At 42.4% G+C, this 144179-nt stretch overlaps 3 protein-coding genes, 1 long non-coding RNA gene and 4 other non-coding genes across 10 annotated transcripts in view; 5 read left to right on the top strand and 3 right to left on the bottom strand.

Moving 5' to 3' along the window:
- Positions 1-17660, bottom strand: part of LOC125008352 (myosin-7B-like) — a 23002-nt gene extending 5342 nt beyond the window's left edge. The window contains 34 exon segments of the mRNA XM_047585566.1: positions 1-63; positions 695-891; positions 1220-1338; positions 1479-1605; positions 2170-2401; positions 2644-2801; positions 2873-2963; positions 3057-3202; positions 3562-3738; positions 3849-4091; positions 4607-4691; positions 4781-4951; positions 5873-6009; positions 6091-6214; positions 6300-6417; positions 6488-6575; positions 7148-7224; positions 7317-7449; positions 7935-8114; positions 8196-8366; positions 8905-9054; positions 9131-9249; positions 9805-9943; positions 10030-10133; positions 10765-10863; positions 11706-11769; positions 11851-11943; positions 12019-12112; positions 13095-13122; positions 13706-13862; positions 13936-14079; positions 14998-15101; positions 15176-15275; positions 17533-17660. The exon segment at positions 1-63 is cut by the window's left edge and continues 121 nt beyond it. Coding sequence (XP_047441522.1) covers positions 1-63; positions 695-891; positions 1220-1338; positions 1479-1605; positions 2170-2401; positions 2644-2801; positions 2873-2963; positions 3057-3202; positions 3562-3738; positions 3849-4091; positions 4607-4691; positions 4781-4951; positions 5873-6009; positions 6091-6214; positions 6300-6417; positions 6488-6575; positions 7148-7224; positions 7317-7449; positions 7935-8114; positions 8196-8366; positions 8905-9054; positions 9131-9249; positions 9805-9943; positions 10030-10133; positions 10765-10863; positions 11706-11769; positions 11851-11943; positions 12019-12112; positions 13095-13122; positions 13706-13862; positions 13936-14079; positions 14998-15101; positions 15176-15275 — 4232 coding nt within the window. The 5' untranslated portion in view covers positions 17533-17660.
- A 6939-nt stretch (positions 17661-24599) lies between these two features.
- itpr3 (inositol 1,4,5-trisphosphate receptor, type 3) lies at positions 24600-74476 on the bottom strand. Of its 2 annotated transcripts, XM_047585510.1 has the most exons (60): positions 74464-74476; positions 71357-71555; positions 61231-61301; positions 57856-57977; positions 57527-57613; positions 54711-54869; positions 53964-54062; positions 53766-53849; positions 52852-52998; positions 52656-52751; positions 52495-52539; positions 52093-52235; positions 51693-51792; positions 50680-50840; positions 50446-50587; positions 50170-50334; positions 49631-49803; positions 49090-49209; positions 48762-48843; positions 47827-47942; positions 47482-47733; positions 45999-46143; positions 45765-45909; positions 45312-45514; positions 45073-45193; positions 44365-44419; positions 43483-43648; positions 42588-42755; positions 40653-40727; positions 38899-39018; positions 38667-38789; positions 37503-37703; positions 37302-37417; positions 36292-36553; positions 35935-36060; positions 35731-35851; positions 34571-34752; positions 33874-34022; positions 33679-33787; positions 33161-33254; positions 32887-33062; positions 32209-32368; positions 31460-31671; positions 31170-31370; positions 30288-30398; positions 29968-30063; positions 29784-29885; positions 29611-29694; positions 29409-29519; positions 28749-28941; positions 28531-28650; positions 28189-28364; positions 27395-27559; positions 27116-27305; positions 26915-27004; positions 26588-26706; positions 26253-26418; positions 26003-26163; positions 25740-25901; positions 24600-25038 (listed from the first exon to the last, which is right to left on the bottom strand). In XM_047585510.1, the coding sequence occupies exons 2-60, from the start codon at positions 71446-71448 to the stop codon at positions 24922-24924; spliced, it is 8049 nt and encodes a 2682-aa protein (XP_047441466.1). In that variant the 5' UTR covers positions 71449-71555; positions 74464-74476; the 3' UTR covers positions 24600-24921. The 2 variants fall into 2 exon arrangements, with proteins under 2 accessions (XP_047441466.1, XP_047441475.1); XM_047585519.1 differs by lacking the exon at positions 74464-74476 and having other exon boundaries at positions 31460-31662; positions 71357-71795.
- Positions 46402-46474, top strand: trnak-uuu. The gene has a single exon. It is a non-coding gene; the product is annotated as a tRNA-Lys (tRNA).
- On the top strand, positions 46948-47020 carry trnak-uuu. Its single transcript has one exon. It is a non-coding gene; the product is annotated as a tRNA-Lys (tRNA).
- trnak-uuu lies at positions 53382-53454 on the top strand. The gene has a single exon. It is a non-coding gene; the product is annotated as a tRNA-Lys (tRNA).
- Positions 56965-57037, top strand: trnak-uuu. Its single transcript has one exon. It is a non-coding gene; the product is annotated as a tRNA-Lys (tRNA).
- A 1707-nt stretch (positions 74477-76183) lies between the features above and the next one.
- LOC125010472 lies at positions 76184-78736 on the top strand. 2 transcript variants are annotated; one of them, XR_007113081.1, is made up of 3 exons: positions 76184-76706; positions 78159-78262; positions 78630-78736. It is a non-coding gene; the product is annotated as an uncharacterized LOC125010472 (long non-coding RNA). The 2 variants fall into 2 exon arrangements; XR_007113080.1 differs by lacking the exon at positions 76184-76706 and adding an exon at positions 77397-78008.
- An 11990-nt stretch (positions 78737-90726) lies between these two features.
- On the bottom strand, positions 90727-100124 carry LOC125020442 (NLR family CARD domain-containing protein 3-like). The gene is made up of 7 exons (XM_047605774.1): positions 100095-100124; positions 97549-99275; positions 96429-96605; positions 94397-94573; positions 93087-93260; positions 91949-92111; positions 90727-90777 (listed from the first exon to the last, which is right to left on the bottom strand). The coding sequence occupies exons 1-7, from the start codon at positions 100122-100124 to the stop codon at positions 90727-90729; spliced, it is 2499 nt and encodes an 832-aa protein (XP_047461730.1).
- Positions 100125-144179: the final 44055 nt, after the last annotated feature.

Raw genomic sequence — 144179 nt, 5'->3', positions numbered from 1 at the left:
GACTTGGCCTGAGACGCCTCCGCGGCTTCCTCAGCGCACTGAAGTTTCACGACCAACTTCTTCCTGAAAACGACCAAAAGAAGCAAAAAAGGTCGATCAGTTTGTGTTTGTAGCAGCTGGTTCTAGAGGGACGGGTTTAGATTCCTACGAGAGGTGAATCAGTAGCTGACAGTGAAAGATACATCTAATCTAGTGAAATGACAGAATGCAAACTACGTAAATAAAACCCACATTTTCCACAAGAAAACAAGCGTCTTCACTTCAGTTGTAGCTGCAGTTTACATATTAAATGTTAAATATTTAATAGAAATTTAATGGGATTTGATTTGGTTTTTGGTAAGAACATTTTTCTTCTTAGTAACATCTCGGCTGCCCTGATCAGTTCACATCATGAGTAGATGCAGAAAACTGGTCCAGAGAAACATCTGGAAGGACTGAGGTTTAATTTCTTCATCAATTTCTTCTCATTGTCTCTGTTGGGATTTTTGGGAGGTCTGATGCTACAGGTTGTATCACACTTTAGCTTCTTCTTGCTTTCCACAGCGTTGTATAGGGACGTATAACTGCCCCCTACAGGGTCAAAAGATTTACTACAGCTACACTTCAGCCTCTGCTTGCTTTCCTCAGGGTTATTGCTTCGTGTTATTAACGTGTTCATTGCAGTTCCTCAGAACCAACAGCAGCGGCATCTCACTTTGCATCTTCCAGCTCCTCTATTCTCAGCATGGCCTCGGTCTCGTACTTGGCTCTCCACTGAACCAGCTGACTGTTGGCTTTGGACAGCGCCCTCTGCAGTTCAGCCTTGGCCTCCTGCTCCTCCTCCAGCTGTTCCCTGAGCAGACTGCAGTCGTGACGGGACGCCTGCACCGTGTGGGCCAGCGCCACGCGAGCCTGAAACACAAGACGGCTTTACTTCCTGGAGACAAGTCGCAAAAATAACGTGGAAAAATATAAAATGAAATACAGCCAAATTAAGTAAATAAATAATAGACAGGACTGTGCAGTGCACGCAGTTTGTAGCTCGTCCTAGCCTCCCAGCTAATAGTAGCTCGTCTTAGCTTCCTAGCCTCCAGGCTAACAGTAGCTGTTCCCAGCAGCCTCCTAGCTAATAGCGTGTGTCTGTGCCATGTGATGTTGAAGAATGAAAGTTTTTTCTGTTCAGTCTAACACTGAAGACACATTCCGTCAGAATATTTAAATAAAAACACTGCAGTGTTACTTTGCTCTCCTCCTCCAGCTGCCTCTTCAGATCCTCCGAGCTTTGGCAAACTCCGGCCTTGGAGCGCTGCAGCTGACCAATCATAGCGTCCCGCTCCTCCAGGCGACGGCTGTATTCGGCTGAAAGAGCAGAAGAAGAGTCTGGTCTGAGAAAAGCTTCACATAGTTGATTAAATGTTGTTTTAGGGTGAATGTTGTACTTGGAAATGGGTGGATGGTGTGTTGGTGTGTTGGTGTGTTGGTGTGTTGTTGTGCTGTACCGGTCTCGGTGACGGCTCGTGCTTTCTGGGCAGATACTTCGGTCAGTTGTCTCTGAAGCTCATCAGCTCTGCTCCTGCTCTCGTTCAGCTGGTCCTCATAAGCCCTGCACATCTTTTCAACACATCCCTACGAACACACAAACACCAGTAATGGTCGACTTTACGAATTAGAGGTCAACATCCCCAACCCCAACTGATCTGATCCGGTCGCAGTCCACACGTGGAGGTGGTCTAGGACCCATGTGACCTCGTTCCTTTGGTTGGTCCTGGGTCCCATTAAACAGCTGATCCACCAGGAAAAAACAAAGCATAGCCTTAGCACCTCTGTTATAGTTTAACTTGAATAAAACATCTTCAACTTTTTAAGCTTTGGCTCATTGCACATACCCATTAATGCATCAGCTGCAGGTTCCACACAGTCTCAGTATTGGTATCGGTGATACAGATCCAATACTGATACTTTGTATTAATTCACTCAATGCGTCTGCAAATCTAAAAAAAGTAGTGTGCTGTTTACCTGGAACGACTGAATTATAAAAAGCATCAATATTTTGATTTGACAGTTGATTTTATAGCATAAAGATCTGGTATCGATATTTCAGTATCGATCTCCTTATAATAATATCACAAATCACCACCGGGACAAACCAGGCGTGAGGACATCAGTGTCTCATGGACGTGACGTTTGTACCTTGGCTCTTGAAAGCTGCTCCACGTTCGCGGCCAGGTCGTCGGCCTCCAGCCTGAACTCGGCCTTCTCCTTCTCTAGTTTCTGCTTAGCTCTTTGCAGGCCGTCGATCTGCTCGCTCAGCTCCGTCACCGTGTCCAGGTGCTTCTTCCTCAGAGTGGCGGCTGTCGCCTCGTGGTGAAGCCCCGCCTCCTCCAGCTCCCGTCGCATCTTCAGGAAGTCCGCCTCCCGCTTCCTGTTCAAGACGCAGGTTGATACAGGCGAACCCAACAACTTATTATTTTTCAACAATGTTCCAACTTCAGTTACTCAAGAACTAAACCACTTAGAGTGATTATTACTTTAGTGGTGGAAACTTAAGGGTCTTGTCTTTTGAAAGAGACCAAGATGAATGAGCTCCAAAACGTTCATGAGCATCATTCAGTTACTTTGGCTGTAAACAGGCTGGAGTGATGGGAGGTTGATGGGGTCTATAACCTGTTCAGAGCGATCTGAGCCGCCGAGGCTCCTCCGGCCTCCTCCAGCTTCTCCCCCAGCTCCTCCAGCTCCCTGGCGATGTCGTTCCTCTGGCGCTCAGCCTTGGTGCGCCACGCCCGCTCGGCATCCAGCGCCTCCTCCAGCTCCTCGATGCGAGTCTGAGGGAGCGAGAACAACGAGTTACAGGAGGAGTGGGGAGCTGAACCATCGCGTTCCATCCTGGACCAACCTGAAACTCTTTGATCTTCTTCTGCAGCTGACCGACCACGTTCTGCTCATCCTCCATCTTGGACTGAAGCTGATTGAGCTCAAAGTCTTTTCTTTGGAGAGATTTGGAAAGAGGCACTAAGTTGTTTTTACTCTGGTTTTGAATTTAAAAATCAAATAAAAGCTCCCGATATGTATTTCCCTACTTTTTTAGTCTCTCCTCCAGCTCCTCCTTCTGGTTCTCCAGGTCCCTCGTTGAGTCCATGGACAGCTTCAGATCCCCCTCTAGCTTCCTCTTGGTTCGTTCCAGATCGATTCGCATCTTCTTCTCTTGGTCCAGGGAACCTTCCACCTGCAGGGAGGACAGAAACCTTAAGCCTTAGACCTGCAGAGTGCACCGGCCTTGGATGAACGAGTTCTTTCACATGGTGCAGTGATGTTTTTAGAAAGTTCCGGATCCTCTTTGTGGTCTGTGGTCGTCTAAAGAGTCTAAAGATACTTACACCAGCAAATCATACAACGGTTCTCACACATAAATCCGATTTTTATACGTAGAAGATGCTAGAAGTCTGGTTGATGGGGAGGATCTGGTGTTGGTCAGGTTGCTGTTTAGATCAGTTAGATGTACTAGTGTGAGTCAGTGGAGGCAGACAGATCCCCGGGGAACGTCTTCTCAGTTTGTCACTAGAGTCAAAGCAGAAGTTTCCTTACGTTGTCCACCTGCTGCTCCAGTCGAGCCTTGGCCTTCACCAACATGTTGACTTTGTCCTCCTGCGTCCGGAGGTCGTTGAGAACCTGCTGGTGAGCTTCCTGCAGGGCGGTTTTCTCTCGGCTCAGAGTCGAGATGGATTCATCCAAAACGCACATCTCGTGGGTCAAGTTCTTCACCTGGATGCAACGAAAGACGAGAGAATCATTCTGTCTGACAAGGAAACGAAACTGGGAAAAATCAAAGACGAGTCTAAAAGGAAAAAGAGTCTTGAGTCAACGTTCGTCACCTTGTTCTCGACCCCATGTCGCTCCTTCTCCACTTTAGCCAGGGTCATCTCCAGGTCGTCCACGTCCCCCTTCAGGGACGTCACCTCATCCTCCAGCTGCCTCCTCTTGGTCGCCAACGTGGCGTTCACCTCCTCCTCATCCTCCAGACGCTCGTGCGTCTCCTTCAGCTTCGACTCCAGGGAGATTTTGGACTGAATCAGCTGGTTGCAGCGGTCCTCCGCATCCGTCAGGTTGTCCTGCTCCTGATAATCAAGAGGGAGGAAACACAGTGTATATGAATGACATTAACCCATTCCTTAGACTGTGGGGAAACAGTGAAAAGCATCATGGATGCATAGAATATTTGCGTAACAGCACCACCTATAGGCCATTTCATAAAATGATTCTAATATCACAGATTTTGGTAGGTCTGATTTGACCATAGTCCATACAGATGTTAAAATCCTCAATAAAACAACTGGAACAGAAACTGATGCTTCTCTAGAACACATGTCGATAAACACCCAGTGTCCTGATTTCATACGTTGCTTCACTGGCGTAAATGTGCTATTGAGGACGTAGAGCTAGTTCTGCTCAAGATGGTACAACTAAAAATGGACTGAAAAGACTGAAGGTTCTTAGTCTTCCAGGTCACAGTATATTAGATTAAAAGCAGATCATTTTAGGTATCCTCCAAATGATCCTTCACCTCAAATATTAGAAAAATCAAACTGTGACCATGGTTCCTCTGGTTCCTCTGGGTCTCAGAGTAACTTACCGCTTGGAGCTGCAGAGCCAGGTCGTTTTTCTCCTGAACCAGAACCACCTGCCGCTCCTCCGCCTCCTTCCTCTTCCCCTCCGACCTGACAACCCACAACACACCAGGAGATCAAACTAAACACCTGAACATTTTAAAGAGTGGCCCTGACTGAAACACAGGCGGTGAGGAGACCTGTCGAAGGCCTCTTTCAGTTTGCTGAAGTCTTCGTTCAGGACGGCCAGTTCCTTCTCCACCTGGGCGCTTCGCAGCAATGGGCGGAGCTTATAGAACAGCATCATCCACGGCCAAGTCCTCACCGAGAAGAAGGCCCTGAGGTTGAACTGGATCACGGTCACAGATTCTCTGGAAGAAGGAGAAGAATTTAAAACCACACACAGTGTCTTTAATGCCCAGAAAAACTTTTACCATCCAGCTTCTCTTCAGAGTTTACAAAGATCTTCCTCCTTCCAAACGCCATTCACATAATTTATTAATCATTATTATTAAAGTGTAAAGCTTCTCCAAACTGATCTGGTCTATAAATTTCTCTTATGAAGAGGTAGATGTCCCCTTCAGTCCATGCTCAGGCCTAACTGAAGGGAAGCATAACTTGGGTTTATGCCCAAATTTTTATTTTTAGAAAATCTGTAAAAGAAAAAATTGACAATTTTTTTTTCTGTCTGCATATTTTAGAAGTTGGTTTGTTGACGTAAAACACAGAAGATGACGTCACCAGGAACTCAGGACCCTCATAGACCATATAGTCTAGTCTTTCCAGGTCCTAGAAACAGGGTGAAGCGAGACGAGACAGAGCTGGCATCAGAAGAAACAGGAGATTTTCATCTCAAGATGTGAGTTTGTCCACGTGGTCGACTCCTGTTTCAGTGACCTGATATTCATCCCGTCACTTGTTGCACAGATTGAAATTAAGTTATTAAGTTGGTCGTCTTCTGACCTGACCTTCCTACACATCATTTCAACCATCCTCAGACTTCCTCAGGTCCTCATCCCTCTGTCATTTCTGCTTTGGATGGAGGGAGGCACGGAGTAGTGGTTAGAGAAGCAGCTTTGGGAACGTAAAGCCACAGGTTTTCACCCCCACACCGTGAGGTGTCTTCAACTTCACCAAGCTCTTAACCCTTAAACTCCTCTGCAATTATTATTATTATGTTGACTGAAATTAACGCACCAAAACTCAGCGCTTCAGAAACAGTTTTTAGTTTCAGTTAGAAATAATAAATAATAGAGAGTTATGTTAGGAGTTTCTGAAGTCATGGTTCTGACCTGTGCTGCATCATCTTCTGTCGCTCCATCCTCATCAGTTTCCCTCTGGACATGGCCTGAACGGTGGTGAGGATCTGGGACAGACGACTGTCCCTCATGTCCTCCAGCTGTCCCAACAGACCGGCCTTAAAAAACACCTGAAGAGGAAGAGGAGAGGTTTGCGTTAACCATAAGGAGGGAGTGGTATCAGCGGCAGGTTCAACGGGAGTCTCTCGTACTTTGGTCTGTCCAAACTTGTACTGGGTGTGGTCGATGTCGAGAGAACCCAGCAGCTTCTCCACGGCCTTCCTGCTGTCCACAAACGAGTCCTCCGGGATCGCAGAAGGATTCAAGATGCGATAACTGAGAAAGAAACACTGATTACTGGAGAGCAGGAAGCTGGAAGCTGATCTTGATTCTTTATTTGTGCTTCAGGTTTGGAACTCACCGCTGTTTGAACTCGGCGTACAGGATACGGTTTGGGAAGCCCTTCCTGCAAATCCTGATCCCCTCCAGGACTCCATTACACCTGAGCTGGTGGAGGACCAGGAAGGGATCCATCACACCTGGAACACAAGAAGAAACTCTCAAATCTGAAGTCCTTCTTTAATTTCTCTCTCTTCTCATCTTTCATACCTGGGTTCTTGGTCTCGTTGGGGATTATGCAGCGAACAAAATGAGGCTGAGTGCTGCGCAGGTTCGCCATCAGCTTATTAAGATTCTCCTGTAACCAAACAAAGATTTAGCAGAGTTTAGAGTGAATATAACCTCCAGTAGAGGGCAGCATTGAGTGTGTACATGCAGATAAAGAGGAGTGGGGTCCATGCATCAACATTAATAACCTCAGTATTTATTTTGTATTTTATTAAATTATTATGACCTCGGATCCAACCGTAGTTTGGGAAATCAGCAAGTGATAAAAGCAGCAGTGGTGGAAAGCAAGCAGAATCTAAAGTGTGGTTGTAGTAAATTATATTAGCCTGGAGAGGGCAGTAATAAACCCTGTAGTGTCAAAACTGCAAAAGATCCAAGGAGAAGAACAAACAGAAGAAGAAGTTTAGATGTCTTCTATAGTTTAAAAAGCTGAGTTATTTTCCTTAATTTGCCTTATGTATAGAAATCATGGTGCTCATAACCCCTAAATATTTTAATCTATTGACTAAGTTAAACTAATGAGCCGTCTGACCAACATCTTCTTCCCATCTTTATCTCTGAAGCTGGCAGATCATCCAACTACCTGATACATGTATGAAGAGTTGTATTGATTCTCGTTGGGCTGCAGAATCTAAACATCACCTTGTGTAACTGCGACACTGTCTGGAAAGAAGCTGCTTTCCTCTTCCTCTGTTTGGTCTCAGCCTTCGGATCACCTGCTAAAACAACACCAGCAAACACAAAGTGGAAATTTTAAAAGTCAAGTGCAGATAAACTATCATCAGTGAGTTGTTTTTTGTTGTTTTTTTACCCATCTCAGAGCTGATGTAGTCCTCAAAAAGTCCAGAGATCAGTTTGTTGGAGGATTTCTGGAAGAGGACCACCACCGTCTCGTTCAGAGGATCTCTGTTCTTGTCCAGCCAGCCGGTGATGTTGTACGGCACCTACAGCGAACAACAGGACTCTGATTATGATATGACTCGAACATCACACTGACCTTACAGATTTAACTCTAAACAGAGGAAGAATAAATCCTGCTTAAAGTCAACCACTGCACAGAAACGATGTGGCGTCCCCCAAGGTTCTGTTCTCGGGCCACAAAGTTTATTTATTTATTTATTTATATATTTTTTTCAATGGGCCAGTAAAGAATATGTCCCATGTGATCAATGTTTAAATGAGACAAGTTTTCTGCAATTAAAATAAAAGAAAATTAGATTTTAGACAATTTTACAAATAGGACTTGAAAATAAGAAAATAATGTCCATGTTTTTAGGATGATTACCTTTACTTAAAAAGTCTAGTCTGTAAATTGCAAGAACCAACCCAAATCTGGGAACCAGCAATCACATAATTACAAGGTCTATAAATATTGACCAGTCCCGACTCAAACCTGAGCACTAGAGGAACAGCACGACCTGATACCCACCACTCCAGCATAGTGAACCACCTCAAAGTGCGTCTCGTATTTTCGCTTCTTGTCGGGCCGTGGCCGCTGGAAGTTGGGTGACTTCCCCAGATGGTTGTCGTAGAGTTTGGTTTTAAAGCTGTGGTCCGTGGCCTTGGGGAACATGCACTCCTCCTCCATGATGGACAGAATACCCATCGGCTGGACACACAAGAGTTGGTTAAGTTTGTTGGATTCACACAGAACTCAGATGAAAGTCTGAAGTGTCCTACAACCACTAACCTTCTCTATGAGGTCGATGCACGCCTGCAAGTCCAGACCGAAGTCTATGAAGGTCCAATCTATCCCCTCAGTCTTGTACTCCTCCTGCTCCAGGATGAACATGTGGTGGTTGAAATACTGCTGCAGCTTCTCGTTGGTGAAGTTGATGCACAGCTGCTCAAAGTTATTGAACTGCAGAGAGAAGACAGACTGCTTTTAGTAATCAGGATACAATGTCCTTAATTTACATTAGAACGAGATTAGAGAGCTTCTTCTTTTCAGTGCAAAACACAAGTACATGGAAAATAGTGCCAAAGAATAGAGCAGGTACAAGAGATTTACAAGAGAAAGCTCTTGTCCAGGATTCTAGTCGTTGGTAAATTATTGCAATAATTTGTCTGTGGTTTGATGAATAAGGACAAAGTGAGGTCAAAAATATTACCTCAAGTTCAAATATATCAATCAACATGATAAAACTGATACATTTGCTGCTTATTTAATGAAATTTCAAAAATGAAGTGTAACATAAATTCACAATGAGATCAGAGTAGGTCATTCTTGTTCTGTGCTAACTGCTAAAAGGCTTTTAACTAATGTTAGCTCATCCAGGTTAATCCCTTAGAGGTCATGTAGACAGATGCTCAGCTGATAACTGAAGCCTCTATTACTTCCTGTCAAGGTCATGAAACTGGTCCAGGCTGATGTTCATTCTATTACATCTCCTGTTTACCTCGAAGATCTCGAAGCCGGCGATGTCGAGGACCCCGATGAAGTACTGACGCGGCAGAGCGGTGTATAAAGACGCGTTGATCCGACTCACCAGCCACCTGAACATACGGTTGTATGTGGCTTTGGCCAGAGCCGCCACTGAGTAGTTCACCTGCAGAAATACCAAAGGACCAGTTACTGGCTGTGAGGATGTAGTCGGCACAGCAGACGGTTGGTTGGTTGGTTACCTGTTCAACAGTCTGTCCTTTAACTATGAACTCATTTCCGACTTTGACTCTGGGGTTCAGGAGGCCTTTCAGCAGGTCGGCGGAGCTGATGCCCATCAGGTACGCTGCCTTATCCACACCTCAACACACACAACAAGAGAAAACATGAAATGTGGGCGATAGAGTGTCTTATTTAAACCAAACCACCTCTTATTTAAATCTCCTCTGCAGAGGTCCCATGGGCATATCAAGGAGAGCTGGATTTAAAAATGACACCTTAGCCAAGATACAAAAAAAGTCAGAAATGAAGTGAGTTTGCAATACCACGAGTGAACACTAGGGAAATAAAGAGAATCAACTGAGCAGCTTTCCTTCAAATCAATGAGGTGTCCTCTTGTAACCTGTTCTTTGTCTTGGTCTCTTTTTAAAGACAAGACTCTGATGTTTCTGTCACAAACGTCAGTTTGAATCCTATAACAACTTTTATCAATGAAACCAGAAGGAAATGACATATTACATCATTCAGCATTTACTCAAACACACCTGGTGTCCAGAGCTCTGATTGGTTAATAAAGATGCCACCCAGAGGAATGTTAAATCGGTTCTGTTTGTTGTGCAGACACAGAGCTGCCCTGAATCATCACCAGCTTCTATCGTAACACAAACTAAAATAAGTTTCCGATCATGCGTCCTACTCTCCGTGCCGTCGGCCTCGGCCTGCTCCTCCCTCTGTTTCTTCTTGAACTTCATGTTGCCGAAGTGCATGATGGCTCCGACGATCTTGTAGCAGCCGTACTTCTCCTCTGGGGTGAAGCCCAGAGTGTCCATGGCGTGCTGCGCATCAAAACACACATGATGATGAGAGTTTGGACCAGGGAGCAGAGAACGCTGGAACGCCTGGAACATGTTGAGCTCCTTACGTCCGTGAGCTTCAGCTCGTCTCCGTCGTTCATGCCCTCCACCGTGGTCACACCCTGGGAGCAGAAGTGGTAGTCGTAGGGGTTGGTGGTCACCAGCAGCATGTCTGCAACACAGTTATACATTATTATTCTATACATCCATAACAGCCAGAACATTATGACTTCCTGATATAGTGTTGGTCTCCCTTATGGGGACTCATCAGAGAATGGACACGAGGGGTCATCCACCAGATACTGGATCAGTCTGGGATATACTGAATTTGGAGGCCAGCTCAACACCTTGTGCTGTTCTTCATGGGAGGGGGGTGGGGAGTTCTGGTCTGGTCTAGGTGGGTCCTACATGTCTAAGTAACATCCACATGAATGAATACCAGGTTCAAAAGTTTCACAGCAGAACAGTGAATTGTCACAAGACGGTTTAAATGTTATTAACTTCTCCTGACAGTGGTCATAATGTTGTGGCTGATGGGTGCATACTATGGTCCACCTGTCTGTCTTCCTGTCTACCAGTTTATTTGAGTTTTATGAGGCTGTGCAGATGCTCATTTAGTTGTTTAATGAAGAACGAATAACCAGGGACGTTTAACCCAGAAAACACAGAATAGCTTTTGTTGCTGCAGGTGTGAGTGTTAACGTTGCTTTCGTCGACTTTAACATGTCTGATGTGGACCTAATGGAGACAGAATATTGTACGTGGCTTGTGATTGGCTAAGTGAGAGTGGTGGGCGGGGCTACCTTGCAGCTCTGGCTTGTGACTGGACAGGATCTGGTAGTAGATGTGGTAGCTTCTCTCCCCGGGCTGCTGGAACACAACCCTGGACTTTTCCAGAAGATCTGTTTGGAGCAAACATGGTTCACGTCAGAACGTTTATTCCTTGGAATAAACATTGAGGAGCTTTTAAAGAGCTTCCTTCAGCTTCGGTTTGCCTCTGCTTCCACCACCGCACCAATAAACAGTTCTTAGGAACAAACTTTAAAATGTTGGTGTAAATGTTGCTGTGCTTCACCAGAATAGCTGGTAAAGTTTATCTGTAGCTGTGTTTCTATGATGTTTTTTTCTCAAAGTAAAAGTGATATTTCTGAAAACTGCTTCCATTGAAAGGTTTTCAAGCTGTAACTCTGGTCTCGTCTGGTAGAAATGTTTCAGCTTTAGATGTTTAAGAGGTTTATAGAAATGTAGGTGAGATATTTAGGTTCTGCTCATTTCTAGAGGGAATGGAAACCCAGCACCAGGTGAGATTTGCTGGGCCAATCAGACAGTTTGGGGGCAGAGTTTAATGGACAGAAGACAGAGGAGCAGCGACAGTCTCAGACGTCATCTGAGGGATGTGGAGCTCAATTAGTTTAAAATGTAGAGCTGACTCAGCTAGTTGCTGTTTCAGACCAGTGAAGGCCTCCGTGCTTTAGGACTTTGGGGTAAATTAATCTCCAGCCGCCTTCATTTAGAACCTGAATCCTCTGCAGGAGTTTTCCCAGAATGCCACGCTCTCTCCACCAGCTGCTGTTCTAACACATGTAGCAGCTCTTAGGACGAGGCGACTGCTCCGACCCTGATGGTGTTAAATCTTCTGGCTCCTTCCTGCCTTTGTTGAGCTCATGCATCTCACTCCAACTGTCTGAGTCCTCGTCTCATTATTCACTAGAACGTTTGTGGTGAAAATCTGAGTCCAACTCACAGATTTCTATGTCGGCCGACGCCAGACGTCCGGTCGTCCCGAAATGAATCCGGATGAATTTTCCCTGAAACAAACAAAAACCTGTCAACATGTCAACTCCACACTACCTCCTCCTCCTCCTCCCCCCTCTTCCTCCTGAACTCACAAAGCGAGAGGAGTTGTCATTGCGGATGGTCTTGGCGTTACCGAAGGCCTCCATGGCCGGGTTGGCTTCGATGATCTGGTCTTCCAGAGAGCCCTGAGACACAGACAGACCAGACATGCTGACGTCATTCATTACTTCCTCTCCCTGAGCTCCGTGGATGAGACTCACCCCTTTCTTCACGGTTTCCCCTAGAGCGGCGATGATGGCGAAGTACTGAATGACCCTCTTGGTGTTGACGGTTTTTCCTGCTCCGGACTCACCGCTGGCAAAGACACGAGACGTCAGGAGACAAAGAAGAAACACAGAACAAATGGCCTCCAGGTTTTATGTGACTGGGTGAATATGGTCCAGCTCTACTTTCATCATTCTGAGGCCAGAGTGAAAACACGACATCTAGTCTCTGGTTCAGCTTTAGTTTCTAATGACTCAAAGATGTTGGCTCATCCAGGTTTTCATTCTGTAGAAGTATTGAACTGACACCTGGTCCTGTTATTTAGACTAAAAATGAAGAGTAGAAGAAGAACTCGTATTCAGCCCTTCACACATCAGCTGTTTACGTCGACCAACTCTAGTGGATCCAGGTTAAATAAAGACCTTTAGACCTCCAGACCTCCTTTTCTCCCCATGTGAACTTTGTCTCAGTGGAAAAATTCAAGACTGACTCTCTGGTCTCTGGTCTCTGGTCTTTGTTCCGGTCTCTGGTCTCTGGTCTCTGGTCTCTGGTCTGGTCTCTGGTCTCTGGTCTAGTCTCTGGTCTAGTCTCTGGTCTAGTCTCTGGTCTCTTGTCTAGTCTCTGGTCTCTGGTCTCTGGTCTGGTCTAGTCTCTGGTCTAGTCTCTGGTCTCTTGTCTAGTCTCTGGTCTCTGGTCTCTGGTCTGGTCTGGTCTCTGGTCTAGTCTCTGGTCTAGTCTCTGGTCTCTTGTCTATTCTCTGGTCTCTGGTCTCTGGTCTCTGGTCTGGTCTGGTCTCTGGTCTAGTCTCTGGTCTAGTCTCTGGTCTCTGGTCTCTGGTCTGGTCTCTGGTCTCTGGTCTAGTCTCTGGTCTGGTCTCTGATCTCTGGTCTCTGGTCTGGTCTGGTCTGGTCTGGTCTGGTCTTTGGTCTCTGGTCTCTGGTCTCTGGTCTGGTCTCTGGTCTGGTCTGGTCTAGTCTCTGGTCTCTGGTCTCTGGTCTAGTCTCTGGTCTGGTCTCTGATCTCTGGTCTCTGGTCTGGTCTGGTCTGGTCTCTGGTCTCTGGTGTGACTTACGTGATGAGCATTGACTGGTTCTCACGATCTGGAGAGAAAAAATAAACCAAAAAGAAACAAAGGTCAGAAAGAAAATCCACATGATGGACGTGATGGACATGATGGACATGATGAACATGATGGACGTGATGGACGTGATGGACATGATGGACATGATGGACGTGATGGACGTGAGTCCTGGAAAACTAGACCAACTGAGGAACCACATGAGACTTCTGGTCACGTTCACTTTTCACTTAGACTCATATTTATATAAACTACAGGTCAAACGTTTGTCCATAGAAGATGTAGTTTCATACTTTATATCCAAGTAAACAGGAAACAGTTTTACTCTAATTATCAGGTGTTTCTTGTTCTTCATTTAACGTCATGACATGTACGAGGGATTAACTGGATGAAGACTCAAAAGCCAAAGAGTTCAAGTGAATAATGAAAGTTTTTTTTATCTCCTGCACTGAATTTGTGTCTCTTCCTGTCGACTCTTAAACTAAACTAAACTAAACTTTGCACAATAATCTATTTTTTTTTTTTTTGCTCTGCTTTATCTCGTACAAACTGCCTCACAGTCTCCATTTTATAATAAACAGCGTGTTCGGGTGGAGGTGACTGACTCTGCAGCAGGTCGGAGTAGGCGTTGTCAGCGATGGCGTAGATGTGCGGTGGAGTGTCTGCACGACGTCGCCCTTTATAGGCGGTCACCACCTCAGGAGAGTAGACCGGCAGCCATTTATACGGGTTAACGGTGACACAGAACAGACCAGAGTAGGTCTGAGGAACAGAGAGAGAGTTAGAGGAAAAGACACCAGGAAACGTAAACGTGGTAGTGAGAGTCGGTACTGACGTAGATCATCCACATGCTGTATCTCCTCCTCAGGTTAAAGAGGACGGACGCCTCGTTCAGGTGAGTCAACATGGCCATGTCCTCCATCATGTCAAACTTAGGAGGGTTCATAGGCTGCAGGTCGTCTTCTTTCACGATCAGAAACTGAAACAGGAAACGTTTTGGATCAGAGCTACAGGACAATCAAGAGTCCGATCGACCAATCAGAGACCAGAGTCTGACTCTCACTGAAACACGTCACATTAGTTTAAAAATACATCTGTGTCCACAATATCCAATAAAAACTATTACAACATCTGCCCCCTGGTGGATTTATCAAATCTCTGCAGTCTCTTGGCAGCCATTTCCAAAATGGCCGCCTTCAGGGACTTTTTTGTTTCTTTGGGGGAAATCTTTGCTTTAATCTTTAAGGTTACAATAAGAATATGATATTTCAATATGAATACTCCTGTTATAGAGTATGACCTGGTATCAGTTCATACTTTATACTTCTTTATACTTCATCTTCTAATAAAATCAGATGTGGTTCATTTACCTCGGTCGTTCCTGTAATTAAACTAATTATTTAAAAACGTCACATTAATTTATTCCATATCAGTGGATTTTTTCATATTTTCTATTTGTCTGTTCAAGCTAATGTTGCTCATATTTAATGAATGAATGAATGAATGAATTATTGCCTGTTGTCGTACTCACTTTTCTCTAATGTGATTAAATAATAATATCATAACCTATAAAATATATATTTTCCAGTTCAGAGGCTCAGACTCCATCTTTGTCTCAGCAAGAATAGAAACTTTTTTGTTTTCCTGGACCAATAGAAACGTTTAAATTGTTCTAACTTCTTGGTTAAATGGACTCGTATCAGACTTTAGTATAAATGACAATAATGTGACTGATTCATCCCTGAACCCAACTCCCTCCTTTAAAACTAAAGGAGCTCAAACCATCTTCACGTTGTTCAGGTGCCTCGTTTCAGTTCATGTTTGCTGGATTTAATAAACGCAGGCTTGTTGCTGTTGTTCTGGACTCAGTAAATGATTAATGAAGCCACGGACTCACGCGTCCGTCCTTGGTCTCCACCGTGCTCTTGTCTCCGTTCAGCTCTTTGATCTCCACCTCGATGTAGGCTTCAGCCTCGTCAGGCATCCACACTCGCTTTGTACCTGGAAGAGTCAGACCACACACCTTTAGACCCACGCCCGGCTCGTATTCACGGCTTCAGGCTGGAGGTGTTTACCGTCGAAGGCCTGGGCCTTGGCAGCCAGCTGCTCCAGGTTGGTGAGACGGAGGAACTGACCGGCTTCTCCAAACTCTGTCATGTCCATGAAGCGAGACATCTGGAGACATGAGCACGGATGAACAAGGGTTAGAAAAGCTTCATGTCTGGAAAAGATCTGGAACTGACGCCTTTAGATGTTCAGCTCTTATCATTCCAGCCGATGAGGACGTAACCAGAGGAACTGAATGGTCTCTTTTTAAAGACAAGACTCTGAAGGTTCTATAAAATCAGGGGTTTGCAATGTTTTTCAGGCCAAGGACGCCAAACTGATGGAGATTAAGTAAATTAAGTATTAATTATATGTGTTCTAGTGCTATTTATCAACTTACATTAAAAGTTTGGAAGCAACTTGAAGTTTCTGTTCATAACGCTTTACTTCTAGATGACAACATGATCACACTTTTATTCATATGAACCATTTTCCTCAGTTTACCTGTTCATTAATGTTACCAGACCATTGGCGGAAAAATGTCAGCAAGAGAAGAAGAGCTTAGTTTTAGGGTCGAGAATATTTACAAAAACAATTCACTTTAACTCTTCATCCAAATGCTGCTGTTAAAGCCGGAGGAGGTCACTATGAAGAAAGAAAAACTCAAACACCTGATAATTATTGTAAAAGGTCCTCTGATAAGTTCCTCTTTATATAATAATTATTATATAGGTTTTGTTCTTGAGGAATCAAAGTTGGAACATGGTTAAAAAATAACGAGTTGTTGAGTTCACGTGATGTTGTTTTGTGTTGGTTGAATCCTTTAATGACTTTTATTAGAAATGAAATGACATATTGCATCATGCAGCATTTACTCAAACACAGCTTGTGTCCAGAGCTCTGATTGGTTCAGAAACCTTGTTATGTGGAGATCATGGAGAAGTCTTTAAGTTATTTCCACCCTGAGGTTCTGGTCCGGTAGTTACATGTATGAAATTATTAAAAACAACAACTAATCCATAGCAATGGTGCATGTCTTCTACTGAGCTATAAACCTTTATTTAGCTTCCCGTAAAGCCCCAGTCATTCTGACAGTAGGTGCAGGCTGCCTCCTGCATTACTCTGGGCTTTGACCAAACACCAAACAGCTGTGGCATTAGCTCAGTGGCCTCCTCCAACAATGCTCTTTATTACCACGTCTGAGCTGATGCTGCCTGAACCGATCCTGGTCCAAAAATAAAACACTTCCATCATCTCTCTGCTGCTGCTGTCCCACTGAAACCCACTGAAAACCCACTGAAATGTACTTATTTATTTATTGCTGTTTGTTTTTAGACACTGTTATTCAATGGTCAAGTGTCATCTGCAACCAGATTACGTTCATGTGTTCACTGCAGCGTATTTCTGAATGACAATAAAGGTCTATTTATATAAAGATCTATATATCTTCAGGCTCCTGGACTCAGGGTCAAATGAATCCAGGACATGACTTATTTCTGAGGACCAGTTTAGGATTAAACACCATCACCTGGAGATTTAAAACCATTTAAATCACGTTAAATGCTGAAGCAGGAAGCAGATGGTATAAACTCTTCAGACTCTTAGAAGATGGTTAATGAGCAGGACGGCGGCGGCCATATTAGTTCAATTCAGGCTTTGGTTTGAAATCAGAGTTTATCATTTACAAGAAACACGTCAGAATTTAGACTTTACTTTTAATCATTTTTTCACTTAATGAGCTTTGTAACATTCAGTGGTAGATATTTATAGCTCCTACTGTGAAGGAATTATTGATTTTGTTGATTAAGAAATGATTAAAAAATGAAACGTATCAAAGACACCACAGTAAACAGATTCATCTGGAAATCAAAGCTGAAACAAGAGAAACTGAACTCGTTGAGTTTCTACAACATGTTTCATTCATTCATTAATTAATGAATCCAGTTTGTTCTTTTTTCAACTATTTGTGACGCTGTGAACTGTTCATGATCCTGAGCCCGACAGAAAACTGCAAATTCTTATCATTACGGATGTGAAAGAACGTCACATTTATATTTATTACCAGATGATCTTGTCTTCTTCAAACATGTTTATTTCTGCTGTAAAGTTGGTTTTTAGCTTTGTCTGGTTCCATCCTCGGTGGAACTATTGACGTAGACTGATCAATGTTGGAGATGAATTGAGAAACTTCTTTTTTTTGAAGCTTCTCAAACCATAAATGAGGAAAATTCTAAACTTCACTTTCATGAAATTAAAAGAGAGAGAAAAAGAAACAGAAGAGTTTAAACCATGACAGCTCTGAGTGGAGTCTCCTCCACAGCCACGGCCGCTGAGGCTCATGGGTACTGTAGTATCTTGTATGTGGAGCCGGAGCTGGAGTACTCACCGTGCTGGGTGGATCTGCTCTGAAGCTCTCGGAGGTTTTATCTGCGTCGCTGCAGCGTCCTGGTTTGTGAGGATGTGCACGAGAACAGAGTAAGGGAATGATCAGAGCATCTCCTCACTTTATAACCTCCCAGCGCAGCATGTGACCTGCACGGCCGCGTCTGATTGGACGTCCCGCCGCCTCTGGACGTTCATAAAAGGCCTGCTGGGGTCGGGAATACCAAAACGAAGCAGAACTAAAGCCTGATCCCTCTCTTCTCTCGCTGCCTCCGGGGCTATGTTTGGAAACTGAGTCTCATCCTCGTCTTCCTGCTCCCGTCCTCTCCTGTCTCTGTCCATCTGTCCGTCTCTGTCCATCTGTCCGTCTCTGTCTCTTCTGTAGCTCTAGATCTTTATCCTCATCACTCAGTCACTGAAGAGTCAAGTAACCGTAGATGCTCCGTGTGGATTTAGACTCTGAAATAAAAAAGAAATAACTAAAGTAACTAAAAACATTCACGTTTGGTTCTTTAATATGAGAAATATCTTCTGACTTTAATAAAAGTTTCTACTGGATTCAGATTTATTCAGTTTTTACAGGAGGTCCTGAAATAAAAACTATAAGAGTTAGTATGAGATAAAAATGTTTAATCAGATTAATCTCAGGGTTGATGTGGATCAATTTAGATTAATCACGATTAAATCTCATTCATTTTTAATCTCTATTAATCGCGTTTCATTGTTGATGAGCAAACAGACTCCAGGAAAAAGATATCCGCACTTAACGTGTCCATTCAACACCTTCAACAACTTTTTGTGTCTTTCTTTGTCCAACATGTGTCCACATTAATGTGTCCCTGTTGCTACGGAGACAAACTAAGCTGACCGCTTCTTATTGAGAACAGTCTTTTCCAGTGAACAGTGGCTGCAGGAGTGGACACATATTAGCAGCAGCATTGGCAGCTTGTCTTTGTCTTGTCTTTGTCTTGGTTTGTCTCCAGCTGTTAGCCGCGTTAGCAGGGGATAGTGGAAACTGTCAATCATCATGATGTCACTTCCTGTGTTCATACCGTCAAATAACTAAAATGAAAAATCACTAGAGGTGTAAGGATTAGATTTAACGATTCGATTCGAATCACGATTCGTGGTTGCCGATACAATACGAGGTTCATTTGGATACGATACGATCCAAAACGTTTCAGTGACTTGAAATCGATTCAGTAACTTTTTAGCCAAAAATTAAACCAGAGTGATTGAAATAAATACCTACTCAGCAGTGACGGTTCTACATCTAAATTACCAAAATTATCTGTTTTTGCATTAAATACAACTTTTATCTGCACAATGACACTTTTTTAATCTAAACATTTAGCTACATGCAGAGTTCTTTTTCACAGCATGAGACTTAAATGTACAGTCACAGTATCTTTATCTAAATCACACTCATCACATCACTCTTTCTTTATGTGCAGTCAGGAGGAAATATAAAATAAAAAATAAAAAAGGTCATAATGTCCCTCTGGCTCTGTTTCATGATGATATCCTGCTAAAAAGGAAGTGGAGAGGATTGTAGCATCTACTCTCAGAGGCCATTCAAGTTTTCATTAAACAAGCAGCTTCATGCTGTTGGTTATTTCACCCATTTCCCAACATGACGTCATGTCACTGACTTCAACAGCTTCTTATTCACAAACATAACTAGACCAAGCCGCGATTAAACGCAGTAAAAACGGATTTTATCATTGTAGCGAACAACAGTAAAACACAAAGTAACACTCTGTGTGTAGCACTTCAAAGAGTCCGTGTAGAACGCTCCGTGTCGTTAGTTCCGGTCCTCAGCCTGACAACCACCGTCACTTCTTAGTCAGACTGAATCGGGTGACGTTTAACGCCTTAATTGTTAAGAGTGCTAAAAAATAAAAATAAAACAAAACACAATGCGTCATTTCCTAGTATCGATACAATCGACTGATTACCTTTTAAAACGATATTAGATCGATGTACGTCGTCCGGAAGGCCAACTTGCCGAGCACAGACCGATGTAGCGGGATCGTAGGAAAATAAATCGATTCATCGATGTAGTGGATGAATCGCTACACCCCCAAAAAATTACCCGTGGAAAAAAAAACATCAGCTTTATGTCACGGCCTAAAATGTATGTGACCTGTTTATATTTATATTTTCTTTAGTTTGGCCCAAGTCCCGCCCACTAACAGGAAGAGGGCGGGGCTTAAATTACCTATACTACAGCCAACCACCAGGTGGAGCTCTGCATTCTCTGGCTTCATTGTTGAGGAGATGTCATGGTGTCCAGTTTTTCAGTCTATGTGTGAAATGCAGAGCTTTTTCTTTTCTTTTTTTGTGACGTATTATTATTTATTCTCTATTAATGTTTATTTAATATTATTTTTTATAGAATATAATATAATAATATAATTAATATAATTTTCATGAAGAAAGGTCCTGAATGATGTGAAAGTTTCTACCACTTCATTCATTCCCGACTTCAGCTTTTTATCATTTCCAACATGTTAACAGACTCTGATGAAAGCAGCTGATGAATCTGACTCATGTCACTTCTTGTCTGAGGATAAACTCAACACGACGCACACACACACACACGCACACATGCATGCGCACGTGCACACACACTGTGAAACCTTTAAACACACTGACACACAACACTAGAGAACAGTGTTAATGGACACATGATCCTAGATAAAACCCCCGTATATGAGACACACACACCTGTCACACAACCCCACACAGCAACACACAATAATACACAACAACACACAGCAACACAACAACAAAAACCACCAAAACTTCCAGTTTCATTCTCTGTGACATTGGTTCAACAAGAAGCTTCTCCAATGTCTCCAGGTTTCTTCCATCCAGTGTTTTTAGTTCAGATCTTGTATTGATGATGTCAGAGTCTGAGTCTCCAGCTCCTCCCAAACATTCGTTCCCTCTTTCACTGTCTGAGCCCCATGAATCCTGGTGGTGTCGTCTTGGAACATGGAAGAAAAACTCCATAGATGGAAGAACTCTCAGCTTTATGTTCATTGTTAGTTTTTACTTTAAGGGTGATTTTTCTATTCATGAGTGTTATTTAAACGTCTGTGTATCTAAGGGTCTTTATTGTAATGGCATTAATGTCATTCAGTGTATTCATCAATCAGGATTTATTTCTTCCTGGTAGGCCATGGTTCTCCACTATCCTTCTAGTCTGGAAGACTAACATCTTCTCCTCCACCAGACTAACATCTCCTCCACCAGACTAACATCTCCTCCACCAGACTAACATCATCCTCCAGACTAACATCTCCTCCACCAGACTAACATCTCCTCCAGACTAACATCTCCTCCACCAGATAACATTTCCTCCACCGACACATCTCCTCCTCCACCAGACTAACATCTCCCAACTACTCTCCTCCACCAGACTAACCTTCTCCTCCCTACATCTCCTCCACCAGACTAACATCTCCACCAGACTAACATCTCCTCCACCAGACTAACATCTCCTCCACCAGACTAACATCATCTCCACCAGACTAACATCTTCTCCACCAGACTAACATCTTCTCCTCCAGACTAACATCTCCTCCACCAGACTAACATCTTCTCCACCACCACGGGATGTGGAGGAAATGAGAAGCTCCTCATAAATAACTTGTTGAAGATAATGAACTAATGATCCACCAGTAGTTAACACCCAATCACAGCTTCAAAGGCTAACCCTGGTAACCCTGCTAACCTCGCTAACCCTGCTAACCTAGCTAACCGTGCTAGCATGCTGCTACTAGTGGAGCTTTGAGGAGTGACCGGACGTCCCGTTTGTCTAAGAATATTTGTGTTATTTTGTGAACAGCTGGAGGGAATCGACCCAATCAGGAGACGGGATCAGAGCCGTAAAAATACCTGAGACCTTCTGGAAATGACCCTGACCTGGAAAAAACGAGCTCTGTGCTCCATTACTTCAGAGAACACGGCACACACAATAACACACACAGTCTATAAGCTCACAACATGACTAACACATGCTACACACACACTGAGCTGCTCCACATTCCTCCCAGGCTCCACGGCAAAGCTCCGAAATCCTACGGGACCAACACACACCAACACACACCAACACACACACAACACACACCAACACACACAGTGACACTAACACACAGTGACACTAACACATGTCCTATAGGTGCTGCAGACAATGCGTCACCTGTTCTTATGGAAACAAGGTGGAGAACAATGGCTCTTATAGTCCAGGCATGTACATGTACACAGAGAACAGCTGAGAGTAAACCCTGACACGTGAGCGCACACACACACACACACACACACACACACACACACTCTAATCCCACTGTGTGTGTGCAGGTTGTTTGTGTTTATGTGTATTGTGCAACATTGTGAGTTATTGTCTTGGCAGAGTTTTAGAAGATGTAGATGGATCATTTCTAGATAGATCATTTCCTCCTACACACATCACACACATCACACACATCACACAGCAGCTAAGTGGATTTCATCAGTCCAGAATCTGCACTCGGCAAACGAAGCTACCGACTGAAGTTGACGGTGGAAAACGGTAAATTATTGTCGTGTTTTTGGCTGCACTAATCAGACGGATCACGACAGAACATTTGGAGTTTTATAGACTGACAGAAGTTATGAGAAGGTAGCGAAGGTAAATCAGGATCTAGAGGCTAAAGTCTGGGTCAGTCGGGCTCGTTTCTGGTCAGATAAATGAAACGTTGATACAGTGTCTCTGAAGCCATTTTCTAGAGTTGATGATGATAAAATACTTTACACTGAGCCACCACATGTGGCTTTACTGGCTTCTTTCTTCTGTGATGTTTGCTGACCTCATCATTGCATCAGATTTCATCCTTTAGATAAAGGTCAGACTGGATTATAAAGTTTAGATCCTCTACACTTTGATTCCGGTGTTTCTGCTGTAGCAGCTGTTAATGAGGATCAGGATCACACAGAAGTCAACACTCAGACTCTGTCTATGTGTTCTAGATCTGCTGGATGTTAACAGAGCTCATCCTCTTCCTCATCCTCCTCTTCCTACGTCCTCTGAACACACAGGAAGGAAAGTAAGTCCACAACAGCTCCGATTAATGATGACAACTCTTTAAAACAAAGCACATGAAGTATAAAATAAGTCCTTTAGGTTTTAACCCTCTGGATCCAGAGTCCAGTGTCCTAGAGTCTGATTCTACTTCACCTTGGTCCTGGTTTGGTTTCATTCTTTGTGTGAACACGCTGGAGCTAAAACCAGACTAGAACCATCAGATCCAAGAGGAACAAGTTAGAAAACCACAAACATGTAGAACCAACCATTTCTAGAACTTAGAATGTAAATCTAACCTGGACATTTCTAAAGCTGATCAACACATTTACTTATTTACAACAATTTCCATTAAAACTATTTAGGACCATGTCCAAAACTATCAGGTGTCCAACCAGTAATAATGTCTGAATGTCTCTGAACTGCCACTGACACATCATGTCCTGATTGACTCTGACTCTAATCAGGTTTAAATAAGTCTAGTTTTACTTGGTCTATTTAAAACTGGTCAATAGGCTGAAGTTTCTACTAAAACAGAAACAGAGACTCAGTGAGAAGCGTCTCGATGCTACGTTGTCTTAAATCAATCGACTCCAGAGGATTAATGTCCATTAATATTGGTCCAGAGTCCATGTCTTTAAAAACATGGTGTTTTCATTGTGTTGTAAATGTGAGACACACTTGCCCAACCTTAAACAGGTGAACAACTAGTTGGTTGTTATCAGTGATGTTTGAGCTTATACATGTTTTAATAATGAATGTTTCTGTCATGTTCCATATAAGTTCTAACAAATTTAATATTTAAATCCTCTTAACTTGAGTTATTTTAACTCAAAACTCTAAGTTACAATGATGCAGAAATGTGTTTGTTCAACGAGGAAAGTTCTTGTAGTGGTGATGTTTAATATTGTTTTGTTTTAAGTTGAAACTACAAGTAACAGTTTTCTTACACTGATGATGTGTAATGATTTTTTTGTTTTAACTCAAAGTATTAAGTTGAGACAGTGATAAAACGTTAAATCAACTTCAAACAACTTCTCAAACAAAGTTAATGTACTACGATCAAAACATTTTAAACTGTCATTTAATAAAGGTTTATTAATAACCTCAAGCAGAGTTGTGTTTTTAGGGTTTTTTTTAAGCAGGTGAACTTTCATTTGCAAGTTGATTTATTTGACTATATTTGAAGCTAATTTAAAGTGCAGTAGGTCATCTATTGGTGGTTCATCTATGACTTTTCTTCATGTTAAAGAAAACAAACTGATTTCACATTAATCTCCATCTATGTTTTATTAAATAGAATAAAAGTTCACAGGTGATGACAGGTGATCTCATTTTACAGTTTCTCCACGACCTCACAGACAAAATGAAACAAAATGAAACAAGTCTTTGTCTGTGAATAAACAACCAGTCATCTTTAATAATTAATCCAGATGTCAAACACACTTCACTCAAAGCTGCACACGACGACACGGACTCTTTAAAATGTGCAGTTCTTCTTGAAAGTAAATGATATGAATGTGTGTGGTCTTCATCGCGCCTCCTCCTCCTCCTCACAGACGGACAATCCAGTGTCTGAACTAAACTACAGCAGATATAACAGCTCCTTAAACACGTCACAGCTGAGCCTTAAACCTGTTTCTATATTTACACGATCATTTTTACACGGATACAAACACGTTGTTTATGACACTCAGCAGAGAAACGTCGTCTGAACTCATCAGCACTTTGTTTCTTTTTGAAACCATTTAAATTCGTGTTGAACTGAGTTTTACTTGTAGCCTGAGGCTGTTCATTGGATCAAGCGGGTGGAGCAGGTGGAGGCTGGTTTTCAGTGAGGATCTACAGAGAGCTGCAGGGCTGCAGGCGAGCGCTGATCCAGGTTCAAGTCCAAAGAAAGTATAAACCTCTATCTGCAGCGCCCCCCGCTGTGACCAGCGTCATTAACAACTGCTATAACTGAACACCCCCCCCCCCCCCCCCACCCACCCCCCCCCCCACCCCCAAACACACCTAATAACTAATTATTTTATTAGCACTTCATAAGCATCCTGTGATTAATGAAAGTATTTCCTAATACACCAGATTCATATTAATGCTGATGAAGTTTGGTTTGATGCTGACAACCAGAGAGTTTCACTAATTATTTCTGTGTCTAAATGTTTGTGAAATCAGGAGGAAAGGAGCTGACGAAGCATTGAAGGACTAACATCCTGAGATAAAAGACTCAGATCAGCTAAACTTAACGTTCCCATGATGTCTGTGACGTCAGCTGCATGTTGTGTTCTAGTGTTTTCTGACTGCGTAGTGTGTTCATCAGTCTCTCTATGTCTTGTATATCTGGTGGTTTCCTCCTGCGGCACTAGGGGGCAGCGCGGCGCCGGCTCCAGACTGGGCGTCGACGAAGCCCATCCTCTGCCTCCTCTTCCTCTGCTCGGTCATCTGAACACGCAGGAAGTAAAGTGAGACAAGTCCACACAGCTTCATGTGGGACACTGGTCCAGAGGGTGGTCTCATATGTTTAAAACATGTGGTAGTGAAGTACGTCACAAAAACGTATGTTAAAACCACGTTTACAAAAAAACGCGTCATAAACCCACTGTTTCGTAGGACAGTACGTCATCAAAAAACGTGTCTTAAAAAACGGATTATAAAAACGTGTCGTAGTATAGTACGTCGTATATAAAAAAACGTCATAAAACGCCTTGAAGATGTGTTCAAGTATAGTACGACATGAAGACACTTCTTAAAAAAACACGGTATAAATCAGTCAAAAAACATCTTAAAAAACGTGTCATAAAAAAACTTGTACGTTATGAAAAAAAACTTAAAAATGTGTTGAAGTATAGTTCATCATAAAAACACATAAAAAATATGCGTCTTAAAAAATGTCATAAAAACACATGGTAGTGTAGAATGTTTTAAAAACTCTTCATTAAAACGCGTAATAAAAAAAAAAAAAACATCATAAAAATGGTTCCGAAAAATGTGTTGGAGTATAGAACGTCATGAAAACGTGTCATAAAAAAACATCTTAAAAACGCATCGTAGCACAGAACGTTTTAAAAACATGTGGTTTTACAGTACATCATGATAAAAAGCATCGTGGTATCGGCATCGGTATCGATACTCCAGTATCCTACCTGCTCCTTCAGCTCCGTCAGCTGTGACGTCAGCGTCGTCACCACCTTCATGGTTGACGCCAGTTTGTCCTGTAACATCCTCATCTCATTCTGCTCCCCGTCGCCGTCGGTTACCACCAGAGACATCGCCTGCATCCGTGGAAACCAGTCCAGGTTGTTGTTCTGAAACACCAGGAGGAGGAGGAGGAGGAGGAGGAGGAGGAGGAGGAGGTCAGCTGTTGAGTCTGATTGGTTTCTACTTGTTGGTCGTGCAGACCTCTTACCTTGATCATGTGGGCTACGTAGCTCTCTGGGCCCGTGTAGTCCGTCTTGTTTTTCTCACGCACCAGAACGATGAAGTAGAGATAGTTCCAGATGTTGTGCTCCAGCTTGATGTGCTCCTCAAACGACACCGTCTTATTGTCGAACTTGTCCCTCTCCAGACCTGCAGACACCAACGGAGTTCAGTCCTCTGTTAGCATCGTTAGCTTCGTTAGCGCATCGCTAGCGGATCGATGGAGGTGTGGAACGTACCACAGATGAAACACGTGGTCTTCAGGACCTCCTCCTTCTTCTGCTTCTCGCTCCTCAGGTCGGCGAACGTGTCGATGATGACGCCGAAGATCAAGTTGAGGACGATGATGATGACGATGAAGTAGAAGAGCAGATCGTACACGACGCGCGCCGGAAACAGCAGCTCCTGGTTCACCAAACAGTTAGCGCCATTATACATCACATACAGATCATCTACAAGTCACCAGGACCTACGCTTGGCTTGAAGTTCACTAAAAGCTCTTGAGTATAATAAAGCAGATGCAGTTGCAGCGTTCGGCCTGTGGGGGGCAGTACTTAGGTTCTGAGTTTCTCACGTTCTTGGACGGTTTGCGGAGAACGTCGCCGACTCCTCCTCCGTTCCTCAGTCCGTGGTTCAACACGGTGACGATGCACATGAGCAGAGTGTCGCAGGCTCGCTCAGAGTTCACCTCCTCTGAAAAGTCAACAAGCAGCAGCCCTTCAAAATAAAGCTCCACACTCCACACTTCAAAATAAAGCTCCTTAGTCCACACTTCAAAATAAAGCTCCTCACTCCACACTGATGCTGAACAGGATAAAATGATTGAACATGGACATAAACTCGAGTGAGTTCAAGCTGAATATGAGACGCGTGTCTAATAATAAGATGACCGTCCTCTCACCGTCCTCCTCAGCGACGCCGCTGGTCTCAGACGTACAGCTGACTCCATCTGCTGCACACGACTTCATGAAATCCTGAGAAGCTCCGTTCTCTGGAGGATCAGAGTAAAGATCAGATGCATAAAACTATTCTACAATGTTCACAGCTGGAAGGAAGGAAGGAAGAAAGGAAGGATAGGAAACCCCCCCGTGGTCCTTGGTACCTGCAGCGATGCGAGGCAGAGGGTCCACCTCCATGATGAAGTCCTCCTTCAGGCAGAGGAAGCCGACGATGGAGAAGAGGTAGACGAGGATGAGGGCGAGCAGCGCTGTCAGGAGGATGGAGCGACCGTTTCTAGTCACGCTCTTGATCACGTTGAACAGAGTCTCCTCCCGGTAGATCAGGTCAAACAGCTGTTAACACCCCCCCCACCACCAAATTGTAAACGGTTATATTCACCCTAAACAGACACGGGGACACGCTGGGGTGACTGATCATTTACCAGGATGCTGTAGAAGAGCTCGTGAACGAAGAGTCCCAGGGTGGAGGTCAGGACGTAGGCCAGGTGGTAGAGGAACTCCACGTCCATCACCATGGCCTTGTAGCCCATGATGAATGTCCCGTTGTTCCCCACGAAGCTCACCACAAACACCACCTTGTTCACCAGCTGGACACAAGGGACCCGGGATCATTCTCAACTCAGCCATCAACCCCACATCCATGCTAAGCTAACAGCCACAAGGCTACATGCTACATATCGATTATAAAACTAACAGCCACAAGGCTACATGCTACATATCAATGCTAAACTAACAGTCACCAAGGCTACATGCTACATATCAATGCTGAGCTAACAGCCACAAGGCTACATGCTACATATCGATTATAAAACTAACAGCCACAAGGCTACATGCTACATATCAATGCTAAACTAACAGTCACCAAGGCTACATGCTACATATCAATGCTGAGCTAACAGCCACAAGGCTACATGCTACATATCAATGCTAAACTAACAATCACCAAGGCTACATGCTACATATCAATGCTGAGCTAACAACCACAAGGCTACATGCTACATATCAATGCTAAACTAACAATCACCAAGGCTACATGCTAAATATCAATGCTAAGTTAACAGTCACAAGGCTACATGATACATATCAATGCTAAACTAACAGTCACAAAGGCTACGTGCTACATATCAATGCTAAGCTAACTTTAGATACATGATGGCTGTGTTCTGTTTATATTCTGTAGTACCACCATTAGACCACTAGATGTAGTGTGACTCACGTTGAGGGACCCCAGCAGGATGAGGGTGTTGCCGATGCCCAGGTGGTAGATGGAGCGCAGGATCAGAGCGAGGGTGAGCGGCTGGAGGCCGTAACGCTGAGAGAACAAACCCAGGACTGAGAGACCGGTCAGGATCCAGAAGAGCATCAGCAGCAGAGAGTCGTCTATGGCCCCCACTGAGGGAGGGGGGACAGCGGGGGGTTATTATCAGCAGGTATTATCTTATCTCCTAAAGTAGAAGCTACTTTAGTAGCAGCATTTACAGTAAGAAGTATTAGGTTCAGTAGTAGTACAGTAGTAGTATTTATTAATTTGATGAGTAGTATTATTTGAATACAGTACCTTGTCCGGAGTCGTAGGGGTAGAAGAAGGCGATGATGAGGTTGATGAAGACGGCCAGGTTGAAGGAGATGCTGCCCCACAGAGTCATCCTCCTGGAGAACCAGTAGAGCAGCGGCATGCCTGAGGACGAGTGGAAGGAAGGAAGGATGGAAGGATGAAGGATGAACATACCAGACAACAACTATCACTACTTCTCTCCTTCCTCGCAGTTGACTCACTCCTCAGCTTCTTCTGCCACTCCATCTCTCCGTGCAGGAAGGACGTCTGCTCGAAGAAGTGCGTGACCTTTGACCCCTGCTCGTCCTGCTCTGTGGTGTTGAACACCCTGAACTTTGACTCCTCGGTCAGAAACTCACAGATGGGATGAACAGGAAACACAATCTGCTCCATGCTGCGGTCCTCCCGCACAATCTGGACACAACAACACGAGTTCCCCTTAGACACTCTACAGACAATACAATAATGGGATGTAACTGAGCATCAGTAGCATTGGTAGCATTAGTAGCATTAGTAACATCAGTAGCATTGGTAGCAAAAGTAATATCGGTAGCATGTGCAACACCAGTGGAACTGGTAGACCCAGCAGCACTGGTAGTACCATTTGTGTTGGTAGCATTAGCAGCATGGGTAGCATTATTAGCATTATTAGCATTGGTAGCATCAATAGCACCTGAAGCATTGGTAGCAACAGTAGCACCAGAAGCATTATTAGCATTAGTGGCCTCAGTAGCATTATTAGCAGTAGTAGCATCGGTACCATCAGTTGCATTGATTATGAGCATTAGCAGTCTGGCTAGCATTATTAGCATTAGCAATCTGGCTAGCATTATTAGCAGTAGCAGCCTGGGTAGCATTATTAGCAGTAGAAGCCTGGGTACCTCTATTTGGGACGTCAGCTGCTCGTAGTACTCCAGTGGGTCCGTTTCTACCTCAGCAGCTGGAGCTGAAGACGTCAACATCTGGGACAGAGGACGATTGTTCAGGTTCAACTGTAGAGACACAAGGAGGACAGGGTCAGGAGGGATGGATGGATGGATGGATGGATGGATGGATGGATGAATTTAATGAATGAGTGTTCACCATGGAGGAGATGCCCTCCTCTCCCTCTTTACTCTTCTTCTGTGGTTTCAGGAGGTTGTGCAGGACTTTGTTGTGTCTCGCCAGCTGACAACAAACAGACAAACAACAGAGGGGTTCGTTTCCATGGTAACTCTCAACACTAGGCAGCCAATCGGGAGGCGGGGTTTAGTCACCTGCTGAGCCAGGATGTAGATGTTGTGTCCGACGTCTCGGGGAGAAACCTCGGCCTCGTCATACTCACCGTCCTGCTGGTAGGCCTTCTTTATCACCTCCACCTGAACACACACACACTCCGTCAGCCTCCACGGAAACACACACACATCTGCTTGGTGGTGAACATCTGGCTCAGGGTCTGACCAGCTCTCGTGGCCTCAGGTTGAACAGGATCCTCTCTGCGTTCTCGCTGTCATGGCGACTCTCCATCAGAGCCAGCAGCAGCTTGGAGGCGTTGTCCTGGCAACCGGGAAGAAAACAACAGCTGTCAAACATCTGGTTTAATATGTCTTTATGTTCACAGACGTCTCCTTAAGAACAACTTCTTGTCACCATCTGGTTTATGGCTTCTGTTCAGACTCTTCAGCTTTGAGTCTTTGTCCTGACTTGACTAATATTCTTTGGAAAGAGTCTGAACCATCGTCTGCTGGAAGGAAACATGAAGGTGAACGTGAATGACAGACCTTCAGCTGCAGCACCATCTCCATCCGGTAGCGACACAGAGGGCTGATGTCGTTCAGGATCAGAGCCGTGATGATGTCGATGCCGTTGGACTCGTGGGTCACGATGCACGTCTGCAAAAAAATTTAAAATAAAATCAATGATGAGTTCAACCTGCGAGACAAAACCCAGGGCCCGCTACTCTCTGGATTACACCTCTACCTTCAACCTGTGTCTCTCCAGACACAAAGGACCACCAGCTGATTATTATTCATCAGTGTTTTAGCGTTAAATGTCTGAACAAATGTTACTCATCCTCTCATCTGTCTCTGTATGAAGCTTTGAAACCAGCTCCGTAAAGAGACTGTGAGAGTTGTAAAAAATATTTTTAAAATAAGTTCAGTGTATGATCCAACATGTCCTTGTAGCTGGTGGAGGTGGAGCAGAGCGTAGGATTAATTACACGAAAACACCAGTGGAAGAAGTGTGGACGGGGCATCAATATTGTGGCTCCGCCCTCTGACCAAAATGATCAGACTCTGGCTCCAAACTCACAAGATGGCGCCGCCCATATCCCCGGGAAAACAGCATCAATTTGACCAATGCGAGGAAGCGGAGACGTTATATATGTTATATATTTATATTTATATACGGTCTATGGAGGAGACGTGTTGAGTCCATTATTTCTTGTTTCTTAATCATCTTCCTCTAAACTCCAGTCTGCTCCATCAACTAAAGTCAACGACATGTTATATTAAATGTAAAGTTTTGTCATGAGAACGACCCCGTACCCAACATGTGAAAATGATTGTTTCCTGCAGTCAGTGAAGGCATCGCAAAGAGGTGAATGATGAGGTTTAGACCTCCACGTGTGATGGACCTGAATGAAGGTCTGTGTGGGTCACCTGGTTCTCCTGGCAGGGGCCCTGGCAGTACTCGGTGAGGGTCTCCAGGGTCTGTATGATCAGGTGGACGTTGGATTCGTTGATGTAGAGGCCCAGGAGGCCCAGGCCGCCGGTGGTGCTGCCACACATGATGTCCAGGAACTGGAGGGTCTCACACACCAGGTTGTAGTTGGTCTTATTGTTCTGGCAGCGTAGGAAGTTCTGGAAACACAAAGACCACCAGAGTGAAGGACAAAGAAGAGCAGCCCAGAGAAGAGGAAAGGGGTTTCTGGTTGATGGTAGAGACGGACCTGCAGGTCCTGGTTGTGGTTCTCACAGAGGAGCTGGAGGAACCTCAGGATGGGCTTCATGATGGTGACGGCCGGCCCCATCTCCGCCTCCACCTCCCTCTCCTCTGCTGCAGACTGGGCTGGTAGGACGGAGGTGCCTGCTACCGGGGCTATGGACGGACCCTGGACCAGTAGAGGATGACCAGGACCAGGAAGAACCAGAGCTGCAGAACCTCCGGGACAGAGAGGGCAAAATATCATCATCAACTGTGACATCTAGTCGGAGAATAAAGTCAGAATATTAAATATTAAATATTTTTGGTTACAGCAACAGAAACTTAGTCATCACCTAAACTTAAGTTTTCTCTTAATGATGGTTTTTAATCTTAAGCTTTTTAAAGACGTTTGGAGGAAAACTCCAACTGAATGTAAAACTTAATATAAAACCCAGATTTATTTTTTTGCAGACAATCCAATAGCAATATCATTCTAAACTCCCACTGTCTCAGTCTTTATCTTTATTTCCGGTCTACTTTATACATTCTAGTTCTTATTCTTGCCCTGGAGGGAGATGCTCTCTCCAATTCTGTTGCATGTACAGTGACATTTCCAAGTTTCCATTACTGTTAGAAAACCTAAATATCTAAATAAAAACTTGTAATGGAAACACCTGCATTTCTAAAAAAACCTCCAGACCTTCTAGAAACTGAAACACTTTTACCCTCTCATGAGGGGTTTTCAGACGTATCGATTTAAAAGTTTATTCTCACCGCTCTCCAGCTCCTTCTCGTTGGCCTTGTGTGTCATCTCTCCCACGTTCACTGAGACCGTGGCTTTAATGTCGGTCTGAGCTTCTTTCATCCGGTCGTGAAGAACCTTGAAGAACTTCTCAGACTTGTTGTCGCCCATCATCAGTTTGTAGAAGGAGTTCTGCAGCAGGACGGAGACTGGACGTTAACGGACACATCAAACCGGTCCAGGACCAGATCAACACAAACATCTGAAACTAAATGAGTCAAAACTAAAACTCACTGGAATCATTTGTCTAATTTTCTCGTTAGGTCATTGAACTTTGTACATTCCTGTGACTAAATACACTTTTACCTTCATCACAAAAAACACTTTTTATCCTTTGGGTCAATTTGACTCTAACAACTCAAACTTCAAGAGAATTATTACAACTAAAAAAAAATATTTCTAAGTTTATGTGTCGGATACTTTATGTTTGTTTGTTGAATACTTAAATAACTGTTTAAATAAAAAGGGTATTCATCCAGAATACCTGCTACAGGACTATAGAGAAATATGCAGATCATCATAAAATCTCACTGATTGACCTTAAATGGAAAGAGACGTGTTTAAGTGGCTTTTTTAAGTTCATCTTCTTGTTAACTGTTAAGAATAATCACATATGTGATATGTCGCCACTACATAAAGCTGGTGTGTACCTGGATCTCGGTGTTGCCCCCCTCCAGCAGACAGATGGCCAGCTGGACGCTCTCCTGGAAGATCTTGTCGTTCTTGGTGCTCATCACTAAATCTGTGAACAGCTTTGTTCCTCCTTCTCGGTCCAGACGACACTGAACGGCCGCCACGGCCGCCCAGTCCCGCTCCTGCTCTGCACCTGGGACACGAGCACACAACGCCTTCAAGTTATCCACCTTTATTCACCATCTGAGCTCTGCTGCATCGAATCAAGTAGTTTCTAATGAAGAGTTTCACCTGCAGCTCCGAGCTCGGCCAAGTCGTTCTTCGGGTTGTTCTTCTTGTTTGGGAACAAGTAGTTCTGCAGTAGAACTTTCCTCAGAGAGATTCCCTGGAACGAACCATCAGAGAGACAGACGGTGTTAACAGAGACGTCCTCACATGAAGACACGTAGGCATCATATTACATCTGTCAGTTCATTCACTCGTCTCTTGGGACGGTTATTGAAGCTCGTTGGGACGGGATGACGTAATCAGCCTAAAATATTTGTCCTGTGTTTTTATAATTATAAACTAGAGGAGTTATTTAATGATCGGTATCGATAATAACAGCCCTGTGTGTTTGTTTATGCTCCGCCCCTTCTTCTTCCTTTATGACTGAGTTCTGCAGTAGAAACAGCTCCACCCCCAGGCCTAGGATATGTACTACAGCCTTTCTATTCTTCCTCAGGCCAAGTAAACCCAGAGAAAACAGACGGCTGTGGTTTGTGTGGACGTGGCCTGAATGAGACAAACTACTCCGGCCTCTCAGAGACCTTTTCATCGAAGTCCAGAGTCCTGATCAGCATCTCCTGCAGCGTCCTCAGGACTTTGATGCACAGCTTCTCCTCCGTGGACATCAGGGCCTTGGTGTGCTGGATCAACCTGACAAACACAAACACATACATGGATTTCCCATCATGCATCAGTGCCGTCTCAGGCGGCATCCGTTTCGGACCCAGAGGACCTACTTGGAGATGAAGCCTCCGGACTCGCAGCGCTGCCGAGCGTCGGTTCCTTCAACGAAGAGCAGCTCCGGCTGGTGGAGGACATCCACCAGCACCGAGAGCTCAGCGTTGACCAGAGGCTTCAGACGCTCCTCCAGAGTGTTGATGATGTCCTGAGGGACAAAGACCAACCGGGTAAAACCTCCAGATACAGACAAAGAAAACTTAAGAGAACCACAATAACCAGGACCATCCCTAGAACCATCAGGTCCCTGGTCTCCATGGACCCTGGTTTGTGTCCAAGGCTACATGCTACATATCAATGCTAAGCTAACAGCCACTAAGGCTACAAACTATATATCAATGCTAAGCTAACTGCCACCGAGGCTACATGCTACATATCAATGCTAAGCTACTAGATGGCTGCATTGTGTCTATTGTCTGTAGTAGCGCCATTAGACCACTAGATGGAGACTAAAGGCTCAGATTCCATGTGGTTCATAGTTGATGAAGATAATTATATCTAACGATGTGTTTGTTGTCAGTTGTTTTTGGATTTGATGAAATATTGAGACATGAGGAGAAATTTTGACGTGTTTGTTTGTTAGCAGAGGCTAGCTGGTTAGCTTCAGCTATGTGTGTTTCTATTTTCTAGTGACACTCAGCATGGCAGAGTGGAGCAGAGAGGATTGTGGGTAGGAAGAACTCCACTGGACTGTACCTGCAGCTTCTCGATGATGTTCTTGTAGTCCCAGGGGTTGCTGGGGGCGCTGGGTCGGGACGAGCGCAGCGAGGATTTGTAGTTCGGGTTGGAGCGGGACAGCGAGTTCAGAGCGGAGCTGGACAACATGGAGCTGATCTGAGACTCCAGGTCCAGAGGGAGAGCGATGGACCGACTCTTCGCTGGACGGGGACGGAGAAACCAGGAAATACTCGTTCATTAACGAATGAATAAGAGGCAGAAACAATAGAATAAATACAGGGATGGTTAAAACAATGAAACAATATATTTAGAGGATAAATAATTATAAGGTTATGTTGACATTTAAGGTTTAGTTCAACCAGTTATGAGAATAACTTTAATAAGTTACACTATAACGTGACAGGACATAATGAGCTAAATAATTTGGACGAATTATATATTTTGATAAAGAATGATGAAAAAGTTGATTGAAATAGTTGAGATTAACTTATTGGTTGAAATTAGCACATTCAGTCTCCAAAATAAATAAATACATAAAAATATCAAATAATAATTATTAAATGTTGGGTTCAGTTCAAAATCAAATAAACATTTAATAAATGAAACCAAATTAAATTACTTTTAAATTAAACGTAAGATATATTTAACTAAAAGAATAAATGCTCAACTAAATCTAATTATCTAACCCTCTAACGTTCCTCTATGGTTCATCTGAACCAATCAGAGCTCTGTCAGCTGTGTTTGAGTAAAATATGTCATTTTCTTCTGGTTTCATTGATAAAAGTCATTATAGGATTCAACCAACACAACAACCTGTTATTTTTTTAACTGTGTTCCAGCTTTGATTCCTCCAGAACTAAACCACCAGAGAGATTCTGACTGTAGTGACAGTGACATTGAGTTTACTCTGGCTACGTTCTTAATAGGCTGCAATGATGAGAGGTTAAATAAATGAATCTGAGTTGAATAACTTTATATAAAATATTAGCTAAAAGTAAATCTGTGAGAAAGTTGAAACTATTGTCCACAGACTTTTACTGTGACCTGAACGCCTCATTGTCATGCTGCACCCAATGTTTCACTGTGTAATGTTCAGTTTGTGTTTTTGTGCCTGTGTGGGAGGAGCCATGTATGAGCGGGGCCATGCGTGGGCAGGGCCAGGCTCCAGTGCTCCTTACCCGTCATAGCCAGCGTCTTAATGCAGGCCTCCACTTGTCCTCTGTGCTGCTGCTGTAACCAGGGACAGTCCAGGAGCCGGACGGAGGACTGGAGCAGCTGGGTCACGATGGTGTGATGAGTCTGAGGTAGAAGGAGGAAGCGTGAACAGCTGAACCCAGAACTGAACTCACTGACGTGAACTGAACATGTGACAGCGCTCTGACCTGCAGGGATGTGCTGTTCTCAGAGAACGGGGAGCTGAAGAAGGCGTTGATGGTGTCAAACACCACGTTGATGATGTACTTCTCCAGGATCGGGTCAGAAAGACGCTTCTCTCGTTTGTTACAGACCTGCAGACGAGGAGGAGACAGAACGAGATCAACCCTGAACACTGGAGATGCCAACAACATAAAACTCATTTAGCTCAGGGGTCACAAAGACGTCTCAGAGTTGTGTTACTGCTCTTAGTGACTTCTAATTTTCACACTTGTGGGCAACACTAAACCCTCTGATGGGCCGGTTTTGGCCCACACTCCTTATGTTTGACATGTATGTTTTATGTTTTATTTATTGGTAGTTACTCGAGCCATGTCCACGGTGAAGTCCTGGAACAGTTTCCAGATGTGGTTGGACGTGTAGATTTCCTTCATTTCCACCTCCGTGTCCACGTAGCAATGGTTGACGAAGTTCACGTAGGCGATCTTCACCTCGGTGATGCAGTCCTCGTGGGTCACCACTCTCACCACGTCCTCTAGGGGCAGCAGCGAGGTGCATTTGATCTCCGTGTAGACGTTCTTTCCCTCGGCGCAGGCCGCCAGCAGCTCCACCAGAGAGATGTGATACCTGCAGAGAGACGAGAGGTAAAGATGAACATCCACCGCCCTGAGGTTCACCGAGGAGGAGGAGGAGGAGGACGAGGAGGAGGAGTTTGTGAGAGCTGCTAATATCCAGGAGAGATACTCCTCAGTTAGGATCATCTGATGAATGGATGAGATTCATCATCATCATCATCAGTCACTAATGAACCAGTGAATTCCACCAGTGAACTAATTTTAATCTAATATTTCTGCGTCCTGTGTCTGGTTTGGTTCTTCATCTGCTTTTAGAAAAATCCGCTGATGTTTTGAGCCTTTTTTTTTTGGCAGAACTGTCTAAAATTCTGAGGTTAAAACATTTAAGCAACACTGTACATGTGTTTACATTAACTTAACCCAAGTGGTTCTGCTACTGGAGAATCAAGTCTACTGGAAATACGACAGAAGAAGAAGAAATAATTAGAGGAGAGGGGGATTCAGAAAAGGAGTAAGATAAAGTAGTAGTAGTATCTCCTCCTCCATGTCCTCAATGTCTAGAGCAGGGGTGTCAAACATATGGCCCGGGGGCCAAAGCCGCCCCCCCAGAGGGTCCAGTCTGACCCATGGGATGAAATCGCAAAAATAACACTGAAGACATCAGCTGAAAATATTCAATAAAATAAGAAATCACACTTCTTAATGACTTTCCAGTTGTTCATCACATGTACTTGTACTTGTTCACACCAGAGTGAAGGGAAACATTTGGAGTTGTCATTAGGGGGCGTTGCCATGGTTACCTGAGTGGGCTGTTCTCGCCGACCCCCTCCCTGCTCTCCGCCATCAGCTCCAACATGATGTTAAAGGAGGCTTTGTCGTTGTAAAAGATGACCACGTCCTCGCCCGCGTTAGTCAGCTACAAGAAAACACAAACAACCTGAAGGCGTCTCCTCAAACAGGATGAGAAGCTCCTGTTTCCTGCTCCTACGTGACGTCCTCACCTCGGTCATGATCATGTCCTGACACTTCTTCACGTACTTGCCCTCGGCCTTGATGATGGTGTGGAGGAAGTTGAGGTACTGGACGTGGCGGCCGTGCGTGGCCAGGCAGTGGATGAAGTGCTGCAGGACGCTCTCTGAGATCTCGCTGCACAGCTGGTAGTTGTTGCTGAAGATGTGCTGCACGGTCTCGGCCTCCAGGAGCTGGAGGAGCAGGAGGAACGTTTGAGAATCAGCTCGGGACATGTTTAATATCCACTCAATTATATTTCTACTTCACATAATTCATCATCTGACACTGTGACGTGACTTTTAGTAGATGGTTCCTCAAAGAAATAAGAAGTGAATAATTCAGACGAGGAACCTTGGCTTTTATCCTTCTTCTTTTATTGTCTATCTTCTCTTTTACTCTTTTTTATTGTTTTTGTTTTAAATTGTGCTAATCTTGATTCCTTTACTGTTTTATTTATTAAGTGTACATATCATCCTTTTGTACCTCTGTGTAGCACTTTGGTAAATAATGAGGAGTTAGCAAAAAAAAAAGCTAAAAGAAGAAGAAAGTGAAGAAAGTGTTAGAAGCTAAAAATAAAGAGCTAGTTTATTATTATTTGCCAAATTATTTCCTGACTTTAATGATCTAAGAACTAAATCTCAGGGTTTATAAACCATAGACAATGTGACGAAACATCAAACCCTGAAACTACAAACTCGCTTCATGAAAGTAAAGAGGTTAAGTTACAAATGTTTAAAATTGTTTCTCATTAACTGGAGGTAAAATATCAATTAAATACTGAAACAAATCAAAACCAGACTTCGTCGTTAAGTTTAGAATAAAGATTATTCATGTTTTTTTGACAAATAAAAATAAAAAACATTTTCAGATTTTTTAAATGTCTTGCCCAAGCACCTTATCTCTTTATTTTATCTTATTTTATTTATTTTTTATGTTATATTTATTAGTCTTACTACCTTACTCATACAGTCATGTTTACATCCTCCATGGACAGTCTGGATAGTTAAACAGTTTTTATTCTGTTTTTGTTTTTTGTTCATTAACAGTGTTTTGCACTGCGCCTGTTCAGCAACCAGGGACAAATAAAGTTTTCTAAATCTGAATCTGGAACCAGTGGCTTTAACCCTTCAGCTGCTCTCATTAAAGCTGCGTACCCCGGGGTTGAGGAAGAGGTTGAGGTTCTTGTGCAGCAGGGTTTGGTTTTCCTGGTTCCCCATGCAGAACTTCTGCAGAAACAGGTGAGTGTACCTGATGATCTCCTGCATCTTCACATCGTTCTGGACACAGAGAAAAAAAGAAGACAGAGTTATCACCTACTCTTTATCTTTCCCTCAGACTACTGGTCAGAGACTCCAGGGCTTTTATTTTGGCGGTTCCAGGTCATACCTGGTCGTAGGAGACCTGCAGCAGGTCCAGCATGACTTTATGAGCTCCCATGTTCTTCAACAACCTCTGCTGCTTCTTCCAAACTCCACTGCTGCACATCTTATTCAACCTCTCCAGGATCTGCACACGAGTGAGAGGTGAAGGAAGTCTTTCACACACTGACAGATGTGAGGCATTACTTTCATTTGTTCGTCTTAACGTTTACTTACGACGGTCCTGCACAGGAAGGAGCTATGACCTAATAAGATTTCTTCAATATACATTTAAAGCTGCTTTACTCATGGTGACAAAGAACTATGAACCATATTTCTGCAGGTAGCAACCAGTAGGAGGTGCTGAACATTAGTTGTGGGGTCCCTCAAGGTTTAATCCTGGGACCACTACAATTTATAACATCCATCTCTTCCCTGTCATTACTCACTGTATATCTCAAGTTTTTTATTTTTTTTATTTGTCTAAATTGTATATATTGTCTTTTTTTCTCGCTAAGTTAATTTTTTATTTAATGTTATGCGGCGCTGTTACACCTGGTAAAACTCCTCCCTTGTATATCTGGCCAATAGATTCTGATTCTGATATTTTAAATGCTCTACATGATAAATGTTGCCTCCAGAAATTATACCATTTTTTTTTTTTTTTGTATAAAAGTTTGTTTGGTTCATACAGAAACATGACTGTTATTTGTGGAGTTCTCCAAAGCTCAGTGCTGGGCCCATTACTCATCATTTCAGCATTTCAAGTTCAAAGTTCAATTTGCCGTGAGGGAAAAAACAAATATAAAATTAATAGAAATTTTTAGTAATCTGTTCAGTACATTGATATTTGCTTTAGATTTTTTTAAAGAAATATTGCAGGAAACTCAAAAAAAAAAGTGCTTAAAAACGGGAGAAAGTGTAGCTCTACTGAGTTCTACCTTCATTCAATGCAGGAGTGAAGTCAGATGTAGGGAGTGGACTTACCAGCTGCCAGCCATTGTCATGAACTACAGCTACAAATATATATATAGCTGTATAAATATGAAGGCAGGTAGACAAAATCCAGCCTTTGTATTTGACTAACCAAGCCTTTGACCTTTAACGCTTATCTTTTCCTGTATTTTATCTCCATTTTTCAGCTCACCTCCTGACTGCTTCAGTTGTCGTTCACATTCATTGTCTCTGGATATTCTCTACGTCAAACTCTGTTCCTGTAATAAACGCCTGTAAACCCAGCGTCTGGGTTCAGATTCTAGACAGAGGTTCTAAAATAATAAAAAAATAAATAAATAAATAAAAAAAAAACGTGGTTGATTTGCTGCCAAAGCCGATGATTATATATATGGGACAACAACTGAACGCTTGGAAGTTTAAATCAGTTACTGTGAAAAAACAAACAAACATTTATTTAATTTGATATAAAACAAGAACTATTATTTTTTACTATTTATCTTTGTCTTTCATCACAGAAGTCAAACGTATCTTTTAAAAATGTTTTCATTGTTTTATGCTGATGAGATCCGGTTGATGCTGTTAATCAGAGCGATTATTAGCAGAACAGAATCAAATGTAATTATTCTGAGCAGTGGAAACCACCATGGCCTGAAGAGACAAACATGAGAGCACCACATGAAGGAGATGTCAAAGCCACGCCCACACTGATTGATTGACAGGTGATTGGTTGGAAGTGCGCTGCAGGAACTAGAAAAATTGCAGGAGGAGGCAAAACAAATGAACTGATTACAAATTGGAGGAAGACGGATTCACGAGGGTTCTCACCTCTTTGACTTTCTGGTAGTTCTCGTTACCCTTCTCCAGTTTCTCCTTTGTGGGCGTTGTGTCCTCTGCTGTCCCCTACAGCATGCAAAGGGTAAGACAGCATATGCAGTTCTCTCTGATGCCTGTAAACTCTATTGCACATCACAATATTCACTGAAGCCAACGTTTTTACATCAGGAAGTAGATCTTCTGTTCTTCATCAACATTAAAAAAATATGTTTAAATATGTTTAAAACTATGGCTCCGTTCAGACTTTATATTAAGATACAACCTGATCTCACCTGGTCCATCTATAACTATCTGTATTAAACACAGAAGGAAGTAGGAAGGAATGATCGGGGGAAAGAGAAGGAAGGACGGAAAGAAGGAAGGAAGGAAGGAAGGAAGGAAGGAATGATCTGGGGAAAGAAAAGGAAGTAAGGAAGTAAGGAAGGAAGGAAGGAAGGAAGGAAGGAAGGAAAGTCAAAGTCAGTAGCTGGTCTTTAATGGGACCAAGACTCATTGTGAGTTCACACTAAACCGAAGTAATGAGGTCACATGATCCCAGACCACCTCCACATGTGGACTGAGACCAGATCAGTGTTCACACCTGGACTCTAGAGACCAGATCAGGATCAGGATCAGTATGTGAAGTCTGAACGAGGTCTAAAACGGCTTCTGAAATAATTTGTCCCTTTGCATTTGCTCAGTAAAAACAAAGGTAAGTCAACTTAAAGTTTGTTGGATGTTGTTCACTAACGTAAAAAAAATCTAGAAAAACAATCGAACCATAAGAGTGATAATCTTATTTACCTACACAACCAGCTACATAAACACAATTAGAGAGAAAATAACCCACAAAGTGTCTAGAAGCTGAGACGACATGTTTCACATGGTTTGTTATCTTTGTCTGAGCTGCCATATAAGTGAATAAATAATATATGAATGTATTAGAACGTTAAATCTTTTGAAGATTTGTGGCTTCATTTCAAAGTAGAAACAACAAAAAAAGAGAGAGTGAGAGATACATCATGCAACAAAAGTCCCACGCCAAAATTCAAACCCCCGGACCACGTAGTCAGCTGAGACACCAGCAAGCCCCACACCAACGTACAGGGAGTTACAAAACCAGGAGGCAAAGGTTCAACGATACTCTTCAGTTGTTTAGTTTCAAGATTTACAACCGTTAGTGTTATCCCAAGGAAATATCCTGTGTGTCAGAATTTGTTGTGTACGGTTAGTAGTTGTTATATATATATAGAGCTATGGGTTAGTCCTGAAACACAATGGAAGTCAGTTAATCTCAGCTCCTTCTATGAATCCTCAAAGTAAAGCTGTACGCTGATGATGCTGAACTCTTCACCTCCTCCTTGTCCTTATTTAGTTTTTACAATCATATCTCTAGGGTTTAATTTTGATGAGTAAAGTCATTAAACTGTGTCAGGGTGGAACTAAATCAAAAACTTTTACTTCTGTCAGTCCTTCATCTCATCTCTAATGGTAAATAAATGAAGTTATATAACTTAGGTTAAGGAACGAGTCCAAACCTCAAACATCCAGTTACCTGCATCTACCTATAAAGGCGTGTCTGACCTCTACCCCCCACTACTCTCTCTGGTCTTTTTTCTTCTTTAAAATGTTCCAGAGATACTGTATGCCGCCACCATGAATCTCACCCCCTGGGTTCCTTCTTCTGAACATCAGAGGACCATCATTGGCCTCTACAACTTCTTTTATCCCATCCCCTACATTTCCTTCCTCTTAACCTGAGAAGAGCTTCTTTGTACTGAGTTGTGGTCTTGTTAGCGAAAAAAGTATTTTAGCAAAGAGGATAAATAGCGTTCCTGTAGTTTGATGCCCTGATGAAGGCTTTTTAAAGCCTGTTCAATTTTCATCTTCATGTTCTTGAGTAACAAACGTACGAAGCTGTTGATAAACTCTGTCATTGCCTCTTACCTCTCCTTTCTCCTTCTTGTCCTTCTTGTCCTTCTTCCCGTCTCCTCCTCCAGAGCTTTTCTTCTCCACCCACAGTTCAGATTTCTCCACCAGCGTCCTCAGGCGGTCCAGGTCTGCTTTGATCAACTTGTAGTTCTCCACATCTTGACCCGAGATCAGCAACTGGACCTGAGAGGATTTAAAAACATTCACATTACATCAGCAGCTTATTGGTTGTCAGAAGGAATAGAATAAGTTAAACTAAACTTCCTGCTTATAACCCCTGTCAAAGTAAAGCTGCACGCTGATGACACTCCTCACTTCTTTTTTTCTTTGACTTATGTTGATCTTGTTTACCTCCTAGTCGACGTCTACTTTTAAAAATATGAAACATAAACCTTGAGGGTAAATTAAGTAATTAAAGCATCCAGCTCCTTTAAACAGTCATGACCTGGTGAACTCCTTTTGAATATAAAAGATACTTAGAAAAGTTTTGTTGCTGTTTTTTTACTTTGTGTTGTCTTATGATTATTGTCATTTGTTTGCTTTTTATTTTATTTTTTTTCTTTTATTCCGTGTACAAATAATGTACAATCATTCATTCATTCCTTTATTTATTCATTCATTGTAAAGAACTTTTACAAATTGAAATTTGAAATTTTAACAGTTACGGCTGTAAAATAATAAATCTCACAAAAGCAACCATATAAACCATATTAAAAGTCTTTCTTACTTTCAGTGTGTGTAGTGACATTTTTGAAAGGGAGACGTTTTAGGAAACATATAATCAGAACGTATATTAGAGCCCCAGGGAGTTGGATTTGATTTGATGGAAATATCTAGTTGCATTTTATCTCTTCACTGGTTGAAACATGCCTCATAAGGAGAGTTCTGTCTGGGTCTGGGTGGTGTGTACCTGTTTGAAGGTGTGCAGCACTTCCTGTCTCTGACTGAAGTGTCTAAAGAGCAGCTGCAGAGCTCCGGACACCAGAGGAGCATAGTTGTGCATCGTGAGGTGGATCAGCACTCGTAGGAACATACGACCACCTTCATCATCCACCTCCAGGATACTGTTCCCCTTACTGCACACAAAAGAAAACCAGCATGTTCACGCATAAAAATGAGCCAAAACATCAGGAGATTTTCAGATAGATCCTGAAAGTAGACAAAGAAAAGTCAAGCAATGAAACACAAATATTAGACTTAAAATGAGACGATATTACAAGTCAGTGAGGTGAGGTGTTTTTTTTGTTTTTGTTTTTTTTTCTCTCTCTTCTGTTACTGGCAGCAGGCCTGCCATTGTAAATAATATGTTGTTTTGTTTGTTTTTTGTTTTTTTCTTGTTTTTTTTTTTTGCCATACATTTGCAATTTTTATTCTTTTGTTATCTTATTCTCTTGCTCTTATTGTATGTACTCTTCGCCCTCCTAATTGCCCTTCGGGGATAAATAAAGTTTTTTCTGATTCTGATTCTGAACTTCTTGGATTAAATCAGAGTGATTGTATCAATGTGATGAATCTCAATGGTGGTTCAGTTCCTGGTTTAGGGCTTAGTTGAAATAAATGAGGGATTTGTCTGATCTTCACATTTGTGGAAGTGTATAAGGACAAAGAGTTGGCCAATTATGGGAAAAGATTAAAGAAACATCTAATATTTCTGTTTCATGTGTTTGGTGCGTTCTCTTGGTCTATTTCGGGTTTGTGTGATCATTCATTGATTATTTCAGTCATTTTTATTCAGAAAACTATGAAAAACTTTTAAGCATCAGTCTAAATGAACACCATGTTCATAACGTACCCAACTCCAAACATGGCCTCGGCCTGTTCTCCAATGTGCTGCAGGTTGATGGTGGCTGGGGAGGGACAAACATGCAAAGGTTACCGAAGGAGAACAGGACTGAAGCAGCAGAAGGTGACTGGATATTAATCATGGTTAATTTTAGAAATATAAAATGGAAGCACTGCCTCTAGGTTTCTATAAAATTACTTTGTTTAGGTTCTACCTGGTGTTTCCATGTCGACTGGGATGTCTGGCAGCAGTGGGAGAAGTAACACAACAACAAATACACTTTTACAATAACAGATCATAATTATAACCTGGCTAACTTAAAAAAAAAAAATCTAATCAGGTAAAAGTGATGAACTCGAACCTCATCCTCAGTTCATAACAGCCCCTAGCTTCTATGACAAGGGGAGGGGCCTAGAGATATGTGAGACATATGTGAAAAACTACAAATAAAATGACTTTAAAACGAGTTTCTGTTTTTGTTTGAAGGCACAAGTTATTTTCCAGAGGGTGTTTTCGTCATTTGATTTAAACTAAATATAGTAACATATTCTTGAGTTGTGCAATATTCTAGGGGCTGGATGTAAAGCTCTGGCAGACGGATGTGGCCTACGGGCCACCAGTTGATGTTCACTGCCATAAAAATTCTCCTGATTGGAGACATTAAAATGTATCCTGTGTCCTTGTGTCTATGGACCCTAAGTTAGAGAAGGACCAAACCTGCGTGCTCCATGTTGGTTGTAGCGTCAGCATCAGCCATCGGGTAAACGTCCACAAACTCCTTCTTAAAGACGGACAGGAGGAAGGAGAGGCGGTAGTCCAGACGAACATTCAGGATGAACTAACGAGGATGAGGGTGGAGTTCGGTTACGATGACGACAAACGACTTAATTGCACTTTAAAACCAGTAACTAAATTAACAGTTAAAACCTCAGACCCAACTCCCCTATGGTGGTTACCTGTAGTATCTCCAGTATCTTCAGCTTGGTGTCCATCACTGTCAGGTCCAAGTTGTCAATACTGTCTTTACCGCCTCTCTGTCCATCAAGTACAAGCCCCGCCCCTCTGGCGCCCGCGCCTCCAAATATGGACTGTTTTCTGTTGAGGACCATGGTGGACATCATCTGACCCATGCCATGTATGGAACGCTTCACATTCTTCCCTTCAGACGGAAGAGACAAATAAATGTCTGCATTATTCATCTGGTAATAATTAAATAAATCATTGGAAAACAAGACACTGGAGGAGCCCAGTGGGCCCCAGGGGGGGCTGAGACAGTCCAGCATGTATCCACAAATCAAGACCACTGAAGAAAATTAGCAACACATGACAGCATAGACACACAAAAATGGAAAAATAAACTTCAGCCAGAAACCAAGACTTATTAGATCAGATCTCCAGTATCAGAATACCTGAGGCGTCATCATGGAATAAAACCCCGGTGTGTCCAGGAGGGGGGCGACAGTCGATGATGCCCAGGAGGGTCCTGGTGAGTCTGAGCAGCTCAAAGAAACTGTAGAAGCCAAAGTAGATCAAGTGTCTGGCCAAACTCACCACCTGGAGGAAGAGTGGAAGGAGAAGAAACAATGGCGTGAGGTAAGAGGAGGACTGACGGATGGGGAGGGGAGGAGGAAGAAGACAAAGACCTCGTATGTGAGCTTGTTTTTCTCCTCGTTGTGGAAGGGCAGCTCGTCGTTCAGGACGTTGTTCAGATACTCCTCCATGAACACCATGGTGTTGGAGAAACGGTTCTTCTTGTTGTCTCTGCTGTCGTCCATGTTGGAGTCGTAACTGCAGATGATACAAACCAGAACACATCATTAGGGATGGGTACTGATACTGGGTACTGTTGGTACTGTTGGTGTGCCGACAAAATAAAACCTGAACCATACCCATCCCTACACATCAGCTAGAGTGGTGATTGGTTCTAACCTGGTTATGTTACAGGAAGCTAGAGATCTCACTTTGCTCTAAAACACAGATTGAAAAGTTAACAATATATTAATGACCACATCCGCCGACTATTCCCCAGGACGCTCACCTCGCAGAGCCTGGATAGCTCAGACGGCAGAGCATCAGACTTTTAATCTGAGGGTCCAGGGTTCAAGTCCCTGTTCAGGCGTCGAGTCTTTAAAGAATACAGCTATAATTCACTGAGGCAGACCCCAATTGACCAGTCTTTCTCAATTCCAGTCCTCTGGACCCCCTGCCCTGCCCTTTTCGATGTTTCCCTCCACCAATGAGGGCCACTTGATGACAAGCTCATCATTTGAATCAGGTGTGTTGGCGGAGGGAAACATCGAAAACACGCAGGGCAGTGGATCCCGAGCACAAGAATAGAGAAAAACTGAGCTAAACTAAGGCAGTTACAGTCTCAAGTCAAGTCAATACACTGTAGAAAGTAGATTTGAATTGGAGTCCAAAAACTGGGACATATTTATATGTTGGTAGAAGTTCAGTCAAGAATGAATCTGTCTGACTTAGTGTTTAGACATTTTAAGTCTAAAGTGAACTCTACTCTACAGTTTCCACCAACTTATGAAGCGACTTTGATTCTTGACCGTCTGAAATTCCGGGAGGAATGGTCTTCTCAGAGCCTGGGTAGCTCAGTCGGTAGAGCATCAGACTTTTAATCTGAGGGTCCAGGGTTCAAGTCCCTGTTCAGGCTTTAGATGCCACTTTAATTCTGAGAAATCCTGTCATTGTCTAGCTACAAAGCTAGTAGAGCTCCCACTGGTGGCTGGAGAACTACAGTGTAGGTCATAAGCTCCACCCCCTCCATGTTAATGGGTGGTACTTGGGCTGAACTAATATGTGATTTCAAGGATTTTCAAACATTTTTAAAAATTACAGTGTTACAGTGTATAATCCAACATTTTGTATGTGAAGTAGGAAGCACATTCATTTGAACGCAGTGGTCTGAGAAGTGTGTGGCATCGATATAAGCTCGCTTGGACGATATCACTTGCTCCAAATTAAGATTCAGTTGACATGTGAGAGTTAAGATGTCCATTTTTTTGGTTGTGTACCAAAACAAACAAAGATAATCTTAATAGGTGGGGGGGGGGGGGGGGGGGGGGGGCAAGGACAGTTTGGATACAAGGCAGTTTAGAATAAAAATCTACCAACTCTTTGATGGTGATGGAGGTAGGAATCTCCGTCCAGAGGCGGGCGAACTTGACGGGGGTCACCAGCTCCTGGGGGTCCCGGTCTACGTGGGCATGGAGCATGAGGCGGCAGAAGGAAGCTCTTAGGTCAAAGGGCAGCGTCTCGTCCATCATGCACAGGAAGATGAGCTCCACGTCAAGCTGCTTGGAGATCTCGTCTATGGCCAGATACTGACGGTCCAAACACATCCGGGCAAAGAGCTTCAGCTGGTACCTGAGGAGGAGGGGTCACAAAAGACTTCCTCTAGTACAGTTTGAGCCATTTTACTGTAAAGAAACCGGTCTCAGAGTTAGTGGGGGGGGTTACCTGTAGTAGGTGAGGACGTTCTCATCATGAGCATTCCCTTGTCTTGCTTCCTGGGCCAGCTGCCTGACGCTCTTCTCTTGTTGCTCATTGGTCTTGTCTGTCCACACGAGCCAAACCTTCAACAACATGACCACAAAATCTCTTATGATGTGACTCTGCACCGAAACAAGGACCTGGACCTCCAACAACTGAATACGGCTCCGAGAAGACCACCACATGTAAGAGGTGAATTATCTGTGAAGGTTCTCAGTTTATCCAAAAACATTAAAGAAAGGCATCTAGGCTTTGAGTTTCTAGAAGATGTTTTGAGGTATTCATAGTGTAGACCATCAGAAACTTGTCCCTGGTTATCTGAGACCTGAAAAAGCTTGTTCTTCTGAAATCACTGGTACCCAGAAGAACTCAGTTTGAAGCTGTAACAAGACTGTAACTGGATAATAATAATTATAATAATTATAAATACACATAAGGTTGGAAAATAAGGAAAGTCCGCTTGTGAGAACTCTTTAAATGCATAGACATTCTTAAGGTTTGTGAGCTGAAAAACTACCAAGCAAGACAGTTCATTCTTGTACAAACTTCTACCAACATATGAAGATGTCGGACTAACAAGTTGTTATTGAATCAGATTTAGTGTTGTATTATCACTTTTTGGAGACATTGTTATGGTGATTTTATGTTTGAAAGGCTCCAGATGTCTACTTTTTAAAGGGGACTGTTCGAGGATGCAGCTGCATCAGTTCAGCCTCCTGAATTAACTCTGGTCCTCTATAGTTTCCACTAACATATAAAGAAATTACGCCTTGAACCCTGGACCCTCAGATTAAAAGTCTGATGCTCTACCATCTGAGCTATCCAGGCTCTGAGAGCAAACCCTCCATGGGTGGAACATGTCTAAACTTGATAAATAATGATAAATATATGCGTCGACCCACCTCGTCCTCCTCTCCGTAGTCATCCATCCCCAAGTACTCTCCCTGACTGCCACCAGGGTGCGCATCTTTGGACACACGACGTCTACAAAGAATAAAAAGTGTTTATTGTCATATGATCAGTAAGGGAACAAGTCAAAGTCTAAACTAGAATAAATAATTATACTAAATAAAATACTATGCATATATATCATGCAGTTTGGAAGAATGATCCTTACAGATAGAAATAAATGTTCCACTTTGACTTACTGGATTCGTTTGACTTGGGTTTTTTTCCACAGATTAAACTTAAAGTTACCTCTGGTAAAAATGAAATAAAGCAGTAACTCACTCTGTCTTGATGAGGATGTCCTGGTTTTTGGGGTCCAGAACACATTTACAGATGAGCTCCTGGGTGACGGGGATGGCGACATTGTTGGACACGCACAGGTCTGACAGGTAGTCCAGAAACCTGGACACAAAACAGAACCAGAGACTGAAAACGGAACATAACACAGTGATACAAAAGCCCAGAGAACTGAACATGTAAATGTTCTCCAGGCCTTAGTTTTAGCAAGCCTGTTTAATTCATATCATGTTGTCTTATCTGCTATAGTTTCCTCCAACATATAAAAAGAGGAGATGCCTGAACAGGGACTTGAACCCTGGCCTTCTACCCAGGTCAGCCAATACACTGTAAAATGGCGATTTTGATTGACCTTATCTAGAGCCCCCTAACTAAAATCACTGGTTCTTGGAAGAACGTATCAGTAATGCAAAGTCTTTATCTATAATGAACCCACTTCAACTAGAATGTCATAAATCAAAATGTATGCTAATTAATAAACTACACATTCCTTTATGATCAGTATTACCATCATGTTGCTGCGTACCTGGGCTCTCGGTTCTTGCGGACCAGGCTGACGAAGGTCTCCACCTCGGTCTTGGTGATGTGTTTCTCTAGCAGTTTGCGGTTGTTGTGCAGCAGGGCGGTGATGGTGTCCTCGGCCAGGATGTCGTAGCCGATCTGACTCTGCATCACGCCGAACTGCTTGGCGATGTGTTCCTGGGATGGGTTGTTAAGTTTTTGTGAAAATTGAAATTTTAATTGAAAGACTTTTTTAGCAAATGTTTTATCCAAGTAGCTTCTTCAGTTCAGTAAAGACTAGATGGATCCACCTGAAATTCTAAGGACTCGTTATTGGCCAGAAACAGACCCGAAGAAGAACCAGAAGAAATCCTACAAGAATCTGATCTGGTCTAGTCTGGTCTGGTCGGATCTGGTCTGGTCTGGTCTGGTCTAGTCTAGTCTGGTCTAGTCTAGTCTGGTGTGGCCTGGTCTGGTCTGGTCTGGTCTGGTCTAGTCTAGTCTAGTCTGGTCTAGTCTAGTCTGGTGTGGCCTGGTCTGGTCTGGTCTGATTGTCCTCCTCACCTGGTTCTTGCGGTAGTCTTCCTGGGAGTGTCGCAGGACCCTGTAGCAGAGCCTGAACATGTACTGGTAGGGGGTGTTCTTCTGGTCAGCCAGCTCCTCCAGACAAAGCAGAGGACCCTCCCCACCTCCCCGGTCCTTGAAGGGGGCCTTTAGAATACCGAAGATCTGGAAAAGACAATCATGCAGGACGGGACATTTAGCTTCTTATTCTGCTTATTGTTGTCATATTTTTTGCCAGGCCAACATAAAAACCACTGAAGACTTTTAGAATCACACCTGTTTGAGGATGTTCTGCTCTCTCATCAGTTTCTGTCTCTCTCGGTTGGCTTTGGACATGACCACGTCCAGGACCGGCTGACCGCTGTTCAACACGTCGGCCACGAAGAAAACCACGTCCTCCAGCAGCTTGATAGCGAACCTGTTGGTCAGATACACCAAGCGAGGATGAACTCCTCCTCCTCATGGTCAAAACGTTCCCAGTGAACCACAGCGACCGCCGTGCTAACATACCTGCGGTCGTTCTGGCTGATGAAGCCCTTGTTGAACTGGTCCACCACGGTGCTCAGCATGGCACTGGCATCGTTGGCGAAGTCCAGGTCTCTGATCTCCATCACAGGAACAGAGACGATGGCGAACGCCTCCTTGTCCTCTTTAGTGGGACAAGTTCCAAGCTGCAGGAGGACGAACAGAAAGAACACATTTATAAAAATATAAGTTTAAGTTTATGTAATTTATATAACACCTCAAAAGCAAAGAGGCCATAAAAAAACATGTCAAATACAGATCAACATCAATTTATAAAAAGAAATAAAAAGTCATTAAAACCCATAAAAAAAGAAACATTTATCAGAATGTCAATCAGGTTATTTTTTAAATATAAAAGTCAGAACAACAAGGCTGAAAAGAACTTATTCTTCCCAGGGGAGGAGGATCACCATTGTTTATACTATTCTGTTGTTTTTAATATAGCTTAATTAGTAACCATGTGGTCTAGCTATTTATTATTAATTTATTTATTGGAGGCTTATAGTTTTAAACTGTTATTTATTCAGTCTGTATTTGGATTTTATTCCTTTTTTTGTTTTTTTGTTTATTGTCATACGACAATAATGTCAATAACTTTTAAAAAACATTTAATAAAGTAGGAAGTTTACATTGAGTTAGGAGAACTGCTGACCCCGCCCATTTTTGGTGATTTCAATATGGCTGCAAACCACTGAGGTGTTGTCATAGACTTTTTTTGCCTGCTTAATGTTCCAGTTAGATATTAATTAGGAACATCTGAATGTCTTCCAATCAGCATCAAGCTGTATCCCATGAAGAATTTCTGGCCCCACCCCTTTTTGGGGAATTCAATGTGGCTGCAAATCACCCAGTTAATTCTAAGAATTTTTTTTATTGCTTGTGCTTCCAGTTAGCTATTACTCCAGTTTAACTGGACCATCACTGAAACACTCATAGAGAAAATCAAATATATTTTGATGTCATGACTTTCAATATATCAGCTGAGCATTACAGCTCACCATGAGTCTGATGGGTCGCTCCTCCTCGATATCAATGGGCACGTTGGTGCTCTGGATCCAGGTGTTGGTGCAAAGATGTCTCAGCCGAACGTATGAGTTCCTGAAAGACAGCGAGCTCAGTTTATATCTGATCTGGTGCCATTAAAGTTTCCGTAGAGGAAAGTTTGTCTGGATTCTCTCTGTTGGGAGCTGATTATTCTCCAGCAAAGATCTGATTATTTTGATTGATAAAAAGTAAGAATGGTTCAGTCAGGTAATAGAAACTAATTTGGGACAGTTCCATGTTTCCATGATGTATCTACACTCCTCTCCATTCTCCTTCACAATAAAGGCATGAGCAAGTTATAATCTATGTGTCTTCTGTCTATTACTGTGAAAGGTCGGCAGGAGGAGCTCCTACCGTGGAACGAAGGAGTCGGTTTTCTGCAGCGTGGTCGGGTCGAGCTCGAACAGCGAAGCGATGTCGTTCCCGTGCGGCACGGCGACCAGTTTGTACTTGATCCTCTCACCATGGGAACGCTTGTTGCTACGGCTGCTGTCCATCTACAGAGAGGTCAGAGGTCACATTACTGCCCCCCGCAGGATGAACGCATTAACAACAAGACGAGAGTCTGTTTAACCAGGTTTAGATCAGAGTTTTCTCAGTTAACGCTGCTTCAGGTCTAATCTGAGTCTTTGTCTCTAAAATAGAGAAGACACATTTTAATTCATTAAGACCAGGTGTGAACACAGATCTAGTTAAAGGTGGACCAGCTGAGACCAGCTGAGACCAGGTGTTGATGTGAGGACTGAAGAGACTCACCGAAGACGACAAGTCTGGACTGTCTCCTTTGTACCCAGGGTTCTCCTACAACAACAACATTTATTAAACAAGTGAACCCGGCATAGAACCGTTCTCCGGCTGGAGAGCGACTTTCCTTTTATTAGTGCATTGATTTGATCTTTCCAGGTTGCCGTGGTTACCTCAGCAGCAAGGTAGTTTCCGGTGGCCAGGTGTTTGAAGCGGTACAGGCTGTTCCAGTGTCCCGCCCCCCCACGGCACGGGTCGTGATGGACAACCTGATGGACCAATCAGCACCCAGAGAGCGTTCAGGACAAGAGTTCACAGCCTGTGTGTTGTTGTGTGTCTGTTCGTGTGTTCGTGAGTTGGTTTGCGTACCTCCACCTCCCAGAGAGCATTGGAGCTGGTCGCTGACGTCGCTGACTGCCTCAGCGTGGTCCGCAGGAACACGTGGAGTTTACTCTTGTACTCATCGCAGGTGAGAAACTTCTCCTGCTCAGCGTGAAACAAACGAACCACGTCGCCCTGGGAGACGGAGGTTTAGAAATCAGACGCACAATAATGTCTACAATCACACTCAGTTCAGAGGCAACTCGAGGCTGCAGCTGCATTAGTTTAACTCCAGTTAGAGGGTGTTACAATCACACATTCAGCTTGCTTTTCATTGTTGCCGTAGACATTAATGTTGCAGGAAATGTCTTTAAATGATAGTTGGGCTGTTCCATGAAGCTTCCTTCATTGAGGACTCATAAGTGATAGTATCTCTCACCACTACTTAGTTTGTTCTTCTGGGAACTAGTGATGTCAAAAGAACATTAAACTTGGGGTTCACAAATGAAGTCTCATATTTATTGAGACTTTATTGTATCGTATCTCAGGAATTTCCACCAGGGAGTTTCTCTCTCAGAGCCTGGGTAGCTCAGTCGGTAGAGCATCAGACTTTTAATCTGAGGGTCCAGGGTTCAAGTCCCTGTTCAGGCGCTTCATCTCTTTATATGTTGGTAGAAAATAAGATGATGTGAGTCTGGATAAGATGCTCCAAGGCCTCTTCATCATCAGGTTAGTTTCCACCATTTCTCCAACCAAACACAGTATGTCTGTGATGGTGCTTTACTGGATTAACTGACAGATTCCACTGTTCAGGTTCTTCTAATATTTTTTATGTAAATGTTTCCAAACTTTTAAAAAACATCGAACAGTATTAGAGCCACCCACGAGGGGAAATGAAAGGAGATAGATTTCTTGTTATCATGCACTTTGTCAAAAAAGTCTAAATGTAATGTGTCGCTCACTCCTTTGAGGACTTCCTCTCTGTGGTCACTGAACATCATGAACAGGTTGATCTTCCAGCTGGTGTTGCAGTTCACAGAGTTGACCTGAAGGGGGAGGAATCAGACAGGAGCTGAGGTTAGAGAAGATTCAGACTTCTTTTCTTCTGGTCCACCATCACCAGTGCTTCCTGTGGCCTGAGTTTCCTTCACTGGTCTCACCTCTTTGCATCCTGGGTGGTCGGTCAGCTCGTAGTTTGAAGCGTGCAGCGGCTGGCCGGCGTTCACCGGGTTCAGGATCACTTTATCTCCCACCACCACCTGGAGCCCACAGAGACTTCTGTTATGATTCATACTTATTCATATGGTTTGTTTTAAATATTCTCATTATATAGTTTCATATTATTTGTTTCATGGATTCGGATATTGTTTTATTAGATTTGATAAATATAAAATAATAATAATACAAGTTAATTTGTTATCATTATTATTGCCAATCTCATAAAATGTTTTTATATATTTTATATAATAAAAAATAAACTTTAAATATATTCAATGATCGTCATGATCAGTCAAAATTATTTTATTTTAAAAAACTTTTCTTAGTCATTATGAAATATAATTATTAATTAGTTTCATTATTGTTTTTCATATTGTTTACTGGATATTTTTTGAGATTTCTTTAGTCTTTTTTATTCTTACTATTGAGAAGCTCATAAAAATGTTAAACAAATATGCTAAACTATATTTTTGTGCATAAAATTGATGTATATCAAGTATTTTATAGATTTGTATATTGGATATAACATTATTAATTATTGTATTCACTATATATAACTTAGTATTTTAGACCTTTTAGATTAGATATTATATATTGTGATTTTTTTTAACTCTCTCAGTAGATGCTTTGTAGACTTTTTTTAAATGTGAACATGTGGTTTGTCCTGAAGGTGGCGCTGGTGTACTCACGTTGTCCCCGTTGGCGCGGAGCTTCCAGAAGGGCTGGATGAAGAGCCAGGAGCCCTCGTTCCCGGTCCCGTCCAGAGTCACCCTCATGGCGTTCTTCTCCAGCAGAGCCGGCAGACGCTTGTTCACCGTCAGGTATTTATTACTCTTCATGTGGAGCAACTAGATACAGAGAACACAGAGAACAGACAGAACAGACAGAACACAGAGAACACAGAGAACAGACAGAACACAGAGAACACAGAGAACATATAGAACACAGAGAACATAGGGAACACAGAGAACATAGAGAACAGAAAGAACACGGAGAACATAGAGAACACAGAGAACAAAGAGAACATAGAGAACACAGAGAACACAGAGAACATAGAGAACACACAGAACATAGAGAACACACAGAACACAGAGAACATAGAGAACACAGAGAACAGACAGAACAGACGGAACACAGAGAACAGATAGAACACAGAGAACATAACGAACACAGAGAACAAAGAGAACAGAGAGAACAGTCAAACTCTACGCCCCATCAAGAACCAGACACATGTTCCTCAGGCTCTCACCAGCTCCACTGATCTCATTCATTCATTCATTCTAGTCATTTAATCCTCATTAAAATACCTGAAAATTCAAACTTTCAACCCCAGAGTGATATTGTACGACATCAGATCAATGAATGTCTCATATCTGGTTCCTGGTCCTTAAACGAATGTAAACATGCATTTGTCACATTAGAACATCAGAGCTGATTCAGACACTTGTCAACATCATCACATTAGAAACATTAGGACACTTGTTCTTCTTCATGGATCCTAATAAACCAGTTCAGAGGGGGACCTTGTAGACCACATTAGACCCTGATTAGACCTGACAATGATAACCACATGACACTAAACCTCACTGAGAGGAACCAGGACACCAAGTTACCACATATGGTTCCTCCTCGCCCTATAAATGGTTAAACATGAAAGCGACAGTTGTGCTGTCTTGCCCTGCAGCTCCTCCGCCTTCAACACACCTTCCTCTGTGCTCTGACACGCCGTTATCTTCCAGAGTCAATATTGACCTCGCTTCAAGGCTGGAAACCTGTCATCACAGCGCTCACGAAGGCTCGGGCGTGGCTGCTCAGATAAGAGTCCCGTGGGAGAACAAGTGTTTTCAATAAGCTACGGGGGCCCGTGCTTCATGGAACACCAGCGTTGTGGGGCCCAGACCTCTGAGAGGCTTGAAACCTGTTCAGACTTGGGTGAGGCTGAAGATTAGGGAATGCATTATGTCGACGTCGGAAAGGTCCTCACATTCATAGGAACACCAGTTTGTGCGTGTCAGACAAACACGGTGAAGGATCACACATGCATCAGCGCAGTCTTTCGCCATCGTAAAAAAAAAAAGTTCAGGGGTCTGAGTCACCTTGTCGCCACGGTAACTACTTTCCATCGGGAGGTTTCCACAGGGAGGGGGGGGTCGCAGCGTAGCCCGGTTTAATGCAGGCGTGTTCAGGCGAGTGCAGTCACCACATACCCCGACATCACGTCACATCTCAGACGTCTGCAGGTTTAATCTGGACTTCGACGTCTGCAGCACCGGCGTTAATTAATCTCTTATTTATTTAGTTTGATCACTTGGGGGCAGCAGAAACACGTTTTATCAAACACATGCTCATTCTATACAAAAAGGTGACGAATGGAATTTACTCGGTTTTAGCTCCGTCACTGGTCTCCTGAAGGACAACTTCAACTTCTAACTTCAATTTCCTTCAACTTCAGCAGACGTCTCCAAGCAGATGCGTCTTTGTGGCCCTGTTCATATCCGTTCATCAGAGTAACCCACATGTGGACGTGGGGCAGTCTGGGACTCACAGTGAGTCCTGGTCCCATTAAAGACCACCTACGCCCCAGAAGAGGAGTTCATTCATCCACTGGTAGAAATGAACCAGAATCAGAGACGTCTGATCATTAGTGATGAGACTTTAAAAGATTCTGAGAACAAACTAAACTGGAAACTATGAACAGTTCATGGTTCATGTTCATGGTTCTGACACAACAGTAGTCGTAGACTGTTTTGAGAAAGCAGATGTCTGAGTGTTTTAGAAATAAAGAACTTAACGTGTGAGAATCTTTCCAACTTGTTCCCAAATCTCAATACCCAGTTCATGGTTCTGATCCAGTCTTTTTTAACGTCTGTTCATCCCTTTCAATAGTCTCATATTTTTTTTGTCTCATCTCTCGTATTTCCACCAGGGAGCACATCGCTCAGAGCCTGGGTAGCTCAGTCGGTAGAGCATCAGACTTTTAATCTGAGGGCCCAGGGTTCAAGTCCCTGTTCAGGCGTCTCATGTCTTTATATATAGATGATATGAGTGTGGATAAGATGCTCTAGAATAGCTCTCTAATAAAGACGACACTGGGTGTGAAAGTGCCATGAAATAAAATGCAAAACGATGCATCTGACTCTCCCAGACAAAGCTCTTAAAACCTTCCAGTCATTTTCAGTCGCCGTTATGTTTGTTTCTGAACCTCTTGGCATTAATGTGTCTCCTCTAACGTGTATAAACAGGAATAAAGCGTCCAGAAGTGAAACATCTGCTTCGGGTTGTGTCTGTCTGAAGTGCAGCTCAACTACCCTGACCGGTTGTTGTGGTTCAGTGTTTTTTTTTTTTTATCAGCATAACATCAGTGTCATGTTAAAGAAAAACAAACTAGAGGCGTGACCAAGCTGCTAATGTGTCTGAGACACGTTCTGATCAGTTTCACTTTCAGCTTTAACTTCATGAATGGATCCAAACACATGTGTAAAACCCTCAGAGCTCGGTTGTTTACCTGAATGACGGTTCCATATTTGACCACATCTCCGTGGACTTTCTTGTTTTCTGTCTCGTTCTGTTTCTGCTCCAGGTTGGACGCATGCTAAAAGACACAGTCAGCATTCATTAGTTCAAACGTTTGCAGATGATACCATCCTCTTCCTCTCCTTCGTTTACATCGAGGTAGTGAAACACTCTTAATGTGGTTTCAGAAATATCGGCTTCATTAATTTTTTATCCAAACCAGAGAGTCTAGCTTAGCTTATCTTAGCTTGGCACACAAACTGTAAGGCAGGGGAAGCTTAATGTTAGCCTAATGCTATCCAAAACTCTGCTGGGGCCTACCTGTAGCTTCTGTAGCAGGACGACGTCGGCAATCTTGTCCTTCTCATGTTTGGCTTGTTTGGCTTTCCAGAACTGTTTCTGAGCCGAGTAACGACTCATGGGACAAACCTTGAACAGGCAGTCTGTAGGAAGAAGACGGCAAATGATTACAAAAAACATCAGGACATATTCATTTCCACCGTTTCTTTTCTGTTTCCTTTTGTCCGTCTGCAAAAACCTAACCAGCTGTTTTGGAAAGTTTAAAGTCAAGATGATATTAATCATAGGACCCGGTCAAACGTTTCATTAACAACCGGATCTGATCACAAGTGTCCAGGTGTGACCACTAATCTGGTCTCAGTCCACATGTGGAGGTGGTCTGGGACACATGTGACCTCATTCCTTTGGTTTAGTGTGAACACACAACGAGTCCTGGGTCCCATTAAAGAAACAAAAGTAAACACAAGCGCGACTATGAATGATCACCAGTAAATGAACAAGCAGCATGAAGGACGTCAGAGGATGAAACACGGAGGCTCGTTCATGCTGACCACTGGTCTCTGATAAAAAGCTCAGAACCGGACCAAGGAGACCTGGAGACTGGTGGTTCTGGTTCTGATGGATGTTTTCTTCTAAATCTACACGGAGGGACGGGTGTGTAGCTTATTTAGGGGAAGACAGGGAAGCAGGACGTAAGGAAAACCTCCTTGTCGTTTCCATGGTGATGTGCAAATGTAAACGGCAACACTAGGGATGGGTACTGATACTGGGTACCATACTGGCCCCAGTACTGATGCTAACGGTAGCAACCAGACTGATCTCGGTGCTTCATTTAGTGCCAGTGAGTTTTTAATTAGCTTAGCCTCCTTAGCTCTATCAAACCTTTGGTTTGTCTGGACTTCATCTCTAAAGAAGCAACAAGGAGGAAACACCTGAAATTAGATTCAACATCTGACCACACATAGCATTTTATTAAAAGACCAGAAATGTAGTGTCTCTGATGCCGGACGGACCCCACAACACTGGTTTTATTCAGATCATGAAGTTTATTTTATATTAGTTGATTTATTCTTTTAGCCTTATTCATATTTATATTATTTAAATGCCTTAAAAATAATGTGTTTTCATTCTTTAAGCACTGGCACGATGTTTCAAAAGTAAGTAGGAAAGTAAACTTTATTTATATGGCACCTTTCACAGGTAATAAACCACAAAGTGTTTCACAATAAAATAATAAAGAGCACTGGTTTGGCACTGGAATCAGATTAAACCTGATCCATGTCCATCCCTAGGCAGGACCTAGGTTTGCAATGTTATGTGATCATCGATGTGAATTCAAAGGTTTGTGGTTTTAATGTTATGGCAGATCAGTGCACATACAACTACAGTGATGAACGCCACCATCTCTGTTCAGTGCTTTGTAGGCCCATCCTCCACCCTGACCTCCTCCTGAAGACTCCAACATTCAGCAAAAAGCAAAACTTCAGGAAGAGACTCCGAAATAATCCAGTGACATGTCCCTATGTCAGTCATGTCCCTGGACACAGGGGACGCTTCCAACATCAGTTTTAACTGATTCAGACAAAAAGAAGCTGAAGTGAAAGGAGAAATGAGAAGAGAGAACGAGAGGAGGGTCAATATTGACTCTGCTGCAGCAGATCCTGAATCCTCCGACACTGTTGCAACTGTGTGTTTGTGAAGCAAACATCATTTACCTGGGAAATCGTTGTGCAGCTCATTATAAGGAACTAAACACGAGTTTTGCTTCGAGGACTGAGCTGTTGAAACGAAAACATGACCACGCCCAGAAAATGAGGCTTCACCACGTAATCCCTTGAGTCTGACTGAGGCCAAGTATAAAACCGCACCACACAAATAACCCACGTTCACCGCAAATGAAGTCATGTGCAGATAAGTTTGATTAAAGACCAAAAAAAATCCTGTTTCTGTCCTGTTATGTCTTGTCCATTTGTCTGTGAAGGTTCTCAGTCATCCAGGTCAGGGTTTATATCCAAAAAAGATTTTTAAAAAAGCAACTGGACTTGTAGAGTTTAGAGAAGACGTTTCTTCTGAGCAGCTTCTTCAGTTCCAAGAGACGTGAAGTTTAAATAGTCTGAGGTTTAAATGGGAAACTCTGTGGGTTTCTTGCTTGAGTTGACAACAGTTGTAAACAACCGGAAATTGGTGCAACTAATTTCAGAGTCTAGACGCTGACCTGTAGTTGTAGTTGTTTGTCCTTTTTCCCTAGGCTTTGTCCATTTACCATTTACCTTTCATAACAGTCATTTATTAATCCATCTCCTTCCACCTCTCTGCTTCTGCCGAACATACGTCCGTTTGTTCCTGAGTTAATTATTAATAACAATCAATCAAAGGTTTTATTCTCTTCTCGGTAGGTTTTTAGTCTGGTTTGATTTTTATGTCTCAAACTGGTAGGTGTGGACCGTGTCATTATGAGTGTTGGTCACCTGTCCAGCCTTAATGAAAAGAGACTGAGGCAGATCAAAGCTGAAACGACGTCTGCTCTGGATTTAAAGTTCTGATCTACTTCTAAACTGGTTCAGACGTCGCTCAGCGCAACATAGCAGATGGTTTCAAAGCGACGGGGATCCTCAGAGAGCAGCTGCTGGAAAACTGGTCCACCAAGAGCTCTTTGATGACCGGAGCTGGACTCTATTTATACTCGAGTGTTTGCATCTGACCCAGGAGCAGAGTGACAGTTACAGGACAAACAGACTCTGAGGGTCAAACCAACTGAGACGAGACGACTGGCGGCACAAGACAAACAACGAGCAACAGGCTGCAGAGATGAAGTGGAAACCAGAACAACATCAGGATCTAAATCAGATCTCCACCCGCCTTCACCTGGAGACTTCTACGTTATCTAACACTTGGTACATTCTGGTATTCCAAGTTTGGTTTTAGAGTTTTTTTTTCATTTTCAATTTAAAAAGTAATAATATTTACCTTCCATCCTTTAGTCTATGGAAGAGAAGTAACCAGTGATTAGAAGAAGAAGAAAAAGAAGAAGAAGAAGAAGTTGTTTCCAGAAGTCAATGGAAAACGTCTTAAACTGTCTTAAAATTAGCAAAAACTAGATGAAGGAGGCCATTTTGGAAATGGCTGCCAAAAGTTACCGACTGCAGAGCCTGGATCAATCCACCAGGGGGCAGACAACAAGTCTGATTTTGTGGTTTAATATGCAGGTGTAGCAGTTAAGGTAAACGGTTTTCGTTACCCTGTAGTGTTTTTTTTTTCATATCAGTCATTTCCAACCTGCTCATTTTCCCCCCTCACGATAAATAAAGTCTCTTTCTATACATCTAGTAATGGAGAAAAGGATCCTCCTGTAAATACTAATGATCAGAATGATTGATAACACGCAGTCGTTCTTACCTCTGAACTTTTTCGGAGGATTCTCCAAATCTCCAGCAGCTGGTTCAACCACACAGCGGTCGTCCACCAACCTAAAGACACACAAACCAGGAAATGAACCCGTCATTCATGTGTTCACCCAGATGCATCTATTACATACATGGAACTTAATAAGACTACAGAGCAACGACTTACGTGATGTTTAAAGTTATTTCAAATTTTATAATAACCTAAACACCTCTCCAGTTGTGGACTTTTGTTTGTAAAGTAATTCAACGATGAGATGTGTGATGTGTTCCCCAGATGAGAAGATTCAAGGGTGGGTGAACAGAAATCTAGGTGGAGTTGATGGTTTGTTGCAAAGATACTGATAACACTGATAAAACTCTCTTTAAAAGAAACAAGCAGCTGCTAAATGCTGAAAGCTGCGGTGACTGAGGATCTAATCATCACTGGCTGCGGTTGAAGCTGCCGAAGCTCCAGCTGATGAACCGAGTGACTGATAGCATCACGCTTTCACATTAATCTCCTTTAACTAATCAACTGCGGCAGTAAATGTCATTTCTTTCCATTCAAGGTCTAAACACGACCAAGTAGAACAGGAAAATAAAAAGACTTTGGTCAGTGAACTGATCTGCAGCAAGAAACCGACGAACCGCTGAGACAGTTTTAGTTTGAGTGACGGTCTGGAAAATATGGTCTCGGGTGTGAAGTGACTTGACGAAGCGGCAGCAATGTCGTCCTTTGAAGAGAGGACAGGAAGCGACACTGTGCCGCCTCACGATGCTGTCTGTGGTGCCTCCACATTTATTTTTAGACACTTCTTCATGTGACATGGTTTAAAGTTGGAGGGCAGCTCGAACTGAGAACAGAGAAACTTTGGACAAACAATTCGTCCCCAAAGAAAACCATGGAAAAGCTGTGTTAGTAGAATCTGGTGGTGACGTGAAGTAGACAACACAACCGTGCTGGAGTGGAAACAGCGCCTCTTTTTCCTAAAGGAACTTCAGGTTCACCAGTCGGTTCTGACGGGTCTGGTTCAGGTTCAGGTCCTGATCACCATCCATCACAATCCACTAAACTAAACCAGAACACGGAGCCATAAAACAACTGGACGGAGCTGGAGCCTCTCATCGTCTTCTACAACAGAACGAATACTCAGATACGGCACTAATTAAAATCACAATCAGAAAAAAACTGTATTTATCCCCGAAGGATAATTAGGAGGGTGAAGAGCAGTACGTAAAATAAGAGCATGAGAATAAAGTAACAAAAAGAATAAAAAATTGCAAAAGTGGGCAAAAAAACAGCATATTATGTAGAATGGCCGGTCTGCTGCCAGTAACAGGTGAGAGATGAATTGTGGAAAATAACATCAAGGCCAATATGTAAAAAACTGTAAAACAGGAGATAAAGTATGACAAATAAATACATAAAGTGAGGTGTGGTTAAAAATTACAATTAAAACATAGTAGTATTGCACAAGAGGACATGTGATATTGCACTTGAGTGTAACACAGGACGACTGGAGTTATCGTAACCGAGTTCTTAGAGTTCAGGAGAACTTCCTGTGTTGTGTGTGTCTGGGCATGTGAATCATATGTGTAGTCTATGCACACATGCAAGTAAAAAGAAAATATGTTCCTGTGCAGGACCTTTTTTTTGTTTGTTATTTCTCTAAGTGTGTTTCAGAGAAGCTGTTTGCTGTCTGTTTGTGAAACCTCAAACGTGACAAACCACAGCCTCTAGAACAGAAACACGGTTTTCACTTCTTTAAAACTTTGAGACACTGAACACCGGCAGACACTTCACCAAGACGGGATTGGCTGTTGGAATGTTTACGTTAGCGTACCTAATGAACTGGCCGGTATCATCCCTGCGGGTGGACGTGGCCTCTCCGCTCAGAGCGGCTGACGGATGGAGCGCTCTACAACCAAATAAAGCTCCGTCCGTTCCGCTCTGTGTCTGTGTTTTTCCAGTGAATGTGACTATTTAAGGACCCAGCGTTGATACCTGACCAGTCTGAGCATGTGTGCGCGCTTATTAGAGTAAATCTCTGCTCCCATCAGTGTTTAGGAAACACAGGGAGGCTCAGCAGAGGCAGACGCGAGGCCTCCGGCAGTCACAGGGCGGCTCATTGACTTCCATTCATCAGCGCCAGTCGCACCTTAAACACACATTTATCTTAACTTATAAACCACGTCTGTGTCGTAAACTTTAATCATTCATCTGTTGGAGACTTTGCTTTATTCAAGTGGGTCCCCACAAAACACAGAACAGATCAATGTCCCCACATCAGGAGGAATGCGAGTAGAAACACACACACTTTTCAGAGGATCACCTGAGAGGACCACCAGGTGTGTATTTAAATGTGTGTGTGTATCTGTCATTGATGCACATGATGCTACAATGTCAGTTGTTATATTTTAGGATGAATAGTTTCAGAGAAAGTCTCCACAAACTGACTGGAAGTCAATGTACGGCCCTCGGAAGTGATGGAAACATGACGGTGTGTGTTCAACTTCATTAGAAACATTTCCTCAGAATTCAGCTAATTTTATTTTATTTTATTTTACTTTGTAAGTGACTCACTGGACTCTTATTGTCACTGTCTTCAGTTTCACAATAAAAGCCTTGACTTGCATTTAGAACTGGCTAAACTTAAATAACATGATAACGTGAAGCTATTTGACAAGTCTAGCTAACTAGCTTAACTGACCTAGCATTAACTATTAGCACGCTAGCATCTTGAGCTTGCTATTACTGAAAGAAAACATGACAAATGTGAGAAATAGATCTGTTTATCCACTCTAATGTGAGCTACGCTGATTAGCATATTTGGCTAACTAGCTTTATTTGCTGATCATTATTAGATTTCAACTAAGTAACAATATTAAATCTTAAGTCTAACATTTACTGTTTGTTGAACACAGACATTTCTGAAGCAGAAGGTTATTTGTTTTAATGTGAGCTAAAAGCATTAGTGTGGAACGCTAACTAGATTCTGGTATTAGCCACTCTTTTGCTGTTTAGATTATATTTGAACCTACTACCATTAGTAAAGTTTAAGTCTTTATTGATGATCTAATAACAAGGAGTGGGATAAAATAAGTCTGTACTTCCTCCCACTACTTTTCAGACAGAATTTATCATTTTCAGGTTATTTTTCTTTGTCATTTTTTATTTGTGTTTTACAGGTTCGAAATAAACTGGAAAAAAAATAAACAATTGAATTGAATTATTGATTGTTATATGTATTTTTGTATTAATTTGTATTAATGATAAAATAAAATATAAGTCTGTTCTCAGATTTGTTCTTATGATGCGAACAACTACTAAGACATGTTAGCTTTAGCCATCGTTACATAGCATCGAGCTAACAGAATATCATAGCCACGTTTCTGATTCTTGTCGTAAAATCATCATTTAAAGAGTAACCTGGAGTTTTCATATCTTGACTCCAAACTCAAAATAGTTTGCTTTTGTTAACCTTGTTCTGAAATCAATGACCTCGATCTAGGGTTTTTTAATAGCTCCAGTGAATATGAAAACATTTGAGGCCTTGAGTCTCGTTTGGATCGTAACTATTTGCCTGAATGAAAAGATTGTAGATGTCAGATTTTTTTTTTTTTTTTTTGTTTTGCATTCAGATTCAAATGAATAAACCGCAGCCTGTAAACAAATGAGTCTGCAAATGACCACAGAGACTTCCAATGTCAGACTTTTATGAGCTCTATTCAAATAACCAATCAAAGCCAGGAAAGACCTGATTCAAACATCAGTGGCTTCTTTCTTTCCTCTGTCTGACATTTTATTTAAATGTTATTTTCTGGGTTTTTGCTTTTTCTGTTTCCTTCTTTTCTTCTGAACTCTAGATTCCTTTAAACTACTTTCTCGTGGCACTTCCTTGTCTCTTTGAGCATATATATATATATATATATATACTTTACAACTTTTTTTATTCTCTAATCTAATGTCTTTATGTCTTTATGTCTTTAACGTGATCATAAATCATCCTAGTGAGGGCGGCCGGCTGTGTTCATGAGAGTCGTTGACCTAATACTTTCCTCAGTAACTAAACATATGTAAATGAACTCGACAGGACGAGAGCCTTTTCACGTGTCCTTTTCAAAACACACTCGACCAGTGATTAGCATCATTGTTGAGTTAGTGACTGAAGCTTCATTAAAGAAGCCACCCTTCGTTTCCAGAGATGGTGGCAGATTCACCACCAAAGCAAAGGTTTATGTGTTTAGAGCAGTTAGCTTACCATGCTAACGGTTTCAGCTCATATTAAAGTTGATAAATTACCTGCCTTAAAAATGCACAGCGTGTTCCATCAGCATACTGAAATTAAAGCTTTAAAATTCTTAAATTGTCTACGTTCAACTTAAAATCTAATCGGATCAGGAAAGAGCGGCTAATGTGAGAAGCTAGTTCAACATTTTAATATTAACTTCATTAACTTTATCTAATTTGATCCGGTGTCTGTAAGGCGAGAATCTAGTTAGCCCGACATGCTAATGTCTATAGTTCACTTTAGAGCAGATGGACCTATTTCATGTTACGTCTTCAGTTTGTGAACACATTATTACTCTTTTCTTTCTCTTTCCGGACTTGACTGGTCCTCACAAACATCTATTGTTTCCTCTCGTCCAGTCTTTTTCACTTATTTTAATTTTTTAATCTTTTCTTGGCAATAAATCTCCAGAAAACGTTCCTAAATCTCCGTCCTTTCTTGTCTTTTTTACTTGTCCTCTGTGTCCAGCTGTGTCTGTCTTTCACTTCATCAGCTGACTCTTTGTCTGTTAGCGTCAATCACCTGAGGCCAGACAACACAGTGACAATGCCACTGGCCATTTCATTAGGTACACCAGTGAAACCAGTCCAGCTCTAAATCTGGTCTCAATGAAGGTTCTGGTGGTTCAGTTTTAGCCTCTAGTAACTCAGAGAGATGTAGATTCAGGTGCACTTGGTAGAACTACTGACTTGTAGCTTGTTCTAAAATATGCATCATGTCTCCCAGTCCGTTTAAACTCCATCTTCCATCATGGTCATCCAGGTGAATCAGCACCTTTCTGACGCTGGTTCTACAGCAACTCAACATTATTCAGATGCGAATGACTCCACTGGTGTACCTAATGAACTGGCTAGTGATATAATTTGTCCCTGTGGTCACTCGTGGTATCACAACAAACCAAATCCACAAAGACCAAAAACCATAGACCTCAACTAAACGAGTCCCACCTGCTTCCATGGACCAGGTCCAGCTCCATTTGAATACGTTTGTATTAGAATCAGGTGTTTTCCATCTTTAAGCCTTTAAGCACATATCCTCCATGTTCCTACGACAACTTCTTTGTTGTTTTACTCGTTTCTGAGGCTGAAACCAAATCTATTTTTTTTTTAAAACAAGTTGAAACGTTGACTTAATGAAACTGATTTGTCAAACGTTCTCTTGCGCGTCAAGACCGCAGCTTGAGATGGATTTAAAGTCACTGAGTCACATTCTCACGTGTAAAAACGTGCTAAATAATAAAGAACAAAGTCACTTCCATCTGTCCTCAGTCGTCCTATATAACCGCAGATGCTAACCTTTTAGCACCAACATAGACAAAATAGACTTTTAGAACGCAAATATTAACTTTAATTATTCATCTCTTTGTGTTTTAGACTCAAACAAAGCCCGACTGCAACAAATCTACCTGGTGTAGAATCAACCATCTGCATTAGTATAGCTGCTTCATTCGTCAAATAACTAAAACAAAACTTTTACAAACCAATGTAACACACATCAAAATGATATTAACTACCTGAAATGACAGAGACCATCCTTAAAATAAACAATTTGACGTGTATTTTAGTGTTTTATTTCAGTCGTAGTCCACTAACATGGACGAGGTGGCGCTTATGACCTATATTGAAGCCAGACACCAGGGGGAGCTCTACTAGCTTTGCCTTCACTGGAGCTGATCCGTCTTCATTTACAGTTTGAAACGTAATGAAATCCAGACCTTACCAGAGTCTCATTCTGATAAGAGCTGAGTCGTGCTACACTATGACTACCCACTGACCTTGAATCAGTTCACAAGGTTACATAAATCTGACATAAAAGGTTTGTTTGAATCCAATAACCAAACCCTAACCCTCATGATGACATGGTATAGTAACACAATCACAGGACCGAGAGGTTATTCAGAAAGAACCAATCTGGTCTAGTTCCTTGATGCTGCAGCATTTGCCTATAGGGAAATCAGCAGGTTGACTCTCTCTCTGGTAGCTAACCCCTATGCAAATGTGTCAATATGAAAACAAAAGCTGAGAAATCACCACACGTTCAACCATCAGCCTGAGAAACCAGCGCTAGGTGGATCACATCGTTCAGTCGTCAGCGTTCAGCTCCACTCAGTTTTTTGGGATTTATTGATTTTAGATCCTTTTTTTTTCATTTCATTTGTATCATAAATTATTGTTCAGAAGTCTTGTCAATATTGTGTATACATTATATTGTGTTCATCATTCAGACTGCAGGGACTCTGGGTCATTTTTCTTTTTTCTTTTTTTTTTTTTTTAACTTGAGCCAACAGTGGATAAAGTCAAATGAACTTTGGAGCTTCGGGCTCAAAAAAAATTATTTTAAGAACTTGCTGTGGCCATAAAGTTAGGGCGTCCACATACTTTTGGTCACATTGTTCCGTCTGCCTGCAGGAGCTTGAGGTGGGGTGGGGCTGGGGCTTTGTTTGATCAAGTGGGTGCTGAGTGCACGATTATTTACACTTCTCATGACTCACTAAGATGCTAGCATAGGCTAATGCGCAACAGAGCATTTACCATGTCAACTTTAGCAAGTAGCGGCGTCTTCAGTGACCTGAAATTTATGAGTCAAGCTCCATCAACTGATGCGTAGCTGAAGGTGTCACCTGTGTTTTCATAGAGGAGGAACATGGGGGGCGGGTTTTAGATGCAACACCGTGAGCGACGACCAGAGCGACAATTTTGTGTTTTTAATTGCTAACTAATTCAACTTCACGTTTTGTCAGATGGCGTGTGCGACTACTGTGGCTGTCCTGTCCGTCACCACATTAAGGCCCGCCCTGAAATTACCTGATTGGCCCAGGAGATTTAACGGGGAACGTTTGAGGTCTTCAGCTAACGCCACGTTCCATTTACATCGGAAAACAAGATGGCCGCCTCCACCAAAGCTCTTGGCTTGTCTGAATAGAACTTGGTGGAAGCTCTTTGTGCTCAATATTTACAAGTTTTCAATTGATATCAACTAATATTATTATAATGTTAAAGCAACTCAGGAGTTTTTTTTACTAGAATTATTTCCAGTGATGAAATCACACGAGGCAGAAATTTATTAAAAATATTCAAAGGTTTTAATTGCTGGAAAAAAAAAGAATATTAATCCCAGTTTGCCATGAGGATGTTTGGCTCTAATTTGGTTTTACGAGGCTGTTGTTTTTAGCCGTTGTTAGCATGACATGTTCTTGTAGTTCCCATATAAACATGAAAAACTTCAACTATACTATAACAGCATTTAAACGTATGTATGTGGAAAAATCGTGGCTGTACAACTGATTTAATGCAAAAAAAAATAATCAGAAGTGATAATAAACGGATTAATACATTAGCTTCTAATTACTGTTTACACACGGGGCGGCCATCTTGGAAACTGAACTCTGACGTAGTGAGGATTCATACGACTTTCTGAGTAAAAACCCAACTTCGGGGGCGTTACAGTTGGAAATTCTGACTTCAACCGAGTACAAATGTTGGTTGAAAATGAGAGTTGAAGGCATTTTTAAATGTTTTTTTTTATGTTCAATTAATTTACCCCTGACTTTGAAATGATTCCATTTATGACGTCATATGATAAGAGAAATCAATTTGTTTTCATGAATTTTTTGATTGAAAATAAATATTTAAAAGCTCACTAATTGTTATAACATGTGTGTTAGCAGAACATGAAGCTAACGAGCTAATCTGCTACAGCTGAAAATGAAGAGAAATCTTGGTCCTACATGAAAAGTCAGAAGCTTCATCTTCTACTTTAACATTTAAACCAAACTTCACAACACGGGCGTCACCAGGTCAAAATCCATTGTTTGTGTGTTCACACCAGAGAAAGTGAAGCTGCAGAAGGTCAAGACACACACACACACACACACACACACACACACACACAGTCTATGTATTCTTGCGAGGACATGACCTGTCACCAGGACCTGGAACCTGAACACAAACCAGATTCACACCTGAACTCTAAATCCAGGTCTGAACCCTCAAAGGTTTGAACCAGAGACGACGTCCTCACACAGTTTGTACACACTAATACACACACACACACACACACACACACACACACACACACACACACACACACACACACGTGCTGGCAGTGGAAATCTCTCTTGGACATACTCTGTACCACTTCCTTTTCCTGCCATACAATCAGACAGAGCTGCCAGTGTGTGTGTGTGTGTGTGTGTGTGTGTATCTGTGTGTGTGTGTGTGTGTGTGTGTGTGTGTGTGTGTGTGTGTGTATCCTTCACATCTTCAAATTCCTGACCTCTCTGCTGAGTATCAAAGAAAAACTTTTCCTCTTGGTGTTTTTTTTAGCAGACGTTCACTGGAGAGTATAATTAAAAAAAAAATAATAATAAAATGGTCCAGGAAATAGACCGATCCATACCAATCAATCGTACGTAAGAACCAGTGGTTAAGGCTCCGTGTAGAAGTTAACCTGTCTCAGTCTGACTCCTCTGTGGTATCACTCACATTTAGATACAGATAAATGCATCGGTCTTGTTTTGACCCGTCCATCCACCCCACCCTCCTCCCTCTTGTTATAAGAGTCATTCTGAGAACCTTCTGTTCTCTTTGTCCCCTTTGGACACTGTGGACATTTTTCTAAAAACAAGACAGTTTGGAAGAGTGACTCTTTAAGGTGCGTAGAGAGTCTGAGCAACGCTAGCTGTGTTAGCATTCCCGCTAGAAATGAGCAAAATCTTAATATTGCGATAAAAACTGGTAATGGACACAGCTACATTTATAAAAACCTAAAGTTAAAAAAGTTAAAACATCTCTACGCTCTCAGGAGGTGGTTTTTCAGACGGTCGATATGAAAGTTTATCGATCCGGGGGTCATGTGACCAGTTCATGTGAAGTCCATCTTCCTCAAAGTGACGAGAATTTAAGAGAATTGTGGGAAATCGCCAGACGAGACTTTACCAGAGTTAAAACACCTTTCAACAGAAACTTCAGAAATATCACTTTTATTCTGAGGAAAGCTGGAATGGAAGCCCAGCTCGGTGATAACTGTTCCTCCTTTAGAGTCATTTCTCTGTCAAACTCCGAACATATTATTTCACCTACTGCAGACATTTAAACCAACTCTGGTGACTGGTCCAGTAGAACATAAGAGACTCCAGATAAACTTCACACCCTCAGGGATTCAGGCTAAAAGGCCTCTAGTCCGGTCTAGTCTAGCTCCTGAAGTCTGAATCCACCACGACTCTGACGACTGAAGACTTGGATCAAACGTCTTTAAGAAACTCTACATGACCCAATTTTCCTTGTTTCAGCATTTTTGGGGGGATTTTACCAAAAGAATTTTCCAGGTCTGATTCTACATGTTGAAAAAAATCAATAAATAAAACTAACTTCTCATTGAAGTTGGTTTGGCTTTGGTGCATCCAAGATGGAAGAAATCCACCAGACACATGAGCTCAGCTGGACTTCATTCACTCATTTAATTCATCCTTTCACTATAATTACACATCTGTTCCTGCAGCAGCAACATTAAAACTCTGCAGACCAAGAAAAAGAAGAAGAAAAAGAAGGAAACCAGGATGTGACTGAGCTGAGAATGTGGCCTGACCTGAATCCACTCCACCAGCCTGGGCTCCTTTACACAAACTAAACTCAACTGTAAACTGGTAAATATCCGAGGAGTTCACGCTGCTCCTGAAACTTTACTGAGCTGCATTATTATTATTATTATTATTATTATTATTATTATTATTATTATTACCACTCAGCTCTAATGCCCCTTTACTAAGTGAGTCTGGTTTAAAGCTGAGGGATCGGGTCTCAGGTCTCTGGTCTCGGGTCTCGGGTCTCGGGCTCAGACTGAACTCACCCCAGGGTGCTGATGAAGCCGTTCACGGAGCCCTCCGCGTAAAGAGACACGATGTCCCCGATGTGGAGGAAACTGGAGGCTGAGTCCGACATCCTGCAGCTGATCCACGCGCACAAACTTTCTCTGTGGAAAAGAAACTAAAAAACAAAAAGAACTAAAACTAAAAAGAAAGAAAAGTTCAGTCCCGATGCAGCAGCAGCTGAGGTCCAGAGAGGCGCATTCACGGACTCACTGCCGGGTTGTGCATGACAGCGAACCGCAGCTGGTCCAGGAGCGGGATTCAAAGAGGGGTCGCTGAGGGAGCAGCTGAGCGGGGCTCCGGGTCCGGGTCCGGGTTCGGCTCCGGGTCCGGGTCTGTCAGAGTGCGTTGTCCTGCAGGTGAAGAGCTGCTGTCCCCTCCCTCCATCTGAGCCCCGGAGCTGTGTGTGTGAACGCTCCGGTATTTAAAACCAGGAAGTGAGTGGAGGTGTCGATAAGAGTCTGAAAAAAAGAGAAAGAAACTGCCTGAGCCCGCACACACTGCTGTTCCTATCCTTGTGGGGACCTCCCATTGACTTCCATTGACTCAACACACACACACACACACACACACACACACACACACGCATGTGTCACTGCTCTAGTTCAGGGAGATCAGACTCATTTCAGTTTCAGCCCAATAACCTGCAAGTAACGACAACTCCAGACTTTTTTCTTTTGTTCTGGTGCAAAGAAGAAGAACTAAATTAGGAGAAAGTTCACGTTTAACAAACTAACCTTTTAAAAAAAGTGATTTTTTTAAAGAGAAAAATAAGTGCATTTTGGGCTCACGTCTGTTGTTTGGTCCCGGTCTCAGTGTTGACTTCTCTGAATAAAACAGTGGGTAAATTAAAGTTCTTTTCATTTATAAATTTGCAGCCTTCTAAATCATTTTCACACTTTGCAAATTCATTTTTCCACATTCGACCCTTTTTTGGCCCACAGGCCGTATGTTTGACACCCGCGCTCTAGTTACAACAACGTTGACGCTCCTGCTCATTATCAGCATGCTACATATACTCTCTTCACTGTAATGCACACACTTCCTTATATTGACTAAATATTAAGACGCTGTCGACACTTCTGCATAAAAATGACTCAAAACATCCTGAAAGTTGACAAAGAGAAGCCAACCGCACACAGGAAACGCACATATCAGACAATTTATTCCACAAAACCAACCATTCGTTGGTATCTGAGTCTGTGCTGTGAGCTCCTTTAACTGAACGTTTCTGGTTTCAGGCTTCAGCGAGAACCAGACTCTGGAGAACAGCTCAGTCTTATAGTGTAAAGAGAGAGAACAGCTCCGGAGGCGCCACCTGCAGAGAGTAACCATCAACGGGGAGCGTGTAGAGGTGGTTCAGACCGAGAAGACTTTACACTTTACACTTTATCTGTCCCACATCACTCAACAACACAGGAAAGAGCTCAAATCAACAACAAACTATGACACTGAACATTAAAAACTGCAAATAGTACATGTTGTAAACTCTCATTTATGGTATTAATGTCGATTTTATCTGGGATTACGGCCTGTACCCAATAATTTTAAGGTGAAGTTCTCTCAGATGGTTACTGACGGAGTGGTAGAAGAAAACATACACTCTCTTCTCAGGATATTTTAGTTTAAAGCCTAGAGCCACTAGCTCAGGGCGCAGAGCATCCTCATCGCAGCTGTTGGTGCTAAAAACATGGTTTCCGATAAACTTTTCAGTTTCTTTGACAACAACAGGTTGAACCTGAGCTAGCTGTTTCCCCCCCAGGCTAGTTTTGATGAGCTGTGTGAGCGGGACACCAGAATCATGAGGCCGGCAAGAGGATCCTGAAAAACATGTGGACAGAAAAAAGAGGTCAGAGGAGGAGGTCGTTTAATATCTGCCAGAACCTGTAGGACATGTTCTTTCAAATATTTTATTCAGGACTTAGCAGTGAAGAAGAAGAAGGAGACAAACATGGACATCACCTCTTGTTACACTCAACCTTGAAGGGTAAATAAAGAAGGACAAGAACAAAAAGAAGCAAAACCAAACCACGGCGGACTCTTTTTCTTCCATTTCTACACTTAGTTTCTATTTTTAAAATGATGTAACAACACATATTCAGTCAGTGAGGGTCCTAGAGTATCAGGGCCTCCCATTCCATCATGCACTTTGAGAAAAAAGTCAAAACAGAAAAAGTTATAGATGAAGTGGTGAAACTAGACTTGGGGCTTTGGGGGGCTTTAGAACCAAAGAAATCCTTTCTATCTTAGCTACTATCACAGTCTAGTTCTCAGTATCAGAGACTGAACCCAAAACTGAGACTGTTCCTAAGGGGAAACCAAACCAGCTTGAAGAGGAGGCCTCATTCATGCAAAGAATGTAGCAGCTAATAGAAATACATCAATAAATAATCAGGGACCTCATCCTGATGAACCAGGATTCAAAGCAGGAGGAGTCTCTTTATCCCAAACCACCCACCCTGGACCAGCCTAGAGTGGCAATGAACCACTTCAGTTCTGAGATGGATCATCATCTTTTCCTTCCTTCTTTCTTTCTCTTTTATAGTCCACTGGTAGCATTTAGTTTTACCTCTCGTCCTGAAGGTTGGTGGAGTTCCTTGGATGGAGGTCGACTGGTCAGATGTTGTCATGGTTTAGTTTTATTTGGTGTTTGTTGGTCACATGGAGTCGACCTGGTGGCAGATGAGAGAGTCGCCTTTAACACACTTTGTTATTGTCAAGTGAAGATATAATGTAGTAAAACATGTTTTTGATGCGACAGATCAAATAATATGATTTACAGACAATAGTTGTGTTTATTTTCACTGTATAACATTTAGAAGTCACATCTGGACACATCCTGAAACACAATCAGCTGACACGTTCTCCCCAGTGAGAACCGGTGTGTGACTGAACTCAGAAGAAGAAGTTTGTGGTTCCTCGTGGTAAACCACAGCTTTCCGTACCACGACAGAAAGACAGTGAAGTAGTTTTTTCTTTTCCTTTTTTTACTCTGAATGTGTGGAGTCATGCTGACTGGACTTCCTGTTTGAGCTGTTAAAGCAACAGGCGGCAGGACGCCCCAGTAAACACCATCACACCATCACACCAGCAGCAGCAGAAGAAGAAGAAGAAGAAGAAGAAGAAGCTCAAGGATCTGTCTGCAGCATCCGCACCGACAAAAGATCAAACATCGACCAGAACTTTCACTTTCAGTCTGAGTCAGAGACGTTTGCTCCCAGGAAACAGTCTGAATCTACAGGAGGACTCTGACTCGGTGTGAGGCAGGAGAGTCCAAGACATTTCCTCTGTTCACTCGATACCAAGAGGAGACAGTGGCCAAGGAGACCAAGGAGGCCAAGGAGGCCAAGGAGTCAAAGGAGACCAAGGAGGCCAAGGAGGCCAAGGAGGCCAAGGAGGATGAGAAACGTAGCATAAATCAAACATGATGATTCCTCCTGGTGATGTCTGAGAAGTTCATCATAGGAAGTCCCCCAGCGGCAGCAGGACTTTCACCTGAGACTGTGAACAAAAAGGAAAGTCTGAAGGCCGAACTTAAGACCTTAAAGACAGAAACATAACAATGTAGCCTGATTGATTGGGAGAGAAATTCAAATCAACATTAGAACAAGATACAAAGCAGCACAACGGGGCTTCATCTGAAAGGACAAGTAGACCCAGACTGGGCGCTCTGGACAGCAGCCAAAGAAAAGACGAATACAACCAATCTGTCCACAACAAATACCAAGAGATGTGCATGTGTGTGAGGGGGAGTTTACTAAATACAAGTTAATGAGGCAGAAGACAGTCGGATAGGTTCGAGGTCAACCCATCTATTTATAATTCAGTTTTGACTTCTGTCCCCAACAAGTTTAAACACCAGCTTTGTTAGAGCTCCATTCATGGGGTAAGTAGCCCAGACACACAGTCATTATGGAAATAGTGACCCCAGTTTCTGGTCAAGCAAGTTTCTGGTGGGTTTTACCCAAAGAGTTTTTTCCTGTTTAAACCTCAACTTCCCACTAGTCTCTCAGAACTGAAAAATATTAAAAACCCACTGGCTATAGTCTGGTTACAGACCAATCAGATCATCTGAGGGCAGGGCTTAATGTGGTGTTGGGGGCTGTCGGGACAAGAAACTCTATTTCATGTGATTCAGTGGAGAAAAATAACGTCTGAAGTTTAGCGATAGCAACCACCAAACAGGTAATTCTCCACTTTAAAAGCTGGAAAACGTTTCTTCCTCCATGCACCAAGTTCTAGTTCAGGCGTTGGCTGTCACTGCTAGCTAAGCATTGTGCATTAGCCACACCCACTTCCAACTTCTGACCAATCTCAGAATAGTAATCGGACACCACACGAGAGAAAAATTCAAATAAGTTTGTAACAACCTCACTAAATGTCTCTGATTGGTTGGAGGACTGTCGATACAGACTATAACCTGGATCATCGTGAAATCCAGACTCTGGTTCTAGCTTGTAGCTTTACTGAGCCTCTGACTCTAAACCTGACTTCCTGTTTCACTCTGAACTGAGAATGAAATCCTCTCTCAGACCGGCCTCATACTCTGACTCCAGCTCCTCGTCCTCTCTGTCTCCTAATGGACGCCTCGTCCACCTCCGCCCCGCTGGAGGTTTTTTGGCTTCACATGGAATAAACGCGTTCCTGGGCTGAGCTCCTCCGTCACCACGGTAACCAGCCAACATCTGAATGGCCGTCGTCACCATGGATACCACACACACACACACACACACACACACATGCATATTATAAATCTGTGAATGGGGAGGACAGGTGGAACCAACACATACTGGTTATTAAAGAGGTTGGAAGCTTTAAACCAGACGTTGCAACATTCAGAGAATCAATCTGGTAAACTTTCTGTTTTTTAATCTGGGTTATTATTCTAAAGAGAAGTGAAATCTGACCTGGAGGTCCTCGTTTCAAGTTTATTGTCGAACTCTAAAATAAAACTAAAATAAACAAGAGCTGATTTGATTTTCAATTTTAATGTCTGGATTTGAGCAGGAGGTATTAGCCCAAAGGATCACTTTCATTAGTGAGGTGTTTAATTTAAAAAGAATAACACAAAAACGTTTTTGGAGTTGTTTCCATCAGTCAATGATTTGAAGTATTTTCTGTTCTATCTGGACGGAGCACGGACACGACTCTGGTACCAGTGTTCACCACGGTAGGAGACTACTTCCTGGACCAGTGTTCACCATGGAGGAGACTACTTCCTGGACCAGAGAGACCTGGACCAGTGTTCACCATGGAGAAGACTACTTCCTGGACCAGAGAGACCTTCAGGAGTGCCCCCTTCTCTCCAGTAGACCTCAGTCTCCTCAGCAGGTACAGCCTTGTAGAGCGCCTCAGTGTGGTGAGTCCAGTCCCTGTTGTTGTTGTTGCTGAGGTGAACACCCAGGTACTTAGAAGAGTCGTCTTGCTCCATGTATTCGCTCGTCTCTTCTCCAGATTTCAGTCCTTTTGAAGTGTCGGGGCCGGCTGGCCGGACGGATTTAGAAGAAGACAGCTGTCTAAATAAGGAGAAGCTCTAAAAGCTGAAAACAAGCCACAGTCTCCTCTGGAGGTCTCAGACCCACAACACGTAGCAAAATACAGCGATGCAGCTTACAGAAGAGGTTAGTAGGAGAGAAAACGAAAGAGACGCTTTTATTCTTTTATTATTGGACGATGAAAAACCTTTAAAAGGGTTTAACTGTCCATAGTTACTGTCCTTTAACTATAGACAAGAAAAACACAACATGCAAGACAACACAACGAGACAAGAACAGACGAGATGAGACAAAAACAGACAAAAAACATGAATAAGGCATAAAAAATAGGGGAAAAAACAGTCAGAATCATATGTATGTTTACTGAAAAAGAGAGAATAAAAGACATGTTAGCACAAGTTATCTTAGAATAGAAAAAATAGAAAAACACTTATTCATCCACTGGGGGAAAATACAAGAACTTTTTCCCCCATTATTTTCATGTCAATTCAAATTTGAAATTTTTCTGGAGCAGAAACAGTTTCCAGACTCTAGAAAAACCTTCTGCTGCAAAAAAGAAAAAAAAAATCTGCGAGAGTGAAACATTTCAGGCTGGATTATTATTTGAGTGTATTTTCGGCCCAAGTCCCGCCCACTATCATGAAGGGGGTGGAGCTTATGACCTATTTAGCTTCACTTTAAAGGAGCTGAGCATCTCATTTAAGACGTTGCTCTGCAGAATATTTCAAGGTCCTGAAGTCTGATGCGTCCGTGGACGTGGGCTGATAAGTTATTGTTTTTTAATGTGTTTTTATTTCTGACGTCTCTGAGCTGCAGCCTCCAAACCAAACACAACCACCGGCCTCCGGAGGTTCATAAAGGATTTAAGAGATAGGAGGAATTTCACGCTCCGTTGTTTCACACCAACATTTTCCACAGACTTTCTCTCCCATATAAGGTGTGTGTGTGTGTGTGTGTGTGTGTGTGTGTGTCCACTGACCCGTGCTGGCCTCCTTGTCTTTCCAGTGGACAGACTGACAGCCTTATATAGAGCTGTGCACGACGCCGCGATGGTTCCTCCTGAAAGACTGAACCAGCCACAACAACCAGCCACAACATTACGACCACCCTCCCAATATTCTCTGGGGTTATCCTGAAGGTGCTGAGTGTTGTTAGTGGGTGGGGTGTGTGTGTGTGTGGGGGGGGGTACCTCCACAGGTACTTGATCAGTTTGATCTAAGTTGGAAGCCAGGTCAACACCTTGTGAGGTGAGTTGGTCCTAAAGTGTTTGTGTGTGTGTCTGTGTCAGGCTGCATCCTGCTGCCATCAAGAAGTGTCATTGCTATGTGCTGGAGGAGGAACTGGTCTGATCTAGGTGGTCTAAAAGCTTTCCATTGTTCCCAATATATCAAGGTAAATTTACGTCTCCTGTCAGTGGTCATAATGTTGTGACTGATAAGTGTATTTGTATATTGTCATGTTCATCTAGTTTCATAAATGTCTGTGAGCGAAATGACATGTGTTTTGTGTATTACAACTTTTATTTCTGTCCATAAATAATCTCTTTTTAAATACACAGCATCTACGTCCTCCTCCTCCTCCTCCTTCTCCTCCTCCTCCTCCTCCTCTTTTTCCTCCTCTTACTGCTAACGCTGTCTCTGTTTAACACGTGGATGAAACTAATTCAACAAGCAGCCTGTGATCTGTTAGCTCAAATGCTACATGCTACGTTTATCTTCATCATCCAGAGCTTCAGAGTTATTTAATTTCTGTGTTTCAGCTCCGGACCTGGAGGAACCAGCAGAGCAGTGTCGACCTCTGGTGACAGAAAGCTGCATTACATGCCTGTTAACCAGTGGAAAGGAAAGAATGGACTACGCATCTAATTAAAAAAAACTCATATTTTAAGCAAACAACACTGAGGAAGTTATTCTACATAAAGTCCAGGGAGATTAATCTGGTTCATCTGTAAAAAAAAAAAAAAAAAAAAAAAAAAAAGGAGGTGGAGGTGGAGAGGAGGCGGAACTCAGGAAGTCAGTGCTATAGATTCATCTTCTGTTTTCTAAGAGTTTCGAAATTGATTGAAAAGATTAGTTTTTTTTGTTCATTATATTGTTTTTGTTTATTTGTTGTCGTTGTTTATTTTATTTATTTATTTATTTTTTTTTGAGTCACAGTAATCCTTAACCACACTCTACATACCAGGTGATGGCGGTAAAGCACCAGAAAGTCAACCACCAATAAAACTGACAAAGAAGAAGAAACAAACTCTTGGTCTGACGTTTTTTTTTTTTTATTTTATTTTATTTTATTTATTTATTTTGCCAAAAGTAAAGTGAAAGTTGTTGGTGTTTAACAATGTGACTGGGTCAGTATGACCATCACCTCCACTTTATTTATTGATTTCTCAAATTTGCCAAAGTTGTGGCATTTACCAACATTGCCTTGTCGCCTGTCTGTCCCTGGTTTTACCCACAGACTTTCCTATTTAAACCTTAGCTTCCTACCAGAACTTCACCCTAGAACTGAAGAAGCTACTGAGATGAAATCTTCTCATTTACACTCTACAAGTCCAGTTGCCTTTTTTTTTTTTTCCAACTCTTTTTGGATATAAACCATGACCTGGCGGACTGAGAACCTCCACAGACAAGAGTAAATTTCTAACTTCCACAAAAAAACCCTGACCACATCACACTGGTTCTGGCCTCTCTGCACCGGCTCTTTAACGGTCTGACCCTCAGTATCCAGCTAAATTAATCTGTCTTCTCCCTCCAGCTAAAACTCTGAGGTCTTCCACTGAAGTTCTTCTCCTAAAAGTCCCAAACTCCAGGCTCAAAACTAAAGGGGAGTGTCTTTGCGGTGGTTACTCCGAAATTATGGAACAGTTTATCACAGAACATCAGATCCGCCCAGACCTTTGTGATCTTTAAGTCATTATTAAAAACACATTTTTACTCTTTGGCTTTTAACTCATGTTGAACCGTTTCATTCTCGACCACTTGGTCTCTGTCCATTGTGTAGTCTACTGATTAAACTTTTGTCTTGTATTGTTATTCTGTATCCTATTTTAATTGTGCATATTTCACTCTTGTGTATTTTATTTGTGTATTTACATACATTCTTTATTTTTGCTCTTGCCCTCGTTCAGAACTTTGGCCGACATCTGTTGTGTTAAATGTTAAATTTTGTTCTCGTAAAAGTGCAACAACTATTTGAATAGTACATGAAAATGAGCTGATGTGGTTCTGAATCTCTCTGAGCGTCTGACAACCAGGAGAGATAGAATATGAGTCCAGTTTAAGTCGTTTGTTGTTTAGGGACAAACTGAAGAAAACGAACAGAGAAGGATGAAGAATTTTCTTCTTTACATCATAGCTGCCTCAGGCAGGTATTTTATACAAGTTATTGATTCATTTGTCATTCTTGAAATGTATAAATTGTGGCGTCCTTTCACTTGTGCAGTTTTCCCCTTTGTTGCCATTTGTAGTCAGTATCTAATGGAAATTGTCTTAGTAAGTTATGTTCATGGTTGATATTTGAAGTTGTATCACCACCAAAACAAGACATTATAGAGCTGAATGATATTTTTATTCCAGGTCTAATCTGTATTCTTGTCTGTGGCTGCAGGGCTGTGTGCTGTCTCCTCTAAAGCTAAACGTCGTTACCACTTTGTTTATGAAATGAAGAACTGGACTGAAGCTCTGAGTTACTGCAGAGATAAATACACTGACCTGGCCTCTATAGACGACATGGACAACGTGACCGTCCTGAACAACATGGCAGATACAAGCAAAATGGTCTACATGAACATCAGCCATGTAAGCTTACTTTTCTTTAGTTTAAAACTAGTTTGGGGGTAAACAGTAAACAGTCCAGCAGACACATTTAAATGTAATTCACTTGTAAGAATTTCCATTTTTAATCAAAAGTCTGCTTCTACTTCACCACATTTTAGAGATATTGTGCTTCTTACTCCACTACGTCAGACAATAATATTTAAGAACATGATAAAATCGTGATAAAAGGCAATCCACACATTCATCAATTCAATACTATAATGTCTTTTAAGTTGACCTCAGCCAGTCTTCAATTCCACATCTTCATCTTGTACGGAAGGCAGTTGCCTGATTTTTAATCAGCACGGCTAGATGTGAACACATAACCCCTATGCTGTCGTCACTCCACTATCTTCCCATTTCATTTTAGAATTGATGTTAAACTTCTGTTGTTTGTTTTTAATGCCATTAAAGTCCTGGCTCCCTCCTACTTGTCAGAGATTTTAACTATCTGTGATCATGGCAGGGCCCTGCGTTCTTCGAATCAGTTTCTGTTCGAAGTCCCAAGTTCCCGACATTTGCACCACTACTGATCTAAGCCTTCTTAAGGTCGCGTTTACACGAATACAATTTTTGCATAAGTCTTACATGTTTAGGTCGACCTTCATGACGGATCCAGATTTTTCGGTGAACGCACCTTTGTCAGGTCCCAGACTGAAAAAAATTAACACAAAGTTAAAAAAGTTGAAACTAGATGAACATGACAATATACAAATACACCGCCTGCAGAGGAGCAGGAACGGTCCGGTGCTGTGTGGATTGGGCAGCATACCAAGGTGGGGGCCTTGGCGGTCTGATCCTGGGTTATGGAAGCTGGCTCTTGGAACATGGACCATCACCTCTCTGGCAGGGAAGGAGCCGGAGCTTGACACTGTGATGGCCTAGGTTGTAGGTCAAGGATTGACTTTATAGTCGAATCATCTAACCTGCAACTGTATTTTCTGGACTCTCACTTGAAGAGAGGATCACTACCTGGTGGTGAGTTGGATCAGATGGCAGGGGAAGGCGCTGCACAGACCTGGTAGGCCCACATGAATAGAGAGAGTATGCTGGGAACACCTGGTGGAAGAACCTGTCAAGATGGTCTTCAACTCCTACCTCTGACAGAGCTTCAACTACATCCTGGAGATGGTAGGAGACATTGAGTTTGAACGGGCCATGTTCCGCTCTGCCATTGTTGAGGTGGCTGTCACGAGTTGCAGTCACAAGTTTGCTGGTGCTGGTTGTGGCGGTAGCCCCCGAACACACTGGTGGACACCAAAGGTGAGCTGTCAGGCTGAAGAAGGAGGCCTACAGGGCATGGTTGGTCTGTGGGTCTCCAGGAGCAGCTGACCAGTACTGGATGGCAGTCACTGAGGCAAAGACTCAGGTGTGGGAGGAGTTTGGTGAGGCTATGGAAGAAGTCTATCCGTCAGTCCAAAGAGGTTCTGGCAAACCATCCAGTGCCTCAGGGGCGACAGGCAGCAACTTGTCCACACTGTGCTCCGGGAATATGGGCTGGATGGACCATTCAGTCCCTGTACCAAAGGAGCAAGAGTTTGGTCCATGTAGCTGGCTGTAAGCCGGACTTGTCCACGGTGAGGGTCGGACTCCACCTGGACTGCCCTTTGTCATCAGCAATTTCTAGCAACAATTTCTCGACACAACTGTGGTGGAGGGTGATCGGAGGTCAGTGGATCACATCTCTGCAAATGATGTGGTCCTACTAGCTTCATCAAGCTACGACTTCCAGCTCTTACTGGGGTGGTTTCAAACCAAATGTGAAGTGGCTGGGATGAAGATCAGCACTTCCAAGTTTGTAGCCATGGTTCTCAGTTGGAAAAGGGTGGCTGGCCCACTCTAGGTCAGGGAGGAGGTCCTGCCTCAAGTCCTCCACTTGAGGATATCTCGGGATCTTGTTCAGGAGTTAGGGTAGGATGGATCAGAGTGGCATCAGCTGTGATGTGGGCACTTAACCGTCATGGTAAAGAGAGAGCTGATCCCAGGGGGAAATTACTTTTCGTTACAGCAGCTCCAACCTAAAGTGTAACAGTGTTTAGAACAAAGAGCAATTCGAATAAGTAAGGATAAGTAAGCAAATGTAAATAATATAGGAGATGTATATACAACAGTTTGTACAAGTATAAGTGAAGTGTTCCTAAGAGATGAGGTGAACATGAATTATTGCACATTAATGAATTATTGCACATAAAATAAATAATATGGGTTCTACACCCTCAGAGTAAGGAGTTGTACAGGCTAATGTCCACCGGCAGGAATGATTTCCTGCGTCTCTGTGGGTCATGGTGGTGAAATCAGTCTGGTGCTGAAAGAACTCCTGTGTCTGACCAGCACGTCGGGGAGTGGGTTCGACTCATTGTCCAGGATGACTTTCACCTTGTGAAGCATTCTCCTGTCTGACACCACTGTCAGAGGGTCCAGCTTCACTCCCACTACGTCACTGGCCTTACGTATCAGTCTGTTCAACCTGTTGGTGTCCGCTACCCTCAGCCTGCTGCCCCAGCACACAACACCATAGAAGATGGCACTGGCCCCCACAGACTCATAGAACATCCTGAGCGTAGTCCTGCAGATGTTAAAAGACCTCAACTGCCTCAGAAAATAGAGGTGACTCTGGCCCTTCCTGTACAGGGCGTCTGTGTTCTTTCCCCAGTCCAGTCTTTTATCAGTATAATCCTCCACAATGTCCACATTGACCCCCTGGATGGACCTTGGTCCTCCTCAGGTCCACCACCAGTTCCTTCGTCTTTGTCACATTGAGCTGTAGATGGTTCTCCTCACAATATGTGACAAAGTTGTCCACAACAGCCCTGTACTCCACCTCATCACCCTCTGATGCATCCAACCACTGCAGAGTCATCAGAAAACGTCCTTTAGATGACAGGTCTCCATGCAGTGGTTGAAGTCTGTGGTGTAGAGGGTGAAGAGAAAGGGACAGAGGACAGTCCCCTGGGGGGCCCAGTGTTGCTGACCAGCCTGTCTGACACACAGCGTTGTAGGCGCACATACTGTGGTCTGCCAGTCAGGTAGTCACAACCCACGACACCAGGGGGGATACACCTGCATCAACATCATCTTCTCACCCAGAAGAGCCGGGCAGACGGTGTTGAAAGCACTGGAGAAGTCAGAGAACATGACTCTCACAGTACTCGCCGTCTCGTCCAGATGTGCGTAGGCACGGTTGAGTAGGAAGATGATGACATCCTTAACTCCAAGTTGGGGCTGGTAGTCGAACTGGAGGGGGTCCAGATGTGGCTTGACCACGGGCCGGAGTTGCTCCAAGATGAGTCTCTCCAGGGTCTTCATGATGTGGGAGGTCTGTAGTCCTTCCAGCCACCAGGTCGCAGCGTCTTCGGCACAGGAACGAGGCAGGACGTCTTCCACATCACAGGGACCCTCTGCAGACTCAGGCTCATGTTGAAGACATGCTGAAGGACTCCACAGAGCTGGGGGGCACAGGGTTTGAGCACCCTGGGGCTGATCCCATCAGGGCCCACAGCCTTGCCAGAGTGAAGTTTCCCCAGCTGTCTTCTAACATCGTCGGCAGCGATGATCACAGTAGATGGGGGTGGAGGTGGGAGAGGGGGTGTGGGGGTGGAGGTGAGAGACTGTCCTCCTCTGGAAGATGAGAGGCTGTAAGGAGGGTGAGGGGAAGAGAGTGGAAAAGTCGGGTTGCCCCAGGACATGATGGAGGGATTATATCTCCTGTCTGGGGTTATTGTACTCATACATGTTATTTGAGAAAGTTTACAACTAAATGTCTGCAGTTGGAGAAGTGAAACGTTTAGAGTCAACTATCAAATCTGTTGCTAAATGATTTTACAGAACAAAGCGTTAAAAGCGACATGACATTTATGTCTCCCATTTTGTTGCTCTGATTGGTTGTAGGATTAGGCATCATACATGCTTCGCTAATTAAATCCTCTCTTTTACTAAGGAGCCACGCTGCTGTAATCCAAGCTATGTCAAGGCTATGTCTTACAACTTACAATTTGGCAGTGTTTAAATTGAAACTTGACAATTGGACCAAAACAGTTAAATTACACTCTAATAAAGTGGTTGATAGTCAGACTAATTCAGAAACAAGTGTTACAAATAACAAATATTGTCTTGAGAAGCTATAAATGTTGGGATAAAGTCAAAATACCAAAAACATAATAAAATAAAAACAAATGTTGTTTTCAGGGAGCCTGGATCGGGTTGTACGATGACATCAATGGCTACAGATTTCTACAGATATGATCACACCAAGTTCAGGAACTGGGCGTCTCCAGAACCAAACAATTTTGGTGGTGGTGAGCACTGTGTAAAGATGCGGAGTGATGGAAAATGGAACGATGAAAATTGTACCACAACTGAAAAGGCAATCTGCTCTGACGTCAGAGGTGAATGAACAACCTTAAATAACTTTAAACCAGTTTCATGTTCTTGCCCTGAGGTCTTCGTTTCTGTTTCACGCTCTTCTTCCTAATTTCAGCTTCAGCCTCAAATTTAATTGGAATAGAGCAACAACTGAAAAAGTCTAAAAAAATATGGAAATTAAATAATAATGGTAACACTTAGACATAATTAAAAGGGCAAAACATAACCAAAATCAAATAGAAATAGAAACAGTAATTAACTAATGAAATGATTTGTACTCATATACTCAAAGTAGCCCTGTGGTATTAAGTTACATATTGACTAAATTATGACATGTGACTTTATTTCCCTTCATTACCAGAGGATTTTCTTTCACTCCTTCAAACAGCTGAGTAGTGGCATTACCCTGAATATTTTATCAGGGCTGAATTTAGATCTTTGTGCAGGTTTCTGAAATAACGAAAAGGTGGAGATCCATAAATAATAATTAAAGTTGTGGCTTTAGTAAGTGAGAAAGACTTTACAGCTGGTTATGTTTTACATCCCCAACAAACAGCTCGTTGTTGTCAAGCTGTATAATATGCAGCAATAAAGCTAATTTTGATTCTGAAAAAGAATAAATAAAAAAGAATTCACTGTATATACTATGTATAGATGTATAGATGTATATGCTATTTTTATTATAAAAGTCTTATTTAGGTCTGGGTTCGAGTCCAGCTCTGGGTGGAGTTTGCATGTTCTCCCTGTGTTCGCATGGGTTCTCCCCGGGTACTCCAGCTTCCTCCCACTTCCAAAGACATGCACGTTAGGCTAATTGGTGACTCTAAATTGACGCTAGGTGTGTGTGTGAGTGCAGTGTATGTCTCAGTGTCGCCCCTGCGATGGGCTGGCGACTTGTCCGGGGTGTGCCCCGCCTCTCGCCCGATGCTGGCTGGGATGGTCCCCGCGACCCTAGCGCAGGATTAAGCGGAATGGAAGATGAGATGAAGTCATATTTATGTTGTACAGTATGTTGTATTTTGTTTCATGTTTTTATTTTATGCTTATTCAATTGTTTGTTTTCTTGTACCATTGAACATTGGTCATGTCCATGCTAACTGAACATTGGCCATACCTGGCCAATAAAGCTGATTCTGATTCTGATTTCACACTGGTCTGTTTTCAGGTTCCACTGTGACTTTTGTCCTCATCAGCGATGCCATGACATGGACTGAGGCCCAGAGCTAACCCTGACCTGGCCAGTGCGAGAAACATGACAGAGAACCAGTGGGTGACAGCAAAAGTACCTTATGGAGAGAAAGCCTGGATTGGTCTCTTCAGAGACACCTGGAAGTGGACAGATGGACGTGACTTCTAATTTAACTACTGGTCAGATGAAGAGCCTGATAACTACAACTGGAATCAGACCTGTGCACTGGCAGACTTTGGAAAGTCTGGAAAATGGGAGGACTGGTCCTGTGATTTGAAGACTGCATTTATTTGTTACAGTAGTAAACTATGCTTCAGTTAGCCTTTAGGTTAAGCATTTAGTTTCACTTTGAAGATAGACACAACCTATGCTAACAGCTCTGCGTGCCTGTGCTCAAACACAGCAGTTCAGATATTATCTTTTTAATTAACCAAGTCAGAATGCTATGATTAGCTAAATTATCAGTAAGTAAATTACAAATGATCAATAAAATCATGTCTGTAAAGTAACTGTATCGTCCATGACAGTGATAAAACTGTTCAGAAAGTTGATGTGCAGTAGAGATCAGTGGGTTCGTCTTGGGGGACCGATGCTACTCATTGATGCTGTAGAGGTCCATGCTAAGCTGAACTAACACGGTGATGTCCATTTTTCTTCACACTTTAAAGTTCTGCCTTCAAAGCGTGTGGTGAAAGTGAAACTGGTGAAAAACTCCTCTCTGGACCTGAATGACCCAGCTGTGATGGAGCAGATGCTGCAGGAGGTAAATGATTCCAGTCTTCAAACCACAAATTCAGCCTTCTGATCCCAGTCAGTCTGACAGTGGCTATAGTGATTAGGTCTTACAGCTGTTGTTGTCAAAAACCACTTTGGCGTTTACTTTAAATTCACACACAAAGGAAAAACTCATCTCATCTTCCATAACACTTATCCTCACTAGGATTGCAGGGGTTGCTGGAGCCCATCCCAGCTGTCATTTGATAAGAGGCAGGGTACACCTTGGACAGGTCTCCAGTTTATCTCAGGGCTAACACAGAGACTAACAACCATTCACACTCACACCAACACCTATGGCCAATTTAGAATCAACAATTAGGCTAACAAGCATGTCTTTGAGGGTGGGAGGAAACCCACACAGACACAGGGAGAACATGCAAACTCTGGACTCTAACCATCATTGCTAACCACAGAGCCACTGTCCCATGAAAAACTCCTGCTCATGATTACAAACATGTTAAATTATTACTAGAAAGTAGATAAAGGGAATTTCATGGTCACGGCTTTCCAGTGGAAAGGATATAGAATATTGATCTTATATCATGATATTTGCTCCTATAAACTATACATATTATAGTATTTTAAATGAAAGAAACCTTGTTTGTGTGTTTCTCAGATGAAACAGAAGCTGAAGGACCATGGAGTGAATGGAGACATCGAACTGAACTGGAGGAAGCAGTCGGATGGAAAGGTCTTCCACAAAGAAGAGGAGGAAACAAAGAAGAGGAACTACAAAACTGATGAGCTGTAAATGTTTTTAGGAAGTCTCACTGTATAATAGATTTGCTTCTCCTTTTTCTTTTGAAAGACATTTTTTCTGCCTTTGTCTTAGTTTTCTGTAATTTCTGATTATATTGAGTTAAATGAATAATACTGTATTATACGTCATATTTAGGAATGCAAGTATACATGCATAAGGCTACTTTTCTTTCAAATGATTGTGAATGCACAAGTGAGACTGTACATGCTGATTAATGTTAATTCACAGCAAAACTCTGCATATAAAGGAGGTCAAGGCGGATGGATAGACCAACAAGCTTTAACACAATAGACGGCCATTTGATACCAGTAGTTTCTGACCTTAAATCAATATGCACCTTTAAACACCCTTTTAAAAATCTATGAATGCAGCTGCTGACCTGACCTTTTATTTACTTCTGGTCAGGTGTGTTAACTTCTAGCTGCTTGCTGGTCACAGCAAATACAAATGAAACATTTGTGTTCTGATTTAATTGCAGGGTCTAATCCATGTGTCCGCAATTATGACAAGGTGATATTGGATTTAAAAAAAACACGTGGCACTAACTAGTCTCAGACAGTACTATTGGGCAGCTAATGTTAAAAAAAAAAAAACTCTGTGATGTGTGTGTGTGATGTGTGTGATGAAACTGTGTCTCTAAACTTAAGTAAAATAAAGATGCTCGGAGGAACTAAGAAGCATTGAAGGAAGTTGAAGCTTTGCAGCTGAGCAAAGACCTGAAGATAATGTGTTTGATTATGCTCGTTATGTTTGTTATGCTAATGTTAGCTTCTTCATGTTTAGCTTCAGATTAGCTCCAGAACAGAGCGTAGACAGAGAGCTTCATGGAATGGCTTTCCATGGCCCAGTCAATGGAAAGCATTGGATGCAGTGGTGGAAAGCAACACCACTGGACTCTAGAGTCTGATAGACCAGTCTGGGTTTGGTGGGTCCCAGGAGAACCCTATGGAAACATCTGTGGGATGAACCAGGCCTTATCCTCCAACATCATCAATGAGCTTCTGGTAGAATGGTCAAAAAGTCCCATTAAAACACTCCTAAACCTGAGTTTAGAAGTGAAAGAGTTGAAGCTGTCATGTTTAACCGTACAGATTAAGAGTGGGATGTTCCTGAAGTCCATATGAAGGCAGGTGAGAAAAAACTTTTACAAATACATTGTATATTCAAGCAAAAATCTGTGTTTTGTGTAGGCAGCTCAGATTTATATTTCTGTATACCTGCTGTACTCAATAAACTATTCCTCATGTCTGAGCCTACCTGTTCCAGTATCATTTCTACAGAAGAATCTCAAGACAAGCTGAATGTTCACTGGCCCTGTTCCCTGAACATAAGCAGCATCACCGTTGTCCAGTAAAGATGTAAACTAGTGGTGCTGCAGCCTTTTTCCTGGATCTGTTGAGTCTTTGTGGATGGACGTGAACAAATAGTCATGAATGAGGGTGGTGTTGTCATGTGTCGTCGTGTTTTTTACTTTGGTGGTAGATGTTTTTTTGGGATACCAGCATTTCAGGATAAATGTGTATGAACAGTGTTAACTGTGGTGTCTCTGTCATGTGCACAGATTTGCATTCATGCCGCCATCAGTCCCTGTGATTACTGCTTCCTGCTGCAACTTTGAGCCAAATACTAGTAGTATTAATTAATTTGTAGTGTACCTATTACAACAGGTCCAGTACTGAAAACACTCTAATATAACAGTCCTGCTCCAAGTCTAATCTCCATGAAGGTTCAGGTGTTCAGCTTTAGTTTCTAATAGCTGAGAGATGTTGATTCATCTGTGTTTTCATATAGTTGAATTTTTATTTTATTTAACATGTGTTCCTAATGTTTTGACATATTAGTCAGTGGGCTAGGCTAAATAGCAGACAGACACACTTTTAATTTAATCCAGTTTAACAGCACCACAGAGTGAATCAGCACATTTCTGACTCGACATTATTCAGATTAGGACGAATTCTCTAGTGTACCCAATATAGTGGCCAGTGAATGTGTTGTGATTTAATAACTACAGGTTACAAAAAATAATCAAGAGCAGCCATCAATATTTTATAATGTTCATCTCTGTTTACTGACTTTTGAGAAGTACTGTGATTGTGTGGTTGTGTGATTGTATATTCTCTGAAATACTAAAATAAAAACATTGTGTCATTTTGGTTAATAATATGTTACTGTGGAAAGGGAAACGCTAACATATTGCTAAAATCAAAAACAAACAAACATGATGTGTTTATGTGTGTGCTAACGCATATCGTGTACATATGCATATATTAGTAATATAATAGGAGTATAGTATATAGTTATACTAATAATAATAACTTCTATAATCATAGTTAATACAATCAATCACAATAACAATAGTAATAAAATTGATAGTATTAAAGACAGACAGACAGACAGACAGACATATATATATATATATAAAATATAACAGGAAAACAAAACATACCACATACACGTTATTGATCTCATCTTCTACTACCTCTTATCCTCACTAGGGTTGTGGGAGTTACTTTAGTCTATCCCAGTCATTGGGCGAGAGGAGGGGTCCACCGTGGACAGGTCTCCAGTCTATGACAGGACTAACACAGAGACAAACAACTACTCACACCTGGGGTCAATTTAGAGTCACCAATTAGCATAACGAGCATGTGTTTGGAGGTAACCCGAGCGCTCGGACAAAACCCATGCAGACACAGGGAGAACATGTAAACACCACCCAGAAAGACCGGAGCTAGACTCGAACCCCGACCTTGTCGATATATATAAATGATTGTATCTTTTACTGCATGGTTTAATGGGTTTCTAGGTTCTGTTCATTCAAATATACAGTAGCACTAAACGGTCTGGAAGATTCTTCTTGAAGTCCTGCATGTGGATGAAGCTCTCCTCTCCACCTCCCAGTAACATGGTCCAGTCAGAGTCTGCTTCAACCTCTGGATCATCAGGACACAGCTCATCCTCTCAGAACACACACCCTCCTCTTTATCACCATGACCTCCTCCACCTGTAGAGAGGAGGAGAAAGAAGAGAGGAGGTGAAGGAGTGTTTCCCTTCATCATCACATCCAGTAGAAAGAGCAGCAGGGACTTGAGTCCTGTTCAGAGCAGCAGTGGAGCAGCTGTGGAGCTCAGCCAGCTTCCTTTCAGCTTCATGTTAACGTGTTGGAGTGAACACACACAGACCTGCAGAGACTTTTAGCATCAAGTCTGTTTCCTCTGCAGATTTCACTAAGAAACTGCTGACAGTGCTGAACGCTTCATTACTGCACCAACACTTTAGTGATGGATTTACTGCTGCTCCATGGAAACAAAGATCAGCTGACTAAGAAACTCATGGTTACTAAATGTAACGCTGCTTCTGTGATGTGCAGGCTTCAGTCAGACTGATCTCAGAGCTGTGATCAGTTGTTGATCAGATGTGATGAATGACCACCACTGTCTCTATACATCTTGGAAGGCTGTCAGCTGGAATCCAGCTTTATTTCCTGGACACATCAACACAACAACAACAGTCGTCTTCACATCAACTCAAACACATGATCACAACAAGCTTCTGGCTCATCTGATTGGCTGACTGTTGTCTCTCTCTCTCTCTGTCTTTCTGTCCAATCCTGAAGCCTGTCTCCATTCTCCTCTCACAGCTTCACTGAGAAGCTGCAGGTTTACAGGAAACACTGGATCTTTGATACTAACTGTGTTTAGGACGATACTGATAAAAGCAGCATGGACTGACTGGAACCCTCTACTCACAACAGAGTCTCCAGTTTATAGTCTGGACTCTCCACAAGATCAAGAAGCTGCTCCACATCTGAATCCTCCAGGTTGTTTCCACTCAGGTCCAGATGTTTCAGATGGGAGGGGTTGGACTTCAGAGCTGAGACCAGAGAATCACAGCTGATCTCTGACAACCTGCAGTTATTCAACCTGAATAAAGAATAAAAGATCAAATGATTGATGATCAGTCAGATGTGTTGAGGCTTTAAACGTGTCCTCATCAATGTGTGTTGACCAAGAATGAAGCTCAACATTATCCAGTTATTTAAATGAGTTTTTATTTGTCTTCACCTTGAGGAACAATAAAGTTATTAATGAAAATAAATTAGAGTCAGCTGGTGATTAAACATATCAGATCTCCAGCAGTAACAGACAGTGAACTCACTCCAGAGACTCCAGTCTACAGTCTGAGTCTGGACTCTCCAGAAAACCACACAGCTGCTTCACTCCTGAATCCTTCAGGTTGTTTCTACTCAGGTCCAGATGTTTCAGATGGGAGGGGTTGGACTTCAGAGCTGAGACCAGAGAACCACAGCTAATCTCTGACAACCTACAGCTCATCAACCTGAATAAAGAATAAAAGATGTGAGATTAGAGACAAAGTTCCTGGAATCACTGAGAGTTTCATCATCTGTTCACCACTAGTGAACCAGGATTGGTTGTGTATTTGTTCAATACACAAAAAGAGTGAGATGGAATTATATCTTTGGAGGGTTTGTTTCTCTCTCAGTTACCTTGTTTACATGGAGGATGGGCAGTATGTGTGTTTCTGTGTGTGTGTGTGTGTGTGTGTGTGTGTGTGTGTGTATGTGTGTGTTTGTATGTGTGTGGGTGGGGGTGGGGGTGGGGGGGTGGGGGGGTGCTTTGTTTGACCTATTATTAGCTACCATCTGTTTCTGGCTCATTGATTGAGATTGAAAAGCTTGTGAGTCAACATCATTCATTTCATTGGATCATTTGCTGGTGACGATACAGTTGATGGGCGGGGTTAAAAGTCCACATTGGTGTAGAAGCTGCTGATTGGCTGATAAAACCTATCCTCTGGCTGCTTACTGGATGAACAACTAGAATGAAAACTAATACTGTGTCTGAACTCACTTACTACTCACTATGGGCACGGGTCAAAATGAGTGCCCGCACCCATTTTTGGTCCCACGCCCAAATAATTATTCATCACTGATCTTTACATTCCTCTGATTAGTTGTCAAACCAAATCCACATCAAATAATCTGAGACAGTTTTCAGAGGACAAGGTGATGTCTTCAGTCCAAAGAGATTCAGTTTACAATGAGAGAAACCAGAAAAAAGAAGATCATCAGAAACTAGGAGAAGCAAATGTTTTCTACTGATCAATGGCTCCAACAACCAATCAGCTGCTTGATCAGCTCCACGTTTCATCAGCAGGAAAATAAAGCACAGAAGAAGAAACCAGACTTCACCATGAAGATCCTCAGTGTGGATCAGTAGAATATCAGCCTGATGTCACCACAACTTTACCATCATATTCATCTGAGCACACAAAGAAAACATGGAGTCTGACCTCAGAGTCTCCAGTCTACAGTCTGGACTCTCCAGAAAACCACACAGCTGCTTCACTCCTGAATCCTTCAGGTTGTTGTCACTCAGGTCCAGATGTTTCAGATGGGAGGGGTTGGACTTCAGAGCTGGTCCCAGAGAATCACAGATGATCTCTGACAAACTGCACCAGCTCAACCTGAATAAAGAATAAAAGATGAAATGATTGATGATTCATTTAGATGTGTTGAGGTTTTAAACGTGTCCTCATCAATGTGTGTTGACCAAGAATGAAGCTCAACATCATCAGTGTTGCCACGGTTACCTTGAAAAGGTAATCCGATTAATGAGCATTCCTTTGAAAAGTACCTTAGTTACTTTATTGATCATTTGATTTTCAAAGTCCCTAAGATTAAAAGTTACTTTATTACTTGAATTTTAAAAAAATGAAATAAAATCCATGGTGGAGGTGAACCTGTTACCCTTCAGCCTCCAAGCTGCTCCTCTAACCACGGCTCCACAGATATTATTGTCTTTAGCTTAGACAAACTCTAAATAGTGTCTCTATCTCCAGCTCAGAAACGCTCCTCTCTCTCCTCCCTCCATTGTTGTTTACATTGTGTGTCTGTGTGGTGTTACACCTGAGTCGTCCTCATGCTGAACACGTGACTTGTCTCATACGTGACGTCGCTCCCCGACACGCAAGAAGAAAGAAAAGATAAAAATGGACAAATAGGAACGCACAGTAACTTGGAGGAGTAACTGTAATCTGATTACTGCTGTGGAAACAGTAACACGTTAGATTACTGTTACTGGAGAAAAGTAGTCAGATTACAGTAATGAGTTACTAAGTAACTAAGTAACTCATTACCAGCATCACTGAACATAATCAGTTATTTAAATTAGTTTTTATTTGTCTTCACCTTGAGGAACAATAAAGTTATTAATGAAAATAAATTAGATTCAGTTGGTGATTAAACATATCAGATCTACAACAGTAACAGACAGTGAACTCACTCCAGAGTCTCCAGTCTACAGTCTGGACTCTCCAGAAAATCACACAGCTGCTTCACTCCTGAATCCTTCAGGATGTTTCTACTCAGGTCCAGATGTTTCAGATGGGAGGGGTTGGACCTCAGAGCTGGTTCCAGAGAATCACAGCTGATCTCTGACAACCTGCAGAAACTCAACCTGAATAAAGAATAAAAGATGTGAGGTTAGAGACAGACTTTACCATGAAGATCCTCAGTGTGGATCAGTAGAATATCAGCCTGATGTCACCACAACTTTACCATCTTAATTATCTCAGCACACAAAGAAAACATGGAGTCTGACCTCAGAGTCTCCAGTCTACAGTCTGGACTCTCCAGAAAACCACACAGCTGCTTCACTCCTGAATCCTTCAGGTTGTGGTTTTCACTCAGCTCCAGGTGTTTCAGATGGGAGGGGTTGGACTTCAGAGCTGGTCCCAGAGAATCACAGATGATCTCTGACAAACTGCAGTCAATCAGCCTGAATAAAGAATAAAGACGAAATGATTGATGATCAGTCAGATGTGTTGAGGTTTTAAACGTGTCCTCATCAATGTGTGTTGACCAGGAATGGAGCTCGACATTATCAGTGTTGCCACGGTAACCTTGACAGAGTAATCAAATTACTGAGTACTCCTTCAAAAAGTACCTTGATGACAAAAGTAACGAATATTAAAAAATATTAGCTGTATTCATCCAGCCTCTGGTCCTCAAGGACAAAGTGACAGAGACAGGACTTGAATCACACCTGGCTTGGATCAGACTACCTGACAGGCAGACCTCCGTATGTGCAACTGGGGGACTGCAGATCCGACACTATGGTCAGCAGCACAGGAGCACTTCAGGGAAATGCGCATTCTCTGGTCCTGTTCACTCTGTACATGTCGGACGTTAGGTATAATTCGGAGTTCTGCCACGTACAGAACAAGGGTGAACAAGATGTGAAGTACAGAGAACTGATCAAGGACTTTGTGGCATTGTGCGACTCTAACCACCAAGACCAAGGAGATGGTGGTGGACTTTAAAAGAACCAGGGCGCACCCTCAGCCTGTCCTCATCAGTGACAGACTGTTGTGAATGTCCTGCTCCACAGACAGACTGAGGAGATTGTTCCTCCCCCACGGCATGCAACTGTTTAACACCTAATGAAAATAAATTAGATTCAGTTGGTGATTAAACATATCAGATCTACAACAGTAACAGACAGTGAACTGACCTCAGAGTCTCCAGTCTACAGTCTGGACTCTCCAGAAAACCACACAGCTGCTTCACTCCTGAATCCTCCAGGTTGTTGTTTCTCAGGTCCAGATGTTTCAGATGGGAGGGGTTGGACTTCAGAGCTGAGACCAGAGAATCACAGCTGATCAAACTGCAGCAACTCAATCTGAATAAAGAATAAAAGATGAAATGATTGATGATGATGTGAAATGTGTCCTGATCAATGAGCTGTTCTCTAAAATGAGTAGAGTGACTTTGTCCTTGTGTTATTGTGGATCTTCATCATGTCAGCCTTCTACAGACATCATCCAAACGTCAGCACAACATTCAGACAACTATTGATGTCAACACAGATCAATAAGATGCTGCTGACCTCATTACAGGATCAATATCTCCTCACACATGTTGGACTACAAACTGTTGATTAGTTCTTTGATTCCAGGATCTCTTCTTCCTGGATTTGGTGTCTCAGGAGGTTTGTGTCATTCAAATGTTAAAGGACAAGTTGACATGTTCAAGTGTGTCTTCAAACAACAGTCACATGTCATATGGACTGATTCCTGAGTTGTTGAGATTCCTGCTGTCCACACTGACTGTGAAGTGGTCTCTTCCTAACACAACTCCACTGTTGAGCTGACACTAATATGAAGCTTCGGCAGTCTGACTGACACTAATCAAAGTTCCTCTTTGAGTTCCTGTCCCTCCACTGCAGCTCAGCAGGAAACACTGTGGAAACACAAACTGATACTGACTGGATGTGCTGAAGAACAAGATGAGTTAAAGATCAACACAACAACACTGTGGATGTTGCCCTCCATCTGATCTGATTGGAGTCAGACTATAAGGGGATTTGTCCACAGACAGTATGGACAGAAAGAATGATTAGTGACGCCAAGAACTCTGTTAATGTCAACATATGTGAAGACTGGACTTGATGTGGTCTGTGATCAGACCCACCACCGATGACTGAGGAGATACCTGCTGATGTTCAGGAACATGATGCTCCTTCATTTCAACTCTTTGAGCTCCTTTTCTATCTGACAGTCCCGACAAGAGAACTCATCTAAACTGGATCTCCATTCTTCAGAAGCCTGAGAAGAAAAGAAATGAAAACTGACCTCAGAGTCTCCAGTTTACAGTTTGGACTCTCCAGTCCAGCAGACAGATGCTTCACTCCTGAATCCTCCAGATTGTTGATGTAACTCAGGTCCAGATGTTTCAGATGGGAGGGGTTGGACTTCAGAGCTGAGGCCACGACTTCACAGTGACTCTCTGAGAGTCCACTGTCAACAAGTCTGTAATGAGACAAATAAATAAAAGGTGTTATAATGGAAGAAGACATTTCTATGAAGGTGATGTGTTGATGAGTGGACAGTTGGACACATCCTGTGGGACATTTTGTCTCCACATCAGTGGTTGAGCTCATCTTCTCTGACTGTGTTTGACAGGAAACAATCATTGCTATCATCTCTCTCAGACCTTTTTTTAGATGAATGGAGACAACACTGAGTTACATTGAGGCTTCCAGACTGTCCACAGTCTGTCAGTGGATCTGATCCATCACTGAGACAAAGAGAGTGGATGACTGACAGGAGGGTTCACTCGATTAATTTCTCTATGTCCAGGTCCCTCTTGTCATCAGCTTAGTTTTTCATCACAAACACAATGAACAAACAATCAGATCCTGAGATGTTCTCAGGATTTTATCTTTAAACTTAACTCTGACCTTTGTGTGTTTCAGATTTCTTTAACAAGTCAGACTTCTACCGTTCTGCTCTTATATTCAGACCTCTGAGCATTTCCTGCTTCAACTCTTCTCTACAGCAACAAGACAGGAAACAAATATAAAGAAAGACGTAAAATCAAGACCATGTGTCTCGACTTGAAAATGAAACATTGAACTCAGTCAATAAAATGCTGCATTGATGGGTCAGTGTCTGTGTGGGATGATCAGTAGTTTATGGTGGCTCATGTTGATCTTAACGAGCTTTAGATAGATGTTGATGTGGAGCCACTTCACTGACTTCAGGATTATTCTGTACTCTAGAAACAGCCTTCAATATCCTCTGATCATTGTAACGTGAGGCCTCAGAGGCTGCTTCAGCTAAACTAACAAACTGATGGAGTGAATGATAAGACAACTCAGAAAAAGTGGAACACTGAAGAAGAATGAGAACGTCTGAAGAACTAAACTACTAATCTCCACTGATTGATTCTGTTTATGACATCAGGACTCACTGAAACTTTCTGCAGTTCCTCACAGCTGGGATCAGTCTCCGTCGTCCCTCTTTTGATGTTCTGTACTGATTCAGATCCAACTCATCCAGAACCTCCTCTGACATCTGCAGCATGTAGGACAGAGCTGAGCAGTGGATCTCAGAGAGATATTCTGATCTGTTCTCTGACTTCAGGAACTCTTGGATCTCCTGATGAACTGAGAGGTTGTTCATCTCCATCAGACAGTGGAAGATGTTGATGCTTCTGTCAGGAGAGATTTTATCAGTGTTCATCTTCTTCAGCTTGTTGATGGTTCTCTGGATGATTCTTGGACTGTTCTTTCTCTGACCCAGCAGACCTTCTAAGAGTCTCTGGTTGGACACCAGAGAGAGGCCATGAAGGAAGCGAACTAACAGGTCCAGGTGACCATTTTTACTCTGCAGGGCTTTAATCATGACTTTGTTCAGAAACTCATCCAGAGGTGAGGTATTGTAGTTTCCTCCCAGGAAGTCCTGCAGCTCCTCTGTCTTCCTGTTGGTGTAACAGTGGATCATGTAGACTGCAGCCAGAAACTCCTGAACGCTCAGATGGACGAAGCAGAACACCTTGTCCTGGTACAGGCCTCTCTCCTCTTTAAAGATCTGTGTGAACACTCCTGAGCACACTGAGGCTGCTCTGATATCGATGCCACACTCTGTCAGGTCTGATTCATAGAAGATCAGGTTTCCTTTCAGCAGCTGATCAAAAGCCAGTTTTCCCAGAGACTCAATCATCTTCCTGCTCTCTGGACTCCAGTGTGGATCTGTCTCAGCTCCTACATCATACTTGACTTTGGCCTGAACCACCAGGAAGTGGATGTACATCTCAGTCAGGGTCTTGGGCAGCTCTCCTCCCTCTCTGGTTTCCAACTCATCCTCCAGAACTGTAGCAGTGATCCAGCAGAAGACTGGGATGTGACACATGATGTGGAGGCTTCGTGATGTCTTGATGTGGGAGATGATCCTGCTGGCCTGCTCCTCATCTCTGAACCTCTTCCTGAAGTACTCCTCCTTCTGGGGCTCAGTGAAGCCTCTGATCTCTGTCACCATGTCAACACACTCAGGAGGGATCTGATTGGCTGCTGCAGGTCGTGTGGTTATCCAGAGGCGAGCAGAGGGAAGCAGTTTCCCCCTGATGAGGTTTGTCAGCAGCACATCCACTGAGGTGGACTCTGTAACATCAGTCAGGATCTCAGTCTTGTGGAAGTCCAGAGGAAGTCGACACTCATCCAGACCATCAAAGATGAACACAACCTGGAAGTCTTCAAAGCTGCAGATTCCTGCTTCTTTGGTTTCAGTGAAGAAGTGATGAACAAGTTCCACCAAGCTGAACTTTCTCTCTTTCACCACATTCAGCTCTCTGAAAGTCAATGGAAATATGAAGAGGATGTCCTGGTTGGCTTTGTCTTCAGCCCAGTCCAGAGTGAACTTCTGTGTTAAGACTGTTTTCCCAATGCCAGCCACTCCCTTTGTCATCACTCTTCTGATTGGTCCATGTCTTCCAGGTGAGGCTTTAAAGAGGTCTTCTCGTCTGATGCTTGTTTCTGGTCTGTGTGGTTTCCTGGATGCTGTTTCAATCTGTCTGACCTCATGTTCATCATTGACCTCTACAGTCCCTCCCTCTGTGATGTAGAGCTCTGTGTAGATCTCATTCAGAAGAGTTGAGTTTCCAGCTTTAGCAATCCCCTCAAACACACACTGGAACTTCTCCTTCAGAACAGATTTAACTTTACGTCCACAAACTGCAGCTTCATGACCTGAATGAATGAACAACAAATAAGATGAATGAATAAACTCTCCAGTAAATATTCCAACATGTCATTGCTCTAAAGAATGAGTGTGTGAATATATCTTGGTTCATCTCTTGAGACATTAGTAAATGTCTCATTTCTCCAGCAGCTTCAATGTTTAGAGAAATCCTCTTACTGCTCTGCAGACGATCAACCAGCTCCTCCTGCTTCATTCTCCTCAGGAAGTTCACTGTCATCTTCAGGAATAAATCTCTGCTGCTCCTCCTCTGCTCTTCATCCTCACCCTCCAACACCTCCTCATCCTCCGTCTGACTCTCTGAGCATTCTGGGTAATCTGGACTCAGGACCTTCTGGATCTTCTTCAGCTCGTTTCTTATAAAAGTGATGATGTTGTCCTCCAGCCGCTGGAACAGAAGACGACATGAATGACACAAGCAGACTGAAACCATGGAGACAAACATCAGATCCATGTTGGATACACTGACAATCTACTGGTCTACAAAGAGCAGCATGGACATAATGGAAAGTAGTTGTTGTACATGTACAGACCAGAAAGATGGAGTCCAGCTGTGTCTGATGCTGCTGGGTAGACTGACCATTGAGAACTTCTGAGCTCTGCAGGTGGACTCTGTGGACCAATCATCAACAATTAGCTCTCATCATGTCTGTCCACACAGAGACAAACACAAGCTAAATGTCCCTGGAGTGATATGTAGAAGTGAAGCGTGAATCAGATGAGTCTCTGTAGTGGTAAAGGTTTACTAGTCCTCCCACTGACCATCAACAGCTCAGTCTGCAGCTGTTTCATCAAGCTTTGCCTCCTGATGAATCAGCTGGAGAAGGAACCCAGAGCCAGAGACTGAACACTGGAAAACGTCCTGAGCACCAGAAAACAAACCAGACAGAAACATGAAGAAACCTCAGACTCTCTGACTGATCATGTTAGAGATGATAATCCTAGCGAGGCACATGTTCTTCACCTCAGAGCCATCAGCTGTTTCTTTCTCTCCTCAAACATACTTCACTATTTGAACTTTGGCCACTAAGAAACAAAGTGTCTACACAAGGTAGCCTGGATGTCCTCCCCCAACCTCATCCTGAGTTTATCTTCTCTACGACTCAAACAAGGTCTTCAGGTCAGGACTCATCTGTCCACCTACACCTGAAGGACAAGGGACAACAATGTCCACATGTTCTCCAGAGAAGACAGATGGTTTAAAGAGGAGTAAAGGAAGACGTCTCTGGTCAGAGGAGGAGGACTGAGGTCTGATCATCAGAGAACCACCAGTCCAGGTCCAGGTCCAGGTCCAGGTCCAGGTCAGTAACAGACTCTGGTCATGTGACCTTCAGGTGATAAAAACCTAAACTCTCCACCAGACATTTAGAGCTGAACACTTGGAGGAAACTCCTTCTAGTCCAGACGTCTTTGTCTCCGTTTAGTTTGTGGACTCACATAACGAGTGTCCATGAAAACTAGAACGTAGATGAACCAGGAGTTTTTATTCTGCAGCGTTACAGCTGATGAGTTTCATCTGAGTCTCTACCATGAAGAAGACCTGCAGGCCGAGGCCTCAGACCTGGAGCTGCTGACTCTCTTCCTCAATGATTCATACTAACGTGCAGACTGTGTCTTTATGAACTCTGGTTAGCTTAGCATTAGTTTAGCTCCTCCTCTCCTCAGACACATCTCATCTTGTCTCTCTCTGGTCCAGAGTCAAACAGGATGAAGACTTGTCTCCATGGAAACAGACTGAACAGCTGATTAAAGACTGAAGACACTACTCTTATCCGTCTCCTCCCTTAAGGCCTGAGCCTTTTACAAGATCTTTGTCAAATAAGCAACAATTCAGCAAGTTACTCAAACCATGTGACTTGTATAAAGTTAGTGATCGTTCTCCTCTATCTATTTTATTTATTAGATCCCATTAGCTGCTGGAACTTAACCACAGTTACTCTTCCTGGGGTTTCACCAATGTCATCAACTGAATAATGCATAACTTGTTCTATTTCTGTATCACCCAGAAATATGTGAAGCTTAGGAGCTTCTTTTAATGCCTGCTTCCAATCTGAAACTATACATTTAACACTTAATCTGTGCTAAATCTCCCACTGTAGTGTGTCCCCTGATCTGATTGCTGCAGCCTTGGCTCCATTTCTTTCTGCCTCATCGTCTCTAAGTTCATAGTCCAACCATGGCGCTCTAACATTTCTCCCTGGAAGCTTCTTTATAGGTGCATGTCTATCAATAATTGACACCAACACACCAGTAAACACATTTAAGGCCCTGATAGAATCTTGGTCCTGAAGACTTTAGACCAGTCAGTTGTTCTTCCATCACTAGAATACAAACTCTCATCTAAATATCCATATATTCTCTTTAAAAGAATCTTCTGACCTGGTTTTGGTGCCTTAGTCTTTCTTCCTATTGCCACTAAATTGTGGTTTACAGGTAGACCTGCAGCCTACAGGAACTGATGGAGCCTTTGAACACAAATGAAGTCAGTGCAGCTGGATGATTTGAAGCCATCAGCCCTAGAACAGATTGTGGTTGGATTCCTAATTACTTGTGTCAGATTACACGTGTTTCCACAGGAATACAGCTTCAATCTAAGTGCACAGGATTCTATATCCAATCAATATTCAAGTCACCCAGGAAGTACACTTCATTATTTAAACCACAGACCCTATCCAGCATTAAATCAAGATACCTCACATTAGCATGTGGTGTCTACAGCAACAGCTGATTAATAGTGGTCTTAGATAAGGTCATTGAGTTTGGAACCAAATTACTTCCACTCCAGCTCTTCTTAAATCCTCTCTCAGCTTCACTGGGATGTGACTCTGAACAGACATTACGACTCCTCCTCCATTTATATTCCTGTCTAACCTAGAAATATTGGATCCATTGATATTTAGTAGAGTGTTGTTTATTGATGGATCCAGATGTGTTTGTGAAAATACTATTATGTGCAGATCCTGCTCTAAAATCATTTCTGAGATATCCTGTGTTTGGTTTCGGAAACTGCAGATGTTTAAATGAGCTTCCTTAAGCCTTTCTTCAGCACCGTCTAGTTACTACACATCATATATGTGATGTTCTTCCTTTAATCAACACAAATCAATCATTGTCATTTCAGAGCCGACCTTTGAGCTAGATAAGACAAACATACAGTTGTTAACAACGTCCATCAGTCTTTCACACCCACAAACTGTCCCCATACACACTTTAACGTCAAACATCCATAGAGACAGTTTCATACATCCACACTCACACACACACGCTGCTAAAGTCCACATTTTACGAGTCTAACAGGACTGCACCATTCCTCATCCATCTAAACTCAACTCCAGCGGCCAAATGTTTGTCTCATGTATAAAGTGTCTCTATGTTGAACTGGACTAAAAGTATTTAGTTACTTACACCTCTTCCTGTTAGAAAAGCAGATCAAACTTCTAGAGACAGATTTCAAATCAAAGACTGTGTCACTGATGGAAATAATAAAGTGAAAAGTTTAAAACTGCTTCATTACCTTCACACGGAGTTTGACACAGAGACAAAAACAACTGCGACACGATCCTGGTGAAAGAGAAACTAAACTGAAACCAAGAAACTCTTCACCTGTCAGGTAGACTTTGGACTTTAGACTTTATTTGTCCCAGCGGGGCGGGACGGGGCGTTGGTAGTTCATACTAACACATTAAACACATAAGAGCTGGATCCTTTGGGACGTGCACTACAAGTTAGAAAAGATCTGGATGAAAGATTTTCAAGATGCACCAAGTCTAAAGTAGAAAGTTTGACCCGATGGTGGCGCTAGAGGGAAAGGTCATATCATCACCAGAACCAACATGAAAACTTTACAAAATACGTTCATTCTAATTTAAACGTTTGTCCTGATGGTGGCGCTAGAGGGAAAGGTCAACTCACTGGTGTCAAGGGGTTAATTATATATTCAACCAATAGAGAAAGTGACACAAAAACAGTTTGATGTAAGTGATTTAGTGGAGGGTGAAATGTGTTGGTGATATTTGAGGATAAAGGAAAGTTAATGTCCTGAATGTTTGTGTGTTTAGTGTGAGTTCAGCCTGTTAACGTGTTGTCTTCGTGTCTTCTGTCCTCCCGGCTCAAACGACTTACAAATCTTTATTTTATGACTTTATTATTTTATTTTTTAATATGTTAATTACTCATACTACCTCTGCAATAACATGTTAATATATAATCCATGTAGTTCCTGATTATATTTGGGCTTCAGTCCCTTTACTCATACAGTCATGTTTCCTCCATGGACAGTCTGGATAGTTCATACATTTATTTCATTTCTATTCTTCTGTTTTTTGTTCTTAAAGTGTCTTGTTCTTCCACCTCATGCTGCTCACTGAGCCTTAAATAAAGTTTCCTGAATCTGAATCTGATTGACCTCATTTCCATCAAACTCTATAGACAGTGAATTATTGTGTGTGTGGTTGTGATCAGAGACAAATGTGTTGGTCTTTGACCTCAGACTGGTAGATGGTGTGTTACATATTTTTAGCCAACTTCATTACAACTCATTACTACACATTTAAACTTCTTTTGTTCTGTATTTATGAACAATAAACTTAATGTAGATGAAATGATGAGTTATTTGGGATAAACACTGACTGGTGTCTGTCAAACATTAGTCAGGTTTTATGCAGCATTTGACAAACAGAACAGAGACACCCCCACAAAATCCCCCTGAAACCCAGAGGAGACCTCACTCCAGGTAACCCAGACCCAGGTCATGGCAGCTCTAAGGCAGGTGAACCCCCTCAAGGCTGCAGGGCCTGATGGAGGCCACTTAGGCCACGTCCACACAAACCAAAACCATCTTTATTTCTCCTGTTTTCTTTGTTTCAAGAATTTCTCCATAAAAAATAGTTCATTGAAAAACTGCATCCAGTTGTAGGGACCCTGTAGTACATATCCCAGGCCTATGGGTGGCGCTGTTTCTGCTCTCCATCTGCCATCCATCATCATTACAGAAGGATTCAGCCATAGAGGAGGTTTCAGTGTCTCTGGTTGGAGTGAAGACTGAAGCAGCAGCGACCTCTACTGGACTCAGTGTAGATCACAACTTCACCTGCTTTGATATGAACCCTCCAGATTGAATTAGACCTGGTATCCTGTCTCATGGATACACACTGTATCTGGTATTTAACAAAGCACCAGCTGGAACATCACTCTACTTCCATGTGTGGACGTAGAGTGATGTTCCTGCTGGTGTATGTAGAAGATGAAATGTAGAAGATGAGCTGAGCTTTATTAGATGTAGAGCTGTACACAGTGATGATGTGGTTGGTTATTAGGAGCTTTAGTTCAACTTCTTTCTACAGTAACACAACATGACTACAGTTTGGTTCAAACTACAACTAGATCAGAATCTCAGAGTGAACACATTCATGATGATTAACTTGGTCATTATATTGGAGACGTCAAGGTTTAACAGAAAACATATAAACATGAAGAATTATTTCTGGAAAAAAAATAATTTAAAAAATACATAAAGGTTTAAGTGTTTGTTTAAATGTTTATTTCCAGTGGTGTCTTTACAGTAGAGGTTCCACCAGAGGGCGCTGCTGTTCAGGGGAGGATTAGAAACCTTAACGAGTTATTTTTAATCTAAATTGAATTGATAATGTAGTTTACATATTGTTTGAATTCTAATGGAACTTGTGTAATGTTTTATAATGTTGTCGTCACCTGTTTGCTGCCAGGTGCTGTGTCTCCTCTCTCACCTGCTCCTGTGTTGTTTTGTTGTCTGAGGTGTTTCAGCTCGGACAGGAGAGAGGGTGGAACGATCTAGAAGAGCGGCCAGAGCTAAAGAGTGAACGTCCTACAGAGATTTAGGGGTTAGTTTGTTGGTTAGCAGCGCATAAACCCGGGTGGAACTAGTGTCTGATGATTGTTTACAGCCAGTGAGAAGAGTAAAAGCGCCAATGCTAATGATTAGCGCCAATGCTAACGATTAGCCACCTGGAGCGTAACCTCGAGTCAGTGGATTTTGTTAGTTTAAAGTTTGACTCCCTCCGTTGGACTGTTTGAGAGGTTTGTCTGCTGTTTTCGGCTGGAAGACAAAGAGACCCAGACAGAACTTGGAGCAACCAGGACGTCACTTGTAGGTTCTTCTGGCCGAGCGGGAGGAGAAAAGATGGCGACCGACGGAGTCTGTTGGGAGATGCTGACACGATTGTGAGCCTGTGACTGCTGGAGGAAGGACGGGACACAAACATTCATTCAGGTACCTTTCGTTTTATTTTGCTCGCTGACGAGTGAAGCGCTCATTACGTTTTGGGCCACAACGAACCCGAGCACCGCATCAGGTTCTGCTACTGTACATTTTAGTTTCTGAATCAGTTTAGTTGCCGGTGTTCTGTCATTTTCTGCTACGCATCGAAAAAGTGCTACTTTGTGGTTGTGAGCATGCGCGCTACGTCATCACTGCCACACAGAACATTTCGCTCCCTGTCTGGACGCAACAGTTACCAACCCGAGGTATGTATGTTCTGCTGTTTTTCTATATTATTGGATCATTTAATAATTACTGCGTGTGTTCGCTGTGACGTAAGCCCTTAACTCAGAGACCTAACAAGTAGTTTGTGTTGTAAAACTGTCATTTTTCTGCATGTTTGACGTTTTAATATAATACTAATACTATAAAGCCAGTATTCAGCTCATTACCCCCGTGTCATTAGTCCCAGCTTGTTTTAATGGAAAGTTTAGAGGAGCATATTTTGATAGTCCAACAGCACCATCAGATTGTGCTGCCAGTACATGCTGCTGCCAATGCATTCATTTGAAGTCAATATTCACCTCACTTCTACTGTTTAATTCATCCCAGCTTTTCTATTTATACATTTATAAGTTTAAATTGATAGAAGCTGTTGTAACATGGTACGGAAAGTATTCAGACCCTTCATGATGTTAATATTATTCATTTTCTCATATCAATGTGTTTTGTTTGTGCAGTTAAAAACTAATGAAATGTGTGTTTTTAGGGAATGTTGAAGATTATTGTGTGGTGTCTCCTTTCTTGAAGCAGACGCCATAAGAACATGATAGAAATGGTAAAGTAGAATGAAATGTTTATGCTGATTTACTCACAAATACTTGTTCATAACACGTATATTTCATTTTTTTTGCAGGTGCAGTGTGAATCATGCACATTGTGAATAGAACTGAAACTAAATATTCATGACGATACAAGGGACGAGGCAACGAGCCGTGAGTCTGATTGTTGTGGTGGTTGCTGAGTTTGTGCGTCGCTGGACACCGTTCCACTTTGCTGTGATGACTGATTGATTGTTCAGGACCAAGATCATCCCCTTCCAGTGTCCAGCTGGGATTGTAGTGGATCAGACACAGAACAGCAGCTTTAGGAGACAGTGCAGGAAGGTGAGAGGGGAACCACAGATTTAGTTTAAGTGACTTTGGAGTTGAGAAACTGAACTGAGTTAATCTGTTTTAAGGGTTAAAGGTTTATAATACATTTATATATGGTACAGCATTGAGACTGTTTCTTTAAAAGAAGAGGGACATTTTATTTTGAAGGTTTCAACATTTTTATAGCATTTTCTTATTTCATTAGCCATAATCTTTTCTTTATGTAAATAGTTGAGGAGTATTTTTCTAAACTCCTGTGTTGTGTTGCTTTATTATTACTTATCTAGTCAGAGGGAAACATTTGATTCTGAGAAACATTTGGTTTAAAATCTTTATTAAAACTCAAACTTATGAAAAGTGATTTCATAGGTGAATGAAAAATACTTCAGGTGTGTACTTTAAAAAGAGATCAAAGATAATATGTGAAACTGAGTTAATCGGGTTTAAAAACATTTGATAAACACTTTAAAAGAACCTGAAAGTCCTCATCAATATAATCTCATCATATATAATCTCAACAAGCTTCACGTGGCTTCAACATGTGATGAGTCACAGAGTAAAGACGACGACAAGAGAATGAACTGTAACAAATGACAATGAGGGCGTCACTGTAGAAAAAAAACTACTACTACTGTAGAAACACTTAAAAATACAAGTAGTCTGACAAAAACAGGGTCTAACCTGGACAGGTCTCCAGTCTATCTCAGTCCAACACAGAGACACTCACACCTACGGCCAGTTTACAATCAATGAACCTACCAAGCACATGCAGTCATACACTATATAAAATGAACACAAACCACTGTTAGGATGACAACAGGGAGGTAACCTGTACTAAATCACAGATACACAGAACTATGACTGACCAGGCAGATGGACCAGAGGTTGACTTCATCTTTGTCTCCAGTCAAACCAACGTTCTTTAATCTGTTGAACATTAAAGTCACCTGGAGACTGAAGAGACGGATCAGTCTGTGAACTAACATGAAACATTAGAAGAAGTCAACATGTTCATCACATGATACAAAGACTTTTACACAGTGACACATGAATCAATTCCCAACAATGAAATAACATCAGGTCATTATTTCATCTGAGCTTCTTAAATGGCTGTTAGATAACTGTCCATCAATGATCACATGTAGACTAGTGATGATGTATCTGATATATATGATCATCTCACCTGGTCTGTGGATGACCTGCACTCATGTATTTGTGGATGTAAGTGAAGAAGACTCGTTCCAGCTCCAGCATGGATCTGATGGAGTCTCTGGTCTGACTGAGAGCTTTACAGTCCACAGCCTCATGTTTTATCTCCAGCTGCTTTTAAATCGTTCCTACAGTTCACCACCAGTTCTACCAACAGGAAACAACCACTGGAATAAATCAAACATCTACTGTTTCTATGGAGACGAGAGGAGACAAGGAGCAAACATGTAGACGACATCAGGAAGGACTGTTGATGCTGGCAGGTTGACATGTGTCTGAATCATTGATGAGGGACTGGACTTGATTTGTTGGAGCTCTGTGAAGAGTTGAAGTGCAGCTCTGTTGATGGTCTTAAATGGAGACCATGTGGATGAAGCTCTCCTCTCCACCTCCCAGTAACATGGTCCAGTCAGAGTCTGCTTCACCCTCTGGATCATCAGGACACAGCTCATCCTCTCACAACACACACCCTCCTGTTTACTATTAGTCCTCCCACCTGTAGAGAGGAGGAGAAAGAAGAGAGGAGGTGAAAGAGTGTTTCCCTTCATCATCACATCCAGTAGAAAGAGCAGCAGGGACTTGAGTCCTGTTCAGAGCAGCAGTGGAGCAGCTGTGGAGCTCAGCCAGCTTCCTTTCAGCTTCATGTTAACGTGTTGGAGTGAACACACACAGACCTGCAGAGACTTTTAGCATCAAGTCTGTTTCCTCTGCACATTTCACTAAGAAACTGCTGAGAGTCCTGAACGCTTCATTACTGCACCAACACTTTAGTGATGGATTCACTGCTGCTCCATGGAAACAAAGATCAGCTGACTAAGAAACTCATGGTTACTAAATGTAACGCTGCTTCTGTGATGTGCAGGCTTCAGTCAGACTGATCTCAGAGCTGTGATCAGTTGTTGATCAGATGTGATGAATGACCACCACTGTCTCTATACATCTTGGAAGGCTGTCAGCTGGAATCCAGCTTTATTTCCTGGACACATCAACACAACAACAACAGTCGTCTTCACATCAACTCAAACACATGATCACAACAAGCTTCTGGCTCATCTGATTGGCTGACTGTTGTCTCTCTCTCTGTCTTTCTGTCCAATCCTGAAGCCTGTCTCCATTCTCCTCTCACAGCTTCACTGAGAAGCTGCAGGTTTACAGGAAACACTGGATCTTTGATACTAACTGTGTTTAGGACGATACTGATGAAAGCAGCATGGACTGACTGGAACCTCTACTCACATCAGATACTCCAGTTTATAGTCTGGACTCTTCTCAAGATCAAGAAGCTGCTTCACATCTGAATCCTTCAGGTCGTTTTCACTCAGGCCCAGATGTTTAAGATGGGAGGGGTTGGACTTCAGAGCTGAGACCAGAGAATCACAGCTGATCTCTGACAAACTGCAGTTATTCAACCTGAATAAAGAATAAAAGATGAAATGATTGATGATCAGTCAGATGTGTTGAGGTTTTAAACGTGTCCTCATCAATGTGTGTTGACCAGGAATGAAGCTCATTGTTGTTGTTGTTAAAATTCATGTCGAACATAAAAGAATGAAACACACATGAGAATAAAACCAGAACAACATCATGTTAAACACAAACTGTCTCGTCTTGTTCCAGAAATAGAAGAAGCCAAAGTTCTTCTCTGATCCTGCCCCTCGTTCATCATCACATCATCACCATTAACGTTTCTGTCTTTTCCATGTTGTTATATGTGATGAACAGAAACATAAAGAACCTTTAAAAGAGTTACAGGTCATTTTATTTTTTTCAAGTTTTTGTGTGTGTTTAAATTGTATAGTACTAGTACTTTGTTGTAAACCATTCCACAGAGTTACTCCACAAACCCACATGAACAGGCCTTTAAGAGCTGGACACACTCCAGGAGCTTTACATGAAACTTTTCTTTTGTGTTATTTTTTGCTTTAAACTAATGATGTTCTAACTTTAACCACGTCCTTACATTTTAAAACCTGTGATTTAATAAGAACAGGATCAGTGTGATGGAGATACTGAGCATGCTCCATCATCATGATCATCATCATTATTATTGGAGGTAAAGTTGTGTGTCGGCCCATTTTTCAGGACGATAGATCAGGTCTGGTACAGAGTGTGTAACATGTCGACATTAACTCGTTAATTCTTTACAACCTTAGAACACAAACACTTAACGTGGGCCTTCCAGCAGCTCCTGGTCAATTAAACACCCAAACACTTGTGTTCATATTCTCTCTCTGGTCATTTCTAATTGTGTTTCCATTCATTTTACCATGAGCAAATAACATCAGTTCAGTTTGAGTTCAAAGAAAACTTATTCATATCAAACCAACATTTGAATTCAAGCGTTTCTGTTGAGACCACTTCTAAGAGCTGCTGCAAGTCGCACAACAAATATTTCATTCATCTGCAGAAACAGCACATTTAACAACATTACAGATCTCAATATACAAAATGAATCATTTGGGTCCCAACACTGAGCCCTGGGGGACACCACAGGTAATATGTAGATTCTTAGATGAGGCGATGCCTCTGACACCATCACTCTCCACTTCATTAACTAATACCTGATGATCAATGGTGTCCAACGTCTTCTCCAACTCAGCAAACATTCCTTTAGCACATTTCTTCTTCTCTGAACAGTTTGTCAGCTCCTCTACCGACTCAATTAAAGCCACTGGAGCTGATCCACCAGGTCTAAACCCAGACTGACTGAACATTAACATCCTGCTTTTAACGTATTCAATCTACAAACAAAACGCTTTTTGCACTTGTAACCTCTCTACCTACTGAGCCACAGTCGCCCCTATTGTCTCCCACAAGAACCAAATCATCATCACAGTCATGTTGTGTCCCTTCAAGTCAGAATAAATCACCTCTATTAGCTGCATTTAATGCAAACATCAACCAATACTGCACATACATCCACAATTATTACAATGGATCATTAAACAATACTTATTTGAACTCTTACACATCCTGAATTACAAGTGCAACTAAACAAACACACAAACTCTAAATAGTGTGTGTGTCTCCAGCTCAGAAACGCTCCTCTCTCTCCTCCCTCCATTGTTGTTTACATTGTGTGTCTGTGTGGTGTTACACCTGAGTCGTCCTCATGCTGAACACGTGACTTGTCTCATACGTGACGTCGCTCCCCGACACGCAAGAAGAAAGAAAAGATAGAAAATGGACAAATAGGAACGCACAGTAACTTGGAGGAGTAACTGTAATCTGATTACTGCTGTGGAAACAGTAACACGTTAGATTACTGTTACTGGAGAAAAGTAGTCAGATTACAGTAATGAGTTACTAAGTAACTAAGTAACTCATTACCAGCATCACTGAACATTATCAGTTATTTAAATGAGTTTTATTTGTCGTCACCTTGAGGATCAATAAAGTTATTAATGAAAATAAATTAGATTCAGTTGGTGATTAAACATATCAGATCTACAACAGTAACAGACAGTGAACTCACTCCAGAGTCTCCAGTCTACAGTCTGGACTCTCCAGAAAACCACACAGCTGCTTCACTCCTGAATCCTTCAGGTTGTTGTTACTCAGGTCCAGATGTTTCAGATGGGAGGGGTTGGACTTCAGAGCTGGTCCCAGAGAATCACAGCTGATCTCTGACAAACTGCAGCCCCTCAACCTGAATGAAGAATAAAAGATGTGAGGTTAGAGACAAAGTCCCTGGAATCACTGAGTCTCATCATCTGTTCACCACTAGTGAACCAGGATTGTGATTGTGGGGGGGCTTCCACAAAAATGGACGGAGCAGTTAAAATAATGAAAAATGAAAGCAAGCAGTTTGTCCTTCATGTGTGTTTCAGTGTTGTGTTGCAGCACTGACTGAGGACAGTGATGCAGTAGTTTATCTGTGTGGCTCTCGTGTCTCTGTCCTCAGTCAGTGCTGAGGAAGTGGACAAAGACATAAACCTTGGCAGTGGGGGAGTCCAACCTGAATACGGTATCAGAAAGACTCAAAGAACGTGTTGGCTACAAATACTTATTTCTAACAAACACTTTTCAAATGATTTGTGTTGGAGAAGAAGACAAACATCCAATCAGAAAGCTGCCTTTCCTCATGTGACCTCAGTGAATATTTGTGCGTCTGCCTGGATTGAGTGACGTTCAGGAGTCAGGGTGAAAAGTCTGGACTCTGTAACAGAGGAGGCTCTGACTGGACCAAACACCACTTCACTGCATCACTAGTTTAGTCCAATAGATGTTTCACCTTAACTGGGTTGTGGAGGCAGCAAATAACTTTGGACCTGGAGATTATTCTGTTACGTTCCATTAGTGTTGAGACGCCTGCAGTCAGGTTAGCATTAGTCTGTTAGCATTAGCCTGTTAGTATTAGTTTGTTAGCATTAGCCTGTTAACATTCGTCTGTTAGCATTAGCCTGTTAGCTTCAGCCTGTTAGCATTTGTCTGTCAGTATTAGCCTGTTAGCATCAGCCTGTTAGTATTAGCCTGTTAGCATTAGCCTGTTAGTATTGATCTGTTAGTATTGATCTGTTAGTATTAGCCTGTTAGCATTAGCCTGTTAGCATCCGTCTGTTAGCATTAATCTGTTAGCATTAGCCTGTTAGCATCAGCCTGTTAGTATTGATCTGTTAGTATTAGCCTGTTAGCATCCATCTGTTAGCATTAATCTGTTAGCATTAGCCTGTTAGGATTCATCTGTTACTATAAGCCTGTTAGCATCAGCCTGTTAGCATTGTGTGTCTGTGTGGTGTTACACCTTGTGACGTTGTCACCAAAATAAATGAAAAATGAAGCGAGTGTTTCCCGTAACGCAATAAAATGAAAGTTGTAGTAAAACGGCGTTTTCTCCATCATATGAAGAATTACATTTTCACTGTATGTGATGAGGTGTGATGTGGTCTGTCTGATTGTAATAGTAATTGTACAGTAATGGGTCTATGTGATAACCGGAAAGGTTATAAATGGAGGATGTGTCATGGCGGAAGGGGGAGAAGCGGGAGACCGCGAAAGCGAACAAAGGACTAAGTGTGGACCTGTAGCAGGACCCAGAAGTCGTGGCTTGTCAGGTTTTCCCAACCGAAATAATTAGAAATAACCTTAAGAAAAGTCATTGGTGAGCGGCTACGGCATCATTCTCTACCGTGGATGGTTCCGGTGGGTCCCCCCCCCCACCCGACCGACCCTCGGCGTGCTAAGCGGGGAGCGGACGGGAGAACCTTTCCCGGAGGATTCATGGCTCAGGCTGGATCCGGGGGAGATCGAGGCTTTTGTTTACGTCTTTGTTCTGGTAAACCAGTAGCGATCGATCGCACAGTTTAGTTTTTCTTCTGTTTTTTGGAACAAATTTGTTGCTTATTTTTCATCTGGACACCAGCGCCGATTGGATTATACGGCATCGGTGCCGCGGAGTCGGACTAACTTAATATAATTTAAAAGACATTTAAGACGGTTAAAAGGGTCCGAATTTAAGCTGTTTCGTTAGATGGTGATTTGTCCTGAATATATGTAACCGATGGATGGGTTGTTTTTTTATTTATTTTATCACTGTACGTCTTAATACATGGTTTTCTTTAATATTCAGACATGGAGCTTTTATTTTGTTAGTTTTATTTTGGTAGGGCAGCCCCTGCTTCACGCTAACATCCTGTGCACTTCGCGCCCATTTCTCTCAGTCTGCAAAGATGGCGGATGAGAGCAGGTAGAGCTAAACGCGCTTTCTTCTAAAATATTTCTAAAGAGTGTAAAATGTGTGTTTTCTTTGTGTTTCAACCAAACGGTTTGTATGTGATGGTTTTCCTGGTGTTTCGGGAATGTTATATGTGCAGTGTGAGTGTTTTAGCGCGACACTCGGAGTGACCGTCGCGATATACGTATCGTAATATACGTAATATAAAACGAGACCTTGTGTGTTTTTTTTCTCTACGCGTTTATGGAAAAAGTTTGGGTTATACTTTCTGTATATTATTCATTTCACGTAAAGGGAAATAATTATCCTGAAAATATCCCCCTTATGTTTAAGTAACTTGAACCCGAAAAGGTGAATTGTTACAACCTGAGTCGTCCTCATGCTGAACACGTGACTTGTCTCATACGTGACGTCGCTCCCCGACACGCAAGAAGAAAGAAAAGATAGAAAATGGACAAATAGGAACGCACAGTAACTTGGAGGAGTAACTGTAATCTGATTACTGCTGTGGAAACAGTAACACGTTAGATTACTGTTACTGGAGAAAAGTAGTCAGATTACAGTAATGAGTTACTAAGTAACTAAGAAACTCATTACCAGCATCACTGAACATTATCAGTTATTTAAATGAGTTTTATTTGTCGTCACCTTGAGGATCAATAAAGTTATTAATGAAAATAAATTAGATTCAGTTGGTGATTAAACATATCAGATCTACAACAGTAACAGACAGTGAACTCACTCCAGAGTCTCCAGTCTACAGTCTGGACTCTCCAGAAAACCACACAGCTGCTTCACTCCTGAATCCTTCAGGTTGTTGTGACTCAGGTGCAGATGTTTCAGATGGGAGGGGTTGGACTTCAGAGCTGGTCCCAGAGAATCACAGCTGATCTCTGACAAACTGCACCAGCTCAACCTGAATAAAGAATAAAAGATGTGAGGTTAGAGACAAAGTTCCTGGAATCACTGAGTCTCATCATCTGTTCACCACTAGTGAACCAGGATTGTGATTGTGGGGGGGCGTCCACAAAAATGGACGGAGCAGTTAAAATAATGAAAAATGAAAGCAAGCAGTTTGTCCTTCATGTGTGTTTCAGTGTTGTGTTGCAGCACTGACTGAGGACAGTGATGCAGTAGTTTATCTGTGTGGCTCTCGTGTCTCTGTCCTCAGTCAGTGCTGAGGAAGTGGACAAAGACATAAACCTTGGCAGTGGGGGAGTCCAACCTGAATACGGTATCAGAAAGACTCAAAGAACGTGTTGGCTACAAATACTTATTTCTAACAAACACTTTTCAAATGATTTGTGTTGGAGAAGAAGACAAACATCCAATCAGAAAGCTGCCTTTCCTCATGTGACCTCAGTGAATATTTGTGCGTCTGCCTGGATTGAGTGACGTTCAGGAGTCAGGGTGAAAAGTCTGGACTCTGTAACAGAGGAGGCTCTGACTGGACCAAACACCACTTCACTGCATCACTAGTTTAGTCCAATAGATGTTTCACCTTAACTGGGTTGTGGAGGCAGCAAATAACTTTGGACCTGGAGATTATTCTGTTACGTTCCATTAGTGTTGAGACGCCTGCAGTCAGGTTAGCATTAGTCTGTTAGCATTAGCCTGTTAGTATTAGTTTGTTAGCATTAGCCTGTTAACATTCGTCTGTTAGCATTAGCCTGTTAGCTTCAGCCTGTTAGCATTTGTCTGTCAGTATTAGCCTGTTAGCATCAGCCTGTTAGTATTAGCCTGTTAGCATTAGCCTGTTAGTATTGATCTGTTAGCATCAATCTGTTAGCATTAGCCTGTTAGTATTGATCTGTTAGTATTAGCCTGTTAGCGTCAGCCTGTTAGCATTAATCTGTTAGCATTAGCCTGTTTACATTGTGTGTCTGTGTGGTGTTACACCTTGTGATGGTGTCACCAAAATAAATGAAAAATGAAGCGAGTGTTTCCCGTTAGGCAATAAAATGAAAGTTGTAGTAAAACGGCGTTTTCTCCATCATATGAAGAATTACATTTTCACTGTATGTGATGAGGTGTGATGTGGTCTGTCTGATTGTAATAGTAATTGTACAGTAATGGGTCTATGTGATAACCGGAAAGGTTATAAATGGAGGATGTGTCATGGCGGAAGGGGGAGAAGCGGGAGACCGCGAAAGCGAACAAAGGACTAAGTGTGGACCTGTAGCAGGACCCAGAAGTCGTGGCTTGTCTGGTTTTCCCAACCGAAATAATTAGAAATAACCTTAAGAAAAGACATTGGTGAGCGGCTACGGCATCATTCTCTACCGTGGATGGTTCCGGCGGGTCCCCCCCACCCGACCGACCGACCCTCGGCGTGCTAAGCGGGGAGCGGACGGGAGAACCTTTCCCGGAGGATTCATGGCTCAGGCTGGATCCGGGGGAGATCGAGGCTTTTGTTTACGTCTTTGTTCTGGTAAACCAGTAGCGATCGATCGCACATTTTAGTTTTTCTTCTGTTTTTTGGAACGAACTTGTTGCTTATTTTTCATCTGGACACCAGCGCCGATTGGATTATACGGCATCGGCGCCGCGGAGTCGGACTAACTTAATATAATTTAAAAGACATTTAAGACGGGTTAAAAGGGTCCGAATTTAAGCTGTTTCGTTAGATGGTGATTTGTCCTGAATATATGTAACCGATGGATGGGTTGTTCTTTTATTTATTTTATCACTGTACGTCTTAATACATGGTCTTCTTTAATATTCAGACATGGGAGCTTTTATTTTGTTAGTTTTATTTTGGTAGGGCAGCCCCTGCTTCACGCTAACATCCTGTGCACTTCGCGCCCATTTCTCTCAGTCTGCAAAGATGGCGGATGAGAGCAGGTAGAGCTAAACGCGCTTTCTTCTAAAATATTTCTAAAGAGCGTAAAATGTGTGTTTTCTTTGTGTTTCAACCAAATGGTTTGTATGTGATGGTTTTCCTGGTTTTTCGGGAATGTTATATGTGCAGTGTGAGTGTTTTTAGCGCGGCACTCGGAGTGACCGTCACGATGTACGTATCGTAATATACGTAATATAAAACGAGACCTTGTGTGTTTTTTTTCTACGGGTTTATGGAAAAAGTTTGGGTTATACTTTCTGTATATTATTCATTTCACATAAAGGGAGTTAATTATCCAGAAAATATCCCCCTTGTGTTTAAGTAACTTCAACCCGAAAAGGTGAATTGTTACAACCTGAGTCGTCCTCATGCTGAACACGTGACTTGTCTCATACGTGACGTCGCTCCCCGACACGCAAGAAGAAAGAAAAGATAGAAAATGGACAAATAGGAACGCACAGTAACTTGGAGGAGTAACTGTTATCTGATTACTGCTGTGGAAACAGTAACACGTTAGATTACTGTTACTGGAGAAAAGTAGTCAGATTACAGTAATGAGTTACTAAGTAACTAAGTAACTCATTACCAGCATCACTGAACATCATCAGTTATTTAAATGAGTTTTATTTGTCGTCACCTTGAGGATCAATAAAGTTATTAATGAAAATCCAAAAAGCGTTGAATAAGGTCAGCTGGACTTGTAGAAGTTGAGTAGAAGCTCAAGCCCAGCTGCTCAACGAGAGAGTGAGACAGGTCCATTTCACCATCGACGCTCTCAAATCCGAGGCCGAACACTGCTTCTGCAAACTAACTTCGCAGCTACCTGAGGACATTCTGGAGAGAGTCTCCAAATTTGTGGAAAAGGCCCAGATCACACAACACACAAAAGGTAAGGAACGACAGAAACGCAAATTCCAGGTTTTGCAAACTAGACACAACAGAAAACACAAGTCGGAAGAACTGACATGGAGGAGGAAGGATGACCACACCACGCAGCAGGGCATCCAGAAGAAGTGGGTCCAGAACCTATCACACAGAGAACTCACGCAACCAGAGAATGAGATCCTGGCCAAAGGACTAAACTTCGCCATAACACCAGAACAGATTCCAGTGGTAGACCTCATCACTGCTACAGAGTCTGCCATCAAGAACAACAAACTGACAAACACAGAAGCCGAACAACTCAGACTGGAAATAACATCAGCCCTCGCCAGTGCAAAAACACCACCATCGAACATCACCCCCCAGGAAAGGAAGGCGCTAGTATCACTGCAGAAAGACCGGGACATCACGATCCTGCCAGCAGACAAAGGGAGATGCACAGTGGTGTTAAACACGGTGGACTACCAGGCAAAAATGGACAACCTTCTCAACGACCAAGACACTTATGAGACACTGAGACGCGACCCAACCAACATCTACAAAACCAGAATAATTAACTACCTACAACAACTGGAAAAGGAGAAGGTCATCGACAGACTCCTTTATTACCGTCTGTACCCAGGGGAAGCCACACCGTGTATTTATGGTCTCCCCAAAATACAGAAGGAGGGAGCCCCACTCAGACCCATTGTCAGTAGCATCAACTCTGTCACATATAACATTGCCAAGCATTTGGCATCCATCCTCTCTCCGTTAGTAGGCAACACCCCACACCACATCGAAAACTCCAGGGACTTTGTGAACAAAGGCAAGGACATCACACTGGACCCAGAAGAAACCATCGTGTCCTTTGATGTCACCTCTCTGTTCACCTGCATCCCCACGAGAGAAGCCACGGATGTAGTAAGGAAAAGACTACAAAAGGATGACACCTTGGCCTCAAGAACCAACCTCACCCCAGAACAAGTCTGTGTGTTACTCGACCTGTGCCTGACCACCACCTACTTTCAGTTCAAAGGAGGTTTCTACAGGCAGAAACACGGCTGTGCGATGGGGTCCCCAGTGTCACCGATCGTGGCCAATCTCTACATGGAGGAAGTAGAGACCAGAGCTCTGGACACCTTTGCAGGTTCCACTCCCACCCACTGGTACAGATATGTGGACGACACCTGGGTCAAAATCAAGACAAAGGAGGTGGAATCTTTCACTAAACACATCAACACAGTGGACAGCAACATCAAGTTCACCAGGGAGGACATCAGCGGGGACTGTCTGGCCTTTTTGGACTGTTTGGTACGTGTTGAAGAAGATCGAAGCCTCAACATAGAAGTATATAGGAAACCCACACACACAGATCAACACCTGTTATTTGATTCACACCACCCCCTGGAACACAAACTGGGAGTCATCAGAACCCTCCAGCACCGAGCACAGACTGTCCCCACCAGACAGGATGGCAAGGACAAGGAGGGAACACACATTAAACAAACCCTCAAGACATGTGGATATCCCAACTGGGCCTTTGTCAAAGGCTCAAAAAGATATCCCAGGAAGGACAGGGAAGAGGAACAAAACAGAAGGAAGAACATCACCATCCCCTACATAGCTGGTGTATCAGAGAAACTGAGGAGAATTTTTGGTAAACACCGCATCCCAGTTTATTTCAAACCTGGGTCACCCTAAGACAGAAACTGGTCCACCCCAAGGACAAAACACCTAGACAGAAACAGAGCAATGTAGTGTACGCGGTTCAGTGTAGCGAGGAATGTACAGACCTGTACATTGGGGAAACTAAACAACCCATACACAAGCGCATGGCCCAACACAGGAGAGCCAGCTCATCAGGAAACGACTCAGCAGTCCACCTCCACCTGAAGGACAAAGGACTAATCCTTTGAGGATAACAACGTCAAAGTCCTGGCCAGAGAGGACAGATGGTTTGAGAGAGGAGTTAAGGAAGCCATCTATGTCAAAATGGAGAAACCTTCTCTAAACAGAGGAGGTGGACTGAGATTTAATTTACCAACTATTTATAATTCAGTTTTGACTTCTGTCCCCAAGAAGTTTCAACAACATTCACACATTGAGCCTCCAGGTTCCCATGGACAATAGCCTCGTTAGAGCTCTATTCATAGGATAAGTTAGCCCAGGCACACAGTTCCCCCCATGCAAGGACAGGTAAGTATCAGCCATTATGGTAATTAGTGACCCCAGTTTCTGGTCAAGCGAGTTTCTGGTGGGTGTTACCCACAGAGTTTTTTACTATTTAAACCTCAATTTCCCACTAGTTTATCAGAACTGAAGAAGCTACTCGGATGAGTGGCGAATGGCTTCAAGAAATTCTACAAGTCCAGCTGACCTTATTCAATGCTTTTTGGATTACCATGACCTGGATGACTGAGAACCTTCACAGACTTATTAATGAAAATAAATTAGATTCAGTTGGTGATTAAACATATCAGATCTACAACAGTAACAGACAGTGAACTCACTCCAGAGTCTCCAGTCTACAGTCTGGACTCTCCAGAAAACCACACAGCTGCTTCACTCCTGAATCCTCCAGGTTGTTGAAGCTCAGGTCCAGATGTTTCAGATGGGAGGGGTTGGACTTCAGAGCTGGTCCCAGAGAATCACAGCTGATCTCTGACAAACTGCAGTGATTCAACCTGAATAAAGAATAAAAGATGTGAGGTTAGAGACAAAGTTCCTGGAATCACTGAGTCTCATCATCTGTTCACCACTAGTGAACCAGGATTGTGATTGTGGGGGGGCTTCCACAAAAATGGACGGAGCAGTTAAAATAATGAAAAATGAAAGCAAGCAGTTTGTCCTTCATGTGTGTTTCAGTGTTGTGTTGCAGCACTGACTGAGGACAGTGATGCAGTAGTTTATCTGTGTGGCTCTCGTGTCTCTGTCCTCAGTCAGTGCTGAGGAAGTGGACAAAGACATAAACCTTGGCAGTGGGGGAGTCCAACCTGAATACGGTATCAGAAAGACTCAAAGAACGTGTTGGCTACAAATACTTATTTCTAACAAACACTTTTCAAATGATTTGTGTTGGAGAAGAAGACAAACATCCAATCAGAAAGCTGCCTTTCCTCATGTGACCTCAGTGAATATTTGTGCGTCTGCCTGGATTGAGTGACGTTCAGGAGTCAGGGTGAAAAGTCTGGACTCTGTAACAGAGGAGGCTCTGACTGGACCAAACACCACTTCACTGCATCACTAGTTTAGTCCAATAGATGTTTCACCTTAACTGGGTTGTGGAGGCAGCAAATAACTTTGGACCTGGAGATTATTCTGTTACGTTCCATTAGTGTCGAGACGCCTGCAGTCAGGTTAGCATTAGCCTGTTAGCATTAGCCTGTTAGTATTAGCATGTTAGCATTAGCCTGTTAGCATTAGGCTGTTAGCATTCATCTGTCAGTATTGATCTGTTAGTATTAGCCTGTTAGCATTAGCCTGTTAGCATTGATCTGTTAGCATTATCCTGTTAGCATTCATCTGTTAGCATTAGCCTGTTAATATTGATCTGTTAGCATTAGCCTGTCAGCATTCATCTGTTAGCATTAGCCTGTTAGCATCAGCCTGTTAGCATTAGCCTGTTAGCATTAATCTATTAGCATTAGCCTGTTAGCATTGTGTGTCTGTGTGGTGTTACACCTTGTGACGGTGTCACCAAAATAAATGAAAAATGAAGCGAGTGTTTCCCGTTAGACAATAAAATGAAAGTTGTAGTAAAACGGCGTTTTCTCCATCATATGAAGAATTACATTTTCACTGTATGTGATGAGGTGTGATGTGGTCTGTCTGATTGTAATAGTAATTGTACAGTAATGGGTCTATGTGATAACCGGAAAGGTTATAAATGGAGGATGTGTCATGGCGGAAGGGGGAGAAGCGGGAGACCGCGAAAGCGAACAAAGGACTAAGTGTGGACCTGTAGCAGGACCCAGAAGTCGTGGCTTGTCTGGTTTTCCCAACCGAAATAATTAGAAATAACCTTAAGAAAAGTCATTGGTGAGCGGCTACGGCATCATTCTCTAGCGTGGATGGTTCCGGCGGGTCCCCCCCCCACCCGACCGACCCTCGGCGTGCTAAGCGGGGAGCGGACGGGAGAACCTTTCCCGGAGGATTCATGGCTCAGGCTGGATCCGGGGGAGATCGAGGCTTTTGTTTACGTCTTTGTTCTGGTAAACCAGTAGCGATCGATCGCACAGTTTAGTTTTTCTTCTGTTTTTTGGAACGAACTTGTTGCTTATTTTTCATCTGGACACCAGCGCCGATTGGATTATACGGCATCGGCGCCGCGGAGTCGGACTAACTTAATATAATTTAAAAGACATTTAAGACGGGTTAAAAGCGTCCGAATTTAAGCTGTTTCGTTAGATGGTGATTTGTCCTGAATATATGTAACCGATGGATGGGTTGTTTTTTTATTTATTTTATCACTGTACGTCTTAATACATGGTTTTCTTTAATATTCAGACATGGGAGCTTTTATTTTGTTAGTTTTATTTTGGTAGGGCAGCCTCTGCTTCACGCTAACATCCTGTGCACTTCGCGCCCATTTCTCTCAGTCTGCAAAGATGGCGGATGAGAGCAGGTAGAGCTAAACGCGCTTTCTTCTAAAATATTTCTAAAGAGTGTAAAATGTGTGTTTTCTTTGTGTTTCAACCAAACGGTTTGTATGTGATGGTTTTCCTGGTGTTTCGGGAATGTTATATGTGCAGTGTGAGTGTTTTTAGCGCGGCACTCGGAGTGACCGTCGCGATATACGTAATATACGTAATATAAAACGAGACCTTGTGTGTTTTTTTTCTACGGGTTTATGGAAAAAGTTTGGGTTATACTTTCTGTATATTATTCATTTCACTTAAAGGGAAATAATTATCCTGAAAATATCCCCCTTATGTTTAAGTAACTTCAACCTGAAAAGGTGAATTGTTACAACCTGAGTCGTCCTCATGCTGAACACGTGACTTGTCTCATACGTGACGTCGCTCCCCGACACGCAAGAAGAAAGAAAAGATAGAAAATGGACAAATAGGAACGCACAGTAACTTGGAGGAGTAACTGTAATCTGATTACTGCTGTGGAAACAGTAACACGTTAGATTACTGTTACTGGAGAAAAGTAGTCAGATTACAGTAATGAGTTACTAAGTAACTAAGTAACTCATTACCAGCATCACTGAACATTATCAGTTATTTAAATGAGTTTTATTTGTCGTCACCTTGAGGATCAATAAAGTTATTAATGAAAATAAATTAGATTCAGTTGGTGATTAAACATATCAGATCTACAACAGTAACAGACAGTGAACTCACTCCAGAGTCTCCAGTCTACAGTCTGGACTCTCCAGAAAACCACACAGCTGCTTCACTCCTGAATCCTTCAGGTCGTTGTTTCTCAGGTCCAGATGTTTCAGATGGGAGGGGTTGGACTTCAGAGCTGGTCCCAGAGAATCACAGCTGATCTCTGACAAACTGCAGTTATTCAACCTGAATAAAGAATAAAAGATGTGAGGTTAGAGACAAAGTTCCTGGAATCACTGAGTCTCATCATCTGTTCACCACTAGTGAACCAGGATTGTGATTGTGGGGGGGCTTCCACAAAAATGGACGGAGCAGTTAAAATAATGAAAAATGAAAGCAAGCAGTTTGTCCTTCATGTGTGTTTCAGTGTTGTGTTGCAGCACTGACTGAGGACAGTGATGCAGTAGTTTATCTGTGTGGCTCTCGTGTCTCTGTCCTCAGTCAGTGCTGAGGAAGTGGACAAAGACATAAACCTTGGCAGTGGGGGAGTCCAACCTGAATACGGTATCAGAAAGACTCAAAGAACGTGTTGGCTACAAATACTTATTTCTAACAAACACTTTTCAAATGATTTGTGTTGGAGAAGAAGACAAACATCCAATCAGAAAGCTGCCTTTCCTCATGTGACCTCAGTGAATATTTGTGCGTCTGCCTGGATTGAGTGACGTTCAGGAGTCAGGGTGAAAAGTCTGGACTCTGTAACAGAGGAGGCTCTGACTGGACCAAACACCACTTCACTGCATCACTAGTTTAGTCCAATAGATGTTTCACCTTAACTGGGTTGTGGAGGCAGCAAATAACTTTGGACCTGGAGATTATTCTGTTACGTTCCATTAGTGTTGAGACGCCTGCAGTCAGGTTAGCATTAGCCTGTTAGCATTAGCCTGTTAGTATTAGTCTGTTAGTATTAGTCTGTTAGTAATAGCCTGTTAGCATTAATCTGTTAACGTTAATCTGTTTGGATTAGCCTGTTAGCATTCAACTGTTAACATTAGCCTGTTAGCATTAGCATGTTAGCATTAGCCTGTTAGCATCAGCCTGTTAGCATTAATCTGTTAGCATTGGTGTATTAGCATTAGTCTGCTAGCATCCATCTGTTAGCTTTAGCCTGTTAACATTCATCTGTCAGTATTAGTCTGTTAGCATTAGCCTGTTAGCATTAGTCTGTTAGCATTCGCCTGTTAGCATTAGCCTGTTAGCTCCAGTTCAGACTATTGTCTGCTGCTAATGGTAAATGGTGAATGGTCTTGTTTTTATATAGATCTTTTCTACCTGTTGGTTCTCAAAGCCTTTACACTCACACACACATCTACACACTCACTCTCACACACACACATTCACACACCAGTGTCGCACACTGGGAGCAACTGGAGGTTCAGTGTGTTGCTCAAGGACACTTGGTCATGTGTGACATTGTGGGGATTGAACCTGTAACCTCTCTACCTACTGAGCCACAGTCGCCCCTATTGTCTCCCACAAGAACCAAATCATCATCACAGTCATGTTGTGTCCCTTCAAGTCAGAATAAATCACCTCTATTAGCTGCATTTAATGCAAACATCAACCAATACTGCACATACATCCACAATTATTACAATGGATCATTAAACAATACTTATTTGAACTCTTACACATCCTGAATTACAAGTGGAACTAAACAAACACACAAACTCTAAATAGTGTGTGTGTCTCCAGCTCAGAAACGCTCCTCTCTCTCCTCCCTCCATTGTTGTTTACATTGTGTGTCTGTGTGGTGTTACACCTGAGTCGTCCTCATGCTGAACACGTGACTTGTCTCATACGTGACGTCGCTCCCCGACACGCAAGAAGAAAGAAAAGATAGAAAATGGACAAATAGGAACGCACAGTAACTTGGAGGAGTAACTGTAATCTGATTACTGCTGTGGAAACAGTAACACGTTAGATTACTGTTACTGGAGAAAAGTAGTCAGATTACAGTAATGAGTTACTAAGTAACTAAGTAACTCATTACCAGCATCACTGAACATCATCAGTTATTTAAATGAGTTTTATTTGTCGTCACCTTGAGGATCAATAAAGTTATTAATGAAAATAAATTATATTCAGTTGGTGATTAAACATATCAGATCTACAACAGTAACAGACAGTGAACTCACTCCAGAGTCTCCAGTCTACAGTCTGGACTCTCCAGAAAACCACACAGCTGCTTCACTCCTGAATCCTTCAGGTCTTTGTTGTGACTCAGCTCCAGATGTTTCAGATGGGAGGGGTTGGACTTCAGAGCTGGTCCCAGAGAATCACAGCTGATCTCTGACAAACTACAGTTATTCAACCTGAATAAAGAATAAAAGATGAAATGATTGATGATGGTGTGAAATGTGTCCTGATCAATGAGCTGTTCTCTAAAATGAGTAGAGCGACTTTGTCCTTGTGTTATTGTGGATCTTCATCATGTCAGCCTTCTACAGACATCATCCAAACGTCAGCACAACATTCAGACAACTATTGATGATGATGCTCCTTCATTTCAACTCTTTCAGCCCCTTTTCTATCTGACAGTCCTGACAAGAGAACTCATCTAAACTGGATCTCCATTCTTCAGAAGCCTGAGAAGAAAAGAAATGAAAACTGACCCCAGAGTCTCCAGTTTACAGTTTGGACTCTCCAGTCCAGCAGACAGACGCTTCACTCCTGAATCCTTCAGGTTGTTTTCACTCAGGTCCAGATGTTTCAGATGGGAGGGGTTGGACTTCAGAGCTGAGGCCACGACTTCACAGTGACTCTCTGAGAGTTCACATCTAACAGCTCTGTCATGAGATAAATAAATAAAATGTGTTATGATGGAAGAAGACGTTTCTATGGAGCAGGGGCGTCACTAGGTTTAAGGACAGAGGAGGCTCCGCCCCCAGGAGATCACAGGATGTGAGGAAAGTCTGGATTCTACAGAAAACCACAAACAGCAAAGACTGATCTGTTTTAAACACATCACAACAGTAATCACAGGTTCCAGCAGCAACAATTAATCACTGATCAACATAGAGGTTCATGACACAACTTTCCAGGTGGAGGACACAGGACTGGGTCAACTTTAGTTGTTCATCACAAACACAATGAACAAACAATCAGGTTGAATTCTTTTCAACATCAAGTCGTCACAAAGATTTTATCTTTAAACTAAACTCTGACCTTTTTGTTTTTCAAATTCTTTAACAAGTCAGACTTCTACCGTTCTGCTCTTACATTCAGACCTCTGAGCATTTCCTGCTTCAACTCTTCTCTACAGCAACAAGAGAGGAAACAAATATAATGAAAGACGTAAAATCAAGACCATGTGACTCGACTTCTCTCCTCAAAATGAAACGTTGAAGCCAATGAATAAAATGCTGCATTGATGGGTCAGTGTCTGTGCGGGATGATCAGTAGTTTACGGTGGCTCATGTTGATCTTAACAAGCTTTAGATAGATGCTGATGTGGAGCCACTTCACTGACTTCAGGATTATTCTGTACTCTAGAAACAGCCTTCAGCATCCTCTGATCATTGTAACGTGAGGCCTCAGAGGCTGCTTCAGCTAAACTAACAAACTGATGGAGAGAATAATAAGACAGAGAAACAGTAAGAAAAGAGTCAATAACTAGAAGAACAGCTTTAAACAGCTGGAGAACATCTGGGACTAAATACAACTGAGAACAAGTGGAACACTGAAGAAGAATGAGAACGTCTGAAGAACTAAACTACTAATCTCCACTGATTGATTCTGTTGATGATCACATCAGGACTCACCGAAACTTTCTGCAGTTCCTCACAGCTGGGACCAGTCTCCGTCGTCCCTCCATTGATGTTCTGTACTTCTTCAGGTCCAACTCATCCAGAACCTCCTCTGACATCTGCAGCATGTAGGACAGAGCTGAGCACTGGATCACAGAGAGTTCCTCTGATCTGTTCTCTGACTTCAGGAACTCTTGGATCTCCTGATGAACTGAGAGGTCGTTCATCTCCATCAGACAGTGGAAGATGTTGATGCTTCTGTCAGGAGACATTTTATCAGTGTTCATCTCCTTCAGGTTGTTGATGGTTCTCTGGATGATTTCTGAACTGTTCTTTCTCCGATTCAGCAGACCTCCTAAGAGTCTCTGGTTGGACTCCAGAGAGAGGCCATGAAGGAAGCGAACTAACAGGTCCAGGTGACCATTTTTACTCTCCAGGGATTTAAACATGACTCTGTTCAGAAACTCATCCAGAGGTGAGTTATTGTAGCTTTTTCCCAGGAAGTCCTGCAGCTCCTCTGTCTTCCTGTTGGTGTAACAGTGGATCATGTAGACTGCAGCCAGAAACTCCTGAACGCTCAGATGGACGAAGCAGAACACCTTGTCCTGGTACAGGCCTGTCTCCTCTTTAAAGATCTGTGTGAACACTCCTGAGTACACTGAGGCTGCTCTGATATCGATGCCACACTCTGTCAGGTCTGATTCATAGAAGATCAGGTTTCCTTTCAGCAGCTGATCAAAAGCCAGTTTTCCCAGAGACTCAATCATCTTCCTGCTCTTTTCATCCCAGTGTGGATCTGTCTCAGATCCTCCATCATACTTGACCTTCCTCACTTTGGCCTGAACCACCAGGAAGTGGATGTACATCTCAGTCAGGGTCTTGGGAAGCTCTCCTCCCTCTCTGGTTTCCAACACATCCTCCAGAACTGTAGCAGTGATCCAACAGAAGACTGGGATGTGACACATGATGTGGAGGCTTCGTGATGTCTTGATGTGGGAGATGATGCTGCTGGCCTGCTCCTCATCTCTGAACCTCTTCCTGAAGTACTCCTCCTTCTGGGGGTCAGTGAACCCTCTGACCTCTGTCACCATGTCAACACACTCAGGAGGGATCTGATTGGCTGCTGCAGGTCGTGTGGTTATCCAGAGGCGAGCAGAGGGAAGCAGTTTCCCCCTGATGAGGTTTGTCAGCAGCACATCCACTGAGGTGGACTCTGTAACATCAGTCAGGATCTCAGTCTTGTGGAAGTCCAGAGGAAGTCGACACTCATCCAGACCGTCAAAGATGAACACAACCTGGAAGTCTTCAAAGCTGCCGATTCCTGCTTCTTTGGTTTCAGTGAAGAAGTGATGAACAAGTTCCACCAAGCTGAACTTTCTCTCTTTCACCACATTCAGCTCTCTGAAAGTCAATGGAAATATGAAGAGGATGTCCTGGTTGGCTTTGTCTTCAGCCCAGTCCAGAGTGAACTTCTGTGTTAAAACTGTTTTCCCAATGCCAGCCACTCCCTTTGTCATCACTCTTCTGATTGGTCCATGTCTTCCAGGTGAGGCTTTAAAAAGGTCTTCTTGTCTGATGCTTGTTTCTGTTCTGTGTGGTTTCCTGGATGCTGTTTCAATCTGTCTGACCTCATGTTCATCATTGACCTCTGCAGTCCCTCCCTCTGTGATGTAGAGCTCTGTGTAGATCTCATTCAGAAGGGGTGAGTTTCCAGCTTTAGCAATCCCCTCAAACACACACTGGAACTTCTCCTTCAGACCAGATTTAACTTTACGTCCACAAACTGCAGCTTCATGACCTGAATGAATGAACAACAAATAAGATGAATGAATAAACTCTCCAGTAAAAATTCCAACATGTCATCGCTCTAAAGAATGAGTGTGTGAATGTATCTTGGTTCATCTCTTGAGACATTAGTAAATGTCTCATTTCTCCAGCAGCTTCAATGTTTAGAGAAATCTTCTTACTTCTCTGCAGACAGTCAGCCAGCTCCTCCTGCTTCATTCTCCTCAGGAAGTTCACTGTCATCTCATCACTGTCATCAAATGATTCTCTGCTGAGAACCTCTGAGCTCTGCTGGTGGACTCTGTGGACCAATTATCAACAATTAGCTCTCATCATGTCTGTCCACACAGAGACAAACACAAGCTAAATGTCCCTGGAGTGATATGTGGAAGTGAAGCGTGAATCAGATGAGTCTCTGTAGTGGTAAAGGTTTACTAGTCCTCCCACTGACCATCAACAGCTCAGTCTGCAGCTGTTTCATCAAGCTTTGCCTCCTGATGAATCAGCTGGAGAAGGAACCCAGAGCCAGAGACTGAACACTGGAAAACGTCCTGAGCACCAGAAAACAAACCAGATAGAAACATGAAGAAACCTCAGACTCTCTGACTGATCATGTTAGAGATGATAATCCTAGCGAGGCACATGTTCTTCACCTCAGAGCCATCAGCTGTTTCTTTCTCTCCTCAAACATACTTCACTATTTGAACTTTGGCCACTAAGAAACAAAATGTCTACACAAGGTAGCCTGGATGTCCTCCCCCAACCTCATCCTGAGTTTATCTTCTCTACGACTCAAACAAGGTCTTCAGGTCAGGACTCATCTGTCCACCTACACCTGAAGGACAAGGGACAACAACGTCCACATGTTCTCCAGAGAAGACAGATGGTTTAAAGAGGAGTAAAGTAAGACGTCTCTGGTCAGAGGAGGAGGACTGAGGTCTGATCTATATCAGTCTGAACATCTGAGGAGGCTCTGGACATTAATGGATCATCAGAGAACCAAGAGTCCAGGTCCAGGTCCAGTCCAGGTCCAGGTCATTAACAGACTCTGGTCATGTGACCTTCAGGTGATAAAAACCTAAACTCTCCACCAGACATTTAGAGCTGAACACTTGGAGGAAACTCCTTCTAGTCCAGACGTCTTAGTCTCCTTTAGTTTGTGGACTCACATAACGAGTGTCCATGAAGACTAGAACGTAGATGAACCAGGACATTTTATTCTGCAGCGTTACAGCTGATGAGTTTCATCTGAGTCTCTACCATGAAGAAGACCTGCAGGCCGAGGCCTCAGACCTGGAGCTGCTGACTCTCTTCCTCAATGATTCATACTAACGTGCAGACTGTGTCTTTATGAACTCTGGTTAGCTTAGCATTAGTTTAGCTCCTCCTCTCCTCAGACACATCTCATCTTCTCTCTCTCTGGTCCAGAGTCAAAAAGGATGAAGACTTGTCTCCATGGAAACAGACTGAACAGCTGATTAAAGACTGAAGACACTACTCTGCTTCAAAGATCAGTCTCTTATCTGTCTCCTCCCTTAAGGCCTGAAACTTTTACAACATCTTTGTCAAATAAGCAACAATTCAACAAGTTACTCAAACCATGTGACTTGTATAAAGTTAGTGATTGTTCTCCTGTATCTATATGTCGTCTATCTTCTTCTTCCAGTGTGTCTGTGTTGTTTACATGAACATCTGTTTATGTTCTGAGGAAACATCTACAACATCTAAGCAGCAGAGATGAAACAGACATGAGCAAGTCAACGTTTATTTATCGTCAGCTCCTCAAGTCACATTTACTGACACTTTACCTCTTTGGACTAGAACCACTTCCTCCTTTAAACTCAGCAATAATTCCTTTCGACCTGTCGCTCTTCAAGGACACACAGCTGGTTCCAGGTTCAGATCCAGGTTCAGGTCCAGGAGAGTCTGGTCTCTGCTGCTGGATCCTATAATTAAACCACAACAGATAAATGAGCATTTATCTGAAAGCTGATGAGAATAAATTCAAAGCAGAGACGTCAGAAGTAAAAGGATGAAACAAACATGTTTTATAAATCCAGTGACACAAGATGAACCAGCTTTAACCCAAAGAGGAAGAGACATGAAAGTAGAACCATCAGCTCCTCAAGTCACATTTACTGACGCTTTACCTGTTTGGACCAGAACCACATCCTCCTTTAAACTCAGCAATAATTCCTTTCGACCTGTCGCTCTTCAAGGACACACAGCTGAGTTCATCCTGATCAGACTCTGGTCTCTGATGGGTCCTGATAGAAAAACACCACTGATTAAATTAGATCAGGCTCAACCACCAGCCCCCTCCCCCATAGACTGTAGACCAGTAGCCCCCATACCTCCTCCCTAGTCCACCTGTCCTCTATAGACACATTTATATTATTGTTAATTATTAGTTGTTCATTCTGTGACTCAGTTGTTTTAAAGTGCTGCTACGTCCTACCACAGAGTGAAGTTTAGCTTTAGCCAATTTCAGATACATATAGAATATAATGACCATTAATGCTGAATATGATCATGTCTCATTGAACTTAATGTATCACAAGCTGGGAGCAAACAAACAATACAACACTGAGCACATGGTCAAGATATTAGATAAAAGACAGATCTCACTACTGCATTGTATTAAACAAGTATAAACATCTGAGCTGAGAAGATGTAGTAAAATACAGGAACACTTGTGTTGTCCACAAAATCTTGCAGCATGTGATTGTGGTTGTGGTGCTGCTGAGGAAGCTTTTGTGTTTTTCATGTCTGAGAGCCACCTCCGTGCTTTCTGTGCTGTGTTGTCTTTCAAATGTGTCTCTTCTGTGCTTGTGTGACCTGCATTGTATTTTTAAATAGCTGCTGCTTTTTAAAATATTTTTAATTGTTTTCTTTCCCCTTTTTAACCTGTGTTGATGATATTTTGTTTTGTACTTCATTTTAATCATGCCCTTTACCACCTGGCTGAGGACTACAGCTGGAAATTATATTCATCATCTAAAGCTGGACTATTACTGACCCTTTGTACAGATGATTAATAGAGTCTGACCACGTCACAATAAACTAATGAAGTAAAGTAAAGTTTACGCCTCTGTGCCTTTTCCTCCTGTGTATTTTTTTGTGTGTTGCTGCTGTAGCTTTTAGTTTTATTGCTCCAGAACCAGAGAGCTGCTAAACTGTCTGTTGTTTTTATTGGACAATGACCATAAAACTTCTTAATTATTCAGGAAAATTCTCTCTCTGATGTAACATTAACCTCTTACCTTTGACTCTGTTTAAGATCAGTAGTTATGTCTTTGGACCAGGACACAGAGCTGGGTCCGGGTCCAGGTCCAGCTTCAGGTCCAGGTCCAGGTCCAGGTCCAGGTCCCTCCAGTCTGTCCTGTCTCTGGTCCATGCTGCTGAAACACTGATCATTCATGTTGTAAACAGATCAGCTGATCCTCCACTGATGATGATGCCTTCACTGACACTGTGTATATTTCATTATTTTTTCCAGTTCATAGACTTTATATATTTTCTCCAGACATTAAATATCTTGTATATATTTATAGACCCATTCTTCATACACCTGTAAACCTTCTGTTCATTTCTTCCTGTTCTATTCTGTGTTGTAACATGTTGTCGTGTCTTGTCAGCACAGTGGGACCAGGAGAAACTCAGTCTCACCTAACATGTTTCCACTCATATACTGAGTCTGGAGTCTTTAATATATTTACATATTATACATATAGTCACATATAAACACAATATATCTCATGTTCCATATTTAAATTCTTATATATTCTATATGTTCAACTCTGAGTCTGACCTGGACTCTCAGGTATCACTGTATCACTGGACCTGGAACTTTACTGACACAGCTGCAATATTCAACATGTATTTATGTACAAGAGCTACAACCTTTACGTTTACACTACTTATCTATTCCCATATATTTATTTATTTCGTTTATTAGTTCCCATTCATTGTCTTCACATTTGTTCAGTGTGGGCATTGAAGAACTAGACAAGACGCTTTATTTTTGGCCTGTAACATATTCAACTTATTTCCTGTTGTACTGGACCAAATTACACAGCAATAGTTTAAGCAGCAGTGCCTGCACCACTTGCTTTAATAAATAACCCATTCTTTTCTCTTTTGTTTGTTCCAGGACATTCGACTATCATGATTCCTAGTAGTTTTACCTCCATTACTTGTTCTATTTCTGTATCACCTAGAAATATGTGAAGCTTAGGAGCTTCTCTTAATGACTGCTTCCAACCTGAAACTATACAGTTAACACTTAATCTGTGCTAAATCTCCCACTGTAGTGTGTCCCCTGATCTGATTGCTGCAGCCTTGGCTCCATTTCTTTCTGCCTCATCGTCTCTAAGTTCATAGTCCAACCATGGCGCTCTAACATTTCTCCCTGGAAGCTTCTTTATAGGTGCATGTCTATCAATAATTGACACCAACAAACCAGTAAACACATTTAAGGCCCTGATAGAATCTTGGTCCTGAAAGACTTTAGACCAGTCAGTTGTTCTTCCATCACTAGAATACAAACTCTCATCTAAATATCCATATATTCTCTTTAAAAGAATCTTCTGACCTGGTTTTGGTGCCTTAGTCTTTCTTCCTATTGCCACTAAATTGTGGTTTACAGGTAGACCTGCAGCCTACAGGAACTGATGGAGCCTTTGAACACAAATGAAGTCAGTGCAGCTGGATGATTTGAAGCCATCAGCCCTAGAACAGATTGTGGTTGGATTCCTAATTACTTGTGTCAGATTACACGTGTTTCCACAGGAATACAGCTTTGATCTAAGTGCACAGGATTCTATATCCAATCAATATTCAAGTCACCCAGGAAGTACACTTCATTATTTAAACCACAGACCCTATCCAGCATTAAATCAAGATACCTCACATTAGCATGTGGTGTCTACAGCAACAGCTGATTAATAGTGGTCTTAGATAAGGTCATTGAGTTTGGAACCAAATTACTTCCACTCCAGCTCTTCTTAAATCCTCTCTCAGCTTCACTGGGATGTGACTCTGAACAGACATTACGACTCCTCCTCCATTTATATTCCTGTCTAACCTAGAAATATTGGATCCATTGATATTTAGTAGAGTGTTGTTTATTGATGGATCCAGATGTGTTTGTGAAAATACTATTATGTGCAGATCCTGCTCTAAAATCATTTCTGAGATATCCTGTGTTTGGTTTCGGAAACTGCAGATGTTTAAATGAGCTTCCTTAAGCCTTTCTTCAGCACCGTCTAGTTACTACACATCATATATGTGATGTTCTTCCTTTAATCAACACAAATCAATCATTGTCATTTCAGAGCCGACCTTTGAGCTAGATAAGACAAACATACAGTTGTTAACAACGTCCATCAGTCTTTCACACCCACAAACTGTCCCCATACACACTTTAACGTCAAACATCCATAGAGACAGTTTCATACATCCACACTCACACACACACGCTGCTAAAGTCCACATTTTACGAGTCTAACAGGACTGCACCATTCCTCATCCATCTAAACTCAACTCCAGCGGCCAAATGTTTGTCTCATGTATAAAGTGTCTCTATGTTGAACTGGACTAAAAGTATTTAGTTACTTACACCTCTTCCTGTTAGAAAAGCAGATCAAACTTCTAGAGACAGATTTCAAATCAAAGACTGTGTCACTGATGGAAATAATAAAGTGAAAAGTTTAAAACTGCTTCATTACCTTCACACGGAGTTTGACACAGAGACAAAAACAACTGCGACACGATCCTGGTGAAAGAGAAACTAAACTGAAACCAAGAAACTCTTCACCTGTCAGGTAGACTTTGGACTTTAGACTTTATTTGTCCCAGCGGGGCGGGACGGGGCGTTGGTAGTTCATACTAACACATTAAACACATAAGAGCTGGATCCTTTGGGACGTGCACTACAAGTTAGAAAAGATCTGGATGAAAGATTTTCAAGATGCACCAAGTCTAAAGTAGAAAGTTTGACCCGATGGTGGCGCTAGAGGGAAAGGTCATATCATCACCAGAACCAACATGAAAACTTTACAAAATACGTTCATTCTAATTTAAACGTTTGTCCTGATGGTGGCGCTAGAGGGAAAGGTCAACTCACTGGTGTCAAGGGGTTAATTATATATTCAACCAATAGAGAAAGTGACACAAAAACAGTTTGATGTAAGTGATTTAGTGGAGGGTGAAATGTGTTGGTGATATTTGAGGATAAAGGAAAGTTAATGTCCTGAATGTTTGTGTGTTTAGTGTGAGTTCAGCCTGTTAACGTGTTGTCTTCGTGTCTTCTGTCCTCCCGGCTCAAACGACTTACAAATCTTTATTTTATGACTTTATTATTTTATTTTTTAATATGTTAATTACTCATACTACCTCTGCAATAACATGTTAATATATAATCCATGTAGTTCCTGATTATATTTGGGCTTCAGTCCCTTTACTCATACAGTCATGTTTCCTCCATGGACAGTCTGGATAGTTCATACATTTATTTCATTTCTATTCGTCTGTTGTTTTGTTCTTAAAGTGTCTTGTTCTTCCACCTCATGCTGCTCACTGAGCCTTAAATAAAGTTTTCTGAATCTGAATCTGATTGACCTCATTTCCATCAAACTCTATAGACGGTGAATTATTGTGTGTGTGGTTGTGATCAGAGACAGATGTGTTGGTCCTTGACCTCAGACTGGTAGATGGTGTGTTACATATTTTTAGCCAACTTCATTACAACTCATTACTACACATTTAAACTTCTTTTGTTCTGTATTTATGGACAATAAACTTCATGTTGATGAAATGTTGAGTTATTTGGGATAAACACTGACTGGTGTCTGTCAAACATTAGTCAGGTTTTATGCAGCATTTGACAAACAGAACAGAGACACCCCCACAAAGTCCCCCTGAAACCCAGAGGAGACCTCACTCCAGGTAACCCAGACCCAGGTCATGGCAGCTCTAAGGCAGGTGAACCCCCTCAAGGCTGCAGGGCCTGATGGAGGCCACTTAGGCCACGTCCACACAAACCAAAACCATCTTTATTTCTCCTGTTTTCTTTGTTTCAAGAATTTCTCCATAAAAAATAGTTCATTGAAAAACTGCATCCAGTTGTAGGGACCCTGTAGTACATATCCCAGGCCTATGGGTGGCGCTGTTTCTGCTCTCCATCTGCCATCCATCATCATTACAGAAGGATTCAGCCATAGAGGAGGTTTCAGTGTCTCTGGTTGGAGTGAAGACTGAAGCAGCAGCGACCTCTACTGGACTCAGTGTAGATCACAACTTCACCTGCTTTGATATGAACCCTCCAGATTGAATTAGACCTGGTATCCTGTCTCATGGATACACACTGTATCTGGTATTTAACAAAGCACCAGCTGGAACATCACTCTACTTCCATGTGTGGACGTAGATGTTCCTGCTGGTGTATGTAGAAGATGAAATGTAGAAGATGAGCTGAGCTTTATTAGATGTAGAGCTGTACACAGTGATGATGTGGTTGGTTATTAGGAGCTTTAGTTCAACTTCTTTCTACAGTAACACAACATGACTACAGTTTGGTTCAAACTACAACTAGATCAGAATCTCAGAGTGAACACATTCATGATGATTAACTTGGTCATTATATTGGAGACGTCAAGGTTTAACAGAAAACATATAAACATGAAGAATTATTTCTGGAAAAAAAATAATTTAAAAAATACATAAAGGTTTAAGTGTTTGTTTAAATGTTTATTTCCAGTGGTGTCTTTACAGTAGAGGTTCCACCAGAGGGCGCTGCTGTTCAGGGGAGGATTAGAAACCGTAACGAGTTATTTTTAATCTAAATTGAATTGATAATGTAGTTTACATATTGTTTGAATTCTAATGGAACTTGTGTAATGTTTTATAATGTTGTCGTCACCTGTTTGCTGCCAGGTGCTGTGTCTCCTCTCTCACCTGCTCCTGTGTTGTTTTGTTGTCTGAGGTGTTTCAGCTCGGACAGGAGAGAGGGTGGAACGATCTAGAAGAGCGGCCAGAGCTAAAGAGTGAACGTCCTACAGAGATTTAGGGGTTAGTTTGTTGGTTAGCAGCGCATAAACCCATGTGGAACTAGTGTCTGATGATTGTTTACAGCCAGTGAGAAGAGTAAAAGCACCAATGCTAATGATTAGCGCCAATGTTAACGATTAGCCACCTGGAGCGTAACCTCGAGTCAGTGGATTTTTTTAGTTTAAAGTTTGACTCCCTCCGTTGGACTGTTTGAGAGGTTTGTCTGCTGGTTTCGGCTGGAAGACAAAGAGACCCAGACAGAACTTGGAGCAACCAGGACGTCACTTGTAGGTTCTTCTGGCCGAGCGGGAGGAGAAAAGATGGCGACCGACGGAGTCTGTGGGGAGATGCTGACATGATTGTGAGCCTGTGACTGCTGGAGGAAGGACGGGACACAAACATTCATTCAGGTACCTTTCGTTTTATTTTGCTCGCTGACGAGTGAAGCGCTCATTAAGTTTTGGGCCACAACGAACCCGAGCACCGCATCAGGTTCTGCTACTGTACATTTTAGTTTCTGAATCAGTTTAGTTGCCGGTGTTCTGTCATTTTCTGCTACGCATCGAAAAAGTGCTACTTTGTGGTTGTGAGCATGCGCGCTACGTCATCACTGCCACACAGAACAATTCGCTCCCTGTCTGGACGCAACAGTTACCAACCCGAGGTATGTATGTTCTGCTGTGTTTCTATATTATTGGATCATTTAATAATTACTGCGCATGTTCGCTGTGACGTAAGCCCTTAACTCAGAGACCCAACAAGTAGTTTGTGTTGTAAAACTGTCATTTTTCTGCATGTTTGACGTTTTAATATAATACTAATACTATAAAGCCAGTATTCAGCTCATTACCCCCGTGTCATTAGTCCCAGCTTGTTTTAATGGAAAGTTTAGAGGAGCATATTTTGATAGTCCAACAGCACCATCAGATTGTGCTGCCAGTACATGCTGCTGCCAATGCATTCATTTGAAGTCAATATTCACCTCACTTCTACTGTTTAATTCATCCCAGCTTTTCTAGTTATACATTTATAAGTTTAAATTGATAGAAGCTGTTGTAACATGGTAAGAAAGTATTCAGACCCTTCATGATGTTTAATATCATTCATTTTCTCATATCAACGTGTTTTGTGTGTGCAGTTAAAAACTAATGAAATGTGTGTTTTTAGGGAATGTTGAAGATTATTGTGTGGTGTCTCCTTTCTTGAAGCAGACGCCATAAGAACATGATAGAAATGGTAAAGTAGAATGAAATGTTTATGCTGATTTACTCACAAATACTTGTTCATAACACGTATATTTCATTTTTTTGCAGGTGCAGTGTGAATCATGCACATTGTGAATGGAACTGAAACTAAATATTGATGACGATACAAGGGACGAGGCAACGAGCCGTGAGTCTGATTGTTGTGTGTGTTGCTGAGTTTGTGCGTCGCTGGACACCGTTCCACTTTGCTGTGATGACTGATTGATTGTTCAGGACCAAGATCATCCCCTTCCAGTGTCCAGCTGGGATTGTAGTGGATCAGACACAGAACAGCAGCTTTAGGAGACAGTGCAGGAAGGTGAGAGGGGAACCACAGATTTAGTTTAAGTGACTTTGGAGTTGATAAACTGAACTGAGTTAATCTGTTTTAAGGGTTAAAGGTTTATAATACATTTATATATGATGCAGCATTGAGACTGTTTCTTTAAAAGAAGAGGGACATTTTATTTTGAAGGTTTAAACATTTTTATAGCATTTTCTTATTTCATTAGCCATAATCTTTTCTGTACGTAAATAGTTGAGGAGTATTTTTCTAAACTCCTGTGTTGTGTTGCTTTATTATTACTTATCTAGTCAGAGGGAAACATTTGATTCTGAGAAACATTTGGTTTAAAATCTTTATTAAAACTCAAACTTATGAAAAGTGATTTCATAGGTGAATGAAAAATACTTCAGGTGTGTACTTTAAAAAGAGATCGAAGATAATATGTGAAACTGAGTTAATCAGGTTTAAAAACATTTGATAAACACTTTAAAAGAACCTGAAAGTCCTCATCAATATAATCTCATCATATATAATCTCAACAAGCTTCACGTGGCTTCAACATGTGATGAGTCACAGTGTAAAGACGACGACAAGGGAATGAACTGTAACAAATGACAATGAGGGCGTCACTGTAGAAAAAAAAATACTGCTACTACAGAAACACTAAAAATACAAGTAGTCTGACAAAAACAGGGTCTAACCTGGACAGGTCTCCAGTCTATCTCAGTCCAACACAGAGACACTCACACCTACGGCCAGTTTACAATCAATGAACCTACCAAGCACATGCAGTCATACACTATATAAAATGAACACAACCCACTGTTAGGATGACAACAGGGAGGTAACCTGTACTAAATCACAGATACACAGAACTATGACTGACCAGGCAGATGGACCAGAGGTTGACTTCATCTTTGTCTCCAGTCAAACCAACGTTCTTTAATCTGTTGAACATTAAAGTCACCTGGAGACTGAAGAGACGGATCAGTCTGTGAACTAACATGAAACATTAGAAGAAGTCAACATGTTCATCACATGATACAAAGACTTTTACACAGTGACACATGAATCAATTCCCAACAATGAAATAACATCAGGTCATTATTTCATCTGAGCTTCTTTAATGGCTGTTAGATAACTGTCCATCAATGATCACATGTAGACTAGTGATGATGTATCTGATATATATGATCATCTCACCTGGTCTGTGGATGACCTGCACTCATGTATGTGTGGATGTAAGTGAAGAAGACTCGTTCCAGCTCCAGCATGGATCTGATGGAGTCTCTGGTCTGACTGAGAGCTTTACAGTCCACAGCTTCATGTTTTATCTCCAGCTGCTTTTAAATCGTCTCTAAACTCACCTGATCCTACAGTTCACCACCAGTTCTACCAACAGGAAACAACCACTAGAATAAATCAGACATCTACTGTTTCTATGGAGACTAGAGGAGACAAGGAGCAAACATGTAGACAACATCATGAAGGACTGTTGATGCTGGCAGGTTGACATGTGTCTGAATCATTGATGAGGGACTGGACTTGATTTGTTGGAGCTCTGTGAAGAGTTGAAGTGCAGCTCTGTTGATGGTCTTAAATGGAGACCATGTGGATGAAGCTCTCCTCTCCACCTCCCAGTAACATGGTCCAGTCAGAGTCTGCTTCACCCTCTGGATCATCAGGACACAGCTCATCCTCCTGTTTATCACCATATGTTCTTCCACCTGTAGAGAGGAGGAGAAAGAAGAGAGGAGGTGAAGGAGTGTTTCCCTTCATCATCACATCCAGTAGAAAGAGCAGCAGGGACTTGAGTCCTGTTCAGAGCAGCAGTGGAGCAGCTGTGGAGCTCAGCCAGCTTCCTTTCAGCTTCATGTTAACGTGTTGGAGTGAACACACACAGACCTGCAGAGACTTTTAGCATCAAGTCTGTTTCCTCTGCAGATTTCACTAAGAAACTGCTGAGAGTCCTGAACGCTTCATTACTGCACCAACACTTTAGTGATGGATTTACTGCTGCTCCATGGAAACAAAGATCAGCTGACTAAGAAACTCATGGTTACTAAATGTAACGCTGCTTCTGTGATGTGCAGGCTTCAGTCAGACTGATCTCAGAGCTGTGATCATTTTGTTGATCAGATGTGATGAATGACCACCACTGTCTCTATACATCTTGGAAGGCTGTCAGCTGGAATCCAGCTTTATTTCCTGGACACATCAACACAACAACAACAGTCGTCTTCACATCAACTCAAACACATGATCACAACCAGCTTCTGGCTCATCTGATTGGCTGACTGTTGTCTCTCTTTCTGTCTTTCTGTCCAATCCTGAAGCCTGTCTCCATTCTCCTCTCACAGCTTCACTGAGAAGCTGCAGGTTTACAGGAAACACTGGATCTTTGATACTAACTGTGTTTAGGACGATACTGATGAAAGCAGCATGGACTGACTGGAACCCTCTACTCACCCCAGAGTCTCCAGTTTATAGTCTGGACTCTCCACAAGATCAAGAAGCTGCTTCACTCCTGAATCTTTCAGGTTGTTGTTATTCAGGTCCAGATGTTTCAGATGGGAGGGGTTGGACTTCAGAGCTGAGACCAGAGAATCACAGCTGATCTCTGACAACCTGCAGTCATTCAACCTGAATAAAGAATAAAAGATGTGAGGTTAGAGACAAAGTTCCTGGAATCACTGAGTCTCATCATCTGTTCACCACTAGTGAACCAGGATTGTGATTGTGGGGGGGCTTCCACAAAAATGGACGGAGCAGTTAAAATAATGAAAAATGAAAGCAAGCAGTTTGTCCTTCATGTGTGTTTCAGTGTTGTGTTGCAGCACTGACTGAGGACAGTGATGCAGTAGTTTATCTGTGTGGCTCTCGTGTCTCTGTCCTCAGTCAGTGCTGAGGAAGTGGACAAAGACATAAACCTTGGCAGTGGGGGAGTCCAACCTGAATACGGTATCAGAAAGACTCAAAGAACGTGTTGGCTACAAATACTTATTTCTAACAAACACTTTTCAAATGATTTGTGTTGGAGAAGAAGACAAACATCCAATCAGAAAGCTGCCTTTCCTCATGTGACCTCAGTGAATATTTGTGCGTCTGCCTGGATTGAGTGACGTTCAGGAGTCAGGGTGAAAAGTCTGGACTCTGTAACAGAGGAGGCTCTGACTGGACCAAACACCACTTCACTGCATCACTAGTTTAGTCCAATAGATGTTTCACCTTAACTGGGTTGTGGAGGCAGCAAATAACTTTGGACCTGGAGATTATTCTGTTACGTTCCATTAGTGTTGAGACGCCTGCAGTCAGGTTAGCATTAGCCTGTTAGCATTAGCCTGTTAGCATTAGCCTGTGAGCATTAGCCTGTTAGCTCTAGTTCAGACTATTGTCTGCTGCTAGTGGTAAATGGTGAATGGTCTTGTTTTTATATAGATCTTTTCTACCTGTTGGTTCTCAAAGCCTTTACACTCACACACACATCTACACACTCACTCTCACACACACACATTCACACACCAGTGTCGCACACTGGGAGCAACTGGAGGTTCAGTGTGTTGCTCAAGGACACTTGGTCATGTGTGACATTGTGGGGATTGAACCTGTAACCTCTCTACCTACTGAGCCACAGTCGCCCCTATTGTCTCCCACAAGAACCAAATCATCATCACAGTCATGTTGTGTCCCTTCAAGTCAGAATAAATCACCTCTATTAGCTGCATTTAATGCAAACATCAACCAATACTGCACATACATCCACAATTATTACAATGGATCATTAAACAATACTTATTTGAACTCTTACACATCCTGAATTACAAGTGGAACTAAACAAACACACAAACTCTAAATAGTGTGTGTGTCTCCAGCTCAGAAACGCTCCTCTCTCTCCTCCCTCCATTGTTGTTTACATTGTGTGTCTGTGTGGTGTTACACCTGAGTCGTCCTCATGCTGAACACGTGACTTGTCTCATACGTGACGTCGCTCCCCGACACGCAAGAAGAAAGAAAAGATAGAAAATGGACAAATAGGAACGCACAGTAACTTGGAGGAGTAACTGTAATCTGATTACTGCTGTGGAAACAGTAACACGTTAGATTACTGTTACTGGAGAAAAGTAGTCAGATTACAGTAATGAGTTACTAAGTAACTAAGTAACTCATTACCAGCATCACTGAACATTATCAGTTATTTAAATGAGTTTTATTTGTCGTCACCTTGAGGATCAATAAAGTTATTAATGAAAATAAATTAGATTCAGTTGGTGATTAAACATATCAGATCTACAACAGTAACAGACAGTGAACTGACCTCAGAGTCTCCAGTCTACAGTCTGGACTCTCCAGAAAACCACACAGCTGCTTCACTCCTGAATCCTTCAGGTTGTTGATACTCAGGTCCAGATGTTTCAGATGGGAGGGGTTGGACTTCAGAGCTGGTCCCAGAGAATCACAGCTGATCTCTGACAAACTGCAGCTATTCAACCTGAATAAAGAATAAAAGATGTGAGGTTAGAGACAAAGTTCCTGGAATCACTGAGTCTCATCATCTGTTCACCACTAGTGAACCAGGATTGTGATTGTGGGGGGGCTTCCACAAAAATGGACGGAGCAGTTAAAATAATGAAAAATGAAAGCAAGCAGTTTGTCCTTCATGTGTGTTTCAGTGTTGTGTTGCAGCACTGACTGAGGACAGTGATGCAGTAGTTTATCTGTGTGGCTCTCGTGTCTCTGTCCTCAGTCAGTGCTGAGGAAGTGGACAAAGACATAAACCTTGGCAGTGGGGGAGTCCAACCTGAATACGGTATCAGAAAGACTCAAAGAACGTGTTGGCTACAAATACTTATTTCTAACAAACACTTTTCAAATGATTTGTGTTGGAGAAGAAGACAAACATCCAATCAGAAAGCTGCCTTTCCTCATGTGACCTCAGTGAATATTTGTGCGTCTGCCTGGATTGAGTGACGTTCAGGAGTCAGGGTGAAAAGTCTGGACTCTGTAACAGAGGAGGCTCTGACTGGACGAAAAAGACTTAACTGCATCACTAGTTTAGTCCAATAGATGTTTCACCTTAACTGGGTTGTGGAGGCAGCAAATAACTTTGGACCTGGAGATTATTCTGTTACGTTCCATTAGTGTTGAGACGCCTGCAGTCAGGTTAGCATTAGCCTGTTAGCATTAGCCTGTTAGTATTAGCATGTTAGTATTAGTCTGTTAGCATTAGTGTATTAGCATTAGCCTGTTAGTATTGATCTGTTAGCATCAGCCTGTTAGCATTGATCTGTTAGCATTAGCCTGTTAGCATTAGCCTATAAGTATTAGTCTGTTAGCATTGGCCTGTTAGCATTAGCCTGTTAGCATTAGCCTGTTAGCATCCCCCTGCTAACTTTCATCTATTAGATTTCATTTGCAGTGATGGGTATAACGGCGTTATAATAAACGGGCTAATTTTTTTCAGTAACGGGGTAATCTAACTAATTACTGTTTCCATCTTTCTTACGCCGTTTCCGTTACTGAAAATTAAATGGGGCGCGTTACTTGGTTCTCAGCTACGGGAGCCGCAAAGCTTTTTTTTTTTTTTTTTTTTTTGGCGAGGAGAGAAGGGAGGAGCCAAACAACCGCATAGGTGATGATGATTAGCTAAGGTGCAGTAGACTTTCATGATGAGCCAGAGGCACAGACAGTGTTCAGTTTATACACAAATCACACCCAACCAGCAGAGGGAAGCAGCAGCAATGCTGAATGTGGAGGAAGAATTCAGAATGTTGTGAGCCGTCACCGGTTGGACCGGGTCGACCCGGGTTTTTCTCTCTGACTCATATCTGCCTGTTACATTCTGACTCTACTTCCTGACAGACTGGATCATTGTAGAAGCTCCAGCTCAAAAACAAGTTTCGATTTTCTCCCATAAAGACTGATCTCTGAAGGCCAGAGATTGTTGATCCTTTTTTTCAATCAAACAAATCAAATGTGTTGTTACGCGATGGTTAATGGAAGCACATAGGCGACTGTGTTTATATCCAGCTTGTACAGTGATCTCCCACTTTAATGATCATGGCAGCGCTCTGCATCCGAGGAAAAGGGGGGATTTGGAGGCAGATATCGGGCTCTGTGCAGGACACAGTGATTTATTCTAATATCAGCCTTTAGAAAGAGCAGGGGTTTGACGGGTCCATTCTTCAGGTCATCAACAAACTGCAACTTTATCTGAAATGTACGTGATGACGTATGAGGGAGGAACAAACAGGCAGCAGCTCTCACAGGTGGAGGTCTGACCCGGGACTTTATCTGTGAAAGCGGTTTATGTTACCAGTTGGAGTCTGAGGGGCAATAAATATTAAAAGTTCTGTGTCAGTACGTGTCTATGCAATTCTACTCTATGCAACTGGCTGAAACCTGCTAAGAAAAATATCTAAT

Source organism: Mugil cephalus, chromosome 1, assembly GCF_022458985.1.
Source record: "Mugil cephalus isolate CIBA_MC_2020 chromosome 1, CIBA_Mcephalus_1.1, whole genome shotgun sequence".
In the NCBI taxonomy this organism is placed as follows: Eukaryota; Metazoa; Chordata; class Actinopteri; order Mugiliformes; family Mugilidae; genus Mugil; species Mugil cephalus.
Note: the sequence above shows the minus strand (reverse complement) of the source record. Positions and strands in the feature narration are given on the sequence as shown.

Coding starts and splice junctions, on each gene's coding strand:
- itpr3 (XM_047585510.1), bottom strand. CDS start 71,448: ATGTCGGACTCAGCCTCCAGTTTCCTCCACATCGGGGACATCGTGTCT. Junction 49,210..49,630: donor CGCAAGAACCGAGAGCCCAG/GTACGCAGCAAC, acceptor TTTTGTGTCCAG/GTTTCTGGACTACCTGTCAG. Junction 36,554..37,301: donor GGCGAGAACAGCCCACTCAG/GTAACCATGGCA, acceptor GTCTCTCTGCAG/GTATCACATCTCTCTGGTGG.
- LOC125020442 (XM_047605774.1), bottom strand. CDS start 100,124: ATGAAACAGCTGCAGACTGAGCTGTTGATG. Junction 99,276..100,094: donor TGCAGACTGAGCTGTTGATG/GTCAGTGGGAGG, acceptor TCTGTTCTGAAG/GAGAAGTTCCAGTGTGTGTT. Junction 96,606..97,548: donor AGGAACTGCAGAAAGTTTCA/GTGAGTCCTGAT, acceptor GTCTCATTACAG/ACTTGTTGACAGTGGACTCT.